Source organism: Haemorhous mexicanus, chromosome 29, assembly GCF_027477595.1.
Source record: "Haemorhous mexicanus isolate bHaeMex1 chromosome 29, bHaeMex1.pri, whole genome shotgun sequence".
In the NCBI taxonomy this organism is placed as follows: domain Eukaryota; kingdom Metazoa; phylum Chordata; class Aves; order Passeriformes; family Fringillidae; genus Haemorhous; species Haemorhous mexicanus.
In genome coordinates this window covers 1826526-1932961 of record NC_082369.1, presented here as the reverse complement: position 1 = coordinate 1932961, position 106436 = coordinate 1826526, and the positions used below count along the sequence as shown (strand labels likewise).

General features: G+C 51.1%; 4 protein-coding genes and 2 long non-coding RNA genes across 12 annotated transcripts; 3 read left to right on the top strand and 3 right to left on the bottom strand.

Annotated features, from left to right (window-relative positions):
• The first annotated feature begins 28664 nt into the window (after positions 1-28664).
• On the top strand, positions 28665-37440 carry ANGPTL4 (angiopoietin like 4). The gene is made up of 7 exons (XM_059869937.1): positions 28665-29195; positions 29493-29603; positions 30090-30216; positions 34485-34598; positions 34683-34778; positions 35082-35357; positions 35918-37440. Exons 1-7 carry the CDS (start codon positions 28680-28682, stop codon positions 36097-36099), a joined length of 1422 nt encoding a protein of 473 aa, XP_059725920.1. The 5' UTR covers positions 28665-28679; the 3' UTR covers positions 36100-37440.
• On the bottom strand, positions 31934-47282 carry LOC132339599 (uncharacterized). Its single transcript, XR_009489691.1, has 3 exons — positions 46571-47282; positions 46387-46477; positions 31934-35817 (listed from the first exon to the last, which is right to left on the bottom strand). It is a non-coding gene; the product is annotated as an uncharacterized LOC132339599 (long non-coding RNA).
• Positions 47283-47480: 198 nt separating this feature from the next.
• RAB11B (RAB11B, member RAS oncogene family) lies at positions 47481-64381 on the top strand. The gene is made up of 5 exons (XM_059870132.1): positions 47481-47639; positions 53133-53328; positions 55170-55363; positions 56896-56976; positions 59725-64381. The coding sequence occupies exons 1-5, from the start codon at positions 47600-47602 to the stop codon at positions 59868-59870; spliced, it is 657 nt and encodes a 218-aa protein (XP_059726115.1). The 5' UTR covers positions 47481-47599; the 3' UTR covers positions 59871-64381.
• Positions 64382-64847: 466 nt separating this feature from the next.
• MARCHF2 (membrane associated ring-CH-type finger 2) lies at positions 64848-98831 on the top strand. 7 transcript variants are annotated; one of them, XM_059869645.1, is made up of 5 exons: positions 64848-64914; positions 77328-77547; positions 81069-81264; positions 93189-93398; positions 95967-98831. In XM_059869645.1, exons 2-5 carry the CDS (start codon positions 77372-77374, stop codon positions 96123-96125), a joined length of 741 nt encoding a protein of 246 aa, XP_059725628.1. In that variant the 5' UTR covers positions 64848-64914; positions 77328-77371; the 3' UTR covers positions 96126-98831. The 7 variants fall into 7 exon arrangements, with proteins under 7 accessions (XP_059725628.1, XP_059725627.1, XP_059725630.1 ...); XM_059869644.1 differs by lacking the exon at positions 64848-64914 and adding an exon at positions 65066-65198; XM_059869647.1 differs by lacking the exons at positions 64848-64914; positions 95967-98831 and adding exons at positions 65831-67278; positions 83435-83611 and having other exon boundaries at positions 93189-93317.
• LOC132339418 (uncharacterized) lies at positions 87722-95325 on the bottom strand. The gene is made up of 3 exons (XR_009489644.1): positions 95204-95325; positions 88755-89052; positions 87722-88193 (listed from the first exon to the last, which is right to left on the bottom strand). It is a non-coding gene; the product is annotated as an uncharacterized LOC132339418 (long non-coding RNA).
• Positions 98832-100537: 1706 nt separating the features above from the next.
• LOC132339653 (thaicobrin-like) lies at positions 100538-104173 on the bottom strand. The gene is made up of 3 exons (XM_059870024.1): positions 103696-104173; positions 103475-103587; positions 100538-102853 (listed from the first exon to the last, which is right to left on the bottom strand). The coding sequence occupies exons 2-3, from the start codon at positions 103545-103547 to the stop codon at positions 102333-102335; spliced, it is 594 nt and encodes a 197-aa protein (XP_059726007.1). The 5' UTR covers positions 103548-103587; positions 103696-104173; the 3' UTR covers positions 100538-102332.
• Positions 104174-106436: the final 2263 nt, after the last annotated feature.

Genomic DNA, 106436 nt, shown 5'->3' with positions numbered 1-106436 from the left:
GATTGTCCCCAAAAGGGGTGACTCCTGGAAAGGGGGACACCTGCCCCTGTGAATTCCTCTAACTTCGGTGCCGCAGTAGGGTGAGGTCCCAGCTGCAGCCCTGTCAAAATGCTCAGGGGCAGCAGCCCTGACATCCCCAGCCCCTGGTGATCGGCACTGGCCCGCGTGGGGACAAGGATGTCGCCATCGCCTGGTGGGTGATGTGGTCTCAGCTCCACCCACTGATTTCCAGCTCGACCCTTCACCCTGCAGAGCAGGATGGGGCTGGCTGTACACCGTGAGCAGAAACCAGCCCCCAAAACCCTTCTGCTTCTGTGCTCTCTGCCCTCTAGCACCCAGCAAAGTTGCCAGCTGAGTCCTTTGGACAAAGAGGGAATTTCCTACCCAGCAGATGCCTCTCTGCCCTACACAGCCAAACTCAGTTTTTCCCTGGGGAGTTATTTCCAGCTGCTTTCAGGTCTCCACTCTCCCTGCCCCGGCTTCACTCCCCCCGCCGCAGAGCCCTCGGGCTGACGGCGTCCGGCTCCCTTTTGACATTTCCAGCGGAACCGGGAAAGGCCACTCGTGCCCGGCACACAGAGCGCCCTTCTCCGGCCGGCGCCCCGCGGGTTCCCGGCTGCCGGGGATCTGGCAAGGGCCGGAGGGCGCAGCGGGACCTTCCCGACGGGAAGGGCACAGATCTGTCTTTGAGAAGAGCAGAAAAGCCTCTCTGTGCCGCCGCCCGAAGCGGCACATCTGGCGCCGGCAGACAATCGGCCCTTTGAGCTGGCAGCTGTGGAGCGGGGCCAAGCAGAGCGGCTGTCCCGCTGCCCGCCTCCGGGGCGGGTCGGAGCCTGGATCCTCTTCCGGGCAGCCTTTCTGCCATTGCTTTCTGCTCTCAAATCTCTGCAGGGAACTTTCTACTCCATCTGCAGGACAGGAACGCACTCCCCAAGTGTGGATCCGTCGCCACCCCTTCCAGGAGCTCCCTCTTGCAGACTCTGTCCAGGAGCCCCAGCGGGTCCAGGCTGGCCCTGTGCCAGCATCCAGCTAGTTCCTTCTTCGCCAGTGAGCAGAGAGAAGCTGGAAAGTGTTCGATTTACAGGAGTTTTTCTTGCAGATGCTGCACAGTGTAGGTGGTACCTCTGAACTTCCTGTTCTGAGCCCACCTACACTGCGGGGACAGGGACAGCCCCATGGAGAACAGCTAGGCGTGTGTCAGCTGCGCCTTCTCCCTCGAGGAAGAGAAGAAGAGGAACAGCATGATTCGGTTCACCGGGCACTGGACATACGGCAGGGAGCACCTGCAGCGCTCCTGGCACCTGGGGACGTCTGGGGCACTGTGGGTGGCAGAAGTGCTGCTCTGGCCCCCGGCTCTAAACACGTCTCCTCTGAGAGAAGGACAGACACCTGAAATGGGGGATAATTGTTTATGATTCAGTGTGTGTTTGAGAGGTGCAACACAGGCCCTGGGTGTCGATGTCGGGCAGGGTTTGGGGGGAGTGCAAAAGGAAGTGTCCCTGCAGACAGATGAGGATTCCGGGAGGTGCTGAGCCAAAGCCCGAGCAGCTGGGCAGTGGCTGGTGCAGCCCATCGAGCTCTGAGCAGGAGGGTGATGCTGCAGGGTGGCCAAAGGACCCCAAGACCCACCGGGCAGAAGGGAGTGGAGGCAGTGGTGGCTAGGGTGGGGAGCCGGGCACCACGGCACAGCTTGGGCGGGGGGACAGCAGGAAGAGGTGCCGGGCTCGCTGGTGCGGTGGGCAGCACGTTGGGGTCTGCCCAGCGTGAACCTCTGAGGCTGGGTTCCGGGGGAACTTTGGGGGCAAGTCACATCTACCTGCGGGAGCAGCCGTGATGGGGTGACAGGTTGACAACAGCAGTGGTGGGGTGGCAAGGTGAGGCACTGGCAGGGTGATGGGACTACAGAGCGATGGGATGAGGGGGTGACAGGGTGGCCGTGACCCCGAGCTGCACTCCCGAAGCTCCGTCCCAGCCCGGTCCCCAGCCCCGTCCCAGCCTCTTCGCAGCTCCGTCCCAGCCCAGGCCCAACTCGGTTCCATCCCAGCCCCAGCTCGGTCCCAGCCCGGTCCCAGCCCAGTCCCATCCCAGTCGCAGCTCGGATCCAGCCCGGTCCCAGCCCAGTACCAGCTCGGATCCAGCCCAGTCCCAGACCCGTTCCAGCCCCGTCCCAGCTCGGTCCCAGCCCCGCGTCCCCTTCTGCCTTCTCTGCTCTGACCGGCAGGGGGCGCTCCCCGCCCCGGGAACCGGGGAGCGCCTGGGATGGGTTGAGAGATTGGTTTAGGGACTGAGTTTAGGGATGGGTTTAGGGATGGGTTTAGGGGTGGGTTTAGGGGATGGGTTTAGGGATGAGTTTAGGGATGGGTTTAGGGACTGAGTTTAGGGATGGGTTTAGGGATGGGTTTAGGGGTGGGTTTAGGGATGGGTTTAGGGATGGGTTTAGGGACTGAGTTTAGGGATGGGTTTAGGGATGAGTTTAGGGATGGGTTTAGGGGCTGAGTTTAGGGATGGGTTTAGAGATGGGTTTAGGGGCTGAGTTTAGGGATGGGTTTAGGGACTGAGTTTAGGGATGGGTTTAGGGGCTGAGTTTAGGGATGGGTTTAGGGGCTGAGTTTAGGGATGGGTTTAGGGATGGGTTTAGGGACTGAGTTTAGGGATGGGTTTAGGGGCTGGGTTTAGGGATGGGTTTAGGGGCTGGGTTTAGGGGATGGGTTTAGGGATGAGTTTAGGGATGGGTTTAGGTATGGGTTTAGGGACTGAGTATAGGGATGGGTTTAGGGGATGAGTTTAGGGATGGGTTTAGGGATGGGTTTAGGGGATGGGTTTAGGGATGGGTTTAGGGGATGGGTTTAGGGATGGGTTTAGGGATGGGTTTAGGGGCTGAATTTAGGGATGGGTTTAGGGGTGGGTTTAGGGGATGGGTTTAGGGATGAGTTTAGGGATGGGTTTAGGGACTGAGTTTAGGGATGGGTTTAGGGATGGGTTTAGGGGTGGGTTTAGGGATGGGTTTAGGGATGGGTTTAGGGACTGAGTTTAGGGATGGGTTTAGGGATGAGTTTAGGGATGGGTTTAGGGGCTGAGTTTAGGGATGGGTTTAGAGATGGGTTTAGGGGCTGAGTTTAGGGATGGGTTTAGGGACTGAGTTTAGGGATGGGTTTAGGGGCTGAGTTTAGGGATGGGTTTAGGGGCTGAGTTTAGGGATGGGTTTAGGGATGGGTTTAGGGACTGAGTTTAGGGATGGGTTTAGGGGCTGAGTTTAGGGATGGGTTTAGGGGCTGGGTTTAGGGATGGGTTTAGGGGCTGGGTTTAGGGGATGGGTTTAGGGATGAGTTTAGGGATGGGTTTAGGTATGGGTTTAGGGACTGAGTATAGGGATGGGTTTAGGGGATGAGTTTAGGGATGGGTTTAGGGATGGGTTTAGGGGATGGGTTTAGGGATGGGTTTAGGGGATGGGTTTAGGGATGGGTTTAGGGATGGGTTTAGGGGCTGAATTTAGGGATGGGTTTAGGGGCTGGGTTTAGGGGATGGGTTTAGGGATGGGTTTAGGGACTGAGTTTAGGGATGGGTTTAGGGGCTGAGTTTAGGGATGGGTTTAGGGACTGAGTTTAGGGATGGTTTTAGGGACTGAGTTTAGGGATGGGTTTAGGGGATGAGTTTAGAGGATGGGTTTAGGGATGGGTTTAGGGATGGGTTTAGGGGATGGGTTTAGGGGATGGGTTTAGGGATGGGTTTAGGGGCTGAGTTTAGGGATGGTTTTAGGGACTGAGTTTAGGGATGGGTTTAGGGATGGGTTTAGGGACTGAGTTTAGGGATGGGTTTAGGGGCTGAGTTTAGGGATGGGTTTAGGGATGGGTTTAGGGGATGGGTTTAGGGATGGGTTTAGGGACTGAGTATAGGGATGGGTTTAGGGGCTGAGTTTAGGGATGGGTTTAGGGACTGAGTATAGGGATGGGTTTACGGATGGGTTTAGGGATGGGTTTAGGGACTGAGTATAGGGATGGGTTTACGGATGGGTTTAGGGATGGGTTTAGGGACTGAGTATAGGGATGGGTTTAGGGGATGAGTTTAGGGATGGGTTTAGGGATGGGTTTAGGGGATGAGTTTAGGGATGGGTTTAGGGATGGGTTTAGGGGATGGGTTTAGGGATGGGTTTAGGGGATGGGTTTAGGGATGGGTTTAGGGATGGGTTTAGGGATGGGTTTAGGGGCTGAATTTAGGGATGAGTTTAGGGATGGGTTTAGGGGATGAGTTTAGAGGATGGGTTTAGGGATGGGTTTAGGGGATGGCTTTAGGGACTGAGTTTAGGGATGGGTTTAGGGGATGGGTTTAGGGATGAGTTTAGGGATGGGTTTAGGGGATGAGTTTAGAGGATGGGTTTAGGGATGGGTTTAGGGATGGGTTTAGGGGATGGGTTTAGGGGATGGGTTTAGGGATGGGTTTAGGGATGGGTTTAGGGATGGGTTTAGGGATGGGTTTAGGGGCTGAATTTAGGGATGGGTTTAGGGATGAGTTTAGGGATGAGTTTAGGGGATGAGTTTAGAGGATGGGTTTAGGGATGGGTTTAGGGATGGGTTTAGGGGTTGGGTTTAGGGGATGGGTTTAGGGATGGGTTTAGGGATGGGTTTAGGGGCTGAGTTTAGGGATGGGTTTAGGGGATAGGTTTAGAGATGGTTTTAGGGGGTGGGGGTGGGTTTAGGGGCTGGGGGTGGATTTAGGGATTAGTTTAGGGGTTTAGGGCGTGGGTTTGGGACTTGTGTTTGAGTGGTGGGTGCTGGGGATGCATTTATGGAATGAGTTTAGGAGGTCGGTGCTGGGGGTGCATGCTGGAGGGTGTCAGAGCAGGTGCCCCTGAGGTGTGGGCATCAGCTGGAGGTAGGAAGCAGCAAGGTTCTGGGGAGGTAGGGGAAGAGCTTGTTACCGCTAGGGACAGTGACAGGACAGACAAGAGCCCACATGGCCCAGGTCAGCACAAAGGTTTTTCTTCCTCCTGTCCCTGCTGACCTATGCAGCCCCTCAATGGCTGCTCCCAATCACCTGCCATGTCTTGGGATGAGAGATGGTGTGATGGGAGGAGAGAACAGAAGGCCTCCATTGCAGCTCTCACTCAAGCCTGCAGCCCTCCTCTGTGCTGCTCAGGCTGGCAAACAGCTCCCCTGAGACCCTCCCAAGACCCCACAAAGGAGTAGAGCATCCTATTCCCACTAGTGTTGGCCACAACAGGCACATCCCAGGGCCCCGGAGATGGTCCAACACCTAAAACACCTTCAGCACTCCACCAACAGCTCTAGAGAGCTAATGGTGCCTTTTTTGGGGGTCACTGCCATGCTGGTTTTTCCCCCAAGATGACGCCCAGTGCAGCATTGGGGAAGGCTGGGAAAAGGACATGCTGGAGTCCTGGTGGAAAGTGAAGCTGGAGCAGCCTGAGCTCTTCCTCGGGGTGCAGGGGGCCTCAGCCATTAATCATTTAGTGCTGTGAATTTTTAATGTGTAAAAATCTCTTTAAGTGAGAAGTTGAGCACAGAGTGAGGCTGATAATTAATTCAGGGAGTGGTACAGGGAGGCGAGTGCTGGCCTGGCCACAACGAGTGAGGGTCCCACTGCTGGGGACCAGCCACCAACAGGCCAGGGTGGCTGGGAAGGGATGGGCCTCCACAGAGCTGCTGCCACAGGGTCATCAGTCAGTGATGCCACAGTGAGAATTCCCACCCAGGACATTGCTGACACAGCCTCAGAGGAGCTGCATGCACCTCTGTTTGAGTATTTTGGAGGGTTATGAAGCTGGGAGCTGCTCAGAGTGGGGACCCCCAGCTCAGCTGATGCTGCTGGTGGTGCTGTAGGCTGGGGGTCTGGCAGTGTCCCCTTGGAGCCCCCACCCCATTTCTAGTTTGCAGCTGGGTACCAACGGATGCATAAACAAATAATAGTAACAGGAATAGTGCATGGCTGATGGAGGTGACCAGGTGTCCATGAGGGCCACACTGCACCTCCTCACCACTCTTGTCCCCTTCAGTGGGATGAGAAAACCCCAGTCCTCCCACAGTGGCCTCAGGGAAGATGAGCCAAACCAAGAGACCTTTAGGGTATGAGGCAAGGGTTAGGATGGCACTTCAATAGCAGGATGGGGGAAAAGAGCAGTGGCCAGGGTCTCTTGCTCCACCAAATGTCCTGGTCACACTGCTCCCACCCAAGCACAGCACAGCATGGGCAGAGCTGCTGCGGGCACAAAGCCCTGGCTGTTGAGCACCCAGCAGGTTCAGGCATGACGGGAGATCGAGATGTGTCAAAGCTGAGTCACCCCTTTCCCTGGCTCCTGTGTTCTGCCAGCAGCCCCAGAGCTCCACCAGACCCTCCCTCTTCAGCTGTGGCAGGATCCCAGCAGCATGGGGAGCTGGGAGCTGGCCTAGCAGGAAGAGAAGTGTGGTGGTGGTGCTCAAATGCCGCTGCCACCTCTCAAAAGTAGACAGAGAAGGTGTTAATGTGCATCTATTTTATTGAAACTGCATTTCTCCAACAGTGTTTGGGCCACCAGGTTTTAACTTTAGGTATTTGGAGAGCTGGGCTTGGCGTTCCTATGTTAAAAGCAATTAACTGAGAATGTCTCATTAGAGGCCAGGGAGGGACTCTACCCTGCAGGGAAGTCTCTCAGGTGCTTTCAGCTTTGCTGAGGTGGGGCATGGAGCACCGAGGCACTTTTCTAGCATGAGCCATATCAGCACAGCTGCAGTGCAGGGACATTGGACCTGCTTGCAGCTCTGGGGGAGAACCACCAAGAAGAGCCATGGAAATTATCACAGGCATGTGGGGAAGATCCTCAGCATTCGGGACCCCAGTAAAAAGCTGCTATGCTCTGCCTTGGCTCTGAGGTTTCCTTGGCTGAGGCCTCTGTGAATGTGGCCTGGGGCCAGGCTGGAAGGGAGCGGGTAGGGGGGAGCCTAAGGAAACCTGCTCTGCACAAATGTGAAGATGTTGAGTGGATTTGCAAGTCCCCGAATTCCACGTGCGATTCAGAGGAAGGAGTGATAATGGAAGGGCTCCACTTTTGGGAAGGCAAGTTTAAATAATTAAGAGGAAAAGTGAGGTGGAAATGAATGTGCAGAAGGTTTGGGGCTCCCTGGAAAGAAGCAGAGATGAAAGGAATGGCCTTGCTACAATATTCATAAAGCTCTGAAGGCAGCAGCACGAGTGCCTGGAAGAAGGGTTGTGCGTGAGCTCGGCTCCTCCGGAGACCCCCGAGCAGCCGGCGCAGGCGTGGGAGGATGTGCTCAGCCTGCTGGAGGGAGCAGCTCTTGCGGCTCTTTGTGCCACGTGCTGGAGATGCCTTAGCCCTGCCCAGCCCCAGGCAACTGGGGGCTCCTGCCCACCCCCAGCACCTTTCCCTTCCTCATGGATTTAATTAATTCCTTCTCCTTTGTCAGGGATGAGAAACTTAGAGTCTGTGCATGAATGGGTCAAACCCTAAACTGCTTTAATTGGACAAAAATTTGGGACACCAGTGCCTCATGCACGGGTGCTGGTACAGGGTCTTTGTTCTGTGGATGGTGTTGAACATCAGCACTTTTGTGCTGGGAGTCAGCATTGGGTGCTGGGGCTTGTAGTGAGGGCTGGCACTGGGTATTAATCCTAAATCCTGGTACCAGGGATGAGCATTTGTTGTTGGTGCTTCCTGGCTGTGGGGTGCTGATCCTGGGTGTTGGTGGTTGCTCTGATGCCTTATGCTTTCAAAACCCTCAGCAGCACCCTGCTCTCCTGTTGGCTAGAGCTGCCTGCACTGTGTGGGGAGTACTGTTCCTCCATGCACCCTGAAAATCCAGGTCCTCCATAGGCGGCTGTGAGTCCTGGACAGTCAGGAATGTTCCATGGGAAATGACACTTCATTTTAGCATTGTCCACCTTGGATTTTCCAGTAATGTATTGCCAATAACCAGGTGTGTTAAACACCCTTAGTGCATCCCTGTGTGTGAGCTGCTTGTGCCATCCCAAGTGGGAAGAGGGGTCTTCAGCCCTGCCCCAGTGGATAACCCCTTTCTGACAGCCCCAAGGGAAGAGTCTCTCCCAAGACCAAAGGAACTGACCCAAAAATGAGCTTTCTGATGTGGATTCTCCTTAGCAGTGGGGAAGTGCTGCAGAAACTCCAGCCCTCTGTGTGGGACTCGTGGAAGTGTCCTAAGGATCCAGGAGCGATTCATCAGCAAACAGCAGAAGGAAGGAGGGTGAAGGATGCTGACTCTTTGCTGGAGCTTGGGGCAGGAGCTGGGGATGCTCCCTGGAAAGTTGTGGGAAGCTCATGAAGGCCTCCTTGAGCACAGGCCCTTGCTGCCACGCCAGCTGAGGACAGCTTTGTGGATTTTCACTGCCCCTAATGAAACTCAGAGTTTCCCTGGGCACCACTGACCTAACTCCCAAAATTCTCTGATTTCCTGTCCAGACAGAGGGGTAGAAGCTTATGCAAACCACAAAGAGCTGCTCTCACCTGCATTTCTCCTCCCTATGCATTCCTCAGGGAGGGAGGTTTGGCAGAGCACAACACAAAGCAGAGAGATACGAACATCTGGAACATTTCTTAGCTGGAAGAGCCTAATGTGCCTGGCTTGCTTGGCTGCTACCTCACTGGTGAGCCCAGGGTTTGGCTTCTGAGGGATTCCATTCCCAGCACTGCCATGGGATGCTGCACCCATGGATGCTGCAGTTGCTACTTTTCTCTGTGCTGACCATCTCCTCCTCACGACCCTGGGTCAGATTGGAGTGTACCACAGCTGTTCCCACCTTACAGTGCATTGACACACGCTGGGTGTGACAAAAGTGAGAGCTGTTTTCCAGATGGCTGGTGGCTGGGCATGGTTTTAACTGTGCTATCTTTGGCCCTAAATCTCAACGTGGCATTTGGGGACATGGCTTAGTGGTGAACCTCACAGGCTTGAGTTAATGGTTGGATTCAATGATCTTACAGGTCTTTTCCAACCTTAATGATTCCTTGGTTTTTTGATAAAAGCCCTTGGGAACTGCTTGTTTTTCAAATGTGTCCTTGTCTGGAGTTGCATTATTTCAGAGGAAATCCAAATCAGCTGCCTTTGCTTCTCAGTGGGCCAAGGAGGGGTTTTGTTGGTTTGATGTGCCTGCAGACATCTATCACTGTGTTAATGTGAAGTTTGGCACATTTCACAGTGGCCACTGGCTCAGAAAATCTCCCCAGTGGGTGCACATTCCCTCCCCACTCACCAGGCTCTGCTCCACACCAGCCTGCTGGCCACTGGCCGCCCCAGTTCGTGTGAAAGACCTGACAGTTTATTCAGTGGCTGCTGCCATCCCAGAGCCCCAGGGAGTTTCTGCAGCAGAGGCTCAGCAGGCAGAGCCTGCAGCCCGGCTGGCAGGGGGGTGGGGATGCAGCAGCCTGCTGGGGGGGAGGGGGGGGTCAGCGCTCCCTTCTCCCTTCCCAAGCCAAGCTTTGCTTCTTGGGGGGCTGTGGGTTGTTCAGGGCAGCAGTGACCTCCTTCAGGGAGAGGGATGGAATGCTGTCAGAGGTGGAGAGGCTGGGGCAGTGGGAGCCGCTGGCTCAGGATGACACAAGGACATGTGAGAAGCACCAAGCTGCCAACGTCTTGCAGTATTTTTCAGGGACCAGCAGCAAACTCTGGGCTAAAGGGGGATCCCTGCTGGGAGTGACTGGAAATGTGTAGAGAAGGAGGAGGAGAGAGCAAAGCAGCCACAACCCTGGGAGTGGGCAGTGAGATTAGTGATACCAGAGAGGAGAAGGGCTGTGGCATGAAGACAGCCCTGGTTTTCCCCAATCCCTGTGACTGCCCACGGCATGACCGAGCAGCATCCCCATGGAGATGGGCACTAATGGGGCTCAGATGTTGATGGGGTTCCCAGGCACCTGGGCACCCTCCTCCCATTGTGACCCAGTGCAGACGCCATGCTGTGCCTGGCAGCAGCCTCAGGGCTGCCCCTGCCTCACCCCGTGTCCCAAAGCCCTTGGAAAGAGGAATCCCCAGGGCCCAAGGGTGCCCTGAGGGTAGGCAAGGATCCTCCCCGCCTCTGTGCCCTCAGTAAGGGAAGGGGTGATGCCAGTGGCTCAAGGAGTGTCACACCAAGGGACAGAGGGCACTGCACCCTTGCACTGTGCTTGAACTGCCACATCACCAGGGCATGGCCAAGGTGGACACCCCCAAATTCGCAGTCTTCCCCCCCCACCTGGAGACAGGACCTTGTGGAGGAATCCAGGAAGGAGTCCCCACACGTCTGTGGTGTGGAGCTCTTTTCCCAGGCAGGGGTGAAGATCCCAGGGATCCAGCACCCCACACCTGGGGCCATGCTCTCCCTTAACCCCCTGCCGAGGCCAAGCCCTGGGGCTGAGGGTCCTGTCAGAGCCCAGCTGCCAGGGCTCCCAGACAGGGAGCCCTGGCAGCTGCCTCCCGCAGGTTTCTGTACCCTGCTGTAGCATCCCTTGTGCTGACAGCAGTCTTTGGCTGGAAACAGCACACCCACATTCTTTCCCGCCATTCAAACCAGGAGGACAACCCTTCTCCTTGGGTTTATTGTCCTGGATGTTGGGCTCTTGAAGCTGTCCCTTGCTTTCCAGTGAGCTCTGACAGATATTCCCAGGGGCATGTCATAAGGAAATCAACATGCAAAACTGAAATATTGTGAAAATAGTCTTAAAGTCCATGGCAATTAAGCAGAGAAATGGTGTCAGTCTATTTATAGAAGAGTCTTTCAGTTGGAAATATGGTACTTGCTCCTCAGCCCTGAGGAGTGTCTGATGTTGGGGGGCGCAGCCTTAAACCCCAATGCCCAGCAGGCCTCCTACACTGGAGCAGAGGCTGAGCCCTGTGGTTTTGGGAAGGGAGACTCCATGGGCACAGCTGAACTGGATATGTTTATGGGGGAGTCAGAGCCTTTACCAAAGCTCATGTCAGTCTTGGATGGTGAAAGTCCTTCATGCTGCCCTGCCACAGCCCCAGCAGATGCTCTGTATCCAGAGTCGGGATGAAGCTGGCCTTGAAACCTCCACCCAGGCTGCTTGGAGCCTTCCCTGCAGGGGCTGGGTACAGCCATGTCACTGTCTCCTGCAGGGCAAGGGGGTCCTTGATGGTGTGATGCCAATGCCACTGTGCCCAGGGCCCTGCTGACGTGGGGGTTTCACAGACACTGTCCATGCCTGAGTGGGGCTGCCCGGGGGTCTTGGCAGCGAGGGGAATGAGGGATGGGACTGTAAAAGCTGCTTAAGGGATTTGAACTCTTAATCCCCATCACAAATTAATGTCCAAATCCCTGGAGTGGGGGCAAATCCCACCCCAGAAATTCATTTTTCTTCAAAACAAAAAGAAACACAATCTGTAGTATGTAGGATCAGGAGCCCAGGAGCTGGCTGGGGTCACCCGCAGCCCCAGGCCCCCCACGGCTGGGCACTTTTTGGGCACAGCTGCCCTCAGCTCTCTCTGGCTGTTGGGACATTTTCTTCCTGGCTGGCTGTTTCAAAGCCTGGGAACACAGCTCAGAGTCATCCTGGTGACTGCTCTTCCCTCTGCCATCTAGCCATTACTGAGTCCCCAGAACCCGCCTCCCTTATTTTGGGAAAATACTTCCCCTCTTCTACAAAACAGTAGCTGATTTGAAAATGGTTCAGCTCCTGGGAGCTTGGGCAGGTTCCATTGCTTTGGAGTCAATTCACATCTGAGGGCTAAGCTAATTTTACACATGACTTACTTTCACACCTTTAGCAAGAAGCTGTTTCTTTCTCAATGAGCAGTGCATATGGCAGTTAAATTGATTATTAGTTGGACAAGTGAGAATGTACAGCACAGAAACTGCATCTGATACCCAAGGTATTGGAAAGGGGCTACAGAGAGTCATGGAAAAGTGCAAAGATGAACATATCCAAACCCTCTGAGTCTCACTGACAGGGACCACATTTTGTGCTAAGGCTGGTGAAAAAGTCAAGATGTAATTTAGTTTTAAAATCTGGCTCAGCTGGCCTTTCCCTGGCATTTCCTGCCCTTCAGCAGCAGCGTTCCAGCTGCCCGCAGCCACAGGAAGGTGCTGCACAGCTGTGGGGACAGGAGCACCCACGGCAGGCTCAAAGTCCTGGGGCACACAGGCTGGATTCTGCTCATGCCTCAGCTTTCACTCCTTCCACCTCCAATGGAAATCCCTGACACAGGGCACAGGGACTGCCACTGGCACCCCCCACACTGCTCCAGGTGTGGGACCCCTCAGGGATTCTTGCTTGGAGGAGGATGGAGCTGCAGGACCCCTGCATAATGCTGGACCCTCCGCCATTTGGTTACTAACAGGGGCAAAAGGCTCAAAGCAATGCTCCTTGACCTGGCCATGCTCCTCTCTCCCGCCACAAGGATTTCTCTATATTTCCACTCACCTTTAAGAAAAAACACATCTTGGGCAGGAGACAGTGGGTTCAGAGAGAGGGAAGGGTCCATCACAGCCCCATGAGCCCAGTGGCCATGGGATGTCCCTGCTGGTCAGACAGGGACAGCACCAGCCCCAGCACCAGGTCAGGATGGCCAAAGCATTGTGCAAACAGGTTTGGAAACCCCAGGCAGGGATGGAGATAGCCTGTGGCTCTGCAGCCCATCCCAGGGCTGTATCTCTTCCAAGGAAGGAGATTTTCGGTGGGTTCCACCCAAACCCCATGAGCAGCAGCTACTGCATCACAGACAGTTTTTTCCCCATCATCCCTAGTCTGGATGGAGGTTAAATCCCCCTGGCACAGCCCCTTGCTCCCAGGGGCTCAAGGGGTTTTCCATCTGCTCCTGTTTCCAGCAAGCTGCATGGGAATAGGCTTTTTGCCATTATCCCAACCCCATCCCAGGTTTGTGGGTCCTGCTGGTGGATCATTCCCAGACCTTGGCAGTGCAGGAATTTTCCTGTAATTTCCTTGCCCAGGTGGTAATCGTAATGAACATCCTTGCTGCAAGGAAGCCCAGCACTGTCAGCTCAAATGATGCTTTAATTCAGGTTAATTAATGGGTTCAGGCAAGAACAAACAAGCAGACAGGCTCCTCAGAGCAGGTGATGGAAGAGCTGAACCTGAGCTGACAACCGCCCATGGGAGATGGCCAGTCCAGGGGTGCTGAGGGAGGAACACTCCTGCTTGAAGCTGCGTGGGGCACAAAGCCAACTTGTCCAATGCAGGTACCCAGGTCACCATCCCAAGACCCCAAACCACCTGGCAGCAAGCAGACAAAGGTTCCAGGTCAGTCCAGGACCTGGCAGGTGCCCAAAGCTCTGAGCCAAGAAAGTGTTTTTGCACTACAGGTCTTTGCAGGATGTCCCCCAAGTGCTGGGGCTGTGTAGGTTCACCCCCCTCCACTGCATATGTCTGAGGTGGGTGCCTGGACTAAGCCCCAAATTTTTAATGAGGTGTGATGTGAATTTGCTCTGACGGGCCAGCAGCTGGGGCTCAGGACCAGACAAGCCTTCTAGGCTGAGACAACCTCCATGGAGCTGAGCTTTCTGTGTGCTCTCAGCACCCACCTCAACAGAGATGGCTTGTGCCAACCTGCCTGTGGCACGCCTGCCTCCAAAGCACAGGACAAGCCCTAACGGTTTGTCCTAAATTTTCTGAGAAAGCAGGATTCAGTGCCTGGGGAGGGGTTTCCTGTGCAGCAGTACGAGGCTCTGGCTGGGATGGAGGAGGCTGCTGGGCTCTGTGCAGAGCATGCATTGCTCCTTCCTTTCACTGTAAAACTGCTGCTGAGGGACACGCTCATGAAATATAAATGTAAGACCTGCTTTAAACGGGCAGAGCCCAGAGATGAGCAGCAGCTCTGAGCAGGCGGCAGCTCACAGCCTTTCTCTTCTTAGCTGCAATTAATAATTTATGCTTTTCATAGCACGAGCTGTGATCTGAGAGCCCATAAAGCCCTGAGGGCTGGCAAAGCTGATCCCACAGTTCACTGCCATCAGTGCTTCACCTTCACAGACAGGCACTGGCACTGTCCCCACAGCCTCCCATGCAGTGCCATGCAGGACCAGGCCACACCTTGCCGTCACCACAGGGGCTGTGTCTGTTGCCCAGTGAGGGTGGGTGGCACTGATTGGCAATGGCTGGGCATGGGCCAGTGATAGTTTGGGGGATGGTGCTGGCTGGTGATGGGTTAGTGTGGGGTGGTGACTCCTTGGTGAGGGGTGGCAGTGGGTTAGTGGTGGGTGGTGATGTGTTGGTGGGAATGGGTGGGCATGAGTGGGGATGGATATGGGATGGGTGGCAACAGATGGTGAGGGGTTGGTAATGGGTGGAATAGGCTGGTGATGGTTGATGACAGTACCATAAAACTTTACAGTTTGGGGACCATAGGGATTAAGAAGAGGAGTAATAGCCGGCTGAGGGGCTGGGTAAATCTGAATGCAAACCTGTCTTCACAATCATCCCTGTGTGAGACCCTCATTTTTTGCAATGTCATTGTCTTCTGTGAGGAAGATGACCCAGAATAGTTAATTTTCAATGAGCTGACACTATCCATGCCCAGGAGATACCAAGTGCTGGGCCAAGGTTCAGAGCATTGGGGATCAGCTACTGCCCATGTGAGGACAGCACTGAGCAAAGCTAGGGTGAGGTCAGCGACTTACAAAAGGGACTGTAACACAAGTGTGGCTCCTGCAGCAACGGCACTCCCCTGCTGGGGGCTCAGGACAGGAAGGGACTGTCAGGGGTCCAGGAGAGGAGATACAGCTCCAGGCAGGTTGCCCAAAAGGCAGGGCACAGGTTCAGGCAGTGTGTTGTCATACAGACAGCACCACCATTTCCGTGCTGGAGCCCTGCAGCCTGGCTGAGCATCCTTTGCAGCAGCGATGCTGGGGCCACCATCACCCCCTGTGCCCAGGGACAGTGGCCTGAGTGTGTGTTCCCAGGCAGAGACTGGCTCTGGGCCAGGGTGGGGGTGGCACCGGGGCCAGCTGAGTTTTCCCAGCTCCCACATGCCCCTGTTTGGGCTGAACTTCCCCCTCCCAGCTTCTGCTCTATTTTCAGCTCAGCTAGCAAAAAGCCCTTTGGAGTTGTTGTTTCTTCCTTTGTTTCCTAATTTAGATGGTCCCAAGGCTCCACAGGCAGATAAAGACAAGTTTATTTCTTCTCTGTGTTTATGGCACTGCTGGAACACACTGCTCCCACAAATATTACATCAAGGGAGCACGGGGAAGGCTCAGTGTCCCCAGGATGGCTCAACCCTCACCTACTTCTGCCCATCACTGCTCACCCCTGCCGTGCCACTGCCGGCTCCCTCTGGGCTCCACGGAGGTGCCTCCAGCTGTGGCAGTCCCTGTGTCCCCTTGGGGACAGCCAGTGCCCTCGGCTCCTGCTCTGAACCGTGCTGGTGCCTCGGCTCATCCTGTGACTTGTGAGAGTCCCAGTGCCCGGGGCTACATGGATCCCATGGCTTCATGTTGGCCTCAGGCCCTTCTCCCGTGCCTGCTGTGCCCACAGGGAGTTTAGGGGCAGCACCTTTGGCCCCTAGGGGATCAGCTGAGGGCCACCATGTCCCCAGCAGCCCTGCTGTGCTGTGGGGGCAGAGGAGAGACAGGGCAGAGCAGGTGCAGAGACAGGCAAGGATGCAGGGACAGCACAGAGCCCCAGCTGAGCTCATCCCGCTGTCAGGAATGGAGACTGCTCAGTTTGCAGGTCGCTTGTGTCCTTCCTTGGTCTTGGCAGCCACAGCCCAGTCAAAGATTATCCCTGGGGGGAACAGGGACAGTGTTTGCTCCAGAGGAGCTGCCGCTGCCAGCCCCAGCTCTGGCAGACATGGCGGGGCTGTCCCTGGCTGTGCAGGTGTTGCAATGGCACTGCGGCCCGAGCTGTGTTTGTTTGCCTGGGACAGCGTGTCACCGCCACCAGCACAGGTTGCATCATGCCAGTGGAGAGGGAAGAACAGTGCCCGGCCTCCATCTGCTCCATGGCGAGAGGCAGGTGCCATCCTGAGGGACTGCAAGGGGAGGGGACAGGCAAGGAAAGGCTGAGGATGGCAGCGGGAGAGCAGGAGGGACAGCAGTGAAGTTGGAGGGTTTCTAACCTGTATGAAAGGAGCTGGGCGTTAGGGGAACCCTGAGGCACTGGAGGGAAGGGCTCAGGGCTGGGACTGAAGGTTTTAGGGGCTGTGCTTTAATGCAGTTGGACTTACCCACACAAGGCTGGTGGGAGAGGGATGCCTGTGAGACCTCTTCTGTCAACATCAGTGCAGAGACAATGGCATTGGGGATGTCAGTGCTTTTTAGGGCAGGGGTGTGATGAGCCCCAAAGCTGCAGTCACAAGCACTGCCCTGGCACGCTGCCAGTGCCTTGCATCTTTCCAGGGTCTGGCAGAAAAATGAACTCAAGATCCCTCATTATGGGATGGCCAGATAGGCAGAGATCTCTACAGGGTGTGGTGGATGGGGCCCATTCTCCCTGTCTCTGGCCCTGAGATGTGCTGGTTGTGGTGTAAAGCCAGTGGGGTCAGATCCCTTGTGGTAGTTGGCACCTGGCACAGTGTCCTTACCACCAAGATTTGACTGCAATGCAAACACTGGCCTGCTTGGTCTGGCTTTCCAAAGAGGTTCAAAACCCCTGGCCAGTCTCACCACTTCCTCACAGGCAAGGATGAGACACCAGAGTGGCACTGCCTTACCCAAGCTGTGATGGTCACGCTGGGCACAACGCTGACCACACAGGACTGTGGATGTGTCCCAGGCAGGCTGCGAGGGGGCAAATTCAGGTTGTCTGTCACCACGGGGAAGAGAGAGGGAGCTCTGCTCCCTCCATGCTCTGGCTCCATGGAAAGGGACATTATTATACCCTGAAATCAGCCTGGAGGCTGGGAAACATGTCAGCAGTGAGGTCAGGGATACCTGGAGAGGAGCTGGACCTTGGGGAATGGTAGTGTGAGGACAGCAAAAGAAATCAGAGATAGGGACAGGAAATAACAAAAGTGAGTCAGCTGAGAAGCACATGGGCAAGGACAGCTTTGGGGAGCTAATCTGCAGGAGATAACACTGCCAGGATGGAGGAGCCTTGGCGACAAGCTCATGGAAAGGAAGAGTCAAGGCACAGAGGTGTCCGAGACCCCAATGGCCAACACAGTCCTGTGCATTTCACTCAGCTTCCAGACTTCCCCTGGGAGCTGGGGGAAGTGTGGGATCCAGCACCCAGCCTTGGGCACTCCAGACAGCATGTACCCTTTGGGATATGTTTCAGCCCTCAAAGGTTTCCCTGAAATCCTGCACTGGGTGTTTATTCCCTGGCAGACAGGACTAGCTGTGGGTGCAGCCTGTCTGCTTTTAGTCTCCTGGAGATTAAGCCCTCCAGGGCCTAATGGCAATTCTTTTGGCAACCGTTCAGCAGGCCTTAATCCATTTTATCTCTGCTCTGAAAGGATGAATTAGGCGCCTCTCCAAGCAGTCCATGGGGAGCAGGAGCAGCAGGAGCTCTGGCAGTGAACAAGCTGCTGGAGGCACCCTGGGGCTGCCCTACATATGGCAAAGAGCCCCTGGAGCCACCAGCTCCCAGGCAGGAGCCGGGGCAATCTGGGATCTGGGGAAGAGGCAGCACTGCAGGATGGGCAGCACACTTCTCTGCACCCAGCAGAACCCTCTCACCTTACTCCCCCTCCACACCCAGCTGCCTGCATCACCAGGAATCTTGTCCTGAGTAATGAAAGTCCCAATTCCCTTGGGATTTGCCTGGGTATGAGCCAAGAGCAGTTTCTTGGCTCATGAGGAGAGACTGGCAACAACACGACCCCACTCATCCTGTGCAAAGCTCCCATGCCTGGCCCAGTGCCTGTGCAGTCCATCCAACCCATCTGGCACCAGGGATGTCCTTGCTCCCACTGCCCAGATGCAGTCAGAACTCCCAAGTGACAGAGAGGTCACCACTGTCATGTGGGATTTGCTCTCAGGCACAGGGACTCTGAACTTGCCTTTTTCAAACCTGTCCTGACATTGCTAATAATAACTCTGTTAATTAGGGAGATCTTACAGCCCTGCATGATTTGTTCAGTCAGTTATGGGAAATATTGTCAGGGTAACATAAATGAGGGCTGGCAGTTGCCTCTCCAGCAGCCGTCTGAAGTGCTGGAGCCATGTCTGAGACCCGAGGCACTCAGTGCACAGCAGGGTGACCCAGTTGGTGCCATGAGCAAGGACGCGGCTCAGTCCCATGTGGCTGCTCGTGCCCATCTCCACACAGAGCACTCAAAGGTGTGGTTTGGGGTGAGCAGCTGTGCCCCAGCTGGGCCATCTGCCCCAAGCCCATCAGCTGTCCCTGGCTCTTAGATCACTGCCCTTCATGATGGCATCTTGCCTTCTCCAAGTCCCTTCCAAGTGAAATCAGAGAGTACAGTGTCACTGTTCATGGGCTTTGCAGAACCTGACATCTCCCACTTCTCTGCATTAAAGTGCTGCTGTAGTGGGGCTTAATTTCTTTTTGGCTGTGGTATCCCTCAGGTGACAGATGGCCTGGTGGCTCACTTGGTCACTTGCTGGTCACCCCAGCAGGGTTTAGTGCCACAGCATGGCACTGGGACAGGGTCTCTCTGAGGCTGCCAGGACTGTGTTACCCTGAGATCAGCTGGGGACAGTTTGCAGGACAGTGAGAGAGCCCTTGTGACATCACCTAGTCTCATCCTACCTACACCCCACAGCTGGGAAATGCCTTTAGAGGGATGGTTTCCTTCTTTTCCATGCACAGTAAAGGTGGCAATGGGTTTGCTGCAGGGCTGCTGCCAGCTGGCACCCACTCGTGCTGCCAAGGGGCCCATGGCCCCTGGATCACCCTGTCAGGGGCGGCTGGTGGGTGGTGCCACCGCTGAGCAGTGCTGCCATCCGCTGTCCTTGCTCCTGACCTCAGCCTTGTTTGCTTTGGGCCAAGCTGTGCTGCCTATCAGTCAGTGCTCGAGGTGGCCAAGGTGGCTGTGGAAGCTCTCCAGGCACTGCCAGAGTGACAGCCTGGCCATCAAACCCAGCCCACCACACCAGCCCCCAGCCTGCCCCTGCACTGCATCAGAGGCTCTGTGGGGACCCTGGGCATCCCTCCTTCACTGGAGGGTCAGGAGGGTCTTTGCTGGAAGATTTAATCAATGCGTTGTTTCTCTCCTTGGCTCTAAAGCTCCTTTTTGCCTCTGGAAGAGGATAAGAGTTAATTGAGCAAGAATGAATCTAAAAGCAGAATAATGCAAATTTTCAAATGAGACGTCAGGTGCTGCAGGTCCTGCCCTCTCTGTGCTTTGGTTCCAACCTCAGCTTGTTCTGCTCCAGCCACTGGCAGCCCTCATGTCTATTTCTGGCCCAGAGCCCCATGCGAGCAGAAATCCCCTCTGCGTTGTGTCACTTGAACTCCAGTGCATGCTGTCTCCAGAGCAACAAGCAGCTAAAATTGGTACAAAGTTTGATTTGAGCCTGAGCCAAGCTTAATGTTTAATTGCTTCTAATTTCACTCTCTGGGCTGGGTTTCCAAGCCAGGCAGAAAGGCCACAGGGGCAGGTGTGGGCCCGGTCACTCGCGGGCAACACTCAGCTCTCTGGTCTGGAGCCCTCAGCTGCAGCACTCTGAGGGTACTCAGGGCCCCCGACCCAGGGATCCAGCTCAGCTGCCTTGTCCCTGGCTCTCTGGGCCCCCAGATGGGCTCTCAGCTTCCCAGGAGACCCATTGGGTGCCCCCATGGCAGAGGAGATTGAGCCCTTTGACTGAACCAAGAAGGCAGTGGGACAGGTTTTCAGCTTTTGGTTTTCTATGTTCAAAAGACTATCATGAGGTGAGGGTTTGGTACTAAATCCCAAACAACCTGTGTCATTCCTAAGCCCATTCCCATTCCTGCAGCCTTTCCCATCCCATACCTGCAGCCTTAGTTTTCCCATCCCACCCCTGAAGCATACCCCTTACATTCCTTCCATCCCATTCTATCCTCTCCCATTGCTGCAGCCTTTCCCTTCCCATTCCATGGTGGGTCAACAAGTCAGGAGAGCGTTTCTGGCATGGAGACACATAGGGAATCCTACAGTCAGCACTCACATTCCCTGGAAGGCACCTCACCTCCTCTCCCAAGTGTCTCCCTGAGCAGGGATTATGAGGCCACATTCCTGGTGTTATTCACGGCTGCCAAACAGAGAGGCAAAAATGTCTTGGCCCTGGCTCCGAGCTGCTGGAACTTTGCACAAAATCCCCACTCTGTGCCTGTGCTGACACAGCAAACAGTTATTCAAATGGCAAAGGTCACTTTCCCCTTTCTGACAGCTATTTTTGCTAAATGTCCTGAAGTCCAAGGATAAAGAAGATGCAGAGCCAGGCAGAGTTCCATCCCTCACACCAGCTTAGAGGGTTAGAAAGGTTTGGGAGAGAGGAAGAAACCATCCTGGGGAAGAAGCCAGGAGGACAGTGTCCCTCCTACCTGGTCCTGCTGATGTCCCATAAAATCATCCCAAGGAGCTCTGGTGGGAGATGCAAACATTGACAGGATGTGGTTGTGCAAACGAGCACTGCCTGGACTGGCTGCACAGCTGGGTTTCACCAAAGCCCTGAGGCTGTGCTGAGGCTTTTCCCCAGAAAGTCATCAGCACCCCTGTGAGACCCAAGGTGGAGAGCAGCAAGTGGCAGCAGCTCCCAGCCCTGCAAGGCTGCTGTGTGTCACCAGTGGCTGGGAGCACCTGGGATCTGCACCCAGGTGAGGCTGGGACTCCTCTAGCCCAACTCCAGCAGAGGTGGGGGAACAGGTGTAAGGGCTGAGCCTGCTGCTGGTGATGCCACATCTGCTGGCACAACCCACAAACTGCCCCATCTCGAGGGTGCTGAAGGCAGCCCTGAGCCATAAGGTTCAACCTTGCTGCTGTAGCGCTTTCCTGTTGATAGCCACATTTTCTGCAGGGTCCTGGGAGAGGCTGGTGACAGGATGTTGCTGGGTAGCCTCACACCTGGAGAAGGAACATGTACCAGAAACTGCTGGTGGGCTTTCTCTGGTTGGTCCAGGAGGACTCTTGATGAAAGTCAGAAATGCATGGAAAGGCATCCAGGGGGACTTGCCCGGGCCCTCTCACACCTCATGGGCAAGGGCACTGGGGAGGCTGGGACAAGCCCTCTGCACCCTGACCTTTCTCTCCCTAGAGGGTTTCTCCCAAGAGAGTTTCTGCCCAATCAAAGGTACTGATCTGGTGGGTTTGGAAATGTCCATTTAGCAAAAGGGAACCACAAAACCACTGTTAAAAGTGCCACTCTACAACACAAATCCCACTTTCCAGCTGTAACGGAGGAGCCAGGATGCTCCATGCTCTCAGGTGATCACTGCCAGTTTATCATCATGGCAGCCTCAGCCACTCTGATTGACAGGAAACTCTGCATTTTGGACTCCTTTTTTATGATGGGAGGGTTTACTTGGACAGAGAATTTGCCTTTTCTCTGCACTTTGCAATGGGGAAACAATTTCCAGGCCCCCTGAATGTGTACCTGCCTTCTTGTTGTAGTATATGGTAGAGATAATTCATGCTATAAAATATTGTAAAATCCAAGTTATGTCTTTGACCACCCTGGCTGGGAGCAGTCTTATTTCTATTCAATTAGTTCCTGACAATGTTAAGATAATATCAAGTCTGTTAACATATGAATGAAACCTTCCTGGGCCATGATTGCTGACTTCCCTGGAATGTCCAAGCCACTCACCAGGACCTGCACCTGGGAAGATTGCATCTACCATACTCAAGCACCCTCTGCTACATGTGAATGCAGGCTCTTCTGAAGAGTCCAGACAACCATCCAGACACCTGGACTGACTTTTGTATATTTCTGCACATGTATGGCCCCAGTTCTACATGTGAAGGGACACAAAGGAACATTGGGTCATTTCTGCCTCAGGCAGAATAAACTGTATATAAGCTAGCTGCATGAAGCAGTAGGGGTGAACCACTGGGGAGACGCTGACACTTTGTCAGTCGGATCTCAGTTCACCCAGCGCCGACACCCGGGGTTGATGCTGCCTTGGCTGTGGGTTTTTCAAAATTCTATTTTTGTTAATGATCTAATAAATCTTTGTTAAATTTTATTATAAATTTGGCTGCCGATTTGATCATTTATAACATTGTCAACCAGGACATTTTTCTCTAGAAATTTGAATTTCCTTGCATGGAGGTTTGATATCTGATCACCAGATATCAAACCTCCCAAGGGCACATGCTCAGCTCTGGCTGAGTGAGGTGGTTCGACAGCAGCATCCAAGCTCAAAGCTCAGGCACAGACTTAGACCTGTGTTCTTACAGTGCCAAGCAAAATCCTGGCAATGGAAACACCTGTCAGTTAGAAACCACACAGCCTTGGTTTTTTTAAGAAACTCAAACGAAAAGGATGCTGCCCTGCCCTGTCCCAGCAGAACCACTGCATGGCACATGCTCCTCTCTGACCTGAGGATGAGGAAAGCTGGGGGTAGGATGCCCCTGCAGTGGTACTTGTGAGTGCTGGTACTGGGTTCCAAGTGTGGGGTGCCCCAGGCAAGTGTTTGTGGGAGCTGTGTGCTGGGGTGGTAGGTTCTGGGTGTAGGATGCCCCAGGGGATGTATCTCAGTGCTGGCTGATGGATTCTTGCTGTGGGATGCCTCGGGGGTATTACCTGTGAGTACTGGGTGCCGTGCAGCCCCTCTTGGGAAGCCAAACCCTGCAGCAGGGACAGTGCTGCTGTTCTGGGGAGAGCTCAGATCCACCCCGTGGGCAGCAAAACAGTCAGCTGAGGAAACCAAGAATCAGCCAAAGTCCCTGTCAGAGCAGGGAAAGAGCTAGGGCTGGAAAGGGGCCGGCTCTTCTCTCCCAGCCCTGCTGGGGATCTGGAGCTACCCCAGACACTGTCGGTGTTTCACCAGGGAGGGGGCATGGGAAAGGGGCTGATGGGGTTCTTGATGCTTTGGGGCATTTTCATCTGGTTTCAGGTTTTCACAGGTTTTCACAGGTTTTTTTCTCCTCCTAATTCGGCTATGTGCTGTGAGATGGGGTTTAAATACCTAGAAAAATCCAGAATCTGAGCATGAAAATGCAGGAAAATCTTGACTAAAGATTAAGATATATTTCCGTTTGGAAAATGCATGCAACAGACAAGCCTCATTTTCATCACTTTTTTTGGTCCCCACCCTGCAGACCCTTCCCTTTACTTTTACAGCAGGAAATATCCCGACTTCCCAGCCGCAGCCCGAGGCTGCTGTTCCCAGACGCTGTTAGGGAGCTGAGCACGCAGCTGGATGCAGCTGGCGGGGGTGGGGAGACATCGCCGGTCCCTGCAGGCACGGCCCTGCCTCTCCCTGAGCTTTGGCCACCAGAGCCAGACGATGAACCCTAGCACCACCTTGTCACTGTCACAAACCAAGCAGGGACACGAGTGGGAAGAGGTTTGATCCCCAGCTGGGGTGTTCAGGATGGTACCTCAAAATTTGCATGCTTCTCTCATTGCTGCTGCATGTGTCCCCTGCCCTTCTCCTGTATAAAGCTCTGCTGCACTTTCCTGCAAGTCTCTTCCCAGCAGGAAAAGCAGCTGTGGCCCCATGGGGGCAGGCAGAGATCTAGCAGAGCCCTTGTGGATGTGGCTGCTGCTGGCTGTGGGTGAGGAGGCCACAAAACTCTTACCCATCCCAGCACAGCGTTGGACAGGAGGGCACATCCCCAGGGGTTCTTGTGGACACCCATCCTGAATGTGCTGGGACAGCTAAAGCCTTTCCTGGGCAGCAGAAGTGACCTGGCGGGTTTTCACACAGCGCAGCCAAAAAAAGCCTTTTGTGTTGCGTCAGGAGACGCAGCCTGTGAGGGGCTGTGCCAGAGCACAGAGGGGTCATGGCCACCAGCAGATGCTGCCTGATAAATGCCAAGCAGTGCCAGAGCTGCTTCTGCCCCCATCGCAGAGGAGGAGATGTGCGGCCAGGAGTGACAACAGGGCTGTGGATAAACTGTGGGCTTTGCTTGTACTTGCCACCGCAACTCTCTTCTTCCAGTGGCTCTGGGCATCTCCTTTCAGAAACTATGAATGAAATGAAAGGATGTTCCGACAATATTGGAGAAATCCCCTGTCATCCTCATGCCCACCAAAGGCTCTACCCAATTAATTTTCTGTCACTGGCCAAAGGCTGCTGATAAAATAGAAGCCACCATTGTCACACAAAGAGAGCAGAGCCCTGTCCCAGTCCCTGTGGTCCAGCCCTTCCCACATGGGCCTGTGAGCAGATTGAGTATGCCAAGGGGCAGCTTCATGCCCAGGAACCTGGGGCAGCTTCATCCCCAGGAACCTGGAGCTCCCCGAGCCCTCAGCTGCAAGCTCAGCCAGCCAGAGCCCCTTATGTGAAACGCATGTTGGTTAAACCAAGAGATGACTGTAAAAAATAAGGGTCAGATTTCTCTGGCTGCAAAGCCTCCCACATTACCCCAAGCCCTCTGGTTTTCTGCCTTCTGGCATGTGTGACCTTCTGCACAGTAACCCCAGTGCTCCCCACAGAGCCCAGGATGGCAGGAAGAATAAAGGGGAGTGAAGTCTTGCATAACATTCATCCAGGCTCGCCAGGAAAATAAGGAGACTGCTTGGAATGAGAACACAGCTGGCCTTTTATATCAGCTTTTCAAACATGAAAATGGGTCTCCCTGCCTGGGCTAACAGGCCCGAGGACCTTCCCCAGGTGAGAGGAACCCCAGTGTGGCTGCAATCCTCACCCATCCTCTGGAGACCTCTGAAGATTCGGCAACCTGGGTAACAGCATCTTGCCTCACTTGGGCTGCCAGTGGTTTACCCAGGGCTGCCCTGTGCTGGCAGGGAAAGCCTGGGGGGACAGGGTGGGGCTGGAGCCCAGGACATGGCTGAGCTCCCTATGGAGCTGCTTCTCACTGGGGGGATGGCTGTGGCCAATTTTCCATCTTTCTGACTGACTGTGCTTGGAAATTCACCTCTGCTCAAGAAGCAGCCAAGAGCAGAAGTTTTGGGTGTCCTCTGACAGGGTGAGGGGGTGTTCCCAGCCCTGGGAAAGGATGAGGCTATGCTATGGCAGGCTGTGCCACCCTGCTGTCCCCTCGGGAGCAGTGAGGGTTGGGGTACAACCAGCCTGGGCAGGTGGCAGGAGCCACCTGGTCCTTCTCCACAGTGGGGAGGGACAAAGCTTGAGCCAGCAAACTTGCTTGGGAAGAGGAGGAATAGGTGACCTCAGGGGTGGGGGTTTAGCAAGCTGGGCCAGACTGGGGCAGAGATGGATGAATCCTTCAGGACCAGGTATGAGCTGAGACTGAGGGAGATGGGGTAACCCCTCTGCCTGGGAATGCTGCCAGTGCCTGTCTGGGTGAGACGTGCTGCTGTGCCCAGAGGGGGGGCAGTAGGAAATCCGTGCTGGATTTTTCCCATCCTCTGCTGAATCAGAATTATGTTCCTCTGGAAAACCTAAATTTATCCTTGAAGCTGTGATGATATATTTCACACATCCTACTCCCTCTCTCTGGAGTCTCCCTTACGTCTGCAATTTCTAACAACAAAGCAACGCTGTGAGCAACCTTCCTGTAAATCATCCAGCCATCCCTCCTGGTGATGAGATTTGGGGCTGAGCAGCTGCAGGAATTTGTGTGAGCTCAGACTGGGCTGAACTTTCACACAGTGACCTGCCAGGTCAGCCTGGGAAGGAGTGGGGTGGAGAAAGGCAGGGAACAAAGACACTGCCCCCAGCCCACCCGCTCCCAGCCTGACGTGCATGGGACGGGGATGGGGATGGGGGGGGCACCATGTGTGTGGGAGCTGTTTGAAGGAGCTACTTGTAGAGTGTGCTGGCGATACTGCCTTTCCTGGGTGTCTGAGCTGGTGGGACTGCATGAAAGAAGGGATAGGGATGGATATAGTGATAGGAATAAGGACAGGGATTGGAGGATGGGGTTGAGAGCATCCCTTGGTTCCTGAGAGAACCTCCACAGAAAACAACCTCCTCTGGAGTCTGCTGCTCCCTGCCCAAGGGCTGACCCCAGACACCCACAGAGAGCCCTGAGAGCCATTGTTGTGCCCTGCTGGTCCCTGTGCTGCTCTGAGTCCCAAGGCACTGGGCTGGGGCAGTGTCCTCATGGGGTCTCTCCTGAGGACAGGGGACAGATTCCTTCTCCCCCTGGGACCAAACCTTAATCCATCCCTGGCCCCAAGCCAGGCTGGGCAGTTGGGACCCTACAGAGATTTTGACCACAGCCCTTTCCCACAGAGGACAGAGCAGGGCATGGAGAAATGCCCCAGGAGCTCACACTCTGCTGGCCAGGCCGTTTTAAGCTCCATTTAAACTCAAGAGCACCTGGCTCTGTGGAGAGCACTTTCCCATCAGCCTGTGGTCATTCCTAGCCTGAGGCAGCTCATGGCCTCTGAGGGCTTTGCACTGTGTACCTTAAAAATGTGTATTTCTAAGGGCAAATTTGAGAAGTTGCAATAGGAAAACAAAGCCAAAGGAAAACACATAAATCATGAGGCTTCTCAACAGGCCTTGGCTTCTCATGTTCCCTCTCTGCTGCCACTGCAGAAAAGAACAAGTGGTAACATGTCTGCTGCAGCACTCAGAGTAACCCCGTGGTTTCCCAGGACAAGCTGCAATGTTGGGTAATGGTGGGAAGGAGCAGAGCTCACACAGGATTCATTTTGCCTGACGTCGTTAACCCACAGCAACAGCCAACACATTAAATTGTGCTTCCCTGTTTGTCCCAGTGACTCAAGGGTTGGTGTTTTCCAGTCCAGAGAGCTCTTGGGGTGCCAGGGGCTCCAGCCCTGGACTCCACAGGCATGACTCCTGCCAGCTTGCTCCCTCCTGGGATGCCAAAAACCAGCAATACAAGCTGAAAAGGAGAATTTTCATTTTTCAGATTCCATCTGGGAATTTTTGGCAGCCCCAAGAGCACTCAGGGGTGGTGGGTATGGTGGCAGATCTGTCCTTGGCAGGGGGGCCATGACCTGAGAGCAAGGGGGCCCAGGCCAGCCAGAGGCACCCCAAAGAGCCTTGCAGGGACCCCAGGCCCAGCAGAGAAGGCTGTTGGAGGGGAACAATGGAACCCCCTTCCCATCACTACCACCTCTATGTCCCCAGCTCCTGTCCAGCAATAGTGTCAGGGAGAGCACAGAAGGACACCCCGGAAGCACAAAGACTTGAAAGAAGAAGTTTACATTTTTATTGTTTCTTTTTCTCCTGCAGTGTTTCATACCTGGGGTTTAGTCCCCTCTTTCCTCACTTCAAAAATTCTTCCTGAAATGTGAAAACAGTGGGGAGGGGGCTTGGGACTCTCTGGAGTGTGTGCCTGCTGGAATTTCCAAAATTCCTCTTTAACCTCTGTGACTCCACCCTGAGCTGTTGCTGCTGAGTGCATTCTCTGAGGGCTCTCACTCACTCTCCAGACAGGATCAGCCTGGGAAATACTTGGAGACGGCGTGGGGACTCCTGGAAAGAGAAGTCCTCCTGCCAGGCATTTTCGGACAAGATGAAAAGCCTTTTCCCGGGGCCATGCCTGAGCTCAGTGCTCTGAGCAGCAGTGCTGGGACAGAGGCAGAAGTGCTGAGGACTTGAGTGGAGGAGCTCGGGCCGAGAACCAGGGGGCTGCTGTCCCGGGCCAAGGGGTCTCACGTTGGCCAGGCCCGGGAACGGTGGGAAGCAGGGATTTGGCTCCAAAATCCAGAGTGGGAGGAGAGGCAGTTCCCCGCTCGAGGCTGCGTGCTGCAGAGCAGGGATGGAGCGCTGGGGCAGCAGGAGGAAGCGCCCCGTGGGGAGGGAGCAGAAGGGCTCCATCTGCTCCAATCCGAGCAGAGCCGACAGCAGCTCCATCGCGGTGTGTGAATTCCTTCACGGAGAGAAAACGCAGAGAATTGAAAATCCCTTTAAGCCAGTAGAAAAAGGCAGAACAAGAAGGAAGAACCAGAAACCAGGGTCCAAGACACTGACAAATAAAAAAGATGCGCATTTTTCACTGGGGGTGATTGAAACCTGTGGGGGGAGGGTAGCGAGAGATGGATCTATTCATCCTTGTTGCTCTTGGAGACCAGGAACGTTAAGAGGAGTGAACATTCTGGTTCCCTCAGGCATACAGAGGAGCTGACCCTAAGCATGCCCCCTCCCCAGGGCTGGCAGCACCCACCTGTGCCACAGGGCCCCTCAGCAGAGCTCTGTGCCACAGGGTCCTCCCGCCCGGGGCCAGCGTGTCTCGGAAGGTGACACGAGTGCATCCACGGGAGTGGAGGACCAGGCATCAGGGCTTGGTGCAGATCAGGGTCCCCAGGGCAGGATGAGGGGCAGGACAGTCAGCAGGGATGGGAACGGGGATGGGCATGGGAACAGGGATAGGAAAGGGGATAGGCATAGGGTAGGGACTGGAACGGGGATGGGGACCCCTGGGGACAGGAAAGTAGATTGGAATGGGGACTGAAATGGGAATGGGGATGGCATGAGGAGGGGAATGGGGACAGGGATGGAGATGAGGACAAGGACAGGAATAGAGACGGAGATAAGGATGGGAACAGAGATGAGGAGTGGTGCAGGCAGGGCTCAGCAACAGGGACCGAGGCTGCCCCGGGTGAGAGCGGACAAGACCGGGAGGGGGAGGCGGATATGGGGCCTGAGCCACGGCCGACGGGGAGGGCGAACAAAGCGGCGGGGCCGGGTGGGCGGGGAGGGGCCGGTGCGGGGCCCTCCCCGCCACAGGGGCATAAAAGCAGGGCGGCGGCAGTGGCACGGGTAGCGGAGCGGGGCGGGTACGATGCAGCTCGGCGGTGCAGCACTGCTGCTGTGCGCGGCGGGGCTGGCTGCGGCCCCCGCGTCCGCACCGGGAGCCGGGGCCGAGCGGCGGGCGGCGGCGGGAGCAGGGCGGGAGCGGCGGGCGCAGTTCGCCTCCTGGGACGAGGTGAACGTGCTGGCCCACGGGCTGCTGCAGCTGGGGCACGGCCTGAAGGAGCACGTGGAGCGCACCAAGGGACAGCTGCGGGAGCTGGGCGGGCGGCTGAGCGCCCACAACAGCTCCCTGGGGCGGCTGCTGCGGCAGGCGCGGGAGGCGCAGGAGCGCGGCGAGCGGCTGCGGGGCAGCGTGCGGGAGCTGGAGGGCCGCGGCCGGCAGCTGCTCAACCTCTCCGAGGCGCTGCGGCAGCGGCTGGAGGAGGTGGCGGCTGACAAGGACGCGATCCAGGGCCGGCTGGAGCGGCTGGAGGGCCGGGTCCGTCTGGCGCTGCAGGCGCGGCCGGCTGGGAACCAGAGCGCTCGGGACCTGGGGGCGCTGCAGGTGAGCACCGGGGGCACCGGAGCCGCGGAGGTGGAGCCGGGTAGAGAGGACTCGACGGGCCCCTGCCACCGGCACCAACGCGAGGAACGCTGGTGGGGGGACACACCCCAGACCCGCTAGGGAATACCGGGAACGACTGCGGGAAAGATGCCACTGTCCCGGGACATCGGGAGCAGCGGGCGGGGATCAGCGTCAGGAGAGCAGAGGGATCTGGGGGCACCGGGAGCGCCCTCCCGGGAGTCTCGCGTAGCCAGAGCTTCCCGGAGCTTTGGGGCTCACCTGGCTTTTCCCCCGCAGTCCCTGATGGATGCTCAGAACCTGCGAATCGAGGAGCTTCTGCAGAAAATCAAACAGCAGCAGTACAAGCTGGACAAGCAGAACCTGCAGATTAAAAGCCTGCAGAGCAAGGTGAGCCCCTGTCCTGAGCTGCAGACCCCAGTCTGGCCCTACATGCTATGGCTACCCTGGTGTGACACCCCTGCTGTGCCAGCTCTGGTGGCTTTGCTGGTGCTCCCTGGTTTTGGGGACTCCAAAGGGGCCACGGCTCTGGTCCCCATGTTGCAGGGTATCATCAGTACGTGAGGGTAGCAGCCTGCATGCTTCCAGAGAGTTTGCATGGAGCAATAGCAGGAACTGGTGGGTGGGAACTGCCTACCTGGGCTCTGCCTTTGCATTCATCTGCAGAATAAACTAGCTAGCATGAATGTGAAAGACCACAATTGCTTCTGGCTTTGCCAGGACTGGGTATCTCCTGTTCCTTGAGGTTTCTAGGCAAGTTCAGCCACAGCTCTGGTCACAGGGAGTGGCTGGTGTGTGGCTGACCTGCTCTCCTGAGTAATGGAATGGGAAACAAGCTGAGATAAAACCGTTCTGACTTATGCATATTTTTTTTAGGTCAATCTACTAATTCCCCTACACCACAACAAAACACAGCCTCCAAAGTGGAAGATAAACCTGAAGAAGAGCCTCAACCTCACCAACCAGAGTCAGAATGGCAGTGGGGAGCTCGTGCAGACACAGAGTGAGTATCTGCTTGTGCTGCCCTGCTTGTCCATGCCAGAGCAAACCTGTAGCAGGTGTGACCTTTTGGAAACCAAAGGCTCATTTGTCCTGAGCCAGGATGTGAGATTTGCCTGAAAAGCTGAAGCTTGGGAGTATGGCCAGAGTGAGGGGATCTGGAGCACAGGCAGAATCCTTGTCTTCTGGGCCAGTGTTAGTCCAGCAGGAATTTAAGGATTAAAGAGGCTTTTTGCTGCCTGGTGTTAGGCATGCAGTGGGAAGCAGACAAAGCCCGAGACCAGGTATTTGTCAAAAAGGACTGGCAGGTGTGGGGTGAGGAGAGGAGGGTCTCAGCTTTTTTGAGTTAACTCTTGTTCACCTGCTCACACTTCACCAGGCAGGTGAAGTGTCTTTGCTGTCTGTGGGAGGAGGGTAGGGTTTAGGGAGGCCTGGCCTGAGAGCAGAGCTGTGTGCTTTTGTATCTCTTTCCCTTGGCTCATATTCAGAGCTCATGCATGAAACACAAGTGTCTCAGCTCATACTATCCTTGGCTGAAAGTGCTGAGTTGCAGTGGATGCTCACAGCCCTGGGAAATGTCCATTGGAGCAGGTGAGTGGATGCTGCCATCTGCAGCTCCTGGCTCTGCCTGGAGCATCTTCTGTCCTGGCAGCAGGACTGGAGGGGCTCCTGCAGAGCCAAGGGCAGCAGAGTAGGTGTTCTCAGCTGTGCCATGTCCTGCAGCCTTCCTCCAGACAGGACCTGATGTCCCTGCAGGGTTTGCTGGCCAGGAGCAGCTGCTGTCATGCTGTGTCAGCCAGATCACCATGCTGCCTCTGCTGCTGTGTAGGGATCTTCAGCTGGAGCAAAACAGAAACCAGGCAGGATGAGGAGGCATGGGGAATTCCTGCTCAGGGCCTGGCCTAGCAGGGATGGTTATGGGAAAACACATGATAACTTATCTCTGGGGCCTGGAGGTGTCACTGGTGTGTCTGAAAGTGGGTTGGGCAGAACAAAAGGCTTGTCCACATGGACAAGAAGAGAGGTGGAATGTGAGGCTTCAAACTCTTCCAGGATGCAGTTCAGTGGGGCTATGTAGGGTCAGCCTTACTCAGAGCAGCACTTCTGCGACAGAAAACTCTCTCAGAACTTCTCTCTCCTGCTTTCTTCCAAGCTTGGCTTTGTGACTTGCCTGCAGTAGTGTGTGTCATAGAATAGTTTGGGTGGGAAGGGACCTTTAGGGGTTATCTAGTATAACCCTTGATTCCACTCTTGGGTTATGCTGGGAGGTGGGCTGGGACCTTTGCTACTTGCTGATGCAGATGTAGGATGTTCTGGCTGATGCTGGCTACAGAAATGTTTGTAATGCATAGTGGAAGGCAGCAAGAGCTACAGCCCCCATGGATGAGCTCAGCACCTTCCAGAGCTGCTCTGTCCCTGATGGAAAGACCCTGGACATGCCAATTCTGTCCCACCAGCTGTGAGCTTCCCCTTTCCTTGCCTAATCCCTGATGTTGGTATCACTGACAGAAAACAAATTGGTTTCCTTTCATTATCAAGTCAAGGGAGTTTTCTGGCAAATCTTAAAGCACACAGGCTGGCCCTGTGCCCTCTGCCCGGGGAGACTCGTGCCTGCTTTCAGAGCCAGGCAGTGCTGGGGAGGCTATGCTGGTGGCTCCTGTCAGGCAGAGCCCGGTGCCGGCATAGCCCTGGGGAGCAGCGATGAACTCCACCAGCAGCCCTTGCAGAAAGACCCTTTTATTTGCATCCAGTGAACACAAGTTTTTTCAGGGCAGAACTGGCGTGGGGCCAAGCATGTGAAAGTTGAAGGCTCAAAGCTGCCTGGAGAGTGAGAGGTTTAATAGCTTGCAGAAAGAGGATCACGTCTTTGGGCAGAGCCTGTGCTTGCTGGCAGCCAGCCGAGTAGGGGAAAGGTAGAGCCCTGCTCACGCTCGCTCTCCCTGTGGCGCTGAGACTCCAAAATAATGGGGCTGGGTTGGAGTGGGAGAGGGGGAGGCAATGCAGGCAGCTCTAGGCATGCCCTGCTATCCCTGAGGATGGGTGTTTATACCAGGTTAGTGACCTCCCCTGTGTTGTGGCTGGAAATCCTGTTGGGTGAACACAGAGCCTAAGGCAGATCCAGCCTTGTTGTGTTGCTTGGCTAAGTAAAGAGGGAGGGAGAAGGAAACACGGGAGCAGTCAGGAGGGCTTGTTCTGCTGGTGCCGTTTGGATGTGCAGCGTGAACTGGAACTAACGAGCATGTCCCTCAAACAAAAACCTAGAGCAGAGGCTGTTCAAGCAGCTACATCTCGTTCAGCTGCTGAAGAGTCCCTGTGGCACCAGGGGAACAGGGATTGAGTGCAGCCAGAGCCCAGAAATGAGAAACAGGCAGGGATGGAGTTGACTTGTGCATGCTGGGACCACTAAACATCTGCCTGGCACCATCCCACTGATGCTGGGAGATGCAGTGAGGAAATGAGGGAGAGGAGGTGAGGAGCTTGGCAAGCCCAGCACCTCCTTGATGTGGCAATGTAAGCAGGGGCCTCTGGCTGTGGTGTTCCTTCCTATGAGCCTGGTTTGCTTCCCTGCCCTTGCCCTTCCCTGCCCAGAAGGTGGGGATATTCAGGATGCACTCAGCCCCTGCATTGCTGGGGGGCTCTGCGTGGTTTTGATCCTTGATGCACAATGCCCTCATTCCCTGTGTCATGGGTTCAGGGTAGGGCTGGGGCACAGCTTGTCCTGTGGTGCATTGATGGTGGCACCAGTCCTGCCCTGGCATTGCCCTGGGGGTGTTAGGGATGTGACCACCAGCTGTGCTGGCTGTGCGAGAGGGGCTACCCCTGCCAAGGAGGGGAAATTTTGTGGGGGGAGAGGAAGGCAAAGAGAGGAATATGTTGTAAATGGGTGAAAGGTGATGGCAGGTGTCATATTTCTGTCCCCTGGGTCCCCCCGACCTTTCCTGCAGTTGGGGCTTTACTCTTCACCCCAGGGCAGCATCAAGACTCCCCAGCACCCAGTGAGGATGGGATGATGCTCTGCAAGGGCTGCTTTTAGTCCTGGCAGCTCAAAGGCCCTTTTTTCCCCCCCTCCATCTGCCCCCAGGGAGCCCCTGGCTGTTGGAGGAAGCCCTTCTTGCTGCTGCTCTGGATCATGGTGTCAGCCCTGACCCTGGGGCAGCTACTGCGAGGGACCCCACGGCCAGCACCCCAGCACAGCCCAGGGCTTGTCTTGAGGTTTCTTGTCTGTCTCAGGGTCATGCTGGCAGCAGCTGTGAGCCAGGGTAGTCAAAGCTACAATCCATCCACCCTGGCCTGGGGAGAACAGGGCCCCTTTGTCTGGGGGTGACTGGGGCACCTGTCCCTGCTGACAAAGAGCCCCTTGACTGTGCAGCAGCCTGGGGCTGAAGTCTCTACACATCTTCCTGTGGCCTTTTGACTCGGATGTTGTAACAGGTTCCCTCTGCCTCATCTCTCCCAAGTGCTGGGGGTGGTGGTTCTTGGTTGGACTTTTATCACAGCTGTTGAAATGGTGCTTTGCTGGCAGCTCTGGGCAAAGTCCCTGCGAGGCAGAAGGAGCAGTGGGAGCCCCTGGGGATGAGGGGGATGAAGCAGGGTGTAGCTTCACCTGGGGCAATCCACTCCTGCAATGAGCTGGGGCTCCCAGAGTCCACCCCCCCCCCCCCCTTGCCTCAGTCAGTGTATCTTGGAAAAAGGGTCACCCCAGCCTGGCACTGTGCCTGCTGGTGGCAGGTTGCCCAGCAGGATGTCTGTCTGGGGCCACCACAGTTGCTGGGAGAAAGAGGTCGTGTGCTGGATGCTCAGCCACCTTCCTGATGTCAGGACTTTGTCTTTCTCTCTGCCTCTGAGGCCCCTTGACTCTGCTTCAGCCTCGTGTGGGATGGGGATACTTGACTGGGGCATTGCCCCACCCCAAATGGGCCACTCCTGTCTGTGGGTGTAGAGGGACCTGGGAACTGCTCTGTCCCTCCTCGATGGGGAGCCCTTCTCTCCAGCTGAGGTCACTCCAACCTGGCCCAAAGCCTGGCTTCTGCCTTGGATGAAAGCCCAAGGAGCTCTGTTTAAATAAAAGGAAAAGTGTGGGGTCACAGTGTTTAAAGATGCTGAAGTCAGGGGCTGTTGTCCCCAGCACGTGTCCAGAGCTGCAGCTGCTGCTGTGCGTGGCTGGCTGGGCTCGTGGCCAGGGCTGCAAGTGCTGGGGCTGTGGTAGGAGCAACCTGCTGAGGAAGTGGGGCTTGTGGCCATCTCCTCAGCTGCTGTTTCCTTCCCCTGCAGAGCTCCCAGAGGGTTGCCACCAGCTTTTCCTGGCTGGGCAGCAGAGCAGTGGCATTTTCCAGGTACAGCCCACAGGATCTCAGCCCTTCAAAGTCTACTGTGACATGACCACAGGTAAAGCCGTGCACCGTCCTGAGCACTTGGCAGGGTGGGCTGGTCAATGGTAACCCCAAGTGACCGTGTTTTCCCTTCCCACAGAGGGTGGTTGGACAGTGATCCAGAGGCGCATGGATGGCTCTGTGGACTTTGACCAGCTGTGGGATGCCTACAAGAATGGCTTTGGAGACCTTCGTGGTAGGTGGATGATGGTGTCTATGTTCTCACTGTGGGATAAGGGAAGCTTACCAAAAGATCTTCCCCTTGCTGGCCTCTGGAGCTCTCTGTGCTACAGCACAGATGTGGGCTGAAGGGGCGGGTGGGACAGTGCTTGCAGAGCAAGGGTCCTTGATCTTCCTGGTGTGTCCTGCAGGTGCCAGACAGTGATTCAAACGCTGCAGCATCCTAGATTGTCCCTGTTTGTCTCTGGAGCTTGCTTGCATCTCTGCTTTTCATGGCATGTTTGTGTCCCTGCAGCCAAAGTCATGAATCTTATTTCAGGTGACTTCTGGCTGGGCCTGGAGAAGATACATCACCTTGTCCAAGAGGGAAAGTACAATCTCCTGATTGAGCTGGAAGACTGGGAGGGGAATTCCCAGGTGGTTCAGTTTGTCTTCAGTCTTGGTGGTGAGAGCACAGCCTACACACTCAACCTGCTGGGGCCTCTGTCTGGAGAGCTGGAAAATGCCATTGGGGAATTCAGGCAGCTGCCCTTCTCCACTCGGGATCGTGACCATGACCTTAAAGCTGACACAAACTGTGCCAAACACCTCTCAGGTCAGTCTGAGGTCTTCTATCCCAGTATGTGCACTTCCCTTTCAGCCCTCCACTGTCTGGTGGTGGTCCAGTGGGACCCAGACCCTGTGGCACTAGACCCCTTTGCTGCTGAGCTGGTCTTGTCCCCTACTTCCCTGGGACAGCTGCTTCTTTGGGAAGAACTGTGCAGGGAACCAAGAGGGAAGCTGAAGCTGAGGGAGGGTTCATGATTCAGGTCTTGGCCCAAGCATCTGTCCTCATAACAAGCTTTGCTGTCTGCCACTTTGCATGGAACCTTTTCAAACAGAGCAGAGGCCCCCCTCGCCCTGGCTGCTGAAGAGTTGGGAGGGGGTCTTGCACACAAGGAGCAGCAGCCTGGATTTGCAGATGCAGCCTGAAGTCATGTCAGATCTATGAGATGTTCCCCAGTGCACGGGACTCCATGGCTGTACATGAGGTGGTCTTTTAAGATCCTGAGGCACTGGAAAAATGGAGGAAATAGGGGCATCAGCTGCATTGAACCTAGGTTTTTCTGTGTAGAATTTCTATGAGTTAAAATTGTCCCTTCATTGCCCTTGTAGGTGGCTGGTGGTTCAGCACCTGTGGCCATGCCAACCTCAATGGGAAGTACTTCCGCTCCATCCCGCGGCAGAGGCATGAGCGCAAGCAGGGCATCTTCTGGAAGACATGGAAGGGCAGGTACTACCCCCTGAAGTCAACCATCATGAAAATCCAACCTGCAGCACTGGAAGCAGAGCCCTAAAGTTCTTACTTGAGACTTTTTCTGTGGAGCATGGACCTGAGCTCCGTCACTTGGTGTTTACAGAAAACAACCTCCCCTTCCTTGGTTAGAAGCCCTTTAGAGGCACAGCACTGCTCCTCACTAAAAGTAAAACAGCTCCCCATCGCCAGAACCCCCCTGGATGGGAGCTCCCAAACCTGAAGAGGAGCACCAGGAGGGAGATCCACCTCCAGAGCATGCACAAGGGTTTTCTGACCTGCCATGTGCTGCTGTAGGAAGTTCAAATTGTCTGGTGCTTTCTATCCTGTCTTAACATTTCTGTACTGTGTTGATGAGCTAGGCCTGGGGCAGGCGGGGCATGGGAAGTGTCTCACTGCTCTGGACCACAGCACTGGGTATGGAGTCTTGCTATGTCCTGTCTTTCACTGTTGTTCCCAAATGATGTCCCAGGTACCCTCCTGTGAGAGCCCCTGGAGCCTCCTTCCTGTGCAGGGGTTGGGGGCAGTGAGCCTCAGGCAGGTCCATCTGTGCAGCCCCTGCCCCCTGAGGTACAGGGCTTGATGGGAAGGCTGAGGGTGACCTGTGCAGAAGGGGGGACCTCAGGCTCACTTGCCTTCCCTTTGGTATTTCTGCCTGTGCTGGAATTTGCTGGGAGCTGGGAAAACTGCTTCCAGCTCTAAGGTTGTTGGGTAAGATCCTGCGGCTGGTTGCCTGAGGGGCCAGGTCCTGGGGAGCTCTGCCTGCTGCTTGCCAGTGCTGCTGGGGGGTGGGTAGGACAAGGAGTGGGACAGCACAGATCCAGAGCAGTGACTGTCCCTGGGTGGGACCAGCCTTGCTGTTACTGTCAGCCCCCCAGACGGAGGGGCTGCCTTCTTCCACCAGACACCTCACACTTTGCAGAGTGACTGGACCTGTCCTGCATGTGTGTCCCAGTACTACAAAGCCAGGGGACAGCAGGGTTTCTCTGCAAGAGCCACACTTCATCCGGTGTATGGCATCACCTCTGCATTTGGGGGTGGGTGTCTGGGGAGAGGTGGCCAAAACAGATCCCTGAAAACTTACAGGCCAAGCTGCAGTCTTGGGGCTTCCCAAGCATCCTGCCCTATTGAAGTCATATTGACTACTGTGCTAGAGCTCCTAGCTGCTACATACTGTACATAGTTGTTTGTAGGATGTTGGACTTGTTGATGAATTCTCTGTTTCAATTTGTTTTGATATTTAAATGCAGTGTTAATAACAATGTGGTGTAATTTATAAATGTTGATGCTGGAAAGGAAAGCAAGTGTAGTTTGTGTATTTTAAACTTTTTTTGTACTGAAATATCTTTTCTGAAGATGTCTTTTAATAAAAACAAGCCTTTAAGTGTCCTGCCTGGATTATTTTCCTAATGGTTTACCTGTGGCAGTTGTATGGGAGCATTTTGATGACTCTGCATTTGAAAACTTTATTGGAATTGTGATCTGAGCGCTCTGCCCCCTTCTGGCCTCCATGTTCAGCTGTAGCCTTATGAAGCTCTGAGATAAATTGCTGGTATAGGGCCCAGCAGCAGGTTTTAATCTGCTTGAAGTTTATGGGCTCCTAAATTTCTTTTCTTCCTGGAAATTAGACTGTGGGGCAGCAACTTTTTAAGTGCTGATGTGTTGGGTTTTCTTATTCCCTGATGTCAGAGCTTTGAAGGAAGGGGATGTTCCTTGGAGGTGGCTGGAGAAGCCTGTGCCAACTCTTTGAAAATGAGCAGAGGCTGAGGTCTGGATAATCCATGCCCAACAAAGTCAGCTGATCAGGGCAAGCCCCATTAAATAGCAGCCTTTTAGCTCCTCATAACACATCTGTGTAGTCATCTCCAAAAGCATTTATGCTAACTTCAGTGGGGGTGATTATAGATGTAGGCATGAAATGAGCTGGGGATGGAGCAGGGATCTTTAGGATGATGGGGGTGAATTCCAGCAGTGCTCCCAATTCCATCTATATTTTTTTCTCCAGCTTCAATATACTAGAGCTGGAGAAAATCATAGGTGCTTTCTTGCTATACAAGAAGGACGAGGAAAAACTGCTTGTTGCAGGAAGAAGAGATGAGACTGGTCTAGCCCCCTGAGCAGCTCTATAAATACCTAATGTACCCAAATGTGGCCCCAGCTCCCACATCTGTCCTGCTTCCCTGGGGGAAATCACAGGGTTAATGATAGCTCCAAGCACAACTGTGCAAACAGCCCATTATGCCCAGCTTTGTGCTCACTCCTGCATTCAGAAATGCATTTTTAATATTCTCTTTGCTTAATTCAAAACCTGCTTAGTCCTTGAGTGCAGCAGCAGATACTGGAGTGCATATTTTAGTCTGGATGCTAAAGTGATGAGACTGAGGTGGGATTTATGCATCAAATAGAAGCTGGTGTGCCACCTGGCACTTCACGACCCCCTAGCAAAACTGCAGTGAGGGCTGGTGTAAGGGTTGCTTCTGAAGGTGGGGATGGTGTAAGACCAAAGGCTGCAAGGCCTGCACGTGGTGGGATGGGGTTTTTGGGGCCAGCAGTACTGTGGGATAGGCTGGGGCTGTGCTCCAATGGATGGCGCTGAGCTGGCGTGCCTGCCCCTCAGTGCTGAGCTTGGAGCCGCCAGTAATAGCAGATTGACCCGGGATTCTCACAGAGCATCATTAGATCAAGATGAAATTTTGCATCAGGCACCAACATCTCAATCCAGCTGTGTTTGTGGCCCCAAAAAGTGAGGATAGGCTCAGCCTGCTGCACGGAGCTCCCTCTGAACAGTAACAACAGCCATCGAGAGAGATGACAGTAGAGCCTCAAGCTCTTTTCCATTCTTCAGTGGAAACCAAATCGTTCTTTGGCAAAAAGGGAAGATGTTTGTGTGCACACAGAGCTGCACCAGCTTAGAAGGGCAGGCTGAACCCCTGCATCCATGGCACCAAGGTGTTGGAGTGAGTAAGCCAGAGGCATCACCTGAGCCCCCCACCACCATAGCAGGGGTGCAGCGTAGCACCACAGCAGGGGTACAAAACCAAAAAAGGAAAATTGGCAAATCCCCACTGAGACTGGAAACCTGCCACACAGCCAAGGAACAGCAAACTGAAAGCAAGAGAAAAGTTCCCCACCTACCAACACTCTCCAGGCACCCCCAGCCCAGCACTCAGCCTCACCAGCACTAGCAAGGGTCACACTTTCAAAGTCATCCCCTGGTTCCCAATGCCTCAGGGTACCTAGCAGACACAGGGGTGCCAGGAGTCTCCCAGTCCTCCCAGTAGCTTCAGCTCTTCTGCTGAAGCTCAGCAGCACTGAGCACAAATTGGATTTCTTGTGGATATGCCCAGCAGATCTTTGCACCTGTACCTTTACCAGGGACATCTTCCAAGCAGAGTGTTCTGGGGTAGCTCCTTGAAGGTGCTCACAGACTCCCAGGGGGTCAGATCCCACTAAGAGGGTGGGCCTGGCTCAAACATACCAAGCAGGTGGCTGTGTCTCTGGGATACTGCAGGGGTTGAGGCTCTCAGGACAAGCTTCAGCATCTCAGGTGATCATTCTGAGCAAGTTTTTATCATGTTTGAAAAAGAAGCAGATGGCATAGACCTGACAGCTCTTCAGGGTGTGGACCCCAGCAGAGTTTAACAATATATTTGGGGCTAGCTGGCTATTGAAGAGCTCAGGCAGTGCAGGTGGCTCAGTGGGATGCCCAGAGGGGCATTAGACCAGTCAGAAAGGAAAGTTTCCTTAATAGTTTGTAGATCCAGGTGGGACCCACAGGCCACTACCTTTGGAGTCTTCCTTCTCCAAGCTCCCAAATGGTGCTACCAGGTGAGTTCACCTGCATCTTTGGAGCAGGGAGGAGCCTGAGAATGGCTGTTCAAACTCCCTGAGCACATTCAATATAAATGCTAAGGGTGGACCTGGGCCTCTCTGTTGGGGCATCATTTTGTTCAGATTTGGTGACACTCCTGCGGGGATTGGTAAAATATATTCTTTTTAGAGTGTAAAAAGGTGGTTCAAGTCCCTCTTAGTGCTTGAAAAGGTGGGACAAGAAGCACGGACAAGAAGCCGCCCTTGGCCGAGGCTGTGCAGAACAAATCCCCGGCTGTGCCGGGAGCGGTGCCCGCGGGAGCTCCGGGCAGCGCCGGGAGCGGCAGCAGCACGGTGGGGCCGGCGCTGTGTCCGCAGCCCTGCCCGGCCGCGGCCCTGCGGGGCTGTGGGCACTCGGCGCGCTGGGCTGAGCTGGGCTCGGAGGAAAAAGGCTGAGGGAGAGTGGTTGAAACATTTTAAAAGACACAGTGGGAACCTAGTAAAAATCGTGTGCTAGAAACAGTATTTCGGTTTGGTGATTCCTTCAAGACATTTTAATCTAAGAGTCGATTGAAAAAAAGAAAAAAGTGGGCTCCTGGAAAGCTCCAGCTCCCAGGAGAGCCGTGTCTCTGGGGCACAAACATCGGCAGAGGGAGCTGCTCCCTCGGGGGTCACTGTGCTCACAGAGCCTCCTCAAAAAGGGAGATTCGGGTAGATCCGCATCCAGAGGCACCTCAGCTTCCAAATGTGTGCTGCTTGTGTCAGTTTTCCTGGAAAACTTAAAATTTTTGTAAATTCATTTTTAGTTGTAACTATTTGAATGGATTGTAAACTAGAAATACCGTGGAACATGTTCTCCAGGTGTGTATCAGCTCACACACCACTTTTTTTTTGTATGTATATGAGATTCTCTGTTAACATGCATTTACTTACAACGTTGCTATTTTTGTATATTGCTAAAAGAACATTTATAAAAGCACATTTTTCTCCATGTACGTTTATATTAGGTGAAGGGATGATAAACATACAAGTAATATTTGAAGACTTCCCTCAGAGTAAGGAGAACTGTTGTAGCTGTTCTTGAAGATCTGCTGTGTTCTATTCATGAAGGGAGGGCATCACCTATCGCTGGGACTAGTGGCATGTGCAAAGTAGCAGAAAACCTTCTGACACTAATACTATTTCTATTAACTTGGGAAAACTTTCATTTTCTTCCAGGACAGTGGGCAAAAAGTCCTGCCTGAGCAGGAAACTGGTTCCATTGCTTAAGGCTTTGTATTTCCCCTTCAGTAAAAAGGAAAAGACTTTTGCTACTGAAAAAAATGTATATATACATATGTGTGTGTGTGTGTGTGTGTGTGTGTGTGTGAGTGTGTGTGCGTGCGTGCGTGTGCACATGGGCATAAAGAAATGGCCACTAGAGTAGTAACATAGGAGGTGGGACCCCACCAGACTGGTCACACATTCCTCAGTTCATCTGGATCCAGTTGCAGGGGGAGCACCAGCCTGTCATAAATTGGTGGTGGCAGCAGCAGCAACATTAGAGAAAAGCCACCCCCTCACCCTGGGATATCCTGCAACACTCCATGTCCCACAAGAGGTGGAGATACTGTTGAAACAGTATCCAACACCAGCTCTATCACAACAAATCCTCCTAACAACAGATACTCTTAAAAAGATGCAACACCTTGAATCCAGTGAGCCAAATGCCTCTACCTGACAGTGGGGAAGCACATCTCCAGTCTAAGTAAGGGATGAAGATTTCCATTAACTGATGTTCCTTCACATAACTAAGATCTAGTGCTGGGCTCATCTTGCTACTTGCAAGGACAGTGATCATCTGGGTAGACCACCTGTGGGGATGCCAGGGACAGGTAACAAAAGCTGAACCACTCCTAGCAAGTAGGAGCACACAGGGAGCAGCCTTGTGCTGCACATCTGGGAACTGAATTAACAGCTATACATTTAATATTTGCTATGCTTTTGGTATTTGTCATGCAGCAGGAATGTTATGGAAAGAGCAGGGATTTTGCACATCAGCAGAGTATCCAATGGAGAAGAAATACACAGTTTGCTAGAAGCTCTACAATGCCCTGCAGGAACTGCTGGAGTGCCTTGTCCAGCCCATGCTAGAGGCATTACAGGGGTTGGCAGATGCAATGCCCTAGCTGATGCAGTTGTGAAGGCACAGCTAGGCAGCCTCTGGGATGATGGGGCACTGTGACTCTGTCTAATAGATGTTGAGAGTGAAAGGCCCAAATTGACAGAATTTCAAACTATCTATCAATGAGAAGGATGGCTCAGCAGAAGGAAAGATGGGAAAAGTGGGAGGCAACTGAAAATGATGATGGAATATGGTCAGCTGGAGAAAAACTGGTCTGCTAGAGAAATGTTTAGCAACTGTGGTCAGATGATTTCAGGGTAAAGCCCACAGAGGGACAAAAAGCGTGGGCAGCTCCAGGAATTTAGGCTGCTGCAAAATAATTTACTAATAGCTGTGCAGCTTGCCCAAAGCTCTCATGTAACAGACCAAGCTCAGAAGCAGGAGTGTTACCATGGGCCTGCTTCCCTTTTCAGTGGCTGCAAAGATACTATGGACACTTCACCTCTAGCTGGAGACAGGAGTTTTCTGGTGATGGTAGATCAGCTGCCAGGCTGGGCAGAAGCCCTTCCAACATGAAGGGCTGACATGGGAGGAGTAGAAAATACCTGGCTAAAGGAAGTTATATCTGATACTCAGGGTTTCAGAGCTTTTTGAAACAGACTGAGGTGCTCATTTTACAGCAAATATAATCCATCAGCTGTTCAAGTTTTTAGGGAGAGAGAGGAAATTACATATACCACATCACTCACAGTCTTAAGGAGAAGTAGGAGAATTAACAGAACATTAAAAGAAAAGATAGTGAAAATATGCATGTACACTAATCTGAAATGTCCAAAAGCCTTAAATTTGGCTCTGTGGAATACTCAGAATACTCTGTGATAAGCCATAGGGCTGACACGAACAGAAATTCTCCTTGGAAGGCACTTAGCTATGCCAGGATCTTATATCCCAGCTATGGCCAGCTTATTGGATGGAGATTGACCCAATGTGTCATATAGATTCAGAAAGGGTTCAAAGAACAAAAGTATGCTCAGTGTTATCAACTCAATCCCCTGAAATACACGTACATGATATACAGCCTGGAGATGGAATTTTAAATAAGGTATTCTCTAGAAAATAGAAATTAGGACCTTGATAGGAGGGGTCATGTGCTGTTTTACTGTGTTCCTATTTTGCTGTTAAAGTTATAGGTAAGAAAAATTGGATACACTCTTCTCACATCAAACAACCAGCAGATGATCTGTTCAATTATTTTCACTTGTAGTGACCAGTGATCAGTGCTAAGCCCAGTCCTGTTCAGTATATTTACTGATGATATGAATAAGGGGATTGAGCCCACCCTGAGTAAATTCACGGATGACACCAAGATGGGTGGGAGTGTTGATCTGCTGGAGGGTAGGAAGACCTTGCAGAGGGATGTGCACAGGCTGGATTGATGGGCCAAGACCAACAGCATGAGGCTCAAAAAGACAAATTCCCAACTCCTACACTTTGGCCACAATAACCCCCTGCAGCAATGCAGGTTTGGAGTAGAGTGGCTGGAAAGATCCCAGCAGAGAAGGGCCTGGGGGTGCTGGTCAACAGCGGCTGAACATGAGCCCAGGAGTGTTCAGGTCAAGAAGCTCAACAGCACCTGGCCTGTACCAGCCAAGGTGTGGCCAGCAGGACCAGGGAGGTGATTCTTCTTCTGAACTTAATACTGGTGAGGCAGCACTTTGAGTTCTGTGTGCAATTCTGGGCCTCTCAATTCAGGAAGGACATTTTGGTGCTGAGTCCAGAGAAGAGCAACAAAGCTGGTGAAGGATCTGGAGCAAGTGTCTGATAAGGAGCAGCTGAGGGGGCTGGGGGCACTCAGGCTGGAGAAAAGGAGGCTCAGAGGGGACCTTGTCACTCTTCACAACTTCCTGACAAGAGGGTAGAACCAGGTGGGAGTTGGGCTTTTCTACCTGGCAGCCAGCAACAGGACAAGAGGACAGTCTCAAGCTGCACTAGGAGAAGTTTATGTTGGACATTAGGAAGAATTTCTTCACAGAAAAGGTGATTAGACACTGGAATGGGCTGCCCAGTGTTGGAGGTGTTGGAGTCACTGCTCCTGAAGGTGTTTAAGAAAAGACTAGATGTGGTGCTCAGTGCTCTGGTCTAGTCAACAAGGTGGTGCTCAATCATAGGTTGGACTTGGTGGTCTCAGAGATCTTTTTCAACCTTAATGATTCTGTGAATCTGTGATCCACGGGTTGATAAATAACTGACTTCTGAGAATCCTTTGTGATTTCATTAAGTATTTGTGTACAGGAGTCTATGTTGCACTTCACCCTGTTGGTCTTAATTTTGTTATGTTTTTGACTTGTGATAGTATTGTATATAAGGGCAGTACTCAAATGTCCTGAAAGTTTTTTTCTTTTTCCTTTCAATATATTAGGTGTGCTCCACTAAAACAAAGGGAGGGCTGTTGTGGAATGATCCAGTGCCCAGCTCAGGGAGCTACAGCAAGCTGCAGGTTGTGCTCAGAGTGCGGGGAATGGCCAGTCCCTGGCAAGGGGCTGGGATCTGGCACTGACCCTTTGCCTGACCAAGGGCTTGGGGCCCTAAGGAGTCACAGGAGGGCTCTGGGACTCTGCAGGAGCCAGGAACAGGAGCCAGGCTAAACATCAGCATCAGGATGGGCACAGCCCGGAGGGCTTTGTCCGGGGTTTCCCCCCAGGGTACCAGCTCGAGCTGCTCTGTGTCAGTGCACCACAAAGGAACTGGAGCCTGGGACTGTGCTGGGGGAAACCTGGGGCCGAGCTGGTGAGAGAAGCTGGTCTGACTGGGGGACTGTGGGGTGTACAGGGACTCACATGGGGGCTGTGGGGTCACTGGAGCCTCTGCTGCAAAGGGGCTGTGATCCCAGCAGTGCCAGTCTGGGGTGGTGCCAGTGGGACCCCCAGAGCAGGATCTGAATGGTCTGGCAGGGGAATTTCCTTACCAGTTTGCTGACCCAGGTGGGACCTCAGGCCACTGCCCTGAAAGCTTTATGGCCTGTGGCCAATTTGAGGACACATGGAAGGTTCTGGAATTTCATTACCCCATCAGTGACACACATCTAGTTTTGGTGACATGACACTGATTCTCCAATGCAAAACATACCACGAGCTGGGAGGACTCCAGGGTGTGAAGAACGTGGAGACTACTGGCTCATGCTTGACCCTACCCAGCCCCAAGACAGCATCCCTCATCTAACACCAAGTCATCATCTCCACTCCCTGCAGCCCATGTTAAAACCCTGTAGTGGGGGATTTTGGAGCTGAATGGCACTCACAATGGTACCACCATTATGTATTGCTCTTTAGAACTTATGGCAAGAACTCCCAGGCATTAGAAGAAGAAAAGAAAAAAGTGATTTCCATCCAAACTGATAAAAAATTAGCTTTGGTGGTTTTTTAGGCCTTCCTCCACAAGTGTTCATTTTAGAACTAAAAAAGTTACTTGTAATAATGAAAATGTTTTACTTCTACTGTGCAGAGCAAATCAGGGAAGTAAAGGCCTCCTCTGCAGACCAGCAAGGAGTCACCCTCCTCTCCCTCCTGTCACATAGACACTCCCTGGTTGCAGCATTATCAGCAGTGAGAAACTCAGCATGGGATAACAGCCCTCCTAAGTGATTCTACATCCAACAGGTTCCAGCTTTGTTCTTCCTGAGGCTATTTAAGTGTTGATCATTGGATGCTTAGCACCCCTGGATGTGCTCTAGTCATCACTCACTGAGGTATTTTAACTGGGGTCCTGCAGAAACAGGAACAGCATCAACAGGAGAAAGTAGTAACACCTTCCTGTAGATCCTGGTGTTAAAACTCCCTTTGGCATCAGAAGGATTAAAAGACTGATGCTCCGTGCTGCACGTGAGCACCAAAACCCCTAAGAAGAGATTCCCTCCCCACTCCTTCAGCAACTGCTCCCTGTGACAGAGGAACAAGTGGTCCAAACCATGGCTAGGCTGGAGCTGCATCTTTCCTAGACTACAGGTTCCGTGAAATTTTGGCTTTCCTTCCCTGCTGCTTCAGTTGCCTGATATGCAACAGGGATACCTAGATACCTTGGCAGTGGGATTACAGCGTGCTTGCAGCATGTTGGTTCTCACCCATTCTCAGAGCCTGGGTCATTAACAGCCTGGGTGTCACCCAGCCAAGCTGTCTGTCAAAAGCTTCTGCCTCTTCATCTGCCCCCACTAATTTATTAGCACTTATTTTTGGAAATGGGACCCCCTGAATACCATGGTCCTGCCTGTCCAAGGTGTTCACACGTCTGGGGGAAGCTGAGAGCAGCTCAGAGCCACAGAGCCTGGAGGGTCTGAATCTGTCCCCACCCTGACATTGCTCCCACTTTGAGCATCACCCAAAGCCAGCAAAAATAAGTCCAAAGCCAGAGCTTTTTCCTCACCATTGTCTCAGTTGCTGCTGCCCCTCTGTGATACTGCAGACGCACAAATCCTTTAGCTGGATAAACACTCCTCCAGGGAAGTAGGGCAGCCCTGTCGTGAGGAGCACAGCACAGTAAGAAATGTGTGATGAGCAGAGCCACTTCCCTGCACATCACAGAGGCGGGGAGGGAGCCGGCAGTTTACCTGCCAGGGTTTGTCCAACAACAACCAAGGTGTCAGTCCAGTGATGGGACACAAGTGTGCATAGGTTGTATGGGGTCACGAGGAGGGGGCACCAGGGCAGCAGGACACCCTTCGGCTCCCGAGTGGCTCCGTGAGGCTGGTCCTGCAGCCTGGACAGCGTTCCCAGGATGAGCTGCTGCAACTCTGCCTTCGGGAAGGTGAAGAATGGCCCACTTGGAGCCCGCAAAGCCGAGGCAAAGGGCGTCCCGCCGTCACTGCCCGAGTGGCCACAGCCTCTGGCTTTCGTCACTACTCAGCTCGGGAAACTGCCTAGAGCCGTGCCAGGAAAAAGAAGGGGAAATGTTTTCCTTGAGCAATTGTGTCCCCGTGAGGGCATGTATTTGCCAGAACAGCCTTTCAGCGGGAGCACTGAGCGGGGCACGGAGCAGCCCGAAGGGGAAGGAAGGGAGCTCGGGCGGGGACTCTGGGCGGCAGCCGCGCGTCCTGGGGCGCTGCTGAAGGCCTCCCCCGCCGTGTTCCCCGGCTCCGCTGCTGCGCTGACCCCCGGGCCGAGCCGGTTCTCCACCCCTCCCAGAGCTGACACCACGCCCCAGCGATTGGGGGTCACTCTCAAACGGGGCGAAACCTCTCTCCCAGCGATCTCGCTCAAACCGGGAGGGTCCCCATCCCCTTGAGGGCCGCCCGCCACCCGGTAGCCCCCGCCGCGAGCAAACTGCCCCTACTCCGCGCCCCAGAGACCCGCCCCGGCCCTCACACAAAGCCCGCCCCTCCACCCGGCCCCGCCCCGTCTCTCTGGGTCCCAGCTCGGCACCCAAGCACCGCCCCTCCCCAGCTGCCTCTCCTCGATTGGGCAGTGTTCTCCGCCAGTCAGAGGAGTCCCCGTCATTTATTGGCTGTCGTTGATGGGTCTGGTGTACCGCCCGCCTCCTGCGGTTTCTGGCGGGCGCCGATTGGGCTCTGCGGGAGCGCCCCTCCCCGGCTGGGCCGCGGTCGGTGCCGGGCAGGCAGAGGGTCGGCGCCGCCATCGCCATGGGCACCCGTGACGACGAGTACGACTATCTGTTCAAAGGTACGTGCTCAACAGGGCCACGGCCGCCGCACCGCGCCGGTCTCGGCTGGGACCAGCGGGCCGCGCGGGCCCGGGGCGTCCGCCGCGGCCTTGGTACGCGGGGCGGCCTTGTGGGCCCCCGGCCTGGTCTGGAGCCGGGGCAGCGGCGGGAGAACCGCAAGGGCCTGCCCGCTCCGTCCCGTCCCGGTCGGCGTGGGCTGTGCGCCAGCAGCTGGGCTGCGAACCCCGGGGGCGACCGGAGCCACGGCGGGGAGCGGGCGGGCCCGGGCCGGATCTGTGCCCGGCGGTGCCTGTGGTTGTCTGGAGATCGCCCGGAGTCGAGTCGGAGCTGCAAAACCGTAAGCTTCGGTGGAGGCTCCTTCGCAGGTCCCCGCTGAGCGCCGGTACTGGGAGCCTGGGACCGTAGGGGTGTTAACTGGTTGTGCTGATGGGTGTTTGCCGCGCCTGCCCTGCCTCTTCCTCTGGCATGTCGGGTTGTCCAGGGCTGTTGTGAGGGCTCGGTGCTGCTCCTCCTGCGCTGGCTCTGGGGGCAGCCGGAGGATGTCATCCTGTGGGATGTCTTTGGGGTTTCTGTCCCGTGGGGTGTTTCCCCAGGCCGGCCTCCTGCCTGTCCAGAGGCACAAGCTGACCAGTTTCCTGGAGCATCCCACAGCTCTGCCTGTGAGGCCCGAGGAGCAGTGCAGGTGGGTGTAGCACCCTCATCTTTGGTTTCACAGCCTGTTTTTGCACTAGATCTACTGTTGGTAGGGTGGCTGAAACCTGATTTCCATCCCAAGAATTCACTCTTGAGAAGGGCAGTGCTATCTGTGCGGTCTGTGAGGGTTCTGGGGGTCACTTGCTGCTGTGACAATTTCCCAGGCGTTCGATGCCTTGTTGCTCACAAGGGCAGCAGTGATGCTGAACTTGTGGAGCAAAGAAAAGAAGAGTTACTCATCTGTGGGAAATATTTTATAAGTGTATTTGCCTCATTGCTTTATTTGTTTTATAGTGGGTTGAATCTTGAAGACAATGGGGGAAAAAAAGCCCTTATTTCTTCTCTTCCTGTAAAGCAGACAACCAGCCTGTAAAAATATACTAAACTGTCTGAGACTAAAGTACTTTCCTTCTGAAGTCTGTTTCCCAGGTGTTTTAATAGCCAGGAACTTGAAATCCTAAAAATTGTACTTATTTTTTTTCTTTCTCTGAATAGTCAATCAGCTAGGAAGAATGCATTCATGTTTTAAAAATACTTGCTTTGAAATGCATTTTTAGTGTTATTTTGGAATGAGACTCAATCTAAAGTCATTTGATCAAGATCTGTGCTGTGGTGATGCTGGCACACGTTGTAGTGCTTAATAAAAAATGGGTGAGACAATTGTCCTTTTCTGTGCATCTGTTGGGAGGGGTCATTTGTGGATTTCTTAAAAAAAAAAAAAGGTAGATAGAGAAGGGTTTTCTTTGTAAATTTGATTATTTATCTTTTCCTACTTCTGAGGCTTTTTGGGACTAGACAAAAAATAATATAAATGGGACCAAGTGGGTTGAGGGCTCTGCTGTGGGACCAACTCTTTCCTTTTCTTTTTGCCTCCTTCAGTAGTGGAATTAAACCTCAAGGACAGTTGCCATAATGATATCCAGGACTTTGGTTGTTTTGTGGTTTAGCCCCTTCTTAGCTACTCAGATGACTGTTGAACTCTGTTCTGTCAGTCTGTGTAGTAAGTAGTCAGAGGTAGAAATAATGATGTAGAAGGATCTTAGTCTGGGAAGGTTTATTTTTATTAAATTTAAAGCTTGACTGTTTCCCTTGCCACCTATTTCCAAAGGACAGCATGTGGCAGGCAATGACTAACTTAAGGTTTGGAAGCAGTCTAGGATTGTGAGTGATTATAGTCAGATCTGCTCTGCTGAACTAGTGCTTCTTTGTTCCCAATTTCTCTCTTTTTCTGTGTGCAACCCAACAGAACTGCTTATTTTATTGATCACAACAAAATATTACTCTTTAACAAAGTGTGTAAACCAGCCTTTGGGGGAAGGAGCCAAACTGTGTGTGCAGGGCTGCGTGGGGTAGTGAGGCTGCGAAGAGCTTGTGGCTGTGCTCAGTGATGTGACCCAAGTGAAGCCAGCAGTTCTGGCCTCTATTCCTAGCTAGTTTTGTAGCAGGGATGGTGAAAAAGCAGGGACTTTTCAGGATGTGTTTTGAGTGCATTGATTTGGAATTGAATTTGTGATCTTCGAAGAGTCGTTAAAAATGTTGGAAGCCTTGTACCTATTAAATGTGATCTGCACATTAATTTTGCTCTCAAGAAGATTAGCTATTATCAGTGTTTATTTTAAAAATTAAATCTGAGGTTGTACAGATGTGTGCTGGCTCATGAAAAAGCAGGAAAAACCAGCCATAGGGCAAAAGAGCTTTATTTTACTTTTGTGGGAATTTAGACTGCTCTGATTAGTCTCTGCGTAGCTAAGGCTGTGGTTATTAAAAACAAATGTCTTTCCTATTAGTCACCAATATCTGGCAACCTTATGTAGTTCAGATTTATCACAAACTCTCATTAGATGGTCTCTGCTAGAGGGAGTCTTAATCTTCTTAACCACTCAAAAGTATATATTCTTTTTCCCAGATTAATAAATGAGTGTATTTACAATTCTCTCATAAACTCGATCTGTTTATTTTCCCTTTCTTACCAGTGATATATGGCATTGGAATTTTCATTCTGACTTCGGCTTGTTTTGTACAAGGATCTCAATATACAGGGCAGGTGTATGGAGTGGGATTGTGCTGTAGTTCTGGATGTTGTAGACACAGGAAGCAGAGTGAAGGTGGTGACTGAGTTGATGGAGGGGTACTGTGGTGGTGATGCATAACCCACACAGTGGCAGGGGGTGCTGGAGGAGAGAGAGATTCAGGAAATACTGAAGGAGCAGGATTCAGGATATAAACAGGGCACTATGCGAGGCTTGTCTGTGTGCTTAGAGCCATCTGAAGGTGGCTGGTGCTGGTTATTGATTCATGTTGCTTCCAGGATCAAACCAGTGCATCTTTTCATCACCAGTGTGGCCCTTAGGGGCATTTCGAGAGCGAGTTCCTCGGTTCTGGTGCGATGTGTGTAGAGAGTATTCAGACTCTTCAGCTGTCATTTGGAACTTTCTTTCCTTCTCTGTCATGACTTCTGAATTTGAACAGGCAATACTGTGTGGTGGCCTGTTAGCAAATTTAGAAACTTTCCCAAGATCTAATCACTTAGTCCAGAATGCTGAAGGTATCTTCTTGCCCAACTCCTGTAGAAAATAAGTTTGTGGCTTCTCTCTGCACCTGGGGCCCCCAGTCTTGATATCTTTCTCCTGAAAGTGAAAATGCCCTTTTAGTGCTCAAGATTGGGTATTAATAAGAAGCACATGGAAACTCTAGGAATGCTCTTTATTGAATTGGGATCTGGTTGCCTTCCTTTAACTTCTGAAAAATGCTCTCCTAGAAGCTCTGCTGGAATGTGGGGCAGCATTGTGAGGGGAGGCTGTGAATAACCAGCCAAAAGAGCGCAGGACCCCCGGAATTTTCTTCCAGTGACAGATGGAGTTAATGACCTGAGAGCCATTTGCGTGGCTTATGCCCCAAATTGATACTTTTAAAATGCCAGAGCCTGGGAGATGGCTAGAACATGGAAAGGCTGTGCTTTATCCAGCTGCAAAATAATGGGAAGATATCTGCCTTCAGAAACAGTTGGAAGCCTCAGGGGTCTTCCAATCTGGTCTAGCTTGTGTGGTGGATATTTTTACTTTTGGTTATGGCCAGGGCTTTGCTGTAGGATAAAGCCTATTCCAGCCAGCAGATCCCTGTGCAAAATGGGTGATCTCTGCCTGTTCTTGGAAGGTCCCATGGAATTAGTGATGAAAAACTGTTTGTCTGGGAAATAAAGCTGACAAAATCCTAGAGTTAGAACTTGGAATAAAATCTTTTTTACCTACCTGTTCTCATACCCTAAAAAGTGGTTTAGGCTGTTTGCCAGGGAAGGCAGAGCACTGTGAGGAGCTGGTTTAAGTTCTCCCAGGTGGGGAGTTGTGGTGCCTTGCCACGATGTGCTGGCTGCCTGTTCCTGCCTGTGTTGTGTTTTGCCTGTTCAGCTGTGCCAGCACAATTGTCTGTCTGTGCTCTCAGGCAGATGAGCTGCACAGGCGCTCTCCAGCATTTCAACAATGCCTTTGTGCAGCTCGGGAGCTGTCACAGCAGAGAGCCGGGGTACCTCACCAGCCTAGGAATGTGCTCCAGGGCTGGGATGGCAGCGAGCTGGAGCAGGGTACTGCCAGAGCTCCATCCTCAATGGCCTGACCAAAGAAAAGCTGTAGCACCACTAAAAGACAAGTATGATCCTTGGCCCCGGGAAAACACTGGTGAGCTCATTCTGGAAGTGTGCAACGAAAAGGTTTTTCTGTACTTGATGGGGGGAAATTGGGAATGTTTTTTGCCTGTGTCTGCTTTTCTGTAGGAAAATCAGACCATATGAATGAGGACGATCAGCAAATCTGTACTTAGAACTGGAGCAGGAAATATTCCCAAGGTTAAAGAAGCTCACAGAGGCTAGCTGCCTTTCTTCCTTTTGCTTGAGCCAGGACACTTGAATTCCAAAGGGTATGTGATAAGAGTGTTTGTGAGAGGAAAGGATCTTGGCTCCACTGTTTCAGCTGTATTTCTCTCAGTTGTTTCTTGCTCTCATCTATAAGCAAAAAAATAGAGGGAACCTCCTGCCACAAGATGTGCCTTTGTTTTCACAATTCCTTTCAGAAAAGCTGGGTTTTGTGTGCTGAAGATCTCTCTGCACTTACATTTTTCTGTTATCATGGCAACACCCTGTGTGGAGGCAGAGGTTTCTAGCTCATCTCTTACTTCTCATACAGTCAACTACAACTTGTTTTGCTTGATGAAGTTTTGCTTTGCTTTGTATCTTTTTTGTAGTACCAAATGTCTTCTGTTTTCCCCTTTTTGTGGTGAACATATTAATTAAATTATTGAAATAAAACACCCTATATGACTCCAAAAGGGACTGCAAATAATTGTTTACTTACCATGTTTTCTGTTTTTTAATAAAAATAGAGTACACTTACATTGTTAAAAGGCTTCTGTTGGACAGACAGGTGGCCTGTTGCCATGTTCTTGTCTGTAGTTCTTAAAATGTGGGTTGCAGCCTTCCTGTGCCAAAGGTTGAGTGTGTGAGGGGCATGTCTTACCTCTGCCTGCTGCAGTGGTTGGGGCTTCCAAAGCACTGTTTGACTTTGGAGTCGCTGTAGCAATTTCTCAATTTCACCTCTGAGGACCAGGCAGCTACTCACCACAAAACAGCCTGGGGCTCTTCTGGGGCTGGATAAGCAAGGTGTGCATAGTAAAGACTGCGGTGTTGTCTCTTGTCTCTCCTGTGTCATCTGACTGTATTTCTGGTGGATGCTGCCTGCCAGGCCACATTGCAGTGTGGAGTCAGTGCTGGTATGAGAAATTAATTGTGAAAATGATGTCTCTCCTTTCAGTTGTGTTGATTGGAGACTCTGGAGTTGGGAAAAGTAATCTTCTGTCACGTTTCACACGCAATGAGTTCAATCTGGAAAGTAAGAGCACCATTGGGGTGGAATTTGCCACCAGGAGCATCCAGGTGGATGGGAAGACGATAAAAGCCCAGATCTGGGATACTGCAGGCCAGGAGCGATACCGCGCCATTACCTCAGCGTGAGTACTCTGTCTTTGCTCAACAGAATTCTAGCGGGAGATGCTGCAGATAAGTGTATGGGTAGAGAGTGAAACATATTTGGCACACATGACAAAGTCATTGTGACAGACTTCAGTGTGGATCCAAGTCATAAGATAGCAAATACTTTTGTGTTCTCTTGATTAATACAATGAAAGTACTTTTTAGATTCTTATGTTACTGTTACAGAAACAAATGACAGCTTAAATCAAAACTCTGGGAAATTCTGTTTGAGTTTTGGGATTTAGTTTTTTGTCGGTGCTGAATGTGCTGCATTCATTATGTGGAGTGAGTGTCATTTTAGATGGAAGCTGGGTACTGTTAGTATCAAGTTTTGGTCTAGGTATGGTGGCTTACTGTAACATCCATGGCTTCTGGTCTCAACTGCCTCCTCAGTCTTGAGATTGAAGGTATTTTTAGGAAAACCTGCAGCCACAAAGTCCCTTGAAATCGCAATGACTTTGAATTAGTCACAGCCCTAGGTCCATGAGCCCAGACATTGAATAGCCAGGAAGTAGGAAGGCAACAATGATAATGCTGGCTGTGCAACTTTAGGCACAATCCCTGGAGGTGAGAAGTTTTTTCACCTATGGCACCTTGTTACTCCACAGAGTGGTTTGAGGTGTACCTGTTTCTGTGCTGGCAAAAGTAACCTGCAGAGGACAAAAAACAAATCCTTTGGTCAGGCCTGGTTCTCCAGAGAATTTTCTGATCAGTGAGTTGATTTTTTGTTATGTTACAGATGTGCATCAGTTTTTAAAGGTAAAAACATGTTCGAGTCATGCACAGATTGAGCCATTAAACTTAAGGTAAGGGGAATTTTGTCAAAATGGGAGAAAACCAGGAGGCCCTGAAGCCCAAAGGGAGCAGTCTATAGGGAAAGGGATGCAGAAGCTGATGTAAGAGACAATTTCAAATTGCCTATTTTCTGGAACTGTTAGTGTGATTTTCAGAATTTTTTTTGTGACCCTTGCTCTTGCTGTAAAGGCTGCTAGTCTAGTCTGGGTCAACAACAACAAATTTTGCTGCTGGGAGCTAGTGCAGCTGCAGTCCTGTGATCCTGCCTCTCCTTTGTGCTGGCACTAACTGCTGCTCGACACATCACTCAGCCAGTTCAACCTGCTCGGCCAGCAGAATGCCAAACATCAGAGAAAAGAGAATGATTTCTGCTGACTTGGTGCCCTGACTCAGTTCAACAACATGTCAGACAGGTGCTAGCAGAACTGAGGAGAAATGGTAGGATTGTGTGGAAGAGAGATATGAATGTTATAGGATTGCTGATACAGATTGGCTTGTGCTGAGCTGAGCCCTTGGCTTTTGTTGAAATGGGCCCAAACCTGCGCTGAGGAGGCAAAACCTGTTCCTGGATTAGAGGTTGGTAGATAGTGACAATATAGTCCAGAGTCCCCTCTTTAATTTGTAGGAGGGACAGGAGATATTTGAAGGATCAGGAACAAATACTGACATTTTATTAAGGGCTGTTTTCCTAGTATAAAGTTAGGTTGTCAGAAACCTCCCAGCTGTACCAATTCTGCAATGCTGAGTTTTCCTATACACAGCTGGAGCAGACAGGACATTTTCAGTCCTGGTTTCTGGAGGCTCTCCAGCATTTTGGTACACACACTGGATTTTTTTAGAAATGCTATTAGAAAAAACCGCTGCATTTGGAACTTGATCTTAGGCTTCAAAACCACTCCAACAACAGTATCTGCATCAGCACAACTTTTTCCGAAGGGAGGGCGTTAAAGAAGAGCTAGATGGCCTGTTTGCTGGTGTGGCTGGGACAGAGCTCTCGTTGAAGGGCTGTGCCTCATGCTTTCAGATATTACCGTGGTGCTGTTGGGGCTCTGCTCGTCTATGACATTGCCAAACACCTCACCTACGAGAACGTGGAGCGCTGGCTGAAGGAGCTGCGAGACCATGCCGACAACAACATTGTGATCATGCTCGTGGGCAACAAGAGCGACCTGCGCCACCTCCGGGCTGTGCCCACCGACGAGGCCAGGGCCTTCGCAGGTTTGGGCGGGGGCCAGGGGATGGTGCCTGCTGTGGTCACACTGTTTTGCCCAGGGCTCAACTCCCACCTCAAGTTTTAGTTTGAACCCTAAAAAAGACATTGAAGGCGTTTTATTGTTTTTTGTTTTTTTTATATTGAAATATTTTGACTTATTAACTAGCATGTGTGGCTGGTTTGGTTTTTTTGGAGAATTTTCTTTGCCATTTTTAGTTTGCAGTTTTCTCTTGTTTTTTAAATCTAGTGGTAGTACATGTTTTTGAAACACTGTCCTTGAGCTGCCTGATAGCTGAAGAAAAACACTTCCTCTAACAAGGCTAGAAACAGCAATATTTAGAAGAGAAAACATCACACAAAAAAAAAAATCTCAATATAAAATGTCCATCCTTCCTTCCTAGAGACCTGCTTCTGCTGAGTAGATATCAATGTGGACAGCTACAAATGAATGCTGAACCTTCTTTTAGATGGGGTGGTTGCTGCTCTAGAGCACTGATTCATGTAGTAGTGTCATCTAGTCTCACTTAAATGCAGTGATCACCAGGTTTGAGAATTATCATTTGTTGGGAGAAGTCAAGTGAGTTATGTAAGATGCTGCCACTGCATTCCTTCTCTCTTCCTTACCTGGCAGAGCACTGGTCAGATATTCTTTTGTCCTGAAAGGCCTGGGGACATTCAGCTTTTGTGTGGCTGTCAAGCTTGGAGGTGGAATGTAAACGTACAACTTCTAAAATATCTCTAGAAATACTACCAAGGCTTGCTTATACACACTTTCTGAAGTTTGCTGGTAAGCAAGTACCCTGAGGGTAACAAAGCCGCTTTAAATTTTCAGATGGAGGAGAAGTGACATTTATGTAAAAGAAGGAAAACAAGTTGGTGGGTGGCCCAGATAGTCTATTACTTTGGTCACTTTGTTCGGCTTCTTACTTTTTAACCCTGGACTAAGGCTGTTTTAATCCTAAGGCTGTTTTAAATTGCTAGTGATGGTCTAATTGTTTCTGTTTAAGCTCCGTTACTGAAATTTGCCTGTTCCTGGGCAGGTGATACAGAACTATTCTAGGTATGATATTTGAGTGGTAATCACTTTCTTTTTTAATAAAAAAAATTGCATTATAAAAGGAAAGAAGAAAATAGACTGTTTCAGGGGGTTACTGTTATTTGGAAGTGAGGTCTGATTAGGAAAGTATAGGTCTGTTCATCTTCTTGGTTGCAGAGGAGAATTGTGTCTCTGTAGCAGCTGATATGTGCTTTTGCTGGGGATCTTGCTCAAGGTACCTCTGGATGTGATCTGTAGCCAGAAGAGATTGGTATTTTATGTTGCTTGACTGAGCAAGGGCTGCAGTGGGGAAAATGTTCTTGCACTTTGGGCAAAGGAAATGAACTCCAGCACCAAGGTGTTCCTTGTGCAACAAGGAAAAGAAAAAAATTACTGTGTCCTGGCTGGTTTGGCGTAAAATAAAAGTTAAAAAAACTCAAAGTAAATGTGAAATAAAGTGTTACTAAAATTTTTAACTGAACCACTTCTTATTTATTACAGAAAAAAATAACTTATCTTTTATTGAAACATCTGCTCTGGACTCTACAAATGTAGAAGAAGCCTTTAAGAACATCCTTACAGGTATGGTTTGTTATGGATTCTGAGGAGCAGCTGAGGTGGTGGATCTTCTTAATGGGCACATTTTGTAGTTTTCTGGAATGTTTTGGAAATGAGTGGTGGGAACAATGGTTAGTTTTCAAGCTTTCTAATCTCACCTTTGCGTTCTGCCTCCCACCCCATACACCCCTTTCTGTCCCAGGTGAGGGTTTCTATCTCCTGGAGGTTTCTATCTCCTGATGTTCCATAAGTTCAAGCTAATGCAATAGCACTGTTGTAAAGGGACTAGTAACTGTACTTTTGTGCCTGCACAAAATCTCAGCAGTGAAGCTACAGCCATGCTGGAAGTTATATGTTGCAGTATCTTCTCTTGTACCAAAGCAGGCTGGTACCATTTTCAGACTACTGAACTCTTATTCTCAGCTGATAGCAAAGGTGGTGACTGCGCCACACCAACAGCATCTTCTGCAGAGAAGGACCTTGGAATTCTGAAGGATATCAAGTTGACAGTGAGCCATGGGCAGGGACACCTCCCACTATCCCAGGCTGCTCCAAGCCTTGTCCACTGGCCTTGGATACTTCCCAGGGATCCAGGGGCAGCCACAGCTGCTCTGGGCAACCTGTGCCAGGGCCTCACCACCCTCACAGCCAAGAATTTCTTCTCACTATCCCATCTAACCCTGCCCTCTGGCAGTAGGAAGCCATTCCCTCTTGTTCTGTACCTCCAGGCCCTTGTCCAAAGTCCCTCTTCAGCTCTCTGGGGGGAATGTGGATGTTGGTAGTCTGCATTAAGGTCTCCCTGGAGCCTTTTCTTCTCTAGACTGAGCAACCCCAACTCTGACTCCAAGGTGCCCAAGAAGAGGAAATAAAGGGTAGCCAAGCTGCCTGTATAGGTAAAAGCCTGACAGATGAGGAATGGGTTGTATTTGGTGCCCAGCAGATCTGTGTTATTAGAGAGCCACTAGTGAAGCTTCTGGAGTGTGGGGCAGAGCTGACTGCCCAGAGCTGGAGCTGGGCTGGTCTCGCACTGTGGCCGAGATTTGTGGCCGATCTGGGACATTTGGCTGGATTTGAGGCAACTTCCCTGGCACTTTGAGACAGTATTTTTTATTTTAGTGTTCTGAGTGTAGTTCAATGATCACCATCCATCCTGTCTTCCCTTGCAGTGTTGTCCTGAGACTGACCCTGGTTAGAGGTGCTGGCCTGAGGCCACTCTAGGAGAGCCACAGTGCTGTAACAACTCAAGCTGAGGTCAGGCCCAGGCAAACTGAACTCAAACCCCTCTGTCTCACAGCACCCTGGGCTCCCAAAAGTGTTGAGATGGTCTGGTCATATAGCATAGGCACATGGATAATAAGACTGAGAAGTCCTGAAAAGGCTGTTCCTAAAGTGATTATACCTGGGGGGGAATCATCCTTCTAAGAGAGAAGGAACCTAGGAAAATGTGCTGTGTAGAGTAGTGAGTTGGGAACCACCACAGGGGATTTGGTGGAGGGAAGAGAGTGGGAACAGCAGGACAGGAATTTCCTTACCGGCCACTTCTTTGAGGAATCACTAACGACTGGAAGAAAAAAAACAAAACACCCCAAAGAGATGCTACCCCAAAGCAAAGGATGCTTGGCATCCACTCTAAACAGCTGAAATTCAAATACAGTACTGAGGAGAAAAAAAAAAGGTGTGACAGCATCTGAACAACTCTCCTCCCCCCTTTAGCAAAGATCTGTAGGTAGCCAGTGGCAACAAGATTGGCCTTGAGTTAAAGGTTTCCATTTTAAACAACATAAATATGTGCAAAAAAATATGTCCAAAAAACAAAAACCAACACCAACCCCAACGCCCCCCCCCCAGAAAAAACCTAACCCATAAAACCACCAAAGAAACCTAACCAAAAATCCCTGTAAACAAGCCCTGCGCAGTCCTCTGTGATTTTTATTCCTTACTAAAGGCTTTGGATGTTGCTGTTTTGGGGTTGTGGCTGTATGAATGCGACCATAATATTTACCACAGACTTCCAGGGAAGTACTTGCCCTTTTCCTGTTTCACAATGGAGGGAAGTTGGAACAAGGGCTTATAGTCAGTGAAATAACATAACTTAAAAACTTTTCCACTTACAAGACTTCTTCTAAGTATGCAGTTGAAACAGTATGTTTGTGAAAGCTTTTAAGTTGGCAGTCTGTCTTCAGTGGTTACAGCTTTGTGGATCGATGTGCTTTCAAGCATTAAGTTAGTTTGAGTCAAATAAATTCATTTGGAGAAGTCTGGGGCTTTATGGACCCATGCAGCTTTTACTGTCATAGTTAGGAAAACTGATGTGTTGCAGAGAGGAGCATTGCTGTTACTTGGTGGTAGCAGGTTGCTGGGAGTGGAGGTGGCCATGGGGTAACTTGTTGCTGCTGTGAAGGTTTCCCGGCATCCTGGTGATTGGTGTTTCTAGAGTATGCTGCCCACTTTTTTTTTTAATCACAAAGGCGATGATTCCCTGTTTTAGAAATGAGCATTCTTGCTCCTTTCCCATTTAAAAACCCTTTTAATAATCCCCATTTTCATGGAGTCATTGAAAAAGAACAGAATAGGAAGTGCTATTGCAGAAGGCAGTGAGGACTCTTGTCTTAATTTTTCCAGGCAGAGCTGATATGTTCATTCCAGAACCGATATGCCAGCCATATGTTACACGCCACATCTGATTAGCCTAGATTCCCTTTCAGAGCCCTCAAGTTAAAATCTTCTCCTTCTTGGTTTCTGGCATGTTCTTACCATGTGCTCTCCTTGCAGAAATCTACCGCATCGTGTCGCAGAAACAAATCGCTGACCGGTCTGCACACGATGAGTCTCCTGGCAACAACGTCGTTGATATCAGTGTCCCGCCAACCACTGACGGACAGAAATCCAACAAACTCCAGTGCTGTCAGAACCTGTGACCTTCTCTAGATGACTCTTGTGCCCTCCACTTTGTCTGTGCTTCATTTAGAAACTTGTGTGCACTTCCTATCTCCTGTGATTCAGTGACTCCCTCCTCCCTCCTTTATTCCATTCCCAAATCTTCCCTCTCATATTAGAGCTTTAATTGTAGGGCTAACATCCTCCTGTCTCTGAAACCCCTTCCATGTGGTGACTTCTGGGCTTGAAATGTAGTCACTGATCTGATAGACATGTTTGTGTTGGAAAAATCTGCTGCTGGATATTATCCCATGAAACACTCTTATCAAATAGGCATGTTTGGTTTTGCTAGGTTTTTTTTCAGTTTGGTTTTGTTGTTGTTATTTTCTGGGAGGGGAACAATGGGACTTAACTCTACCAGTTGAAGAAAAAACTATATTTAGATGACAAGGTTTTTTCCTCCCATAGCCAGATATCTCTTTTTCTTGTGTTTCTGTAAACGTGGGGGAGAAATTAAACTAGCTATCCTGCCAAATGCTCTGTTTTCTGTCCTGATGAAGTCTCACAGTGAGGATTTTAGTGGCTGCACACACATAAGAAAGCTGTTGAAAATAACATTACTTATTCTGTAATTACCCCTAATACAGTTAGTCTGGCTGTGTAGTTAACTGTTTCCTGCTTGGGAAATCTTTCTCTATTCTTGTTTTATTTGGGAACAATGAAATATGTCTGCATTGCTTTCTCTGCCATCATGAATGCGTGTGCCAGCTTTATGAAGTGGCATAATATTTATTCATGGCTTATGTTAATCAGTTAACATTATTGTACAGTAAGTGCCAGCATATTGATTTCAGAAACCTTTTGCAGCCTGTACAAGTAGGCTTCTTTTTGTACTATAGGTCAGTGTCTGAAAGCAGGATCTGCGCTAGTTCCAGGGGTTTCTTTGCATGCTGCTTTTTCTCTAGATCTCTCCTGCCCCTGTCTGAGTGAGTGAGGCAATATTTTCATGTCGCATATATACCTGCACTTGTAAGGGTTTTGGTTGTTGTAGAGAAACACAATACTTTATACATTTTGTAAAACTTCTGCAGATGCATAGTATCTGGAACTTTCTCTTCATGATCTTTCACTATTGACCTCTACTAAAATGGATATTAGGATTTCACATAATAATTACTAATCTGTTGTTTTCTTTACCGTTTTACTGAACTGCAGACTGTAATTCTTAAATGATTGTACTTCACTGATGTAACAGGTTTGTCATCAGCAGGGCTAACTACTCTAATTCTTTGTTGTGCTGAATGGGAAGAATGTTACCACAACTTTGTATAGTCAGTCTCTTGCTTGCTTGTGCAAATCTCTGATGGCTTTTCATCACTCACTAGCTCTTGCACACTTGTATCCCCTCCGGTATCCACTGAATGTTCTGATGGCAAATACTGGGTGAAATGATCTAAAGGAAGAGCTGGAAACCACCTGCTACTCCCTGAAGGCTTGTGGTGCCATTTGCAGTGAGTTTTTGCTCTCTATTCTGAGCCTGTACCTCACTGGATGAATCCCAGCTGCATATTAGTGAGTTGATTTTTTTCTTTACTGATACAAAGCAAATATGAAACTGTGAATTGTGCTTGAAGAGAAAATCTGACATTCCAGTCTCAGCTGTTCTGTCTGGTTACGTAATAAAATTAAGGGCAGTTACTTCTGATGGCTTTTCTTTTATAAGATTTCCAGACCAATGCCTTTAATTTTGTACTGTATGCACTGAGAGGGCTCCAGCTCACAGCACAGGATGCACGTGGTGCCTGGCACTTTCACTCTTCAGCTTTGTTTAGAAGTTCCATTCAAGGTTCAAGGGTGCATGCTTGCAGCCTGATCCCATTGAATGAGAGTGAATTCCTTGGTAGGCATCACAGGGCTCTGTCCTAAGGGTGTTCCAGTTCAGAAAGCACTTTCAACACTTAGTATTTGCTTCACTAGCATTCTGTTCAGAGAAGGTGGGAACTGGGATATCTCCTTTTTGGTGGTCCAAGACCAGAACATGAAGTGCAGTCAGTGTTCAGACAGCTGGCAATGAGAGAGTGGAAAATTCTGAAATACTGAAAATATTTCATTTGAGAACAACTGGACACTAGTGGAGCTGGGCTCCTTAATTTTTGAACAAACTTTTTATATAAAGAAATCAGCTGGATAGCATGAGGAGGAATTGTACTGTTAAGAAGACTTATTAGTTTAGGGTGATGTATTAACATGCTTAGTCTGCAAGTCCTGCTCTTAACATGAAGTTTCTAGAATCAGTCTGGCTTGATGTAAGAAGCCAAGAAACAGTTCAGTCACTTGCTTGTCTCTTCTCTATTTTCTGTACTCTTTGGCTTTGTGGAAGGCTTTAAACTTTGTTGCAGAGTCCCAGTGAATGGTCAGTGTCTAGGGCTTAAGTGCAGTTAAATTTATGGGTATTGAAGAGCTCTTGAACAAGTCCATTATCCAAAGCCCCCTCAGCACTGGTGGACCTTGGACCATTCTGTTGTGTTGTGTGACAGAGAGGGGCCTCCTGCCCTTTGCTGGGGCACACAGGGGCAGTTGGTGTGTGCACATGTGCACCCCTGTAGCTCCTGAGAGCACTGGGAATGGGGTGGGGGTTTTCATCTGCTGTGGTCCCTCACTATGAGACAAGGCTCTTCTCCAGGCTGCTGTGCTGCTCTCCAGGCAGAGCCACAGCCCTTCTGGGTGGGTGTGAGGTGCTCCTGCCCAGACTAAGTACATGGCTGTTTGCGACCATAGAAAAAGGACATTGGATCAGTTCTGCCAGGTTAGGCCATCTTCCTGTGCACAGACTGTGGAAAGGGCTTGTCATCTGGGGTTCCTGGTGTCCTGTTGAAACATTGTGTGCTCCTTAGAAACTGCATCCACAACCCAGCCCACTACTGTCCTGGAATTACTGAGGGGAAGACTTGGAGGAATCCTGAGGAAGCTGGAAATGCTGAAGAGCTGTCTGACATTCAGAGAAGCTCTGCAGTAGCCCAGACTCCTTAAGCATGCTTTCCTGATGTGGAAATTACAGACTACCTGTAACCTCAACTTGACTGCTTCATCCCACAGTTTTGCTGTCTGTGTGTCTCTCAGTATTACTGTCAGGAAAAAAAAGGTTACAGCTCTCTTCCATCTACCCCAAGGGATTTGAGGGCTAAGTTTGGCTTTTGTAAAATTCCTGATAACAGGAAAGCTGCCTGTGAAAAGAAGGAATGTGTGCTTTGCTTGCTTTACTTGGATGTTGAGGATGACTTTCCTTTAACTATTGAAAACACTACAAAGCCCCTAGTACTGCCACTTGTGTCATAACACAACCATCAGCGGCTCCTGCTGCTGTCTAGAACAGCTCTTTTAATGCAGAATTAGGCAGGAGTCTGTCGTGATGCCTCTCCTCTTACTGATGGGGAGGGTGAAGGCCAAAATGCATACATAAAAGTGACTTGGTCCTGAGCACACAAACAGCAAATTGGTAAAATAAATTCCTTGGGTAGATCAGATCAATCCAGCAAAGATCTTTTCCTGCAAAGTCAGTGCTTACAGACAGGGGAGTTAGTCTGGGATCTTCACTGGAGCCTGCACAGTACAAGGAGGTTTGGTTCCTGGAAAGTTTTAAAGCTCCATACTTGTATAAATGTAAAAATCCAGTTCATGGGTGACTGCTTGCTACTTTGTTAAAAATATTTCAGTGTGGGCTGTGGAGGCCATCTTTGTGGGGCCAGAGCTGCCCCCATTTGGGTGCTGTTCTGTGACTCCCTGCTGACCTCTTGTGTGAACACAGAGCTCTTGGCTGGGTGTGGTATGGGTTGGCCTGAGCCTTGATTTGAATCAGTTACTTAACAAAAGTAACTGATTCAAACTGACCTGGAAAATTGTACAGGAGGTATTTTTGCTCCTGGTGCTTTGATTCCCTGTGTTCTGTATTGCTTCAGAAGGTGGGGGTGGGATCTGTTTCTGGTTGAGTCTTGCTGAGGCTTGGTGATCACTTCCCTTCCAAGCAGAAGGGAGAATTTGCTTAGAGGTTCTGGACTCCATAGAAGAAAAGAAGATCCCAGTGAAGTGGCTCAGTCACCTAGGGAAGATTTTTTTCCTCTGTAAAAAACTAGAACAGTGTTAGAGGTAGGGGCTTGAATTTCAGCTAAGGAAAATCAGACAACTGGAGGTTAAGACTAACTGTCCTTCAAGTAAAGCACAGTAAGTGGGGGCTGAGGGGTAGATTCTCTTTACTTGCAGACTCTTAAATGAAGCTGGTGATTTATGGAATGTTTCCATGGAATGAGTACTCCAGTACTGTTTCAAAAAATAACAGCAATTCCTATTTTACACTGGTCAGATACTGCATGGTAGTGTTGACTATTGGGCTTTGTAGGCTATAATTAGTAGTGGGCCTTTATGCAACCCAGAAGAGAGGTTCCTTTCATTTACTTTTATTCCTGGTTCCTGTGTTAAGTGCAATTCACTTTGTAAATAAACACACCACTCGATTTTTGTGCATGGTTATGATGTGGATATAAAGATTGCCAAATCATACCGTCTACGTAAAGTTCTGTTCCAGAACAACTGTAGAAGAAGCTGGGGGCGCTCCCGAGCCAGAGCGCGGGATGGGGCGGGGATGCGTGCCCCTGCCGCTGCCCCCGGGGCTTTTGCACTGCCGCAGGGTGCCGCGTTGCGCGGTGTCCCACGGTCCCCGTGTCCCTCTGTCCCGCCGTGGGGCCGGCGCTGGGCCGACCCCTCCCGGCGCTGGGGGCGGAGGCAGCGCGGGGTCGGGCCCTGGGCTCGGGGCGGAGCAAGAGGGGAAGGGCGGGGTCCAGGTGTCAGGGCGGGGCTGAGGGAGGGCGGGGCTTGCCCGCAGGGTCGCTATTGGCCGCCGGGTGTTGCTAGCGGGGTCGCGTTGCGACGCCGGCGGGTTACCCGCAGTCCATTGGGCGCTCGGGAGCTGCGTTAGCGCGGTACGGGCGGGGATTGGAGGGCGGGCGCTCGGGGGCGGGGCCCGGCGGCCGCCGCAGCCGGCGCTGGGGCGGCGCGCGCCGCGCTGAGGGGCCGCGGGCGCTGGGAGCGCAGGTACCGGACGGGGGGGCGGCCGGGCCGGCCCCACGCCCCGCGCCGCGCCCACCGGCCCGGGCAGCGCTCCGGCGCGGGGCTGCGGCAGCGGGAGCGGCGTCCCGGCCAGGCCGGGCCGAGGCGGGCGGGCTCGGGAGCCCTGACAGCCCTCCCGGTGGCCCCGGTGTGCGGCGCCGCTCGTGCTTGGGAGCCGGAGCCGCGCTGCAAGTCTCGGGGCCTCTCCCCCGGAGTGACTGCCGCTGCCCCCGCTGCCCGCACGGGCCCCGTGCGAGACGCTGCCGCCGGTACGGAGTGCGCCGTGTTCGCTGTGCGGGGCCCCCGCGCCTGAGCCGCGGCCCTTCCCGGCCGGGCCGGGCCGGGCCGGGCTGGGCGGGCCTGGGCCGGGCTGGGCTGGGCTGCCACTGTCCCCCGGGAGCGCCGGGGCTGTCTCGTACAAACATCACCGGGGACAGAAGTGCCCGAGGTTTGAAAAGCAGTGTTTGTTCTTTAGATTCTTCTTCCCTGGGCATAAGCAGTGATTAGGAAAAGTTTCTTTTGCCTCTGGGCTCCCGTACCTTTTCTTTTTTTCCACGTGTTTGGGAGCGTTCTGGTGCCTGTTTTGCCTCCCGAGCACAAAGACACGCTGCCTCGTGTGCAGAGACTTCCCAATAGACTGAGCTCGGTGTCACAGCACAGCTGAAGAAGTTGCTGCAGTCCTGTGCTGGAGCAGCAGCTGTTTTCCTCCGTGGTGTAGGCCTAGGGTTTGTGATGGACTTTTCATAAACTGACAATCTTTAACTTTCTGTCTAATTTAAACTCAGGTTTTTTGAGCCGACTGTGACAGGCCAGAACTGCTGGTTTGTGGGATTTATCCAAGGGACAAGCCTGTGACTCTTGTACAGGAAGGTGATTGTGACATGGGAGGTGTTTTTGTTGCAGTCTCAAACACTTGCTCTTGTGTCTAGATCTGGTGGGGGGACCAGGATTACAAACCAAAGTGCCGTGCAGTGGTCTTGGAGGCTTCTGGAGTGTGCAGTTGCTTGCATGTAGTGCCCTCAGAAATGGTGCCCTCAGAAATGGAGCCACCAAGGCGTGGGGTGATACATCTGCATGGCGCTGCTGGACCAAGGAGAGTTTAGGCTGTTGTCCTGTTGGAGGGAGCTGTGCAGAGTTCAAATTTTGCAGGCAGGCAGGTGAGGTGTTGCATGCTGGGGATGATGATGGTGAGCTGGAAGTGTCAGGGTTATCCAAAGCAGCTTGGGCTTTTTATTCTGTTTGTTTGTATTCAGTGTTCTGTCCCTGCCCTGATGTGTGTGATGAAGATCTGTCAGTGGAGATGTGATTATCATCCCACCTTGTATCCTTTATTTGCTCATTCCTAAGGGACTGTTTCTGTCTCTCTCTTAACCCTCTCTATTACCAGCCCTTCATTTTCCTTGGCAGTCTCATTCTCTTGCTCGGCTCTCTTTCCAACAAGCATTTATCTCTGTCTTTCCCTTCTGATGCAGTTTCTAGCACTTTCTTGACCTTTTTCCAGGTTCTTGTTGAGAATGCCTGTGATGTCACTGTGGTCAGCCAGCTGCATTGGCTGTGGCTGGTCCTGCTCGTGGGGACATAAAACCCTGCTTGGCTGCCACTCACATGTGCACAGTATAATCCTTTGAACAGCTGGACGTTAGTCTTGGCTTTCCAAAGCTAAAGTGTTTGAACACTTTTTTGCATCTCCAAAGGATTATGCAGGGGAGTGCTTGGAGGCTGGAAGTGCCCTGATTTTTCAGGTATGTTTGAAGCTGTGATGGTGTGTCACCTATCAGAAACAGAGGCTCAAAGGGAAGGGAGCTGGGACTCTAAAATCCCTTTGTCACATGCTCTGTGACAGTGAATATAATAATTCCAGTTGTGGACAGAAGGTCTAATTCCCCCCAAGCGCACACTGGGGAGCGTTGCAGGCAGCCTGCATCAGTAGGGAGGTCTAAACTGCCAAGAGCAGAGCAGGTGGCACAGGGAATGGCCAAGTGCAAACCTCATGTGTAGTTCATGGTCACTCCATACCAGCTATATGGCTGGGGGTGTCTGTGTGTGGTTAGCTGATCAGCACCACTGCCTAAGTGGAAACAGAAAATGGCATCGTAACTAATGTTCCTTGTTTTGAATGTGTTTGCTCTTTTTTGCTGTGGATTGCACAGAGGCTGTGAGGTGAGGTCATGCTGTGCTGGACGCCAAGAGGCCCATGCAGATGAGCAGAGCTACAGTGTCCTGGCTGTGAGCAGCTTCCCACACAGTTCTTGCCTTCATGGATGCTGGCAGAGGGCCTTTCCTCTTCTAGCTGATTGATGCTGGGCCTGCATCGAGCAAGTGTAGCACACCATGTTTCCCTGGAAGGAAGTAAGCACTGTTTTCTTGAAACAGCATGACCAAAATCAAGTGAAAATGCATCCATGGCAAGCTGAGCCTGGGTATGGGTTCTGAGACTCTGTGAGTCTGAGGGACCGTTGCAAGTCCTCAGGATTGGATTTCGTAGTACTTCTGCAGGTAGAGGCACAAAGCAAAATGGGCATTTGGGGACTTGTTTCACTATGGTTTAAAATATCCTTGTTTTTCACACTAAGAACACAGAAGCTTTTCTTAGAAAATGAAGGGAGGAATCCAGCATTGTGAACTATAAACTACATGATGAGTTTATTTTTTTCTCTGCTTGTCTTTGACTTTGCTTTGGATATTTGGAGATTTCAGAGTTTCTCTTTCCAAACTAGTTTTTTTTTCTCTTTTAGACTGAAGTTTGAGCTGGTGTGTCTCGTCTCTCTCCCAGTCTAATTTACTCTGGTTAACTTATACTTCTGCCTACTCTTAACTCCAGCCTTTCCCACAATAGAGAAGTGGTCTCAGATACTGACTCTTGTCCTCTTGGAAGCACTCTGGGCACGTCTCAGTGAGTAACACCTGGGCACACAAGCCATGAGGTAAACTAAGCCCTGGGACTCTTTCCTGTGAAGGAAATGAGCGCAGCACTGAGCCAGGGTAGGCAAGTGAGTCTCCATGAAGTCTGTACGTCAGCTTTCTCGGGTGGTAAAGTGACACGTTAATCTGTGCTGGGGCTTATCAAGTGTGGCTTATCAAATTTAAGGCTTATCAGCACAGTTCATGTCATGCACGTAAACAGCGGGATCTCCACCTCTCCAGCCCTGGTCTTGTTCTCTCTCCAGCTCCAGCTGTAGCAGCTGTTCCCTGGAACCTGTGTCTTTGTGCTGTCTTTGTTGTAAGCAGACCAGCTGAGCTGTAACTCATTGCAGCAGCAAGGCAGCCCAGCTGGGAGATGGGGTTCCCCACTGCAGCTGGTTTGGGAGAGCTTTTGGTGGCTCATCTTGCTGGGTGAAAGCAGGGAAGTCACTACTGAGTGTCTCAGGGTCTTGTGTACCTTTCTTGGGGGTGGAATGTGCCTCTCCTGCTGTGCAGTTACAGCCTGTGAGAGCCCTAAGCACTGAAGGTAAAGTGCAGAATGACAAAATCCTGAAAGCAAGGACTGCTGGCATGTCCTGAGGCAGGGACTGAACCCTGTGCATCCTCCAGTGAAGGAAGCAGCCCAGCAGGAGCTGTACTGTCCTGCAGCTCTTCCTATCCATTTGCCTTGCAAATACCTTTCCTGCCCCAGGCTCTCTAGAACAGTGTTACAGTTTGGAATCTGTCATTTGCCCCTATTTCAATTAGATAGGCATCTGTAAGTTTTATTCTAGATTTTATGTAGCAATTCTAACTAAACTTTTCAATTCCTGATAGAACCTGAGATGATTGTGTGTGGTTAACCTCAAGGACAGAAGTGCTGTAAGTGCTGTTGCAATTTTAATCAGTTGTCACAAAATTAGTGATCAAAGCTGAAAGAAACGTTCTCCTCAGCTCCTAAGAAGAGGAAACAAGGGACAGGGAGCAGCACTGGCTCAGGAAATAAAAGTACAAACAAATCAAACTTATCTTCTAAAGCACTTTTCTGCAAACAGGAGAATGCACCAAGCTCATGTAGTCTTGGCTTGAACAGGGATTTCTTTGTTTGAAGCTTTGAGAGCTTTAGTTCTGTTTCAGCTGAAAGCTTTTTGGGGTTAGATTTGAGAGTGGTGGGAGGGGAAAGGTAAACTTCAATTCTGGACTGTTTTCAATTTATTTCCTCCCAGTTTTCCTTGTACTTCCCTGCAGACAAATCAGACAAGGCCTGTGTCCAGAGACAGAACTAGAAATGCAGCCTAAGCAAAACATTGCAAACTGAACTGAGAGAGTTTTGCAGCACAAATACCAATTACGAAGTTTCACTTGAGGATTGAGGAGGGAATCTGTAGCAGCAAGGAGTGGGCAGAAGGGAGGCACTGGTGCCATTGCCTGGGATCTGTGACTCCTTCTCTCTGGCTGACCATGGCGATGCTCTCAGTAGGTGTCTGCTGTGGAGCTCTCCAGAGCGGAGTGATGAGTCACAGGCTGCCTGTGGTGGTGCCTTTGCTGGAAAGCTCTTTGAAAGCTGAACGTTCTGAAGAGATTTGTGATACGTCTAGGTTGAAAAATATAAATAGTGAAGTTAAATTCCAGATCAAATGTCTCCTGGGAGCTGAGTGTGCTGCCTAGCTTCGTGCAGTGGTTGCACATCGGCCATGCTGCTCTGAGCATTGGGGCAGGCAGGGCTGCGGCAGGCTTTGCTGGGGGTTTGTTCCAGCTTAGTTCATCTCCAGGCAGAGTGCTGTTATTTGTACAGCAGTGTAAATGATGCTTTATAAACCAAGAAGGAAAACACCGGGGAGAATGCAAGTTTTTTCGGACCTGGGCTTCCCAATCCTGAAATAAAGTGTTGTATCCTCCTGAGTCCTGCCCTTTGAGGGACTGACCTGTTCTGTGGTGTGTGGGCACTGTACTCTTGATCTGGTGCATGTGTTACTGCTACACTAAAATTCTGTTTCCTGAGGTATTACACACAGCTGGAAAATCCATTTGTTCTGAACAAACTGCAACTGCCTGGCAGGTGACTGTGCAGGACTTGGGAGCTACTTGAGCTTTGACCTTGCTGCAGAGGCTGCTCCTTAAAGAGGAGCTTGCTGAAGCAGTAGAGCTGGGAAGCAGAAGTGTCTGCTGCTGGTGTTTAGTAAAGCATGTGGGTGCAGAGAGATGTGAGAGGCCACACAGCTAAGGTCCCTTCAGCAGGGTGGGGCTGTGCTTGTGTCTGGTGGGCTGGCTGTTGTCCCCAGTGATGGACAGCATTCTGCAAGAATTGTTTTGTAGGCATGAGAATACATTTTTTCTGCTCTGGTTCATGGTTTCAGTTTCCAGTCTTTCTAATGCATCTTTCTTTCCCTGGAAAGAGTGATAAAATGCAGAGGGAGGTGGGTGCAGAGACTCTGCAGTTGCATTATGTAGTGAGTTGTGCTGCTGTTGATCTTTAAAAGCTGATGTTTTTTGACTCCTCAAAGGAGTCACAGGTGTTCCTCATGCCCCAGCTGGTTTTTGGTTATTCCCTTATGAAACTTGTTACTAAAATGACTGAATTTTGATTGGCGATACCCTCTGCAAAGAATTTTCTTCCAATGTTGCAATTAATTTTTCCAGATGTTGGTAATTAAAGTGCAGTAAACTTTCCTTTCATACAGTCTTGTGTCATATAGCAAGTCTCAAAAGAGCTGAAATTACTTTGTTCATTTTGGCATTCCAGCTGTAGCATACCACCTAATTGTTTCCAAGCACAGCAAGAAAAAAATCGTCCTTTAGGCTTCTTCTTTTTATACTGATTTTTTTTCCTCAACATCTAAGCTTGAACCTTTTGCTTCTTTTTGAATATTGAGTAACTTTATTAGGCAGTGAGGAAAACTTGTTTGAAAAACAGTGGGTGAACAACATGACAGGGTACCCTGAAATGAAGGCAGCTCTGCTGTGTCGCAGTTCTGCTGTGTCCACATGAGACCCATGCCTTTGGCCTTGTTTAAAAGTTGGGGTTCTCACCTGCTGGGAGCCCTGCCAAGACCCACAGGAGCTGTGCCTCAGGAGCTTCATCTTTGCCAGCCAATAGTTTTCCATTGCTTCAAGACATGGAGATGAAGTGAAACTACTGCAGATGTTAATCCAATATACTGAAGTTTTGAAGAGGAGGGGTATGTGTGGATGTTGGCTTTGGAAAACAGCAATTATTGATCACCAAGGCTTGCTGCAGTATTTTGCTTGAGGAATAGAACTCAGATGCTGGCAATGTGTCTCCTTGGAAAAAATGGAAGTGGAAGACTATCTCTTCATCTGTGTCTGCAATGCTTCTAGAATATATCTAAATAGTTTCTGGATATAGAGAAGTTATGATTGCTTGTCCCCAGCAGCAAGAGCCAGTGAGTGGAGCCTTGAGTTACCACTGACTGCTGCTGAGCTGTGTGTTTGAAATAGTGGAGACGCAGCCCAGGCAAGTGCAGCTGTGGTCATGTACAAATGTGACAAACACAGGAGTCCAGAAAGGCTATGTCCTCTAAGCTTCTGGCCTCCTCCTGAGTGTTACAGGGTTAGACTTGGAACATTTGTTTTTAAACTCTGCCCAAGGGATGAGGCAGGTGAGCCTTTGGAGTCAGCCCAAAGCTTTTGCTGTTAGAGGTATAGGAGGAGTTTCCTGGTGTGAAGTTTTATCAGAAGATTCTCAAGCTCTCAGAATGTTGTGCCTTACTTATTTTTTTCCCTTGCTTTTTGGGATTTGTTTTGAGACCGGAGTCAGGGCTGTCCCCTGGCTCTGACTCACAGCATTGCTCCACTGGCATCCTCTGAAGAGTAAGTTATGGCTGAAGTTTTTACAGCATCTCCTTTAGTTGAAATTGCCAACCAAATGTTGCAGGTGGGGTAGAAATAGAGAAACTCCTGGGGAGTGAAATGCTTTCCCGTGTGTTATTTACCAAATTTTAAGATGTTTTAGAAGCTGTTGCTTCAGATAGCATCAGATCTTTTATTGACTACTGAGGCATATGCTATAAAATGCTATGTCAGTTTTTTCGCTGGACAGGGCTCCTTGCACCCTGACTTTAGGACTGTTGTATTCAGGTGACTTCTAAGCACAGGACTAATGAGATTTCTTCCCAGGCCCTGAGTGATGGGAAGAGTTGCTGATGGGTCAGTAGAGGGCAGATCCTGAGCTGGCTTTTTGGGTGCTTTTAAGGTGTTACATAGAAGACCCACCGGGTAACTTTGGGGAGTCAGTTGATGTATAAAATAGTGTATTTTTAATAAAGAACAAAATAATACTGTGGCTTTCAACCTTCAGCAGAAAGTATGTTTAAACAAACAAAACTGAAAACAAAGCCAGTGTGGGACCGGTTCTTTGGGGGGGGGGGAGGGGAAATGGTTTGGGATTTTTTTATTTTGGTTTGTTTTTTGTTGTTGTTGTTGTTTGGTTTTGTTTTTCTTTAGATTAATCCACTTATACAACCTTTTAACAGTAGCAGGGAGCACTTCGGGCCACTCATCCCATCTGTGTGTATCTCTGGTGGCAGTGCCTTAGGTGTGTGATCACTTGGGTGTGAGGGTGTGGAGGCCAGATCTGGAGAAGGGGATACTCTGCCACTAAGTCAGAGCACAGAGGCTACAGGCGCACTGGTGAGGCTGGTGCCTCAGTAGGCAGAACTGGTGCTGGAAGATGTGCTGCACAGCTGGGACTGAACCTGGGCCATGGGAAGATGTGCATTAGCTGTATGAGATGGGGTAGGTGAGAGCAGGTGCTTAGATGTGTGCAGCAAGCAATTCTTTGTACAGTCTCCCTCAAGGTGGGGAGAGATGTTCAGATGGTTGTAGGGCCCAGTATTTGGGAAATCAGTTTTAGTGGTGAAAAGGAAAGCAATGATCTTAGGAAATGCCCTTTAGCAACTGAAAACCTTCAGTTTTCTGGTGACATTTGCAGGATGATAAGGATTAGAAAACTCAGTGTCTGTGTGCCCAAAGTGGCTGAAAGGGCTTTGGAAAGCAGGCTGGGAAGCTTTGCACCCAGGCTTAAAAGTGAGCAAGGGTCAGAGCTCTGATTTGCCATCAGTGAATGGGTTACCTGCTAAAAATAAAAAAAAGTCCTTGTGTACAGATGGGTGGGTTATGTTGGCTGCACGACTTGGTTATCTCTGTGATACCACGGGTGAGGGGCCAGGTCTCAGTTCCAGCAATCAGGGAAATGGGTTGCTCAGTGAGAGGAACAGACCAGCCGCTGGCAGCCTCACATGTTGGGTGTTCTTTGGTGGAGATGTCCCAGGGAAACCATTCTGCTCAGGAGCTGGTGTGTACACTCTACCCAAAGCAGGGGCAGCTGGCTCTGGTTCCAGTTTGCACTGGATCCTGTCAAAGCCACAGGATTGCTCCAAGGCTTTAGACTGGTTGGGATATTCATTAGTGGACAGGCCACAACCTGCACCTGACAGTCCCCATTACTGCCATAATTTGGCTGAAGCCTTTCCTGTTGTCATTCTCATCTTGACTGTGCTTTTCCCTTTGTGGCTTTGATCCAGATGTTCATCTGGTGTGCTGTGGTTTCCCTGTTTGGGAGAAATAACTGTTTTGTCCATCTTCAAAGTCCAGATATGAAGAACAGAGCTGGGGGACCTTTTAGCTCCTTGACTCCTGCTTACTTCTGCTGGGTGCATCTCCTGCATGGAGAGCACTGGAGCAACCTGATCTTTGCAGTCTTTTGAGGGGGTTTTGCCCACCTCATTGCCCTTTGGATGATACAGACTGGATTACATATCTCATTGCAGTGCATGAGGACTGACAAGGGAGAGTATCTTGCAAGCGTGTTTCACTTAAGCCATGGAGCAGGATCCTGCACCAGCAGCCTGGTCTCTGCCTTGGGGCAGTGACAAAGCACAAGCTGCTCTTCAAGGAACTGGCTCATTTTGCCGCTCGTGTTAAGAGTTTTGGAATTCTAGTGCAGAATTCACTCTTCCGAGACAGCTTTCCACAGACAGAGTTTGGGTTTTTTTCAGTTTGAGTAATTATCTACAAACTCAGCCCTTTATGTTCTGGATCTGCTCAGAAGCTGAGGATGCAAATTGTTCTTGAGAAGAGCCTTCCCATTTATTTGCTAATGTCTAACTATGGCAGCAGAGGGGATGTTGATAATAAACCTAGTGTCTCTGAGACTTTTTAAAAAAATGTGTGCAAGAAATGTATCCCCAAGGAATGGGCTCAGAAAACACAGGTGCTTAGAAAAAAACAGTGTGTGGTTCAAGCCAGCTGTTTGGGTCTTGTTTCTCACACTGAGATTTTGATGTTTCTGCTGTAAACAGAGCTGGGGAAGGGGCTGGAACACAAATCTGATGATGAGCGACTGAGGGAACTGGCTGTTCAGAAAAGGAAGTTCAGGGGGGACCTTCTTGCTCACTACAACTCCCTGAAAGGATAGTTCAGCCAGGTGGGGGTCAGTCAGGAAACGAGTGACAGGAAGAGAGGAAACAACCTCAAATTGTACTGGAGAGGTTTAGGCTAAAAAAATTCCTTCATGGAATGGGTGGTCAGGCACTGGCACAGGCTGCCCAGGGCAGTGGTGGAGTCACCATCCCTGCAGGGATTTAAAAACTGTGAATGTGGCACTTGGGGACATGGGTTCGTGGTGGGCTTGGCAGTGCGGGGGAGCAGTTGGACTAGATGATTTCAAAGGCTGTTTCCAACCTGAATGATTCTGTGAACACTGGGTTTGGGTTGGATGAGCTGTTGACAATTGTAAGAGGAAGGCTGTGTGTTGATGAGCTGGTCCTTCAGGGATCAGGAAAGGGACTGACTTGGCTGTTCACCATGGTTCATGTTCCACTGGATATGGGACTGGGACCCGAGTGCACTGCAGATGTTGTTTTTGGATTTCCGTTACTTCTTTACTAACCATGAAAATCTTGCTGCTTTTCCTTTGTATTTGCTGAACGGCATGAGTCAGATATTAAAGCAGTGACTTCAGGTTCCACCCTGGGCTGGACCCTGACAAGGAAACACCAAATAACTCGTAACAGAAACCTGTGCATTTCCTGAAGAACGGCAGGGTGTCTATTCCCTTCCAGCCCCAACAGAGTCCTGGGGCAAGGCCATGGGGCTGCCTGTGTCTGTTAGATGTGGAGCACAAAGAGCCTCAGTATAAATACTCCCAAGACACAGTCAGTGAGGGCAGTTTTATTCCAGTATGCAGAATGGACTTTTTCCTCTGAACTTTAAAATAAACAACATTTTGGCCAAACAAACGGAACTGACCTTTTTATTAAAAGCATATATCTTCTCATCCTTGTTTCAGTAAGAGGTTGTTAATTTTAAAGAACTCCTTAACTTGCAGAACAGCTGACTTAAGTAATTCCAATCGCATTTATCATCTTACTTTTTGCTCCTTGCAGTTGGAGAGTTTGTAGCCTTTTTTTTGAGGAGGAGAAATAAGAAAAGTAGCTCTAACTCTGTGTGTTCTTTGCACAGGTGGAGAGAGAGGCTGAGTCTATCAAGTTAATTTTTAAGTTGATGAAAAGATTCAAGTTCATGTTGAAGAGGATTGACCTGCCCACAAGCCCAAGCTTATTCCTGCTCAGAAGCAAAGGAAGGATTACAGATAGTTACCAAGAGCAGCTTTGAAAAAAGAGATTAGAAAGTTTTCTATTAGAAATTAGAAACTGTTCTGTAAAGTGAGGGAATGCTACCAAAGTTGGCATCTTGTTCTGAGACACCAATGAAGGGCTCTCTCCCTCTTGAACGCACGTACATGAAGGAAGCTGTCCTGACACATGAAGCCCTTGGTTGTGTGAGTTGCTTAATTTCCAAGACATGAAAAAGCACTTGTGCTTACCCAAATCAGTGTTTTCAGGGCTTCAAGGATCCTGTTCTTGTACTAGCTTTTTGGCTTTTTTCCTCTATAGTGTGGCCAAGCCTCCAACCAGGAACAAGCCCTTATTTTCTTTAGTTTTTTTTTGCTAGATTTTGGCTTAGTTGAACCTGACAGAACTGCAGTTTCATGAGAATGTTTGATTCCTGTTGTGCTCAGAGATCTCAAAACAAAAACCTTTCCTTGGATGGGATGGTGAAGGTTTGTTTGCCTGCTCCTACCTCCAGGAGGAAAAGATTGCTGATTCCCCCCACTCCCCCAAAATGTAACAAACCTAATTGTTTTAATATATCTTATTTGGGGTTGTGGTTGTTTTATTTCCTCCCCTTTTTTTTCTTTTTATTGCTTTCATTTGAACTTCTTTTATGGATTTATTTCATCTTGAAATCCAGCCACCAGGATGAGGCAGCATTTCAGCTCTGATCCCAGCAGTGCTGGTGCACAGGGATTACTGTGCATGCCTTACATAAGGCAGTCCTGTTTACAGACACAGGGATTTTGGTTTTACCAGCAGTACAATGTTGTTGGATTGTATTCAGTGTGACTCACTGTAACCTCAGCTCTTTATTTCTGCACAGCTGCCTCTCAGGGACCAGGTTAAAGGCGATTGGCAAAACCAGGATTTTTCTAAATCTCAGAGCATACCTGATTTTGAGGATGAGATAGCCCCTGCCAGGGAGGAACATGGCTGTTTCTGGCAGCTTGGGTGAGCTGCTGCCTTACCTCAAAGGCAGAGAACTCTCCTTTCCACATATGGCTCATCAGAGCCAGCTCCTGGTTTGCCCTGTTGGGCTTTTCTCTGCACCTTCTCTCCATTTCTTGCATTTCCTGTTTGTTCTGTGTCTTCTCTTTGCTGGGTGAATGTTGAAAATGTGCTGGTGTGCTTTGCTATTTGCAAGTGGCTCTTGTAAAAGTCATGATTGGTCTGAACAGTTGAAAGGGAAAGGAGTCAGGCAGGCCTGTTGCCTTTCCCAAGGAGGATTTTTGGTGGTTTTGGGATGTCCATGTCCACACATTCACTGTTGGGATGTACCACAGTGGATATAGAAATGGGAGCATGTGTATTTCTTTAATGAAATAAAGAGAAAAAACATCAAAGATGGGATGGGAGAGTCTTTTGGGCTTGGACAGTCTTTCAAGTGCTCAGCAAGCTTCTGAAGGCAGCTGAGAAGGGCCTCCTAAACCCAGCCACATAAACTGGTTTAGATGCCCTGTTCAGGTGAAACTTTGCTGTATTTATGGAGAGTATGAATGTAAGTTTTCAGGATGGTTCTAGCCAGAACAGCACAGGCCCATGGGGCTTCTGGTTGCCTTCCCCATCTCTATATCAGCACACTGAGTTTGAAAGGCTTCATCAGGTTAAAGGGTGGTTACCAGGAATTCTCTATGGGAAAGGCAGATTTGCAATTCTGATGGTAAGTTATGTAAGTAGAACGCTTGGAGCCTTAATTTTATGGTGAGGCAGCCTCACAAAGCCTATTAAAGGGGACAGAAGACTCACAAAATGTGTGTGTGTTGGGGCCCTGGGGTGCTCCTAGTGCAAGTGGGGCTGGAGGATCGTGACAGGTTGGGGATTCCAGGGTTCTGGGTTCTGACTATGGTGCTGTTCCTGCAGGTCTCCCAGCTGCTGGGCCCGGGACAGAGGGGCCCAGAGCTGCCATGACGACAGGCGACTGCTGCCACCTCCCCGGCTCCCTCTGCGACTGTCCGGGAAGTGCTGCCCTCTCCAAGTCGGTAGAGGAGTCGGACATGGGCCGCCCGCAGTACATCACACAGGTCACGGCCAAGGACGGGCGGCTCCTCTCCACAGTGATCAAGGCGCTGGGCGCCCAGAGGTGAGGCTGCTGCAGGGACGGGGCTCGGATCTGCAGCTGGGCCCTTGCCCTGGCTCGCTGGCTCGGGTACAGGGAGACAACAAAGTCTTGTTTGGTGAAGGAGTTTGCCGGGGCGCTAATAGCGAGCCTGAGTGCTCGCGGGCAGGCCGCTCCCAGAGCCCTGCGCCGGCTCCTGCAGCCCTCGAGGCACGGGCACAGCCTCGGCCTCGCGGGGTGAAGGTGGGGCCATGCGTGCCGGGCACTGTGCTGTTCATGGAGACGTCTGAAGGGCTGGAAGGGAGCACAGCCCTCGTTCCAGGAACGTCCGTGTAGTAAAGGCGTGGTGTTGATCTTCAGCCGCAGGGAGGGGAGGGTGTTTGTGTTGCAGGAACTGCAGCATCCAGCTATTGCTAGAGGGGGCACATGGCAGTTTCACTAGCTCAGACTCCTCCTGATGTGACTTCTTGTAATTTATTTTGAGCAGCTTCCAGAGTAGAGGACATTTGGAAGTATTGTTCAGCCCGTCTACTGAGAGCTGTCACATTTTGTGTTCAGAAATCCTGTCTGAACAGCTGTTACGTGTTTCAATGAGTTTGGTCAAACATTTATGTGTTATGAAAGCAGTGACTGCCGACATGGGGGAGGGATGCAGGGAAGCTGGATGAGAATAGAGGCAAACATAATTGCTGCATCCAGCAAACCTGGAGCAGGTCAATAAAAATGTGAAAGTAACTGGGCTTGCTCTCTGGCAGTAGATAGGGTGAGAAGTTGTTTAATCTTTTAGAACTTGTCGGGGTGTAATAATTGTGTGGGAAAACTGCCTGGAAACAGGTTAAAAACCCCTAATGTTTTTAGTGTTTAATATTTAATGAATCATTATGGGTTGACCCATAATTTCCTTGTGTTTCTGCACGGACACCAGTTTGTTTCTTGTGGTGGTGGGTTTCAGTGTCTTCCTTGTCAGCAGCACTCAGCACAGCAAAGCCAAGAGCAGTGTGACTACAATGGAATGTTGACTTACCAATATGGTGTCTTCAGCCTGCTGGAAAAGTGTTTCTGAGTGTGCATCATGTGGGAGTGTGAGCAGGCCCCCACCCGGCAGGGGAAAGGAAGGAAGGAAAATGAAGTCTGATAAGAATTCTTTTCACACACTGTCAGCAAATTTTTTCATTTTGGGTAGCCAAGGTTATAGTAATGTTCTGGAAAGATGAAACTTCGCAAGCAGGAAGAGAACGGGTAAAATATCTTACAGATGCTTTTCTTAGGAAATGACAGATGCATGAGAGCACTGGAGGCTGTAGTGGATTGTCTGTTTGTGTCACTGGGGCTCTGTGTGCATGCTGTTCTGGTACAGCATTTTATGGCAATAAATGTTACACAATCATCAAATAATTCTAATTGGAAGGGAATTCCATAGCATGTCTGGTCCAGCTTCCTTTTGGAGAAAGCCTGCTCAGAGTTTTGTCTGATGTAGTTTCCAGGATCTTGGAGGATGAAGTTTCCACCACCTTCCCAGACTCCTGTTGCACCTTTTGCAGGGATTGTCTTGGCTGAAGAAGTCCCCTCAATAAAAGGCATATAAAAAGGAGGAGAGAACATGGGTCAGTGGTTCACCAGTGATGTTTGGCAGAGAGAAGGGGATGGTGTACATTGGGTGTAATTTGCTTTGCAGCCCTAAATATGAATAAAAGTCAGACTGGGATGAAACTAGCTAAATACTGAATTGAAAGTGGTAGAGATCTCCTGTGGTAGAGATCTCCTGAGGAATCTTGCTTGTTCTTTAGCGAGCTGACATGCACTTCCTTGCTGACTCTTTCGCTTATGTCCCACCAACCTTTTTCCCCAGTGTGCTCCTTTTCCTTAACTGTGCTTCCATGCCTCACTGTTGCTTTCTATGCAAACTAATGGAGGTGGTGCTGCTGGTTTTGAAGATTGCTTTGACTGTTGTGTTGAAATCCCACAAACTTCTGTAGTCAGGTGGGGTTGTTTGAAGTCAGAATAGCAGTTGAGTGTGAACTATGATATGGGTTCAGTGTGGCTTTTTTTGTTCTGTCAGCAGTGTCTAGAAAAAGGTGATACGTGATACCGCTCACCTGGATTTCAAGAGGACCTACAATAGGGTCTTTGAAACAAAGATGTTCCTTTTTCACCCCCTCTCGCACCCCCAAATCTGGGCAGCTGTGGATGTAAGAGGAAAACTGTGTGAAAGAAATGGCTGCTTGGAAGGTGGGAAATGTGATACTCGTGAGGGCCTGGTTTCCATGGTCCAGGGAAGGCAGTCCTGCCCTGGGCCTCTGCTGTCCAGCATTTTGCTCCTAAATTATCTCAATGATGGGTGAATGCCGAAGAAATTAACTGAACTGCTGAGAACAGTGAACTTTGGTGTCTAGAGCCATCTGGGGCTTCCCAGGGAGCCCAGAACATCCTCATCGTGGGGCTGGCATATGTGCCACAGGGCTTCTAAGAAACCTGTGCATTGGGATGCCAGCTGGGATGCCCCATCTCTGTAAGTGTTCCAGGCCAGGTTGGCTGGGGCCTTGAGCAAGTTGGTCTAGTGAAAGGTGTAGCACTAATTGTTCAGTCAGTGGTGCCAGCTGAAGGTGTGAGGAATATCTTGGGAACCGATGGATGGTTTCAGTGTGATGAGCAGCTCAGGCCTCCTGCAGGGAAGGTTGCAAGTGTCTCTGAAAATATTTGTTAGTTGCTTTGGTAGATATCTCTGGTTCTGTGAGGTTCTGTTGATTCTGTAGCTGAAACTCGTGGCTAAGGAAGTGTTGTTCCTGAAGCACCAAAGCATTTCTGCAGCCACTGAGGGGCCAAATGCTGCAGAGCAGTTGTTGTCTGGGGAGGGTGTGCCCACAGGGTGCTGGAGAGTTACTGTGCAGTGATGGGCAGAGGGTTTGTATGCTGGAGACCTTGCTCTGGGTGCATGCCTGCTGTGAAATATGTTGTATCTTGGCAAGGTGAGCTTCCAGGGTCAGTTCAGCTGTCTCTTGAAATATTGCTGTTCCTTTTGCAGTTCCTGCTCAGCCCAGGCTGCAGGGCCCAGGTGGGCTGAGAGTGGGTGGGTGATCTGGTAAATGTGACCTAAATGCCAACCTCTTGAGCAGCTGCAGGTGGCTGGGACGTGCTGTGACTGCTGTGGGTCATTTGACTTTGCTTTGGGCGTCTGGATTTGCATGAGTGCTTCAGGCTTGGTGTTGGCTCTGGTATCAGCCCCTGCCCACTGTGGGCAGAGCTGAAGACTGCGGACCGTGGGTTGCAGTCACTTCTGGGGCCAGCTGAGCTGGCCAGGCTGATGTGCCGTCTTCTCTTGTTGTTATGGGTCTTCCAGATTTTAAATGATCTAAAATGTCCTGAGCACTTCCATCATCCCCTGAGACTGGTCTCTTGCTGCAGCAGGCTCCTGGCATGCTGTGCCACACACTGCCTGCTGTTTGTGTGCCTTTCTGGGGCTTGGTGGGACCAGACCCTATGGCAGTGTTGTTCTGCCTGCTCTGACTGTGATTTCATTCTGTTTGTCTCTCATTTTGCCTCTTTAGTGATGGTCCCATCTGTCGAATCTGTCATGAAGGTGGAAATGGGGAGGGACTTCTTTCTCCATGTGACTGCACAGGAACACTGGGCACCGTGCACAAGAGCTGCCTGGAAAAATGGTTATCCTCCTCCAACACAAGTTACTGTGAGCTCTGCCACACAGAATTTGTTGTAGAAAGAAGACCAAGACCCTTGACAGAGGTACCATTTTCTTCCTGCTTCATTTTTATTGCCATATCATTTGAGAGAAAATGACTGATTGCCCTACTGTTTTTGTAGTTCTTGGTGTCTCCTCTTCCTTGCAGTACTTTTGTACTCACAAAGAAGAGTTTATTTGGACAGATGAAGTCCCTTGTCAGACCAAGTGATGTAGTTGCAAACACGCAGTAGTGGTGTTTGGGGCAGCTCCTACCTGTGACCTGCCCACATGCCACCTGCCAGGGGCAAGCACTGTGCTTTTTTGGCTGTGCTTTAATGCCTGAGCATCAAATTGCAGGTGTCACAACATGACTGACTGAACTATGAAGCTCTCATAAGTATTCTTTTTTTTTGCTCCTGGTTTTAATCTTATATCAGTGTTAGATTAGTGCAGCTCTCTTGCATGTGCCTTCCTTGTCATGTTCTTTTCTGAAAAGTGAGATGTGGTGATTGCTGATACTGTTTGTAAAAGACCTGTCTTCCCATGACTAATATTGATGCGTGCTCCTTCAGGCTTTGCTCCTTCCTGCTGCTCTGTGCTCCTCTCAGTTGACGGAGAAAACAGGACAGGGCTCAGCTCCTCATGTTCCTCTCTGTATTCACCACAGGGGATCAGTCCATCAGCCTCCCAGAGCTGGAACATACAACACAGGCTCTGGCTGGTGGGTTGGGTTTTTTTGTTTTGGGAACAAATGCAGCACGGACCAGGCCATTGTCTGACCTCAGGGTTCAAGTGTACATCCCCAAAAGAGGAATAAGTAAACCGGTGAGGGACAATACAAAAGGCTTAAGAATTTGTTTTAGAAGATGGTTTAATATGTCTGCAGTTGAGTAACACAGCACACTGTGTCAGTGTGCTGCTGGTTTGTCTCGGGGGTTCCTTCAACTGCAACTACAGAGAAGTGTCACTCTGCAGCTGGGCATTTACATGTAACAATTTTGGGAGTCCCAGGTTCCTGCAGCCATCAGCAGTGGTAGCTCTGGGAGCTGGTTCTTAGCAACAGACTCCTGTTACCTGCCAGCTGTCGGGGATTTGTCGCTGCCTGGCACCAGAGCGTGTGTGGAGGCAGGGTTATTTTGGATTTGTAGTGGTGACTGCTCTTGTCCACTCTCTCCTGCCCCTTCCCCCATCAGTTAGGTCAAAACTGAGTCACAACTGGAATTCTAAGTTGCTTTCCACATTTCTGTTTCCATTCCCACTAATTCCAGTGGTTGCTTCTTTTCTCTTCCCACCTCTCTCTGGAAACAATATTTGGCCCCTCCTCCTTTTTAGAGTCCCCAGCTCTATTTCTCATACTCCCATCTCCTCCTAGTGAACCTTGGAGTGGAACAGAGTCCACCAGTTGGGGAAGCATTCAAGCTTCAGTTTGCAAAGTAGATTCTAAGTTTTAATGACTGTTTAACTTACAACTGACTGTTGTGGACTTGACAGCCCTGGACAGGAGGAGGCTTTAGCCTACAGTGCTAACCCAAGCCATGTATCTTGCACATGGTTTTGCACATTGTATGAGCATTACCTCAGTGGTTACTGCTGTTGGGGTCTTAACTGCTTCTCTCCTAGCTGCTCAGACATATAAATTAGTGCTTTGGCCACTATCTCTCAAATGGTTGTTTCAGAGATTGCAAAATACTGCTTTAAAATATTTAGAAAGGGCTGTACCTTGGCTTTGAGAACACACTGCAGGCAAACCCAGGGGTAGTGATCTTGCTAGGGCTTATGCAGGCCAACTTGTGAGTGCAGATCTCAGATGTTTTGGCTTAAGAGCTGGTAAAATATTCCTAGCCAGAAACAAACACGTTGGGAGTGCATTCAGCCATCTTTCACTATGCTGTGGCACCTCATAACAAGCACAGGCTTAGAAAACTGTATACTCAAATGAAAGCTAAAGGCCAGTGTGTATTGGAGGAGTTTTTTCCTATGACACCAACTCTGTGCTTCCATCTGGCATGGGGAGCTTGCTGGGAGAGTGGGACAGAAAAGTCTTGTCTGTACTTCAATGTGGGTGAATGAGCATTTCAGGACAATCAATTTTAGTTCCTGTTGAAATTTGTGAAAAGCCCCTCTGGACTAGAGCCTATAAGGGTATGGCGATCAACAATCAAACTGTGAGTGCTGAGAGGTGATGGGTGTGCAGCATTTAATGAACTCACAGAACTGCCACTGTGTTTTCAGAGAGGAATGGACTTCTTGAGCCATTACTGCCAGCTGGCAAAGGCTTTGGGATTCCAGTGGTTTACTACTTCTGGTATACTTGGACTGTCTGTGAGCACAGTGAAGGAGATGATGTACTCTGTTGTGGTGTCTGCTGGGGAGCAGCTTGCCTGAAGTGCCTTTTGAGCCTGGAGGCTGGTAAGCACGTGATGAAAAGTCACCAGGTAGCTAGCAGAGCCTAACATGGTACAGCCCTGAGCAGTTCCCTTGCCAGCAGCTCAGGGACAGAAAGGTTTTCCCAGGCTTGGAAAGCAGCATATAGCCTGGTTTGACACAGCCAATGGTAGCAGGCTCCTCTTGCCCCTCTTCCAGGGCTGGCAACACACCCACCCTCTGCACTCCAAGGCGATGGAGTGCAGAGGGTGGGTTACCAGCAGTGTGCTGTGGCTGCAGCACTGAGATGTGCTGGGGCCCTGCACAGCGCCGTTAGCTCATCAGCACATATGCTCTGTGCCTGGCACACCATGGCTGGGTGGCTCCTGCTAGAGCAAGAAAGGCTCACCTGGCTGGAAAACCACCTGGTTCTGTTGTATTACTTCCACCATGCTATAAACCCTCTGATCCTTGCCTGGAGCCTGGGGAAGTGACCTGGAGTTCAGTTTCTCATTTTCCTCGAGAGCTATTACAGCCACTCTGAGCTCCTGCACCACTGCAATCTGCTGGGCAGAGGCAGTGACAGTGAGTGTGCTTCATCCCATGACGTTTGCTGGGGCTTAGAGGTCAACTGACCAAGTGTGACCAGTTTGGGAAGTTCCTGCTGGTAGCAGAGGCTCTGCTCTTAGTCCTGAGCCCTTTGGAAGGAGCTGATAACACCTTGGCCAGCTGGCTGGCACTTCCCATTAATGCTCTGCCTGCAGTCTGGTGCAATCTCATCCCCATAGCAAACCAAATACTTTTGGGAAGTGTCATCTCCAAGTTGTTCATATGTTTCTGAGAAGAGGGCTGGGGAAAGAGGCTGCTTAGTCATTTAAAAATGTCACAGTTCCCCCAGCCACCTTATCTGGGAAGTTCTCTGCCTCTTGGTTGTTTGTGGGGAGGGGTGGGGAGTGTTTTGAAACTTTGGGGGAAGTGATGTTTGTGGTGAGTGTGCTGTTGAGGAGCCCTGATAAAAATTCCACTGCTCACCAAGTAATGTTGTGAAATCAAAATAGAAATTAAGACGAGAGGATAAATGGATGGAGACTAGAACTAGGAATGATGCAGGGGCATGCTACATGGCAGAAGGGTCTGCCCCATGTGTGAAAGGCTATCCAAGCATTCTAGCTCTCTTTTGCTGTCACCTGGCCACAAGGGAATTTGGTAACATGGTACCTGCTGCTGCTGGGCCTCTGAGGAGAAAGCAGCTCTTGCTTCTGCCATGTCCTGCCTTTCCAGCCTGGGGAAACTTAGAGCTGGTCATAGTGGCTGCAGCAGTCACTGGTCATCTCATCTCTGGGAAGGGACCATCAGCTTCATTAACAGACTTTGTTATGTGGTTTTGAGATCCTTCAGAAGGAGAGGGCCTGAGGCTGATTTTGGGCTGCAGGAGTCATTTTGGTGAGTACTGGGGGGAAGCTACATGGCCAAGTTGAAATGCTTCTGTGTAAACTTCCTGATTTCTTAGAAGTCAGGAAATGCCATGACCAGAATTGCCTTAGTTTTTACTTCAGGCCTCTTGTCTGTCTGTGTTAGTGTGGTCTTCATGGTCACAGACTGTGTCTTCCAGAAGGAGTGCATGGATGTAAGATGCTCACTAGCTAACTAGCTCATCCTGCTGTGTTAATCCTGCTGTGTCCCTGCTCACCAAGACCAAACTATCCATTTTCTCACAAGTTTCTCTGGGGTACTTATTGCTGTGACATCCAAGCACTTCACAAACAGTAATTGAATTTTGCAGCCTCTCTTACAGAGGACAGGTGTCAACTTTGTCCAGTATGGATTAAAGATAATTTGTTAATAGAATTATGTTTTTGTTTTCTTTAAGCAGCCATTGATTTATGTTGTGGTCTGTTCAATGTAAAAACAGTAACAGTGTTGACTGCCAGTGTGCCTGATCTCTGAGCCCAGAGTGAGGAACTCATCTGAGCCCAGAGCCAGCTCTGGGAACCACAGCTCTGGGAATCACAGAACCACCCATGGGTGTGGGGGAAATATCTCCTGCAGTTCAGCCTAGTTGAGCTATTTTTTAACTAAGAAGCTACTTGAAAGCTAAAAAAAAAAAAAAAAAAAAAAAAAAAAAAAAAAAAAAAAAAAAAAGAAAGGCTTTTGGAAACTGTCTGGCTTTTGGAAACCACTGGGCTGAGTGGGGGCATGTTTTGGGGGGCATGTTTTGAACATGCAGGTGGAGATGGAGAATTGACCTGCAGCCCTGAGTGGAGAGTTTTGTAGCCAGAGGTGCAGGACGCTGTTGCCTGTGCTGTGATAGGACAGAAAGGCTTCTGCTCAGCTCTGAAGTGATCTCCAGAACAAGACAGTTGTGGACCAGGGTTCTTAAGTGAGGAGCATGTCCCCAGCAGAGAACAAAATGGCCAAGCCTCAGAGAGGGATGGTTTTCCTGTATGATTGTTAATTTAATGGACCTCCATATGTTTACAGGAAAGTGATCTGACTCCAGGACACTGTAGCCAGCATGGCTGGCATAGTCAAAAAAGTCAAAATACTTTCTGTGTTCCCTGGAAGATTTCATCATTTGATACTTAGATGAAGTGTTTGATGTGTAAGTTGCAGCAGACACAGTTTTCCTGGAGGAAGTACTTACCTCTTTTTTCTCATAATATCATGCCCAGGAAATGCCCAGTTACTGCCCAGGATTCTTCTTCAGGGAGTATCTGTACCTTTGCTGTCCAGAGCATGGTAGAAGGAGGAGCACAGGCCTTTGGACCTGAAGGATTGCTGCAGCCTAGACAGCTCTTTCTCCCAGGCCACGGGTGGTCATACAATTCTCTAGGCATGATTGAGTTTATTTGTCCTAACCCTTCATGCCTTAAATGTGCCTCAGCCAGATCTTTTCTTTAAAGTCATATGTAGTGTATGGAGAAGGAAATACCTCTTGTGATCAATTAATTCCTGCCTCCTTAGAAGGCTAAGTTAGGATGAGTTAACTTGTCTGGAGGAGTCTGCGTCTTCCTGGCTGTAGGAGAACCAGGCAGCTTGTGTATGAGTCAAAATATTGCCTCCCCTGCCTCTGTCCTTAATGTTTTCCCTTCCACATAAACTCTTCTCTTTGGTCTGGGGCTAAATCCATCACAAATCTATTTTCTCTATAAAGTGGTCTTCCTGCTGGAGATACTTTGTCCTTTGGGATTTCAGGCAGAGCTGTGTGGATGGAGGTGTTTGGGACTGTATTGGATGTGTTGTGTATTTCCAGAAAGCATTACCAAGGGTGACAGTGTGGCTGTATTTCTACAGCCACAAGCCCTTATGCACAGCTCATGGCCTTCTCCCTGGATGCAGCCCACTGCCCACAGAGGGACGTGGCTGTGTGGGCTGGTCTGTACTGGTGTACCTGACCCCACTCCTGCCCATTTTTACTTTCCCAGGTTACCAGCAAAAGTATTTCCTCTCCATGGCTGCCTTGTTTTGTGTGTTTTGTTGTGGCACCCACCCTCTCATTTCTCTCTTCAGTTCATTAACTGCTTGTAAAGTGTTAAAGCTTCAAGTTATTGTTAATTTTGTCCCCTCGGCAGCCCAGAGACTCCCGTTGGGGGCCATCTGCCCCTGCTGTGAGCCAGCTGTGGTTTCTGAAGCCAGTCCTGGCATGGGGAGGAGTCGGGTCAGGTCTGTGCTGCCAGCCCGGGTCTCTGCAGAAGTGTCCTGGGCTTGCAGGTCAGGCAGGTGTCAGAGCAGCAGCTGCTGGGTCCCAGCAAAGATCACTCCATACTCCACAGGAAAGGTGTGCTTTTGTTCACAGATAATGTAAATACCAGGGAGAGGAGCCAGGAGTTTCAGGTCTCTGCTCTGAGAGGACACAAACTGCTGGTGCAGAGACCAAAGACTCTGGCATTGCTAAAATTACTGGGAGGTTGAAAGTCAACATACCTTCATGGTGAAAGCTAACAAGTATAATGCAGGACTTGATAATAATCCTTCTGCAAGCATTTAATTCCTTTGCTAAGGCAGATCTCATTTAAGACATCTCACTAATTCCAAAAAAGATTTCTCTGGTGAGCCAGTCACTGTTGGAGCAGTCCAGCCACACCTTTTGTTTCCCTATTTCTGTCTATGCAAGCAAATCTCATCACAGAATCCCAAGAAATTTCTGCTTCCATGTTTCAGTTCTGCTGGTGTTTTCCAGCAGTGTGTTTTAACAACTTTATTTATAAATGGGATGCTTTAGTGATTCTGGTGTGCTCCTTTGCCTCCTCAAAACAGCTCCTCCTTCCAAGAGTGCTGTGCTGTACAGGAGCCTGACAGTTTTTTGCTCCTGCTGTTCTTCTTGGAGTTTATGGTGCAATTTTGATTAAAGATGATTACTTTTCAATGTCTGCTAACACTTTTGGTTCACTTAAACTGGATATTTTATGTAGGTCAGTGGATTATTTTTTGGTCTCTTGAAAGTACAATTTTCAAACACAGTGTCACATGCAACAAAACGTGTTTGAAATTCTCTGAGGAGTTGCTTGACTGCAGGTTACGCTAGAGTAGGGGACACCTCCCATGGGTCTGTCACATGCAGTCCTTCTGCTTCATCCTCTGAGTCTCCTGCACCTCTGTGGCTGTGGGAGGTGCTGCAGAGATGTCCCTGGAACACGAAAAGGGAGGTTGGCAGGCAGGAATTGTGATGTTACTCCTGCTTACGTTATTAGAGAAAGAAGTTTTGCCTCTGGGCTCAGCGCCTGGTGCAGCACTCACTGTCCCCCCTCCAGTTCAGAGAATTGAGCTGTGATATAAGCTCTGCCCCACCCTTCCTCCAGCCTTATCTTCCTTGCAGACAGACTTTTCCCTTTGCTTTCCTTGAACTCTTCTGCTGAACTCATTGCACTGTTGTCTGATCCATGTTCCTCTGCCTTTCCCCAGCCCATCTCTCTCCTTGCTCAATGCACACCTCTTTTACACTCCTGGATCTAGTGAAAAACAAATCCTTTGTGGTTCCAGTTGAGTTCCCACCCCTCTAATATTTTCCTTTCTCTCTTTACTTGAGTTTGCTGTCTGGAGATGCTGGTCACAGGTCCAACATGAGATTCTCTTGGCACTTCTGTGTGCAGTCCTGGGCACTGCTCTGCATAAAGCAATGGCCTATTTGGAGCCAAAACAGGAAATACCCTTGCACTCTTGATACTCACCCAGCGCTACTCTTCCTTACCTGTCCACCTTCACCACCATCTTCACCTGTCTGTGCTGTGCTGACCCAGAAGACCAGTGAGCTTTCTCTGAGATGCTGTGATCTTGTACTGGAACATGTCGTGGTGTGGCATTTGCCATGGTGCCACCAACCATGGAAGCTCGTGCTGCTCTCTCTGGAAGAAGGTGTCCCAGTGACCTGCAGCGCTGCTTGTGTCTGTTCCTCTCCTGTCCACCCTTTCTAGTGCTCCTGAATCTCTTGGGTCAGCCCAGAGCCCTGTGCTTCCCAGCAGCTGAAGGTGTAAGAAAAGCTTTCATGCCTGTACAAGGAGAAATGTAGGTTGTGGAGGTCTGTGGAGCATTGTTGGCAGGTAGCTGGGGAAAGGAGAATGGGGAGGGGCAGCTTTTTGCAGCATTTAACTGCTCTGCTTGCAGGGCTAGGGGCATTTCTGGGTCTTGGCTTCCTGAATTCTGGGTACTCTGTCAGAAAACTTCCCTTCCCACCTTGGTGAAGGAGACAGGACCATTCTGCTGGGGCTGCCCATGGAGCTTGATGGCCTGCAAAAAGGTTTTGGTGCAGGCCCAGAGAAGGGATGTGAGAGTCCTTCATCTGAAGCTGTACTTTTTGATTCAACATGTTTCTCAGTACAGGTACAGGACTAATAGTGCTGCTGTGATCAAGTTAATGTGATTTTTTTTCTGGCTTTTATAGCCAGGCACCAGGTCAGCAGTGGAAGGAAAATCAGCAGGCACCTGAGAAACCAGAGGGTAACTGTTTGGTGGGCAGAAAGCATGTGGGATGTTTTGTAATGCAGCCAAATGCTTGTGTGGTGCTGTGGCTTGCCATTGTGCTGTAGCTGTGAAGCACGTGGGGAACTCTGGCAGTCAGGTGGTGAGGCTGGCAGGTCACACTGGTCCTGACTCATGCCCACCAGAGCAAGGGGTCCTGTGCAGGGCAGGGAGAGATGTGATCATGTGCTGGTCCCTCCAGTGCCGTGCTGCACTGAGTGCTGCATGGGATGTGTTCATGAAACAGGCTGACAGCTCACATTCAGCCACACAAGGTGAGTCAGCTGTAAAGATCAATGAAAACTAATTTTTAAAGCACCCATTTTTAGGCCCCCAGACAGACTGCAAGGTGCTGAGTGCTGCTGGGAGAGTCCCTCTTCTGTCCACTCCCCTTGATCCCAAGGGGCAGAATGCAGCCCAGCCTTGAGATACATGGAGCAGCAGAAGCTGGGAAGGACAGGCTGAGAGACTGCTCTGATGTGCTTTGAGTTCTGCTCTTGGCTTCCAGAGGAGCTGATGATGTCCTGGTGCCTTTTGCTGCCTGCTTTCCTCCTGCCTCCCATCACCTTGGGCTCACCCAGGCTTCATGGGCACTGCAGCACCCAAAGCTCAGCTTCTCATCATCCACAACCCTGCTGATCCCAGTATCTGGAAAAGCCTCAGGATCATGCTGGAGGACAAAGAAATATGCTTGTACCCAGAATTCTGTCACACAAGCAGAGAGAAGTTGTTTCAAGCAGGATCTGGGACTCAGCTCATAGCCCAAATGGCAGCAAGCAGCCACCTCTGTCTCATTCTTTTCAGTCTCAGACATGATTGCAGTGTGGAAGCTGCTAGAAAAAGACCAAGTTGTGCTTTTGTTGCTTTCCCATACTTACTTGATAGTTTTCCCTACAAAAATTGTTCTGCCTGACCACTCTATGGATTGTTTGCTAAGTTTAAGTCCTGTATGCACCAATGTGTTGATGTGCCAGAAATGCTGTGCCCTTAGAGTGGCTTATTGTTTTCCATTTTGTTACTGTGTCAGTGCATATTGGCAAAGTAAATCAACTGCTTCAAAAGGAAATTAATTTGCTTCCTGCCTTTATATGTTTGTTTCCCATCTTGGGAAGGAGGAAGGAGTTTCAAAAGTCACAAGGAATATAAATAGAATTAAGATGCAGTGAAATACCTATCTGCCTGAGCTTCTTACTGTACAAGGGTCAGAAGTACTCCAACATGTCCTGTTGCAGAGAATGGGGTGCTCTGGGCTTGCTGCTAGAGGAAGCTTGGCCCAGACAGGGTGATTTGGCACTCACCTGAATGCTGTGTCACCAGGCAGCCCTCTCCTGGCCCTGGACTGGGGAGAGCCTGACACAAGGCTGGATTTGAGCACTGTGTATGGGAGCAGCTTCCCTATGCCACTGAGTTGCTGTCCACCCTCACTTCCTCCCAGGACTGCTCAGACTGCATGTGTGGTGTTTATTGTCCCCACACAGCTTATCACACTGATTCCTCTGCAGAGCCATACAAGGGGGGACCTTCCCCCACTCCTGTCCAAATGACAGTTCTGCCTGCTCTGAAAGCTGCCCAGTGGAGAAGGACGTGGTAGTGTTGGTCAGCGGTGGCTGAATGTGAACCAGATGGCCAAGAAGGCCAGTGGCACCTGGCCAGTACCAGCTACAGTGTGGCCAGCAGGACCAGGGCTGTGGCCATCTTCCTGTGCTGGGCACTGGTGAGGCTCCACCTTGAATCCCAGGGTGGCTGCCTAGTCCAAGAAAGACACTGAGGCACTGGAGTGTGTCCAGAGAAGGGCAACAGAGCTGGGGAAGGGTCTGGAGTACTAGGAGCAGCTTGGGGGGGGCTCAGCCTGGAGAAAAGGAGGCTCAGGGGAAGACCTTCTGTTATCTCTCCCTTGCAGGAAGATTTAGCCAGGTGAGGGTTGAGCTCTGCTCCCAGGGAAGAAGCAACAGGATGAGAGTAAACAGCCTCAAGGTGTGCCAGAAGAGGTTTAGGTTGGATATTGGGAAAATTTCTTCATGGAAAGGGTCGTCAGGCATTGGAACTGGCTGCCAGGACAGTGGTGGAACCACCATCGCTTGAAAGAGTCAAAAAATATGTGGATGACTTGAGGACATGGTTTGGAGGTGGCTCTGGGTTGATGGTTGGACTTGATGATCTTGGAAGTCTTTTCCAACCTTAGTGATTCTGTGATTCTTTGAGGTTTTCTTCTGGCTGTCTGCCCATCAAGTCATGCTCCAAATGGCTTTAGAATCAATGAAAGTTCCTTGACTGTTACCACTGAAGTGTTCAGATGATTCAGGTCACATGCCTAAAATGCTGTGGTTATGAGTCCTCCCGGCTGGAATTCCAGGCCAGGCTCATTCCTGTCACTGCAGCATCCCCTCCTCTGCTCGTGGCCAGCTCAGTGTCCTGTCCCAGGTGCTGCAGACCCTGCTGTTCCTGTGGCTCTAACCAGCCTAGCTACCCCCCTATTCCATGCCCAGGTTTTCCAGCTGCCCCTTCTCTTTCCCATTTCCACAAAAGTTGTCTGTGCTTCCAGTCCCATTCTTGTCCTTTTGCTCTGTCTCACTGAACATCCCTGCTGCAATTAAATCTGCACTCACCTCTGTGCCCCCTACTTTGTTTCCCTCTGGGCCTGTGTGTCTCTGGCCAGCCATGTCCTCAGGTTACCTCTGCCGAGGTCTCATAATTTCATGCCTACTTGTCACCACCACTTCTGTATTGCTCCTTAAAGGGTGGTTTCTGAGTAGGAAAGGAGCTTTGTGTGCAGAGTTCCCAGATGAGTCCCTTCCCAAGCTGTCTGTTCCAAAGCAGGTACCATACAGTAGGATTGGCCTGACAGCCCAGACCCTGATAGTCTCTTCCCTGCTCTGCCTGTGCCTTTTCAATAATATTCTCCAAGTCTTATTTAAAAATAAAATTCAAAAAATCCTGAATGAGGCAGTCATCTGTGTGAGGAGAAGAAGGAAGAATCTGCAGGCCGGCACACAGAGATCCCAATAAAGATGTGCTAACAATTTGGTATCTGTAGGAACCACAGCTTCTTGCTATTCTAAAAAAGGAAAGGAAAGGCTAAAAATAGCATAATTCCAGGAAAACAGAACAATTGCTGTTGCTGAAGTATCTAAAATGAACCCACACTGGAAGCAAGTCAGGACTCCCAAAAGAAAGAAACATTTGGAGATTGCCTGTGGAACTCTAAAATGCTGTGATTCTCCCACAGGAACCCAAGGGCTAGATTTGGTTCAGATGCTCTTGTAGCTTGGCCTTGCTGTAGACCCCAGTGCCCCTGTTTGCCACAGCCCCTTCACCAGTTAGAGTCCTGGGTCTGTTTCTGTTGAAGTTTAGTCCAAGACCTGTCAGATCCATATTAAGCCAAGCTTTACTGAACTGATATCCTGCAGTGCCTGCTCCTCAGAGACTTCCCTCCTCTCCAGAGGAGAGCCCAGAAGCTTCTGTATTCATGACTGCCTTTCTCTGTACACGTTCATTAACTGTTTCTTCCATTTCCCTTGTTAGTTGTTAAACCTAGACTTGACATTCTCTGGTTCCCTTTAGGAGAAGGTTGATGTGAGTCAGACTGCACAGTGCAGGCCAGAGCTCCCCAGCTCTGCCCGACCGCCGTGCCTGTCCCAGGCTGATCCCTTCTCTGTCCTTCCCGCAGTGGCTGAAGGACCCCGGGCCCCGCAATGAGAAGAGGACACTGTTCTGTGACATGGTCTGTTTCCTGTTCATCACTCCCCTGGCAGCCATCTCGGGCTGGCTGTGTCTGCGCGGGGCCCAGGACCACCTGCAGTTCAACAGTCGCCTGGAGGCCATCGGACTCATAGCACTCACTATAGCACTTTTCACCATCTACGTCCTCTGGACACTGGTAAGTGCCAGCTGCCAGGGTCCTGCTCCTGCTCTAGCAGGAGCAGGGAGCACTGGCTCACACCTCATCAGTGCCACCTGCTATTTCTGCCTCCCTGTGTGAGAACACCTTGGGCTCTTCCACTTGAATGTCCATTTAGTTATCTTCATGTGCAAGCTGAGAATGGAAAATCACCTGCTGGTCCTCTGCTTTCCAGACTGTCCCAGTGTTCCCCAAGTGTCAGAACCCAACCAGCCACAGATGTGCCGGAGCTGGGATGGTGCTGGGGCTGAGGCTGGGTGGGAAGGGCTTGGGGCTGGGTCAGGGAGTGGCCTATCTGTGGTTCAAGAAGAAGCACAAACTTGGTACCTGGGCAATGCAGGGGAGAAGTAAAATATGGAACACTTTTGACGCCTGAATAATTTACCACCATGTCCCTCTATGCTTTTGCTGCTCAGAACAGACAGCCGTGCCCAGCTGTGGTGCAGACTGGCCTTGGGGGTCTCTGGCCAAATTAAGCAAACTCCTACACAGTGTTTTTAAGGTGTGTGGAAGGAACTCTCTGGCCCTGGGGAAATCTGTGACTTCTCTGATGCTGGGTTGTGTGGTCGGACCCAAGTCAAGGCTTGGTAGCCAGTGTACCCTGGCCGACTGCTGCATGGGGGGCCCTAGGGGTTGCTGGGAACCTGCATTGAGCCAGTCTGGGTGTTGAACTGATCCCTGCTGGGAGAGAGCTTCCTGCAGATGCCTTGTTTGGCATTTCTGGACATGCTGAATTAGGGGGCGAGGAGCTTGTATCTTGCAGGGAGCTGAGAAGAGCAGGACAGCAAATGCAGGTTTGCACAAGTGGAGGCTCAGTGGGGCTGCCTGGTCCCTCCCCAGGGTCTCAGGGATGCTCTCTCTAGGGGCTGCTAGGCCAGAGACTTCCCTCTATTTCCCATTCACTTCTTTTGTCTTGTGTTGCTGGGTGGACTTCTGAGTTTGGATCTTGGTTTTGGCTCTCCTATTCCAAGCAAGCCCTTTGTGTGCTCATGCCCTGTCAGTGCCCTTTTCCAGCTCTTTGCAGGGAAATATCATTTTGGGAATGGAAGTGCACTTGATGCAGGAGAAATAGTGGGATCCCAAAAATCTGGGAGTCCTGCGGGCAATAGAAATTCCCCAGTCCATTTCCTTGTAATCTCGTTTTCCAGTTTCTCAGAGTAACCCCTTCTCCTGGGGCTGGACACTGAGCTGGTGCTGCAGCAGTCCCTGCTCTGGGGGCAAGAGTGCCCGGGGGCAAAGCTGGAGGCACTCCTTGCATGGGAGCCATGGAGGAAAGTTTCCATGCTGCATATTCCTGCATGAAGCTTGTTTCCGTAGGAAGCCAAGCTAAAAGTGGAAACCTTAAGAGGAAGTGTTTCCGTCTTCTCTGTCTCAGGGCTGGTGGGGAGGAGATGGAAACCTGGAGGAAATGGAAAAATGTTTGTGCAGTAACAAGTCCTGACTAAAATGGCTCTAATTCTGCTGTGTTTCACATTTCCTTGAGCAGAGGAGGACATTAGGTGAAGCCCCTTTATTTATATTCGGCTCGTTCAACCCTGGGCTGTGCAGTCCAAGGGGCTAATATGTGCAAGGGGGTTCATGGCTATAGCCAGTGTGAGGGTTGTGAGAGGGCTGTAGCCAAGGCTGCAGCTCCTTTGTGAGGAGCAGGAGCCTCCTTGAGGTTCCCATCATTAGCTCCCCATTCTCTGAAAACTGGGAGATGAATTTGTCAGCAAACAGTCTTATTGCCACAATCCATCTGCAAGAGGAAGGAGGGGTGTGCACAGATCAATAAGCTCAATTACCTCAGTGCCACAGTGGCACAGCTTCATTTCTCATAAGATGTCTCGTAGACCCATCCAGAAGTAACAGTTTTACTGAGTTTTCTGTGTCAGATGCACTTCCTGGTAGGTCCCAGTTGCCACTTAAATGCTTCCTGTAAGAAGGCCAGGTTTAGATCAGTTGCTGATTCGGTATGTAAGCCAAGCTCAAAGCTCCCCTCGCAGGGCTGCTCTGAAACTGCAGGGCCAGCTCCTGCCTCTGCTGGGCTGCTCTGGGTCCCTCCAGCCTTTGCATCCTCCCCTGCCTACCTCCGGGTAGACAAGTCTCCCAGGCCACGGTGTTGTCAGGAAAAAATGAGTCCAGCTGGTGTCCTGTTGTTGCGGACAAAGGAGGGAAGGTTTTTGTGCAGGACGAAGAAGGTCCCCTGGGCTCTGTGAGATGGGAGGAGGCTGGCTGGGTTCAGACCTTTGTTTTGCTCACCAAAGGTGCTGGCTGCAGCCCTGGGGCTGGATGAAGCGTCAAGTTGCAGCTCATCCCCTGGTGCAGCTCATTGCACCGGCCCAGACCCAAACCCAGCTGAGCAAACCCTATCCTGCTCTGAAGGAATTGATTGCTTGTCAGGCTGGGGACATGGAGTGCCCCAAACCATGCCAGGGTCAATGCTGTGTCCCTTGCTTCAGGATAAGGAGTCCCCAGAGGCAGAGGGGTGCGGACATTGGGCCGTCCCTGCGTATGCTCTGGGGCCAGGGCCAGGGTTGGTGACAGCGCTGCGTTCTCGCCCGCCAGGTCTCGTTCCGCTACCACTGCCAGCTGTACTCGGAGTGGCGAAGGACCAACCAGAAAGTCCGGCTGATGATCCCGGCCTCGCGGAGCCCTCACCCCGTGCCCCACTCCCTCCTCTCCGCCAAGCTCATGAAGAAGGCCGCGGATGAGACCACAGTCTGAGCCGTCCCGCGGCCGGCCAGGGTGGAGGGTCAGGCATCCCCACAGGCCCAGGGACCCTGGCAGCTGTGGGGGCTCTGGAAAACAATCATCCCACCCAAAGGGACTCTGTGGTCAGCACATGCTTTAGACCTTGGCAAAGAGACACATAATCAACATTTGCGGGTGAAATGGCCCAAAGGAGCCTGATGGCAGAAAATGCCTGTCTGCAGGGACACTTTCCTATAACAAAACACCATACATGGAAAACATCTCCCTCTCTCTCTCTCTCTATATATATATAGCTATATATAATATTTTTTAATGGCCATGCATATTGTGTTTCAAACCTTTTGTGTTGATGTTCTAAGCTTCAGGATAGAAGCTGGCAATCTGATCTCATTCAGAGGTTAAATCAATGCCTTTTCTCCAAATGAGCATATGAGGAACACTTTTCATCAACCATTCTTGAAAGTCCCCTTCTCCTTTGCACCAAATTGGTTTTGATATACTACAGCAGCCTTCCCATTACTCTTTGGTCTCTTTTGTGGTGTTCTGTCCTTTCTAGAAAGTTGAGTGTTTTTAATAATTATTATAATCCCAGAAGGAGTAAAATGACATAATACTGAATGGAGACATTTTGTATTGTAAAATACTGTAATTTTGAGAATTTCAAAATCAGTTTCAGAATAAGAGAATCTTTTCTGGCACAGACATGATCTCACAAAATGCTTCCCTTGAGATCCTGGTTTATCCCCAGAACTTGGATGCACTCAGCCCTTGGTCTGTCTGGCAAAGGTAGATGGAGGATCCGAGGGTGGGAAGAGATGGCTCCGTACTAGCTAAACCCACCATTGCCTTTTGCTTTGAAAAGATTGAGAAAGGAGCTTTCCTGACCCCAGAAGGTGGGAGCTGGAGTCTCTGTTTGCTGATGTCCTTTTACCAGCTTGAGGCTGGACCTCCTGTAGCATCAGTTTCACACGTACCTTAGGGGACAGGCCTTGCCCTGTGGCGCTGGCAGGACGCAGGTGCTCTTGGCCGTCTCTGCGCTTTATTTGCACATTCCGGAGGAGCTTCTGGGATTGGGTTCATCCCTTGTACTGCTGCCTGCCTGTTGTGTCCTCTAGTGAAACCCCCCCAGTTTGCTGGTCCCAGAGAACAGGCTCTGGGTCCCTTGTCCTGTGGGGCCAGTGTTCCTCCTTCTCCTCCTCCTTTTACCTGTGTTTCCAGCACGTGCAGTTCTCAAAGCCCTCTGTCTCAGAATGCCCCCTTTGCCAAGAGTTCCCCTGGTCTGGCTTTGGTCCTTGCCTCTGCCACCTCACCGTGTCAGACAGTGCCTGGTGCTGAGCTTTCTTGAGCCTTCTGAGTGGCACAGGCTGTGAGGATGCTGGCAGTGATGCTGTCCTGCCAGGTGCTCCAGAGGTGTGTGCAGCTGCTTTGCTGGAGCCTGGGCTCTGGCTCCATGGTGGTGAGGGTAGAGAGCAGGCAAGAGGCAGGCTCTTAGAGGCCTGTGTCCTTGCAGTGGGTGGTGGTGGTCATGCACTATGTCCCTCTGCCCCTTTGCTGAAAGCAAGTGGGTCAGTGCAGTGCCCTGTGAGATGGACATCTGTAATTTCCTGAATTCAAAACACCATGTGCACTTCTTCCTCCTCTCTAGCTGCAAAGCAGGCTGTGTTTCCTTGTGTGTTCCCTCAGCCTGAGCTGGAAGTTGCTGGTGGCCTGAGCAGCAGGGACCAGTGTGCCATCTTGCCCAACAGGATTGCTCCAGCCCTTGGCCCTGGTGTCTGTCTGCTCTCCTCTGTCCCCTCTCCCAGGTGCAGCTTGGGCATACCCTGACACATCTTTCAGCAGCCTCTCTGTGCCCTGAGGGCTGCTCTGAACTGGTCTCTCTTCCAAGTGTGAGGGGCTGGTGTGGCTGTGGGGTGAATGTCCTCTGCTACAGCCAGGCTGCCCATCTCTGCTCCCCTCTCTTGGCCACCCCCCCAACTGCCCCTTCTCTTCTTCCACATACCTGTGGGTGTCTGTCCTTTTCCCAGTCATGCACTCATGCAGGGATTACTCTGCTTCTGGTACTCTTGGTGGAGAGGCTGCTGCAGCCCAGCTCCAGTCACAGTCCCTAGTCCAGTCCCATCCCATTCCCATGCAGGTGCTCCCGCCCTTCACACCCCTTCCATGGCAGCAGGCTCTGCACCACTGCTCAGTGCCTCGTCCTGGGTGCCCCTTTCTTCAGCCCCTTCCCAACAACCCCCTTGTCACCAGGACATCACCAGTGAAGAAAAAGGTGGGGGGGGGGTTTAACCTTCCCAGCCCTGGCTGCCTCCCAGGAGCTTGGCCCCACAAGGCACCGAGTTCTGGCAGGTGATGAGGGATGCTCTCTCCCGTAGCACGTCCCCAGGGTAAGGACTTCATGGAGCCAGTGTTCCAGTTAAGAAACCCACCATCAATCCAAATATGCAACTGTGAAAGACAGAAGCCCTTGGCTGGGGCAGTGGGGGCCTAGTCCTGTGTGTGGCCGTGGCTGCACTCAGCATCCTTGGCTTTGTTGTCACTGCCAATAATTGGAGTTGTTGCATGTGCCCCCACAAGACCCAGTAGTGACTCTTTGAGTCTTGTCCTCCTTCCCAGAGATGTTCAGCTCGTGGATGTGGGCAATCTGTGTCTGACCCACCACGTTCCAGTGCATTCTGGGGAAATGGGCTGTGCAATGATGTAAATAAAAGTGAGACAAACTTTGGGCTGTTGTGTTGTTATTGGAGAGGGCCAGGGCTGCAGAGCCCAGGCTTCCTCCCTGAGAGTGCCCCGGTACCCCCTGCCTGCAGCAGCTGCCCTGGCTAGCCCCCAGGGCCCCAGCAGAAGATTTCAAAGTTGGACAAAACCCAGGGCTTTTTTAATTTCTGGGCGGTTTCTATGTCAGTGTACAGAAGCCTGCCTGGCGTGGGCCAACCAAGGCGATGATGTTTGGGCCAAGTCAAGAGTCCTTTGGCCCCTGGTTGGGCCAGGGGTGTGTATGGGGCTGCATGGAGTGACCCTGATGCTGCATGATGCCCCCCCATAGAGGCTCCCTGTGAGCTGCCTGACCCAGGCCTGCCCACGGCCCTGCAGCCCAGCCGCTCACTCCAGGGCTGTGGGCAGGCCTGGGTCAGGCAGCTCACAGGGAGCCTCTATGGGGGGGCATCATGCAGCATCAGGGTCACTCCATGCAGCCCCATGCCCTGGTGAGGTCATGGTGGGCAGTGTATAGCTGTGTCCAAGGTGTGTCCGACTGTGTCTGAGCTGTGTCTGAACTGTGCCCAAGTGTGCAAGAGCTGCTGGCAGCAAGCTGCAGGGCAGGAGCCTTGCTCTCTGTGCTTGCTACCAGCTGGCTCTGAGAGCCATTCAGGGCCAGCACCATGGCAGGGGCTGCAGGGCATGGAACCCCAGGGCAGAGACTTGGGCAGCCATTGTTCCCTGTTCTGTCGAGCAATGAGGAGACCCAGCATCCCCTGCAGCCTTGGCCCCTGGCCCTGGGTCCGTGTTGAAAATCTGGTCACACCACACTTGCAGCAGGGGGTTGGAAATTGTGAAGCTGCCCATTTAAAGTGCCACTCAAAGCACTGCAACACCAATGTTGGATGCATTTCTGAGGTTCTGGACAAGGCTTTAGCCTTGGGCAAGACCTTGGATGAGTTTCTTGGCCAAGCTCTCAAATCAAGGGTTTTCTGGGCTTGTTTATACTAAAAGAAAAAAAAGGTTTAAAAAAAGAGAGTGCTGTGGTTGGCTCAGCCAGTCCTTTAAAATAAACCTGTGATGACACACCACAATCTGGCAGGGTGGGGAGAAGACAAAGTGGCATCTGAGACAGCAAGAACAGTGCAAAAGGAGCAGAAGTCACACAGAAAGGGCTCACTGGGAAAAAGGAAACAGTTTCATGGGAAGGGCGTTCAGTCACAGTTGCTTGGCTGATGTGCCAAATCCAGGCAGGCTTTGTTTGGAGCATGTCTGATAGACCAATGCTGAGAAGAGCATGTTTGTTGAGGTGCTCCCACTGTCCACTGCTGCAGCCTTTTTCCCTGGCAGCAGGAGGGTCCCAGGGGTCTGATCCCACCCTGCTGTGACCAAGGGCTTTGGGAGTTGCCCTGTGGCCTCTGTGTCCAGGCAGGGTTGAGGAGGCAGCAGGTCACTGCTGTGATGTACTGGCTGTGCCCACGGTGGCTATGGCACAAACCTCCCGGCCCCGCTTGTCTCCCCAAAACCACTCAGAGCCCATGTGGGTCCAGCCTTGCTCAAGGACCCCAGTGTTCCTTACCCCTCCTACCCATTGTGGCTCACACATGTAGAGACCTCTAACACGTGAGAGCTGAATTTAAGCTCCCCTGAGTCTTTGTGGTACAATTCTACATGAAATTGTGTATTTCTCATACAAATACTGCAGTTATGTAACTCAGCTCCCAGAGAGCTAATTTTTTAAAATTTAATTTTTGGGGGGCACATCAAAAAGGAAACCAGAGCAAAATATTTACTCCCTGCAAACCACAAAATTCCAGTGAAGAAGTTCCCAGACACCAATCTGTTGAAAAACCCAACTTTTTTCCAGTCTGAGGGACTTAGCTGGCTTTCAGAAAGGAATTTCTTCTTCTTGATTGAGGTAGGTGCCCCTAAATGCACAGCACAACTCTTTTGGGATGTTTTGCATGATAAAGGACAAAAATACAGAACTAACAATCTGCCATCTCCATACACCAACCTTCTGCTGTGAACCTCCATCATGGTGTAACCCGAGCTGACAACTACACACCACACAGTCACACACCACCCTCCAAGGGGGATGGGGGAAAAAGACCTTTTGATTTGAGGTAAAAACAGTTTAATAATTGAGATAAAGTAATATGTAATAATATTAATGATAATAATAATTGTAATGAAAAAAAAAATAAAACCCAAGTGGAAAAAGAGATGCCCAGTATAGGTGCTCAGCACCCACTGATCTGTGCCCAGCCTGCCTCCCAGCAGCCATCAGCCCCTCACCAGCAGCAGTTTACACAGTGGGCAAAATGTTTTATGGTGTGGAATATCTCCCTGGCCAGTTTTGGGTCAGCTATCCTGGCTGTGCTCTCCCCCCAGCTTCTTGTGCAACTCCTTGCTGGCAGAGCATAAGACACTGAAAAGGTGGGGTAAACACCACGTGACTGATGGTCTGGTTGTTGCTGTCAATATTATTCTCACCCTAAATCGCAAACCCAGCACTGTGCCGGCCACTGAGAGGAAAATTAACTCTATCCCAAGCAAAACTAGGACAGTCTCAGAGGCTCCTGCTCATGGAGACTAGGAAGTGCCTCACTGGGAGCAGAGAACCCTGGGTTTCCCCAGTCTTGATGCTACCACAGTGGAAGAGGCTTAAGGCAGAGCTCTGGGGGCAGATACCTGGGCTTGATCCAGTGCTGCAACTCTGCAGCTCCTGGAGTAGAGCAGGGAGACCAATATTGTTGCCTGTGCCCAGATGCCACCACAACGATGACAACTGAAGTGGCAGTAAACAAGGCCCAACCATAAAAGTCTTCAGAGATGAAATCTAGGCTGGACCCAGGCAGTGTCCCCCTTCACCTACATCCACCTTCTCCTCTCCTAAGGACAGGATTTAGCAGGATCCTGTGAGGTGGGACCTTGAGAATGGCAGATCTGTGGCCATTCTTGTGGATTCCTGCCTCTCCTGTGGGTTTCAGACACAGCTCAGCATTGTGCTTTCCTTCCTGGGCTGCCCCTGCACTGCTACCAGTGCTCTGCTGCAAGAAATGTGCTTGGTGCACTGATGTGCAAGGACAGGCTCTGGATGTGTGGGGAAGATAAGTGTTATCATGAATATTCAGCTATGTTTGGGGTTTTTTAACTTAAAAAAGCCAGAGGCACTATGCCAGCACCCTTGGGGGAGGTGTGGCCTTGTACAGAGCAGCTCTGCAGTGCCCTGGCACTCAGTGATGCTCCCTGCCATGGGACCACCGGGCACCAAGCTCCTCCCTGCACCCAGTCTCTGTGCTCCCTGTTGTCCCTGCTGTCCCAGCCGAGGGATGGGGGGATAAAGGAGGCTCTGTTGTGGCATCCACCTCTATGACCTGCCAGTCCTCTCCTTGGTGCCCAGAGGATCCGCATGAGGAGAAGCCAGCAGGATGCAGGACCCTTCCAGTTCCCAGCACCAAGACCCAAGGTGATGGCGTTCGCCTTTCCAGTCTCTCCCCTGCCCCTCATGTTCCCTCCCTGTCAGGGGCACAGCTTGAGCCATGAGTCCATCCCCACCCAGAGCCACGGGCGCAGCCTCTCCCCAGCACACGAGGCCAGGCGGAAAGCAAAGATTAGGGCTTCGCTCTCAGCATCAGCAAAAGTCACCTGCTTCTCTGTGAAGTCCAGGCAGACTTGGATGGCCCTGGGGAGGCAGGTAAGGTGCAGTGGGGTCCAGTCAGGATCACTGAAAGCATGGTACTGCCCAAACCACTGCCCCACGGCCCAGATCCCCTCCTGGGGCGTAAAACTGAGAACCCCCTTCCTCCTGACAGACTCCTGGGCCACTCCCACTGCCCACCAGTCCCCTGCCTCAGCCACCTCCACCTCCCAGCAGTGTCTCCCCACAGCAAAGCCCTGGCTGCCCAGCACACACGGCTCCGTGTCAAACCGCTCGGGGTTGTTGGGCAGCAAGGTCCACTGGTGCCCCCGTCCCACCCCTCGCTGGTCACTGGCCAGAATGAGGAAGGGGTTGGCGGTGTCTGGGTCCAGAGTCACGTCAGCTGGAGACAGAGGAAGAAAAGCTGCTCAGAACAGGCACCCCTGGGGCTGCATCCACCCCAGCAAGAGAAGGGACAGGGTGAGTTCCTTTTCCCTGCAGTGGGAAAACCCCCCTAGCTGGACTGTCCCTGGCTCCCTGCTGCCCCATCCCAGTCCCCACCCCAGGGGCCTGCACACATCCTGGACAAGGGGACCTCCTGGAGGAGGAGGTGGCACCTGAGTGGATGGGTGCACACCTGCACTGCAGCCACCTGGACCTGAGCCTGGGTGTCTCTGGTGCTGCGAGAGAACAGGCAGGTAAGGGCACAAACCAGTGCTGACCACAGCAGAGGTTATCCCAAGACCCATAACCCATGGCCCCCGATTCACATCTCTTTCTATGAACAGTGGAGGGGGCCAAGGATGTCAGCTCAGGAGCCTTTGGTACTGGAGCTGGGTCTACAGGTGAGCACCAAGAGTTCAGCTGGAAGGGTTGCAGCCACCAAGTCCCAACCCACAGAAAGCCCAGTCTGGTGACAAGCCCCAATGCTTTGACCTTCAATAGCTGTCCCACAGCAGAAGCAGGATGCACTTTGTCCTCAATAGAGGACAGTTCCCCCTCCTGCTCCCTTCCGGAAACTCACCTCTTCCACTCATCTCCTTCACCTCATCAATCAGGATCTCACTTTCCACTGTCTCCATCCTGGATGCCAGCATATCCACAGTCAATCAGCAGGAGGGGAGACAGGATTCACTGCTGAAAGTGGGAATTACAAGACTCGAGCACTGCCTGAAGATGATAAAGCAGAGAAGGACTAACGGAAAGGTCACAGCATTCAGCGCTTTTTACACAGCCAGTACTTACCTGCTCAGCCTGCAGGTGGGCTCCAGGAAAGCAGGTTTGAGATGGGTTGAAAGGTCTTCAGTCTGCTTCCCCCTCCTCTGATCCCCTTATCCGCTCATGGCTGGACTGAGCTTGCCCAGCACTTCCAGCATGAGTGAGCAGAGCACAGTCCAGAGGGGCTGGATGGCCTGGAGAGCAGACCTGGGAGTCTGTCTGGGTACCACCCCACCAAGCTTCCCTCTCCCATCCTCTGGGCAATGACCTCCCATGCCCTGAAGCTGCCAACCCATGTGGGACCTCATCCAACACTTGAATTTGGCAATTCCTCCTGTTTCTGCAGTGCCCAGTCCTGTTTACATCACAGGGTCTGCTGCATCTCCCCTCAGCCCAGCTGCAGGTGGGTGATAAGAGCCCTTGAGTGCTGGAGGAGTCTGTATCTCCCTGTGCAGGATGCTCAGAGCCCTCTTGGGCCATGGCCCCACAGGCACCTCCAGCCCCTTGGGATGGCACCTGGGGACACCAGCTGCAGAGCAGTGGCCATGCTCTGGGTGTCCAGGCTGCATTCTGGGAAAAGGGGAGGTCTGGCTCCTGCCCTGGCTGTTTGCCCAGTTCTGTCCTGCTGCATGGGTTCGTGGTGGCGATGTGTGCAGGGCATGCGCCATCTTGATTGCTCATCTGGTAAATGGGGAACAACATGTGCTGGGCTTTGCATCCCACCTGTCTGTTCTCCAGGCAGCTCTTCCTGTGTCAAGGGATGATGGCCTTATTCCCAGTCACAGGGAACGCAGGGCATTCCACTCTGCTTTGTCACATAACTTTGGAAGGCACCAGCTGAGCATAGAAAAAGCAGGATGCAAGGGCAGCTGCTGCCAGGTGGCTTTGCAGACACCCAGGTGAAACCTCTGCCTGCCTGAACCCTGCCTGGAGCTTGGCTGCCTTGGCCAAGCTCACTGACTGGTTCCACTTTACGCATGACCAGTTCCTCTTGCACTCTTTTGGCATGTCTGACACCTTGTTCTCCCCAAGTCCTTTCACTCCACACGGCTTTAGTGCTCACATCCTTCCCTTGGCACCTGGAGTTGTCTGGGATGCTCAGCTTTGATCCCCAGCTTTGCACACCTATGCAGGCTGGGTTTCCCTGGAATTGTGATCCCATTGTTAAATTATAAAGTTCGATTATTACACTTTCTTTGCTATCATTTGTTGTTGTTGGGGTTTAGGACTTTTCCTTTTGTTTCTTCCTCTCTGGGAATTTTCTCCCATTTGTTGCTAAGAGACAATAGGGACCGATACTTAAAGAGAAAGATATGGCCTAGGAGAAGGGGGATGAGTGGAGCTGGCTGCACTATGGCAGCTGAGGGGCATTCTCTTGGGAAGGACAGAGATAACGGGAGATCTGGGCTGGCAGGAGGGGCTGTAGCTCACTCTTGCTCTGAACATCACAGGGAAGACAGGCTGCGCTCACTGCAGGGAGAATTCCCCAGCTCTGCGGGATGGGTCTCCTGCCTTCTCCTACCGTGAGCAAAACTCTGCTCATGAGAGTGGCTGTGTCAATGGGACTTTATTAACGCCTGCCTCACCTGAAAAAGATCCCTCATCATCAACTCAGTGCCTCAGGGGAAACCCTGGGATCCCCGAATCCCCTCCCGCTCCGAGGGAGCCTCTCCCTGCGGTGCTTGGGAGCCGAGCGGCCCCTGCCCAGCCCCACCGCTTCTCTGCCACTGCTCCGGGTCTTTCACTGCCCTGTAACTCAGCACCCCTGCCTGCCGGGACACCGCGGGCTCCTGCTACAGCTGCGGAGTTTCTGTTACATTTTGTTTGCTACTCCGGAGTCTGCTCGGCCCTGTGGTTCCAGCCACCACTCCGAGGTTCCTGCTGCAGCCCCCTTCCGCCATCCAGCCCGCCCGCCACTGCCATGTGGGGAGGCGGCCGAGCTGGCACCACAGCGCCCCCTGCAGCCGCGGGGGAATCATCGCACCTGCCCCGCCCGGCCGGGAGCCACCGGCGCCCCTGCCGGCTGTGCCCGGAACTGCACCAAAGGGGAAAGTGCCGAGAGAGGCTGGAACTTGGGGCTGGGGCTGGATCTGGGACTGGGGCTGTGCTTGGGGCTGTACTTTGGACTGGGTCTGTGATTTGGGTGGGGACTGGGGTTGTACTTGGGGCTGGGACTGGGGTTGGGCTTGGGGCTGGGACTGTGCTTGGGGTGGGGATTGGATCTGTGGGGCTGGGATTGGGTCTGTGGGGCTGGGACTGGGTCTCTTCTTTGGTCTGGGACTGAGGCTGTGCTTGGGGCTGGGACTGGATTTGTGGTTCTGTTGTTGCTGCTGCTGTGGTTGTTTGTTTGCCTTGTTATACACACACACACATATACACATATATATACATATATACATATACATACATATATATATATATATATATATATATATATATACACACACACTGGTAAAGAACTGTATTTCTTTTTCCTTTTCCTATTTCTTTGCCTGAAAGCCCCTTGATTCCAATATAATAATATTGGAATAATAATCCAAATTATAATAATTTGGCCTTTCCAAGGGAGTTTCCCACCTTCCTTGGCAGACACCTGTCTTTCAAACCAGCACAGTCGTCCAGGTCTGTGTCTCTGTATTCTTTATTTTTTTCTTCCCTCTTTTCCTAGCCACCCCTTTTGGCCAGGTCGCTGATCAGGTCCCTTTGCCCCAGCAGGTGCCCCATGCCTGGCTGGGCTGGGATGGTGTTGCACCTAGCTGGCCTGAGCT

Excerpts from the sequence above, each read along its gene's own strand:
- MARCHF2 (XM_059869642.1), top strand. The coding sequence starts at position 75,524 with ATGCTACCAAAGTTGGCATCTTGTTCTGAGACACCAATGAAGGGCTCT. Across the intron at positions 76,419-77,327 it reads GGCTGTTTCTGGCAGCTTGG|GTCTCCCAGCTGCTGGGCCC; the intron begins GTGAGCTGCTGC and ends CTGTTCCTGCAG. Across the intron at positions 93,399-95,966 it reads TCTACGTCCTCTGGACACTG|GTCTCGTTCCGCTACCACTG; the intron begins GTAAGTGCCAGC and ends CTCGCCCGCCAG.
- RAB11B (XM_059870132.1), top strand. The coding sequence starts at position 47,600 with ATGGGCACCCGTGACGACGAGTACGACTATCTGTTCAAAG. Across the intron at positions 53,329-55,169 it reads TACCGCGCCATTACCTCAGC|ATATTACCGTGGTGCTGTTG; the intron begins GTGAGTACTCTG and ends TCATGCTTTCAG. Across the intron at positions 56,977-59,724 it reads CTTTAAGAACATCCTTACAG|AAATCTACCGCATCGTGTCG; the intron begins GTATGGTTTGTT and ends CTCTCCTTGCAG.
- ANGPTL4 (XM_059869937.1), top strand. The coding sequence starts at position 28,680 with ATGCAGCTCGGCGGTGCAGCACTGCTGCTGTGCGCGGCGGGGCTGGCT. Across the intron at positions 30,217-34,484 it reads GGAGCTCGTGCAGACACAGA|AGCTCCCAGAGGGTTGCCAC; the intron begins GTGAGTATCTGC and ends CTTCCCCTGCAG. Across the intron at positions 35,358-35,917 it reads CTGTGCCAAACACCTCTCAG|GTGGCTGGTGGTTCAGCACC; the intron begins GTCAGTCTGAGG and ends TTGCCCTTGTAG.
- LOC132339653 (XM_059870024.1), bottom strand. The coding sequence starts at position 103,547 with ATGCTGGCATCCAGGATGGAGACAGTGGAAAGTGAGATCCTGATTGAT. Across the intron at positions 102,854-103,474 it reads GAAGGAGATGAGTGGAAGAG|CTGACGTGACTCTGGACCCA; the intron begins GTGAGTTTCCGG and ends CTCTGTCTCCAG.